The sequence below is a fragment of the Nelumbo lutea genome, chromosome 5 (assembly GCF_056320005.1).
Source record: "Nelumbo lutea isolate HS-2025 chromosome 5, American lotus-T2T, whole genome shotgun sequence".
NCBI lineage: Eukaryota > Viridiplantae > Streptophyta > Magnoliopsida > Proteales > Nelumbonaceae > Nelumbo > Nelumbo lutea.
The window spans coordinates 52,344,038-52,488,216 of record NC_142688.1 but is presented as its reverse complement, the minus strand read 5'-3'; the positions used below and the strand labels follow the sequence as shown (position 1 = coordinate 52,488,216).

Below are 144,179 nucleotides of genomic sequence, written 5' to 3'. Positions count from 1 at the left end.
ATATATATATATATATATATATATATATATATATATATATATATATATATATATATATATATATAATGAATGTACACTATAATTGTAAATTTATTACTAATAAATATTTTTTTTTGAAAGTTATTTTCTATAATTATTAATTGATATAAGTGAAGTTAATTATTTACAATTAATATTATTTAGTTATTTAAATAATATTGTTATTTAAATTTTATAATATTAATTATTTATTTAATTTAATATTCCATAAAATTATAATTAGTACTATTATTACATATATTGTCATTAATTTTTTAAAATAATTAATTATTATTAATATGAACATTATGAAATATATTATAATTATTTTTCTACTTAGACTTTTTAAAATTTATTAAGTAATTTCGTTATTTTAACTATTTAAAATTTAGACATATTATATTTCGTAATTTAAATATTTAAATAGTGTTTTATTTTAATGTTAAATTTTTATTATTTGAATAAACATTTAAATTGAATAATCTGTAAACTTATAATTTATATTGTTACTACATAATTTGCTGATGAATTTTGTATAAATATAGAACTATTAATAATGTGAGTATTATTAAATCTATTATAATTAATTTTTATGTTTTGAATAAATATTTTAAAGTTAATATATAATTTCATCATAATAATTAAATAATTCTGAAAATTTTTATTTAGATATAGTTTAGGAGGGAATCTCTCAAATAAATTAGAGATGATTTAGAGATAATTTAGGAGGTAAATAGGAATTAGGAGAAAGTGGAGGAAAAGTGTTGTCACTTGGCTAAACATTAGAAAACCAAATCCCTCTTTCTTTATTGTTGTTAGAAATAGTTAAACATTATGTTATTTCTTTGTTGGTTTAATGGATAATTATGTGGAATTTAAAAAATAACAATTCAAAAAAAAGGAAATTATGAAGGAGGGTTTGGAGCAAGGAGAGGCATGGTGATGTGGACTGCTTTGCTCTCTCTCTCTCTCTCTCTCTTTATCTATGTATCTATCTATATTGTTTATTATTTATTTGATATTTATTTCTGTATTTATTTGATAGATTGTTAACAGTTTTTATTTATTTATATATTATTTATTAAATATAATATATTTTTAGGTCTGTTTTGTTTTAAAGATATATTTCTAGGTATGCTAGTTTATGATATTGTACCCTTGCTAGATATATTTAAGATTCCTTTTAATGGGCTTGTTAAATTAAAGATAAACAATAGAAACATGTAAGAGTACACAATTGTTTTATATAATAATTAATAATCATTTATATTTTATATACTAATTTTAATAATTTTTTACAATACAAAAATAACAATAATTAATTTTAGATAGGGTTGTTTATCAAACTTAGGGATGACAATTTTCCCCATTTCCCCAATCCCCATGGGAATTTGCCCCGAATGGGGTAAGGATGGGTATGATTTTCACCCGCAGGGATGGATATGGGGAAATTTTCATCCCTATTAGTGGGGGATGGGGAGAGCACTCCTTGCCTCGTGGGGACCCAAATCCCTGATAATATATATGTATATATACATATACATTTATATATGTATATATATGTACACAGACGTCTATATGTTAATATTTTTAAAAATATGATTGAATATGCTTGAATCTGTTTTAATAGGATTGTAAATTTTAATTATTTTATTTTTATTTTTAAATACAATAAAAAATAAAAATATAATGGTTGACATTATAAAGAATCATGGGGAGTGGATATCCTCATAGTAATGGGGATCCCCGTTGAAATGGGGATGGGGATAACTTTGTCTCCACTCCGTTGCCATTCCTAATCAAACTAATGAAATTGAGCAACCCGATTTCTAGTATTTCTATTCGGCTTTGGTTCAACAATTTCCTAATCAAACTAATTTTGTTATCTAGGATATTTAGTTATTGAAATATTTAAATAATATTTCATTTTTAATGTTAGATTTTATTATTTGAATGACATTTAGATTTTTATTAATATTATGAATACTATTAATTATATTATAATTATTTTTTCTTTTTAATAAATATTTTAAAGTTACTATATAATTTTGTTAGAATATTTAAATAATTCTTAAACTTTTTAATTCAAGCTTTCTTTAGATAGATGTAGATAAAAGTTGGGGGAGTAGATAAATAAGAATTAGAGATAATTTAAGAGAGAAACTCTCTACTAAATTAGAGATAAGTTTGGAAAAAGTTTTGGAGATAGTGGGGGAGGTTTTTTAGGAGAAATTTTAGGTAGATTATTTTAGGGAAAGTAAAACTTATAATTGGTAGTTTCAAAAATGGCATGGAATAAAAAATATTCAAAATTTTCAAAAATGGTAAGGGAGGGGATTTGCGTTGTAGGGGCTCGCTCATAAACTATTAGGTTCGAGCTCGATTCAAATTAGAGAATTGAGCTCGAGCTCGAACTCGACTCGAGTTAAAAGCTCGAAAGTTCAAGCTCAGCTACCTTTGATTACATGTCTCTTAAGTAGCCAAGGTGCTAAGCTGAGGTTCCAAGCCGATGTCTCCCTCAATTGTCGAGATGCCAAATCGAGGTCTCTCTTTGTTGCTGAAGTGTCGAGCTGGGGTTTCCCTAGCATGCGAGGTGTCGAGCTAAAGTCTCCCTTAGTTGACAAGGTGTTGAGCTGAGGTCTCCCTCAATTAGAGAGAGAGTGGCATTCTTGTAATTTCTATGAAAAAAAGGCAAAAAAATACTATTAGATTCCATTTTCCTCATCCTCAGGCCTTCTTACGTATACATTTCAGCTTATATATATATATATATATGAAAAAAAGGCAGAAAAATACTATTAGATTCCATTTCCCTCATCCCTAAGCCTTCTTACGCACACATTTCAGCTCCATATATATATATAAGAGAAGATGTGATTCGAATTAACGAATCAAATTCAAATCTAGGTGTATCTAATCTTATCTGTTTTGAAGTCATATCCAATGGAGCTTAGCAAAATCATAGGCTGGAGCGTAAAGTACAACAGTTAAGCCACCTTCTAGGTTAGATGTCTAAGAGAAAACACATCATAGTCTATTCTTGGAAGCCCAAAATTGGGCTTGCAAAGTTCCCAATTAGGTTTAGGCATCACGGGCCTCCTAAAAAGGGCGCAAGTTGCATTTTGGTTAACCCGAAATAAGGAAATGATTGTTGAAGTAGTTTGATTTTAGGGCATCACCTCAATAAGTAAATTAGGTTACAGTTAATGTAATCGAGTAAATTAATGTAACTAAGCAAATTGAGTTACTAATTTAGCTAAGTTAATTAAGTAAATTGAGTGATTGTTAGTTTGCTATTAGTTAATTTAATTAAGTTAATGTTTATTGTTAATTATTTACTCTTAAATTAATTATTGTTAATTTAATGACTACTTTGATAATATCCTTGAAGTAATTTACTTCAAGATTAATAATTTTTTTTTTCAACTGATAGATTTTTAACATCTAAAGTGACACTTCTAAACTTTAGGGTCTAAAGTGGCCCTTTAAAACTTGAGCAATGCCATGTAAGTATGCTTTTATTATTTTATTCATTGCCTAACGGATTTGTCATTGATGTTTCGCATTGTTTGATTTTTCCTTAAAGTGGCTTTTCCGTCATAGTTTGATGGAGAAAGTGACCCTTTTAATTCTTTGAGGTTTAAAATGATTTTTATTTCTGGCAAAGTTTAAGGATTGTGAAAGTCAAAAATTCTAAATTGCAGATGTAAAGATTGTGATATTGGAGATGTCTTTACCAGATTGTAGACATTTCTTGATACCTAGAATGCCTTAAAATGTATATTTTTGTGACTTATCTTTTAGATTTTTCAAAATTTTGAGCAAGTAAAAGCTTCCAAAAGATTGAAAATATTTTTGGACCTATTTGATACTAAACCAACTTAATCTAAGGGTTATATGGGTAACTTGAACCCACCTAAGGTCTAAGTTCTTTAACAACCAAGTTCCAATTTTAGTGAGTTCATTACATGTTTTGTGTAGAAAGAACATTTTAATCTTAAAATAGACTTTATCTAGACATGAGTACTCATTCAACTATTTTTTTTTTCACATTGTTGACTTAAAGCAAGATTCCACTTCCATTTTCTTGTAGAAAAATCATGGTATTCAATGTATAGTACTACTATAGGACTTCAAACAAAAGATTAGATTCCACATAACATAATATGTTTCTTATCATCAAAACACATATAATATTGATCCAAGGTCTATGCAATATGGGGTCAAGTAAAAAGGGTTGGGTTAGGGTGGGACATGGATGTCATGCCCTAAACCTAAGTCAAGACATGACAATGCTATACAACTTAAAATCACAATTGAAGATTTGTATCAAAATCTTAATTACCTCAAAATAAAGTTATCCAAATCTATTGAATAGTTCTTACGACAAATATATCTAAAAAATCTGAAGTTAATAAGTGCCATCAAAATTCATATTCAAAACATAATTAACTTCAAAGAATGGTTCTTTTAAAACACAAAAGAAAGAAAGAAAAAATAAATAAATAAATAGCCAATGAGATTTTGATTTCAAGGCCAATGTGCTAGTAGTAAGGGTGAGCATGGGTCAGTTTGGTTCAGTTCCATGGCAAAACATGGAACCTACCCTATAGGGGTTGGTTCCAAGTTTTTGGAATCAAAACCTACCCTATAAAGATCAATTCCAGGTTTTTAGAACCAAAAGCTACCCTGTGAAAGTCGGTTCCAGGGTTGATTCAAGGATCAACCAATAGGACCTATTTCTTTCTTTATTGCCCTTTCAAAACTTGATTTTCAATTAAAATGATATGTAATTTAGATCTTATATTATCCTTATTATCTTTAAATTTTGTATATATTACCTTTTACATTACTTATTGTACACATTCAAATATTAAAATGAAAACAAATAATCAAATAACTTAAGTAAATGTTCAAGTGAGACCATGGCCTTTGTAACCATGAGTACTTGGGTTTAAATCTTCACATCCCTAAAAGTATTTTGGGGTTTATTTCAAGGCAAGTTTGGTTCCAAGGTATGTTCCACCAAGTCCAACCAAAGTTGGTCTGGATGAGGTAAACCCCTAGACCTTGGAATTAGCTTAGGGGGGGGGGGGTCCCGTTCCAAGAATTTGGAACCAAACCCTACTCTATAACAAATTGGGTATTCAAGCCCGGTTCGAGGTCGGTTCTATTCAATTCTAGGTAGAACCTACCCATTTGCTCATCCCTAGTTAGTTGGACAAGATCTCTATTTTTTTTCCACACCAAAGCATATTGCAAAAGTTACTCAGTGTTTGAAAATGTGGAAAGAAAATGGATGAATACACTTTTTAGTAATTAACAATCCATCCCACTAGTCAGATCAAATTGATGTTAAAATTTATTATTCAATAATTGATATCTAATAAAAAATTCTTTTATAAAAAAATGCATAAATCAATATACATTATATTAAAGGAAATGATAGTCAAATTGAGCTTACGAGAGAAAAAATGGTTAGAAACACATAATGTGGAATGTGTACCAGATATCACATAGAAGATTCAGAAAGTAGGCTATGGCCACTCTAACCATAGTGGCAATGTCTAGAACCACATATATGCCTTATGGCTAGGGCTCAGAAGATACTATCCTGTAATGCCATCGTATTCATCCCTAATAACAGGGTCTAGAGCATAGTCACTTAATTTCATAATGAAGACAGATACAAGAATCCACGCATGGGTCTCAATAGTACATTTAACAATAGTAGTCAAAACAAATTCAACTTGGATACCAAATATTCAAAAAATGCATTGAATATTTTAAGGATGGGGTACCCAATAAACCATTTTAAATTGTTAATGGTGTAATCAACATAACTCCAAACTACATATGTCTAAAAGTTTTTCTTATAATCTATCGTTTTCACATGATCAAATATTTTTTTCATGCTTGATCCTATTTTATATAAGAAAAAAATAACTAAGTGTTATATACTTTTGTTCAATTAACATTTTCATAACAAACTATAGGTCTCTTACCTTTACACTAAATCCCAGTTCCCAATATATATACCAAGTGAAGGTTTGTCCTAAAAGCCTATAAATAATAAATAGCTACATTAACAAAAATTATTACAACAAATCTAAAATTGTAGATGTTACATGTACAATGCATATGCTTCTAGCTTATTGCTTAAATCCCACTAAATTTGAAATGGTTTATCACTTGGATTTCTAAGTTTTTCTAACTTAAATCCAACATTTATAACTCATTTTATAAGTACAAAACTTGTGAATTTAACCTTCAAATATAGACTCCCCATGACCATTTATAAGATAGAATCAAATTTGACCAAAAAATATTACAAAATGGCTAATTATCATTCTTTCCGAATATTCTAGGTTCAATATGTTCGGAATGCCAACTTTATCATGCCCCGAACCATGGTTAGGCATGGGATAAAGCCACATGGTTACTAGCATGTAAGGTGTTAATTGTTTACCATCAAAATCTAAATTTATGGCAATAAACCTTTAAATAAAATAAATCATCATAAACTAAATGTAAAATCATATAATTTCTAATAAATTGAGTTCCATCAAAAGTCTATGGCCTTAGGCCTTAGTGATAATTCCTATCTCCAATAGCATAAGAAATCCAAAATCCAACTAATAAAGTCTAATACAAAGTTTTAATATAAAAGAATCTGTACTAGCACTCTCTCTTAAGCAATCTCATACAGTATCTATTCTTGTTTATCATTTGAAAAGTAAGAAAAATAAGAATAATGAGTACAACCCCCAATAAGTAATATTTTATCTCCCCAATTGGACTCAACATGCAGAAAAATAACAATAATAATTCATAAAATCCACATATTATTCACAAGATAAGTTTTAAAACAACTTATATACATTCTAGAGAAAGAATAATCACATACTTAAAAAAAAATCAAACTTTCCAATAATTTACAAAATCATAAGAACAAGCTAGATGAAACACATTTTGTGGATTGATGTTAATATATTCAAATTCAAATTTAAATTTGAATTTACATAACAATTTCATAAGGGTAGACTACAACCACATTTACCTCAGTAGTAAGGGATCACATATATGCCTTGTGGTGAGAGCCCAAATACAACATGGATTGGTCCAGATGCCATTGTATTCATACCCAATGGCAGGCTTCAGAATGTATTTATATATTATTAGAATATAACATATACATCATTCTACACATGATTCTCTACAAAATGAATTTAGCATAAGAATAAGAATATATCTAAACAAAAAACAATAAGTTCAAAAAGAATCATTGATTTAATCAAGGGATAACAAGGTGCCAATAAGTTTCGAATAGTTATCAATGTATCACAATAGTCAACAAAAAAGTATTTCATTTATATTTCAAACTTATAATAGTCATATTCTTGGATCCTAATTCAAATAAACATAGACGAATAGACATATATAATTAAGAATTATTTTGTTAACTTAATTGATAGTTGACAAAGGACAGAAAAAAATAATTAGAAAATGAAAAATCAATTACATAACACATGGAGTCCAAAGTACAAATATAAGCGAGTCACGATATGTCCAAAAGCCTATAAATCAATGAATAATTGTTACATTGAATTTAAAAATTAATATTGATAAATTCTTTATGTATGTTCTTGTAACTTATTGTATTGGTCTATCTAAACTTCAAGTAGTTTACTATCTTAGGTTTTGAGTCTCCTAAATTTCCAATTTTTGGCCATGCTTATAGTACCAAATTTTTGGCATTTGTTATATACACCGCAGCCACCTAAAACAAGAACTTATTCTTCTAACATAAAATTTTCACAACAAATTAAAATTTAGAATTGAGTCTCATTTAGAAATATCACAAAATGATTAATTTATGATAACTTAGTTTGTTGACCAACATTCTTGGAATTTTCAAATTTACTATGTCCATGGACCCAACTTCTAAGACTTATAACTTCTAGTTCAAATATCCATTTCATAAGTGTGACATATCATCATGAAGGCCTCATCCTACTATAATTAAACATCACTCCTAGCTAAAGAGGTCACTGGACAATCCCAATATGGTGGCCTAAAATCGGTTGGTCACTAAAATTTTCCCAGATTCCTAGATTTAACATATTTAAGTTACCAACTTAAAAAAAAATCACAACTTTTAATACAAAAGTCCAAATGAGGTGTTCTATTTACCATTTTGAAGATCTTGAGAAATACAATTTAGAACCAAAATCTAGCCAAAATGTCATCATAATGCCAGTTTCTCGTGGCCTAAAGTTGGTTGATGTCCATTGTGTTTCAATCTAAAATTTGACATAACCTTCCTTGTAGAAATCCAAAAGACACAAGATTGGATTTGTTGTAATACTAATGTCATTTGGTCTCTATTAGAACTATTTTCCTTGCTAGAGAGTGACTAGAAAATTATCATCCAGCAAAAAAATTATAATTTTAAGTTTAATACACAAGAAAACAAAAAAGGAAAACTAAAGGGAGAAAAAGACTTACCTAAAGAGTAATTTGATGCCAAAGAATCAATGAGATTAATCCCCACCTTGATTCTCCAATGATGGATTATCTTCACCTTGTCTTATGTCTAAAAAGAAAAAAGAGGAAAGAGTTCCTTGCATTGGTTAAAAAAATTAGATTTTTTATTCTTCTTAATGCATTTTTCCTTTTGCTAAGTGGTTCTCTCAATCAAAAAACAAAAAAAAAAAAAAAATGAAACAAACCCCTCAACTAAGTTAAGACCCACTCTCCCACTATTTTCATTAGTGGGCTTTTCCCTTTTTTTGGGCATTACATCCTAAAACCATAACTTTTAACTAAGAAGTCCAAATGAAGAGTTCTACCTACCATTTCGAAGATCTCACTAAGGACTATGATTTGGAATTAAAATATGGTGAAAAATGTTACCAGAGGGCTGGTTTCTAGTAGCCTAAAGTTTGATGATGTCTAGTTTGTTACACTTAAAATTTAACATAATTCATAATCTACAAAACCAAATGCTACAAGATTGGATTTTTTGGGATCCTAAAGGCATGGGGTTCTAATTAGAATCATTTTTCTTACCGAAAAGTGACTGAAATGGATATTTAACAAAAAAAAAAACCCTAATTCTTGATTTAAAACCAATCCTAAAATGCAAGAGAAAGCAAAACTCAATGATTTAAAGAAGAAAATAATTTACTTAGATTGATTACAACAGAGATCTCAATTTAAATTAGCCTCTTTGAGTCTCCAATACTTTTATTTCTCCTAATAGAAAATAGAAATGACTCTTAAACTTTGAAAGAATAAAGAAAAGAAAAAAGTTTGCATACGTTCAAGGCTAGACATTTAGGTTTAGTCTTTTTGTTTTGTTTTTTTCTTTTCTTTTTTTTTTTTTTTTTTTGCTATAAAAGGTCCCTCCAAGGGGAAGGTTATAGGGTAACCCCTAGACCTCAATTAATTAAATAATTCTTTTTTTGGTATTTTACAATGTGTACTCATTTGAATCAGCTTTATGAAATAAATTCTTTCTCATAAATGATATAAAGGAAAGAAAAGTCACAAAACCAAGTGGAGAGAGAATAATATAAAGGAAGAGGTCAGAATCTAAAGGAGAGAGAGTAGAGGGGCAGAAGAAATACAAAAAATAAACTTCATAGGGAAAATTGTAGAACAAATAAAAGACATAAAGAGAAAGAAGTGACAACCAAGCGGTAATAGAGTAGAAAGTGTAGAGATAAACAATACAAGAAAATAATATAAAAACTAGACTTTCATTAGAACAAAGTTAGAGAGAGATAATTAATAAAAGGAGAGATAAGCCATATAACTAAAAGGAGAGAGAATCTAAAGGATAAAGAGTATGGAATGGAGAAAGAAACATAAAAATTGAACTTTATTATGAAAAGATTTAGAGAGAAAGAACACAGGAGAGGAGGCACATAATAAAGTTTAATTTTTATGTTTCTCTCTCTACTCTTTACTCTCTTTCTCCTTTAGATCCTCTCACCTTTTGGATATTTGGCTTATTTCTCTTCTAGGTTATTTCTCTCTTTAACTTTTTCTAATGAAGTCCAATTATCTCTTAGTTATGTGACTTCTTTCTCTCTCTAGTTTTTCCTAATGAAGTTTAATTTTGGGCCTCATTTTTTCGATAAACATGAGTAGGTAAGTTGGTGGATCCCATGATAAAAAGAAACTCATGTTTACCTATTACTATAATGGGCCCATATAAAATAAAATTTCCAGAGAGTATTGGTTACCCAGGTAATTGATACTATCTAGGAGAGTGGGTAACTTACCCACCCACTGAAAACTCAATAACACTCCCACCTTAAGCATTAGCTGGGTAAGTTATCACCCAAATGAGCATTGTCTTTTAAAGCAATTGGGCAATGTTTTCCTATGAATCACTTGCTTGGGGAAATGTGTCACCCAAGTACCGAAAAACAAATGAGGCTATTATGTTTCACCCTATACACCATCCTTTTCTTTATCTTCCTAGTTATGTAGTCTCTCTCTCTCTCTCTCTTATTTTCTTCTTCTCTTTAAAATTTTTAAATGAAATCTAATTTCTATGTCTCTTTCCTCTCTTATTTTATTTCTCTCTGCTCTCCTTACTTAAGTTGTAAAAAATATAGAAAGTTTGTAGAGAAAATATTGGTACATCATTAATATTATATGTTCATCATATTAAATAGTAAGCATGATAAAAATTGTTTTTATTAATGGTAAAAATAAAATACAAAAGTTAAGAAAAAAGAAAATTACCATCTAACCTATGACCCTAACTGGTTTAGGCAATTTAATAGTTCAATTAGTTAAGTCATCATGTTGTTGATTAATAGTGTTTATGTACAGGCAAACAACTTGGTGGTAGATGTAACCAAAATACTAGTTGAATGATAGATCAACGAAACCAACCAGTTGATTTGGCCACAAGATAAAAAGAAAACATTGATAAAAAATCAATGTTATAAAAATTGTTTGGAATCACATTTCCCCCTTAATCAATTAAGCAAGTCAACTTGTGATAATATAAATTAAACACTAAAAATAAAAAATGTAGAAAACATTATAAAATTTATGTGTTTAATATTATATATTTTTCATATTAAAAAAGATACGTGTTAAAAATGAGAATTATTGTTATTAATGATAGAAATGGTTAAATTGCAACAAAAAAAAATGAAACTAATGTCTTATCTATAGCTCGATTACCAAATCAAGTAGATTAGTGAAATATATTCCGATATTTGTTTAGATGGCATGCATGTTAATCAATTCAACTATCAAATTCAATTGCAAGTTGAAAACATTAATATAAACTACAAATAAAAAGATTTAAAGTTGGGTCTTTCACGAATGGCAATAAACAAACTAGTATGTACATTGAGCTTCAATTACTAATCTTTGTTATATAGGTTTTAATAAGAACAATATCATTAATAATAATAATAATAATAATAATAATAATAATAATAATAATAATAATAATAATAATAATAATAATAATAGTGATGATGATGATATTGTTGTTGTCATCAATTGAAATTGCCATGTGCAATATACGTGCACATTTACTAGTATGTTGAATTTGCAATTGAATAAAATAAGATCATGCATATTTGGCAACACAACACAAATAAATTGCAAATCAGATATGCCTAGAAGCTAGAAGGTGGGAAATTAAATGGAAATCTGAGAGAGATCTAAGAAAAATTTTGAAAAAAGAAAAAATAAATAGTATAAAACCTGCAATAAAATAAATACATAAGTCCTACTTCTCTCCTAATTTTGTTTCTTCATTTATTCGTCCTATTGTAAGATATTCAGATTTGTGCAATAAAACAATAAAGCTAAATCCATATCTAGTCTACCCTCCCAAGACCCCAACACCACCAGGTAATGGCCTTATCTTTATTTTACTCATCAAAAGAATCTTATATGAAACCTTCACCAAGCCATCAAGGCACAACTTATACAGATTTCAATTAGTTGCTTGGATGCATTCTTCTCTTTCCCATAAGTTGAGGAGCCACAGAACAAGGGTATCCCTCCCCTAACGCCCAAAACCCTCCTACTTTGGTGAAAATGGGGTTCAATCTTGGGTCCCCACTTAGGCCATGTTTGGGCATTTGGTAGTCTTCTTCTCCGATAAACATTTAAAAAAAGCATTTATGACTATTTTGGCATTTGTTCTTTTTTTCAAATTTTACGAAGGAACTTTTATAAAAGTACTTTACGAAAGTACTTTTATGAAAGCACTTTAATAAAAACTTTTACGAAAGCACTTCAATAAAAGAACTTTTCTGAAAGTACTTTTATAAAATTCAACTAGGGATAGTTTTATAAGTGGTATTTTAAAATTCAAGGGAAAATTCCCGATAGGTATTCTGTACTTTAGACCGAGTGCCAATTTAGTATCCGAACTTTTCGAAATGCGACAATCTAGTACTTACTGTTAACCAGCCATTAAGTGTCATGGGAAAAGACACAAATGCCCTTTAAGTGTCATAATTTTCTTTATCAACCATCTCTTAATAGGTGATCCCGGGTGTTCCATTACTGGTTGATAAAACAACAACTGTGTAACAAATGCCCTTCAAGTTAAACGCATCTCAGGACTCGTCAGTCTTCGAAACCAGGGCTCCTCCGTTAATAGACAAAGTGGTGTCAGTCATTGGCTCGGAGGCTGGAGGCCGTCCAAGCTGGTTCAACTGAACGTGTATTTTTTGTAGAATCAACGCTGATATTTGACAGTGGATTTGCCCAACGATCACTGGCTTTGTTGTTTGCCCTTCTGCCTTCCTCTCCCCTTTCGATACTCTAGGTTTGAGCTGCTTGCACCTGAGTGTCCAGATCCGACAGAAGACTCGACAGCGAACCCCTCAGATTCTCTTCTGAATAGCAATTTCTATTTCTTGTACTGAAGGAAAAAAAAAACAAAATTTTGAAATGATTTCCATTCCTTTTCTCTCAATACCCCTAATAATAAAAAATGCTTCCATCTTTGGTAAATCCTTAATTTCATACATACATGAAATTTACATCAGGTTGGATTCATCGATGCTCCTGCTTCCTTTCTCTCTCTCTAATAATTCTAACCATGGCTCTGTAATGCTTTTGGGATTGCAAAGGAATGAGGAGATTTCAGTTTTTGGAGTTCAAACTTCTAAATTCTACCACCCAAATTCTCAGTTCCTGGAGACCTGAACAGGTGCTGCAATCTGCAAATCTGCAAGTCTGCAACAACTATAGAGAGGGAGGCCAAGCACTTACAGATAGCATCAAGCCCTCCCGTATACACACCACGGAGTCCTAATCAACACATATGATCATCGAGAACAGACCCAGAACCCCAACCTCCATGAATGTGCTGCACAAGCTTGGACCTAGAAACCAGACACCCCACTCTTTCACTGGAATAGTTTAAATCATCAGCTGATCCCAAATTGAAAGATGTTCAATTAAAAATTTCCATCATCACTTAAACAATTACATACATATACAAACAAAAATTAGAAAAAAAGTTTATATTAGGCCAAGATTAGTTGCCAAGCACTTACAGATAGCATCAAGCCCTCCCGTATACACACCACGGAGTCCTAATCAACACATATGATCATCGAGAACAGACCCAGAACCCCAACCTCCATGAATGTGCTGCACAAGCTTGGACCTAGAAACCAGACACCCCACTCTTTCACTGGAATAGTTTAAATCATCAGCTGATCCCAAATTGAAAGATGTTCAATTAAAAACTTCCATCATCACTTAAACAATTACATACATATACAAACAAAAATTAGAAAAAAAGTTTATATTAGGCCAAGATTAGTTAACTATGAAAGTGTCTTCTTGCAAGCTCTGTTGTTGCTTGGTTGCTTGGTTATTAACAAAATCTCTCCAAAAGGAAGAAATAACAAAATGGCATATATTCCCATAGAATGCCACACAATGTTCTGTATTTTCGCCACAAAACAAACAAGAGGAACCTAGAAAACCATGTCGGGTCCCCACAACCTGAGCACTGAGCTCACCTTTTTCCCTCTACGCTCCAAATTCCAAATCAGAGTCCCTCTATACCATCTTCACGTGTGGACCTAGATTCTGTTTCATTTTCTTGAGAAAGAAGATGATGAACGGTGTGTTTTATTTTCAAGGGTAATTTTGATATTTTCAAAAGTCTTAAATCGCACATGAGGTCACGTGATATACATAACTGACGGTCTATTAATAGTAGGTACTAGATTGTCACATTTCAAAAGTTCGGATACTAAATTGGCACTAAAGTTCGAGTATTAAATTGACACTCGACCTAAGTATAGGGTACCTATGGGGAATTTCCCAAAATTCAACCAGGGATAATTTTGGAAGAAAAAGATTGAATAAGTGTTTATTGTATAAGCACTTAAAAAACTAAAAATTTGGACCTAAAAAATAAACACTTATTTCGAACTTATTTCCATTTTGCGAATTTTTTCTTCATTGTACAAATGTTCGCTTGCTAGAGGGGGAATGACAATCATGTGGACGATAACCAGTTTCTTATTCATATTTACCTTTACAAATGTAAGTACCAACTTCTTTGAAGCCTCTTTGGTTTAGAGTGTCTCTCTAAAGAGGTTAAAGGTTCAAAACTTTAAGTTGGTGGGAAAGGAGAGAGGAAAGAGAGAAAGAGGTATTCTAAAATACCTCACTTTTTACTTTTGGTTCTTGTGATCTTGTCTTTTTGCTACATGTTTTTTTTTTTTTTTCTTTTTCTTCGCTGCAAGTAGTTTTCTTCTTTTCTTTTCCTTTTTTTTTTTCTTTTCTCGCAAAGCAAATAAAGGTGAGGGGAAAAACAATCATTTGTTCAATAGCTCCATCTATGTATTGGGCCTAGGCCTGATGCAATCTTGGGCTAGATCTAAGCACAAAACTTAGGCCCAAGTCCAAAAATTTGCAGGTCATGCTGATCAGCTGAGTTGAAAATGATCACCTCTACCTAACACCAGGCTGTAGTCTCAAATAAATCCTATGACAATATCAGCAAAAGTAATTTAGGCACATGGTTAAGGAATTATAAAATTCAGAGAACTTCCACTTAACTCTCTGTTTCTCTCTTATTTTCTACCAACCCAAACCCACCCCGAATGCTTAATACATTAGACTTCCTAAAGCTTATCCAAGGAAAGTGTTCTCATAGAAGCACCACTCCATAAATTATTAGTTGGGTATGTCATTCTCTAGACACCTATTCAATGGTATTACAGCCACATGAAGAGATCGTGAGGAGTCCAGAATGGGCCATGGGGGCTTGTTGCCCAATCCATATATAACTCCGTAGCCCCACCAAAGTGATAAAGAGGCCATGGCCCATTGGGGCTTGGTTGCAACGTAACTCAAGAGACTGCCCCTCATTTTTTTTTTCTTTCACAGGCCCACAACTGGTTGGTAGTTTATGATTTCTTTTGATATGTACGTCTTTACCTGTCTGTGATCTATTACAAGTGAAGGGGCTTGAAGAGTTAGGGGCCGATCGAAAAAGACTTGAATACAAGTAATAAGAAATGATTCAAGTGCCCATAATTTAATAATGGATATTGGCACTGAACAGAACGAAATGAGGAAACAGTATTCAATCAATCCCATATATTTGGGATAAGGCTTATATGATGATGATGTATACCTGCAATGAATGATAAAAAATAGATTAAGGGCCCTCATGGTTACATGATGTCTGTTGAGAGCTAATAATCACTCACGTTTTATTAGCATTTCATTATGCTCCAGAGATGTCTGGCTTTTAGAGTTTGATTGGGTCTTCTCTGCCCAACCTGGTTAACCCTAATTTTCCTTGCTGTTAGAAGTTTTGCTAACAGTGGGCCTTCTCTTGTTTCATGGCCCAATTTAAGTAAGGGGTGCCAGGGCATTAGCCCAATTAGTTTGTTTCCTGCAGGCTGCGTCAGCCCTTTATCTTCCTCTCACCTTTCAAAGATTCATTACAGTGGCATCAGCAATCTAAAGTAACAACATTTTGAGTTTAAAAAGCGCCCCATGTAAGGGTTATTCAGTAGTTGTGGCTAGGGTTTTGGGCTGCAATTTATCCGATCAATTGAAAAAGTGAGGAGTTAATATGCGGGGATCGTTTGGGCCGGAATAAATTTGGTCTGTTGAGAGAGGTTTTGGGCTGGGTATGTTCACGGCGGTTCACCTATTCATGCCCATGTATTTGTTTTTGGTCAAAAATAAATTAGGGGGTAATTACTAATTTACTCACTCTCATATTAAACGTGGCATTCCCAAAAACTCTCTCAACAGTATAGGCTGTTGGCCCCCAACAGCCAAAGTTTTTCCATATGGGCCTAACGACAGGTGGCTTTTTGAAAGATTCAAGTGTCATTGAGGATTTACCAGATTGGTAGATCTATTCCTTACCTTTCACCTTTAATGAAATTCTTTACTGTTTTATTACACTGCTAGGGGTTCAAAAACAAGCCCTTAGTGGGCATCTTTTTAAATTAAAATTTTGAAAATCTACATCGGAGATAATGGAGGTAGGCAGACATGCAATATGGGAAAGAGACATAAGGGTCCCCCATCTTAAATGAACTGGATCCCTCCACTTGCTGACAAATTGTGAGGTCTCTTGTGGAGTTTGGAGCTTTTCTATGGTGATGTTTGTTTTGAAAGAAAATAGGAAGAAATAGAGAGTTGAGGGAAAGTTCTCCTCTTTTTTTATCAAACTTCATAGCCCAATTGGTCCAATTGAGAAATACTTTTCTACATATCTATTTGTGAAATTCCTTAGACCCAGTTTGGGGAGAGCACAAATATGAACATGTACAATGCAAAACCTTACATACTGTATTTCTAAACCTTATACTCTTCCCAAACTAAGCCTTGATAATTTTCCCTCAACTCTTTTTATTTCCCCCTTATTTTCAATCAAATCAAACATAGTCTAATTAATTGAATGAATTCAGAAATCCTGTTATGTATCTGTGGATCCATGTAAGGGGATGTTTGCTACTTGGGGTAATTTAGGGGGTGTTCCACCATGGTTTTTGAACCCGTTGTTGATTTGGACGGTCGGACCGTTTCACCCAAGAACTGTTTAGACAATCGGTTTCGTTTTACCCCAAACCCGGTCTCTGGCCAAAAACCGTTGAATTAGTCAATAATCCATTGACCTGGTGGTCGAACCGTTGACCCATCGACCCGCTCAATGGTTTTGGATATTTTTTTTATTTTTTTATTTTATTTTTGTCAGAATGGGTCATCCATTCGAACCGGATGGTCGAATTGTTGACCCATAAACCAGTGGCTAGAACAGTTCAATTTCTGGGTCATTTTTTAAAACCATGTATTCTACTTTTTGATGATGTGACTGTTATTTTTATTTTCAAAAACAAAATCAATCATGTTGTCCAACATCCCCTAGTATAAGGATTAAATGCCATGTGGCTCAACTGATTGATCTATCATTTTGTGTTTCCGGCTCAATTTGGAAAGAGTACAAATGCAAATACGTATAGTGCATAACCTTGTATTTTGTATTATTTTGCATGTATTTGTATTCTTTCCAAACTGACCCTTAGTGAATAAAATGACTAATTAATAAAATTCTCCTGGGCATGATGATCAATCCAATTTCAGTTTCATCTATTGAATAACACATGATCTCCTTAATAATTTATTCACTAAAAGCAAAAGAATAAGTCATTAAGTTCAGCCCTTTCGACTGTTATCAAACAGCCCTTTGGCTGAATTTGGAAGGAGTAGAAATGCAAATATATAGAGTGCAAAATCTTATATTTTGTATATATTTACCATGTACACATTTGCATTTGTACTCTTTCCGAACTGAGCCTCTGCGGAAAACTTCAGCTTAACCCTTTAAAACAAACCTAAAAAAAAATCCCTTGAAGCATTTTTAAAATTAAAGTAAACATTGAAAGTTTGAACAGCTAATACAATTCCAACAGAACTTCATTATTAAGGTGGGGTATATGGCTGGTTTCAATAATAAGAACAAACTTATGGCTGACCAAAAGATAAACTCACCAGACTACTCAGACATGTTTCTGCCACAAAGTGGAATCCTAGGCTAATATATTGCAATTCAAATTATCCTATACCCTATTGAATTGAAGATTTGAAATTTGTCTTCTCACCGAATAGAAGGAGATTTTATTTTATTTTTTATGTAGTTAGGAGGGGTAAAGGCTTCGAAAAAGGAGGATCCAGATCATAGAGATCATCTCACTTGCTTAATGAAATCAAATTACTTTTGACTTCGTATTCTACTACTTTTGAAATGGATTCCAAGAAAGCTAAATCATGTGGCAGACAACTTAGCAAAATTGAGGGCGAATCCTCAGGCTACTATATTTGGAAAACCCCCATTGCTATAGAAAGATTGTACAGCTTTTCAATGAACTCATTAATTGTCCTTTTTCTTGGTCTGATGTGTTTTTTGTACATCTCTGCTTTATGGCTGATCATAGTTCTTCTATGAAATTCTCTTAGTTTATCCAAAACTGTTTGATCAATTGATTGTCTAAATTCTGAACATGGCAAACGCTTTCAATACATGCAGATTTGGTCTTCATAGAACTCTTAAATCACAAATAAACAAAATAACAATAATAAAAGATGCAAGATTTGATGACACCCCATAACCCCATTAATTGTCTAAATCCTGAACATGATAAATGCTTACAATACAGGCTTGGCCTGTATAGAACCCTTAAATCACAAATAAACAAAAATAAAATAAAATAAAAAACACAAGATTTGATGACACCCATAACCTCATTTTATTTGTGCAAATCCCCACTTTACGTTTTGTCTTCATGATTTAATAAGGAATACAGTTTGACATGGCCTGAAATTTCAGAGAAGCAAAGTAAACAAGTGTCATATGAAGAATCCTAGGTTGTTCAGAGAAGCTAAGTAAACAATAATTCAAAGTAGTAGACATGAAGTTGAAATAGATTTAACTTTTAGAAAAAAAAAAAAGAGGAAATTCTAACTGATTAAATGCCAGCAATTCAATATATTCAACTAATTATTTTTATTTTCTTTAATAGAGAGACAAAGGATCCCTTTTTATTTTTTTTGTGATAGAATGAAGAAATATAAGAAAAGCTAAACTTGATAGCTCCAATTCTCAATTTATTAGTTAATCCAGATTGTCCTTTTTCATTTTTTTATCCTTTATTGAAACAATTTAGCATTCAGAAAATCATGCCCAGCTTAAAAACCAGCTCTTACCTTAGGGGTCCATGGAATTTTTACTATAAAACATGAAACACATCTAACATAGCAATGGCATGGGTCACTTCCTTACCTCTCTTATCTAAATGACTGAACTTGTCTCTTTTTAGGAAGGCAATTGAATATTTCTGAAGATGGAATATCAAGCAGATAACTCCATTAATGTCAGGTTTTCTTTTACCATTCAAAATAGGGTTCACATCTCCGCCCCACAATGCCTCATAGCAAATCGCGGCCATGTATTGGAAACATCTTCTAATGATAATATCAATTCCGATGATGTCATCATCAGGAGATGTTTTCAATACACAGCAGGAATGTGCTGTGGGGTGGCTCCTTGTGGGGTGGAGATGTGATCTCTCAAAATAAAGGTGTATGAGGCTATTTGATAAATTGGTTATCTATTTTTTCCTTTAATGAATATATAGGGTTGGGGTTTGATTATGATTGAAATGGCTGAACTGAATGACTTATTACATGTCATATATGAAAAATAAATGGGGATTAATAATTAAGGGGATGTTTGGAACCGTGGCCGTTTTTCAAAAAAGCGGTGCAATGTCGGATCCACATAGGAGTTTCTACAAACACTCATGTATCTCATTGTTTGGTTGAGCCGATTATTAAAAAATCAGGCATGCCTAAAAAATTGAGACTCCACCGATGCATGAAATGCTAGATAACTGTTTCCCCCAACGATTGACTGATGTGTATCCTATGTGGTGCTTACATGTTAGCACATACATAAAAAACGATGATGAAAATTACCTTACCAAATAGCATAATATTGCTCACTGCCTACATGGCATAAGTATTTTTTTGTAAAAAACAGGTCATAAAAACATTAGCATTTTTTTCTTAAAAATCGGTCCCAAAAAGCACTCATGCTTCCAAACACGATGTCAGATATGACCCCAAAAAGAAACAATCAAACAAGGAATTGGGTAGGTCACCATCCGGCCTTTGGATCTTAGAACGATATCTTGTAGGTCGTATAGAACAGATGGGCTAATTTTGGCACTCCCTCCCTTAGGTGGGGTCCAATTCTTCCTTTCTTTCTTCAAGGTTAAGTGGGACCCAATAATTCAATGTTGGGAGTTAGGACCCAAAGCCTCCTATAATAACACTTGTAAAATTTTTTGTGACTCTCTAGCTCCACTAGCATTTTCCGAGAAGGTTCAACCATCTACATCATAACTCTTGTCATCTTATCACAGTCTCCAACCCTCAAATTAGAACATAGGACAAAATGATCCCTAGATCCAACGGCTCACATTGAACTTCTTTTGATCCCAACCACAATACACGACGAATTTGTCCCTTCAAACTGCAATAACACATTTTGGACTCACTCACTCGCGTTAGATTCTCTTGCATTCGCATAACACCATAACCCACCAAAGCAGCAGCTTAGCGAGTATTGACAAACTCGGATCCAGGGTTCGTCACTTTCGCCGTCACTTGCGCCACTAACCTACACCACCCACCCTCCCTCGCGTAAGTTAGAGACCTACCCTTTCTCTCTCTAATTCATGATTTTTTAATTAGATTTAGATGTGAGTTGGTCAGACAGTTTGGATGGTCTACATATGGACTGATTGCTGAGTGAGTTGTTCGCATCTAATCAATGGATGTGGGTGCCAGTTGCAAGTTGCAATTTGGGTATCAACCCGAATTTAACCCGATCCAACCCACAAAGATTCTCATGATTTGGATTAAAAAATTGGGTGGAATTACAAATTTAAGGGGTCGTTGGATAACAAATTTAGGGGCCGAAGTGAAAATTTTACTATTTTGTCTTTTAGTGAATAAGTTTTTAAGAAAGTTGTGGACTCTTGATGGCAGATACCTGTCCCGGCAAGCTAAGTTGGATCCGATAATTTACGCACACAGAAGATTAGAAGCTGTGAGGTGGGTGGTCGACTAGATCGAACTGGTTGAGAAGAGTTGGTAGTTGAGATATAGAGTTCTGAAAGCTAGAGAGCGAGTTTCTCTAGAGAGTGAGAGTTAAGAGTGAGAGAATGTGAAAGAAGAAGAATACCTTGAGTGGCATGCCCTTAAACATTTGGTGGGAAGTCTCGTTGTCCTCTTTGCTTGAGGAACACGTATCATGTTCCAAGTTTATCTTCAACTGAGGTTCTATGGGTGTGTTCCACATCCTCTGCAGGAAAGATGCGACAAAGGGTGCGAGTTGTTGGGCTCCCCCTGGCATTCACCATATCTCACTAGTCGTTTAAGGTTTATGGCATGCACTAGCGCGAGTTCACATCTACGCCCTACAATGCCCCCATAGAACATCCCAACTTTGTATTGGAAACACCTCCCAAAGATGTTTTATCATCTCCTATACTTATCATCAGGAGATGTTCCCAATACAAGGTCGGGATGTGCTATGGGGCATCGTGGGGTGCCCCTTGTATTGTGCTCGTGGAGGCTCACAACTCGGCTAACTACCCTTCAATGTTATCAATCCACGTGATGATTCAACTGGCATGAGCACCCGTCTTTGCTCTGATTTAGACTATGTCCTCAGAAAGAATGATATTAAGAACCTTGCCAAGAAGTACTTTCTTCTTGGGGACTATAGAGTTAGAGTCTCTCATGTTGGCGACAAGTCGTGGTTCTACTGGGAAGGCGAGATGTGTGTTCACGAACACAACTTGTAGTTTGGGTTGTGTGTTCTATTACATCCCTTGATCCATGAGCTGTTGATTGAACCACTATAAGCTTACCCTTAGTCAGCTTGCCCCCAATGTCATTAGGACTATTGTGGATGTTTTACTAGTTTCCCACACCTAAGGGGTTCTGATGATGGTGAATCTATTCTAGAACTTGTTTGCTCTGAGAAAGCACCCCGAGTGTGAGGGGTTGTGGTACTTTTAGGCCTGACAAGGTAAGGTAGTTGACAACCCATCGTTCATCCACAACTGGAAAAAGAATCTTTTCTTAATGAGATGCCCTGAGGGCTGGTCCTTCGGGTTTAATTGGGGGAACCTAGACGTAGTGGCCAAGAGGATCGTTCCACGTTGCAATGATGATGTGAAGGGCATGTTGATCAACTTTGGTATGGTGGGATGATTCATGTTGGACCCTTGGTGAAGGCTGGCCTTAGTCCTACCACCTTGGTAGGGACACTCATTGATGGACATGAGGGAGATGGTAATCTTTTGGCACCGTTAGTTGCTCACAAAGTGGGACAAGAAGATATTTGCAGATTGGTCCCAAGAGTTGATGAACCAAGGAGGGAGAGTAGAAAACCATCTGTAGATGGCTTCCTTAAATGTGACTTGAAATGCTCTGCACATTAGGGTGCCGGAGTATCTGTGGAGGAGCATTACAACTCGAAAACTCTCTACGTGGTCCTCTGAGTTAGTACTTCTATCGTATGTCTCGAGAGTTGGTGCTTTGTTCACAAGGAGCGACTCTAAGGTGATGAAGTCAATGAAAGCCTCCATTCGACTAGACAAGGCGGGATGATTGGTGGAGGCATCACCTTTGCCCTCCTTAACTTGCATGATTTCAGCTTGGATGGCACCAATTTGTTCTTGTAGGTCTCAAAGACATTGGTTAGTCTTAAGTATTGGGATCTCGGCTTATTTACATGCCTCCCTCACTTGAGAGAGATCTTGGTGGTTTCTGGAGTATTTTGAGTTGGTCGAGTCATGGGCCCTATGAGCATGGCGATCGTTTAAGTGACCATGAAGGTTTGGCACTTGCGGGGGAGAGGCACGATGTTGGCCAACCCCTAATTGGCCAACCCCTAACTGATGAGGGGGGCTGTTGTGTTCCGTACGCCCACTATTGTCCCTATTGCAATTGGAGGCGGTACGTTCAGCATGGTGCTCTTGGTGGTCGTTCGGGACTCCATGGGTGTTGGAGGCTGGATGGTTGGCACCTCGACTTTAAAGAAGCCTGGAGGTGTTGGAGCAGTGTTTGCTTGCTCGCAGGCTGCTACCACTCGACTTCGAGGGATATCCTCTGACCTGCCTTCCCAATTGTTGGCTTACTGAGGCATGGACAAATATTTTGTCTTGTTGTTCTTGCAGGGTGGCCATTTTGCGGAAGGCCTCTTGTTGGGCACATGTAAATATCCAACTACTAGGCCAAATAGTCTAGTCCTTGGAGTAAAACATTGAATTGTTCATGTGTGACCAAGTTTTGAGCAGCTTGGACGTTGTCTTGATTGTTAGCCATTGTTGGAAGTGTGAAAGCGAAGTTAATATTTTTTAAAGGGAAGATATCACCAAATCTAGAGTTGAGGGTAGCTTGGTAACTTTCGAGATCTGATGGCAAAGTGTCCCACCTGCTAAGAGTGTAAAGATGCCAAGGCCCTAGGAGTGCTCCCAGGGATAAGGACTTCAACGGTCAAGTTAGTTGAGCGCTTGAAGGAAAGCCGAGGTCCAATAAGAGAGTAATGATTAGCTTAAGTGTGCGTAAGCCTACCTTTAGGTTGTGGTGCCTCTTTTATGGTCGGAGTCGCCTAGGAAAGGAGTGATGAGTAGTAAGTAACTGTCCTGTCAATTGCAGTCACGAAAAGGGCAGCTAGAGAGATGTTGGCTGATCCTTATCCTTTCATAAGTGTGTCGGGAGTAAATGTGCCGAGAACATGGTGCCTGCATTAAATGCTCTTGCAACAATGATTCGTGGGAGTTACCTTGTTGCCCTTGGACGAATACAAAATGACAGGGATACCCTTAGGTAGCACCACATGTCAGCATCTGGTGTATTAACTGAATATGCCTACATCACTAACTTAACTTGATGATTTTGGATTGGGTTAGGTTCTAGTTAACCCAATTTCTTCATTTCTTATTTGTTTTTTATACAAAATGTCCTCATTAAAATTTAGAATTGATCAATTAAGTTTAACTATATTTTGACAAGGTTATGGCACTTTAGGTCCCATTCACTTTTTGGTAAGTTACTTACCCGGGTAAATGCAATTACCTGGCTAAGTTTTTCTGGTAAACACTTACTCGGGTAAGTGCATTTACCCATGTTCTTTTATTTTGCAGGTAAATAAGGTAATGACCACTTTAGTCATAAAAATTCATTCTTAAAATGGGCATTTTTATCCCATTCAAGTGTTAGCAACTTTCCCTCAGGTGGGAAAGTTATTTACCCAAATAAGTGATACCAAGGAAAATAAGCTTTCATTAGCCTCCACAAAAATCTGAAAAATAAACATGGGATTCTCGGTCAATGGAAACCAAAATCCCATTGATCAACTTCCCCCCTCTCAAAATCCAGAAAAAAATACCCCCCTTAGGAGTATCATTCTTCTCTTATACAAAATTTTGCATTCAAAATTAAAATTGTTGATACACATTATACACATACATGTATGGATCCATGAAAATATGATGACATGTGATGTAAAGCTAGTCCACATGCTTGTTTCGGCTGGCATAGACTAGGCCCATGCATATATTATTTGGTTTGGGATGCAGGCCAGGTTGGGCCTATGCATTTCAAAATTCACTTATTTTTGTTGTGAAAACCCAATACGACCTGGTCCATGAATATCCCTAGCTATCGTTTTTTTTTTCTTTCATTTTTAATATTATATATTTCATATATACCATATATATAAATATATTTTATAAAATGTTATATCATATATGTAAGATACCATTAGAGGTGTAATGTGGGCCGTGCCAGGCTGACACGACCCAGTTTTGCGGGCTGCTTGCACTGTAGTGGGCCATGTTGAGCCTGTTCATCATGAACCCCCGAGGAAAGCTCGACAGAGCCTGGGCTTGAGCCCTAGTGGGCCTATACTGAGCCCAATCAGGATTTTTTAAGAAAAATGAAAATATTAAAATTAAAAAAATTATATATATATATATATATTATGTGCTGGCTTGATGGAGGCGCTGGGCTGGGCCAGAGTGAAATATGTTTTCCGGGCCCGAATCATAAATGATCATCCTAACTTTGAGAGTTATGTTTAGAAGGTCCGGTTGGGGCGGTGGAATTAGGGTTGACATCGACCCGATCCGATCCAGCCCGTACCGTACTCCAAGCCTCCTAGGCTCCTAGCATCAGAGCGAATTTGGATCTCCTACCCATATGCACATCTTAGCGTGCATTGAGAACATCTCTCGTACTTGAAACGTGAGATGCTCTCAATATACGATTGGAATGTTCTGTAGGGCGCTGCGGGGCGTAGCTTGTGGGGCGCTAATGTAAACTCCCTATCCACAACTACCAAAGGACACTAAAACCAAGCAAGCAGCCAAACTGGCGCATGTTAGCAGGAATAGCTAGAGACAGTTAGAGTGCACATGATAACGATTTTCGGACAGTATACTTTTTTATTATTGTTTAAATAAATAAATATTTAATGCTGCAACGAAGTTGCCTTCTTGTGTAGACTGGCAGGTGAGAAACTCTGTTATTGTTTAACCGACTGCTTTGCGGGAGAGAGACTGTGAGACCTTTCAATTGCTCTTCTTTTGCAGTCAAAATCAGATTTTCAGGGTCTCCAATTCCGAGTCCGCCGATCTGTGATGAGTTCTATCTACTTTAAACCACTCAGAACCTTTGGGTTTTAGATGAAAAATAGATCATTCGATGACCAATGGCACCATCTTTGTCAGCGAACGGAGAAACAGCCGTTTCGCTCTCGTATACAGATAATTTTATAGGATTTCTTCTTGCTGTAGCCTCTAGTGCCTTCATTGGATCCAGCTTCATTATAAAGAAAAAGGGTCTGAAGCGGGCGGGGGCGTCGGGTCCTCGTGCTAGTAAGTCAATTGGACGGTAACCTTAACCCTAATTTTTCTATCTGGGTTTTGTTTTTCTGAGGTTATAGTGATTGTAGATTGGTTGACTCGTTGATTTAAGGTGTTGGAGGGTACGGGTATCTGTTAGAGCCGCTTTGGTGGGTTGGCATGCTTACTAGTAAGTTGTGTTTTGCTGCATTAGAACTTTTGACATTTTTGAAGGAAATGTTAGATTTGTTTGTGAGGTTTGTGAAAACGTGACAGTGATTGTTGGGGAGATCGCGAATTTTGTTGCTTACATTTTTGCTCCTGCTGTTCTTGTTACACCACTGGGGGCATTGAGTATAATTGTTAGGTAAGATCGATTTTTTTATTCGATTTAGGTTAGTTGAAGTATGGAATGTAGTGACTGGTTCTGATTTTGATTGATGTTGGTGGTCTTTGGTGTGTTTTCTTCAAATGGACAGTGCGGTTCTAGCACATTTTCTGTTGGATGAGAAATTACAGAAAATGGGAGTACTGGGGTGTATTCTATGCATGGTGGGGTCTACAGTAATCGTACTTCATGCTCCTGAAGAAAGTACTCCAAATTCGGTATTAGAAATTTGGAGTTTAGCAACCCAACCAGGTATCGATACCAATTTCGTTATCATTACTTTAGTTTATTTGTTACGTAGTTTCTCTTGTTTCTAGTTCTATGATCTGATTTGATGTGTCTGCTCCAGCATTTCTTTTGTATACAGCATCGGCTATAGCTGTGGTTCTGGTACTGATGTTGCATTTTGTGCCGCGATATGGGCAAACAAACATTCTAGTGTACATAGGCATATGTTCTATAATAGGATCTTTGACGGTATGTAGTTCTTCCTTTTATAAAAACCCTTGTTTTAAACACAAAAGTTAGTTTTATATGTACCACAGTTATATTATGCATTAGATTCACTAGCTGATGTCTTTTACAAATCCATCTGGTTTAGTATTAGATAATATAAAACAATTACATGTTTTTGGTCAAAGCTTTGTGTTTTGTCTTGTATCACTTTCTATCACATGTCCCATCCAGTATTCTTGTTAATGACTGTGGTATTGGCAATGCATTTTGATTTTGCCTTTCTGGTTTCTGGTTTCCTTTGTGCAAATTTTCTTCTGTCTATGATATGCCTATGATGTTTTGCAGGTTATGAGTATAAAAGCGATAGGTATTGCAATAAAACTCACAATTGAGGGTACAAACCAGGCAGGGTATTTCCAGACATGGGTATTCGCAATGGTTGCAGTGACATGCATCATCACTCAGTTAAATTACCTGAACATGGTTGGTATTTCTTAAACTTATTCCGGATTTGATGTCATTAGTGTTTGTGGGACAACTGCATGATTTACTTTTAAAGATCTTCGATTGTTCTGCATTATTGGTTAAATTTTGTTTTCATAAGTATATAAAATATAAAATATTTATTTCAGTTTTTAATATCTTGCTTTTTGATTTTGCATTAATCAACAAGCCTCGTCCCAACTATATGGGGTTGGCTAGCATCTGAGGGAGAGAAATACAACTGATATAAAAACAAACTTTAGCCAATTACACCAAACAATTATTTTTTGATAAACCCAATTACACCAAACAATTACTAACCTTCTAATCACTATCAATTGATTTTGTTACCATTTGACGACTGACTGATCATTAGAGTGTGGTTACAGTGATTACATCCTATCTGACTAAGAGGAGGTGGTTCTGGTCTCAATCCTTTTTTTCTGGGAGAATGTCATCAAGTTAAGATAGTGGTTCCAAGGGAATCCTGACAGTCTGGGCTCTTATGCATCTCAGATATATCCATGGATTGATCATCCTCTCAAATTCCTTTCTATCTGTGAGGTGACTATGTGTTTATCATTGAGATATTGGAGGATTTTGGAATGACGTCCAACTGGTAATCAGAGTGTGGCACAGTGATTACATCCTTCTTCGTCAAGAGCAGGCAATTGCACTGTTAGTCCTTCTGGAGGATATCAAGTTAAGATGATGACCCCAAGCATATCTCACCAATTTGGGCTTTTATGCATTTCAGATACATTCGTGGATCATCACCTTCACATATTTCAGCAAAGTGACTCGGCTTATGTTGAGATTTTGTCATTGATCTAGAGTTTGAGGCTTTTAGCATCTATGAGTTATGAGCATGCCATTATAAGGGGGGATACATATATATGTATATTTTTTTTGATAGGTACATTATGATGGAGAATCACAAGTTATAATATGGTTCATGTAAGGGAAAAGGGAGATGCTCTTTTTTTCTCTTTTCTTTTTTGTATTTTTTTTTTGGGCAGGGGGAAGGGGGTAACATTTAGAAAAGAAAAAGTTGAGCACTTAATTCCTGTTGGCTCCACCCATGTGTTTGTGACAGGTTGATATTCTAATTCAGATCCATGGAGGCTATCCAATCACCTTGGAGAAGTGTGATAAGTTGAACTCCTTGTTCCATTTGGTTCCTAGGTTAGCTACTCTATAATAGACATCTAGGAGGCAAGGGTAATGAGCTTTACCTTATCATTTCTTTACCAAATTGAGATTGCTTTATTTTTGTAGCTTTTTCACATTTTCTAAAGGAGAGGCTGTTTGGCTGCTTAATCTCTATCTATCTATCACTATTCATTAACACCTTGACTTCATTATCATTGATCGATAGAGAAAGAAAATGGAAATTTGTCTTGGAAGTATTCCCTAAGGCTGGATAGTTTGGGGCAACCCGATTCGCTCAAGGGTGAAAAGTGGAAACCATTTTATGGTTACTGGCTATTGACAGCATCTTTATGATTGATCACTTGAAGAAGGGAGGCTTTGAGATGCCAAGTATTTGCTTTACATGTAGCGATTGCAAAGAAAACATAAGACATTTATTCATTTCTTGCAAGGTGACAACCTTTTTGAGGAGAGTCTTTTCTTCCTTATTTAGACTACACATTTAGCAGCCTAACAACCAAGAAGAAATTTTCTTTATGGCCAAATATTCAAGGGAGTAAGAAGGCAAAAGTTCTCTGGAGCTGTATCCTATTTTAACCAATTGGGGTATTTGGAGACACAGGAATAGAAGCTTGTTCAACAATAAAAAAGGAATGTTGAGGGATTATATGCTGATACTGGAAATACATTTTTCAAATGGATTTTGGTTCCATAATTTTCTGAGACAGATACCTTTTTGGCTCAAAATTTTGTGTTACCATTGAATTGTCTCATGATGTTGTTTGAATTTGTAGTATGTTAAAGCTAGATTCAGATGGACACATCTAATATGTAATTGGGTTGATAGCTCATCAACCCAATAAGATATTATACTTCTTTTATTTTTTATAAAATTTCTTTTAATTTGTACTTCTGGAGGGATGCTTGGTGTGATGATGGAGTCCTGATGAAATGTTTCCATTCTTCCTAGCTGTTAACAGGGATACTCGGGTGTCAAACTCGTATAAGACACAAGATGGGGCAGTGACTTGGTGCTTGTCCTTTAGAAGACACATAAATGACTGGGATTTAGAAGATGGCCTGTTTGTTTCCTCATAACTCTTATCTCTTAAGAGGAATCTTTTAACTTTAAGAGAAAAATGGTTGTTTGTTTCCTCTTATCTCTCATCTCTTAAAGTGTAACTATACAACTTTTTGTTTTCCGATGATACCCCAAAAAGACAAACAAAAGTCTCATATATGGGGTCAAAATGGATATTTAATAATTTTCAGAATTCAGAAATCAGAACATTTTCTGCATTCAGAGTTCAGAGGAAAGAAAAGTTCACCAAAACCAATATGCCTCTTAATGTAATTACTGCACTTTCAGATGTCAGAATTCAGAGCAAACGAATTGGCCCTTAGCCTCCCTGATCAGGAAGCTTAATAGTACAACTCCATGGCAGAGTCAAGGGGATGAAAGGACTTGGTGATTGAAAAGACTGGGGAACTTCTCTGTCAGGTCTTTTTTGAAGAAGCTAAATAACCATTCAGAGGCAGACTTATTTTTCTTGCCCTGGACTACAGCGGAAGGTAAATGTCTCACTAGAAATAGCCTGCAAAGGAGGGGGTTGGACCCAGACACAATGAGCTCTGCTTTCTGTAGGATGGAGAGGGAAGCTGTAGATCACTTATTTCTCAATTGTTCAACTGCTTCCGAGGTGTACTATTGTTTCTGCAGACTCCAACGCTTCAGTTGGTGTCAATAAACACTTTGGGACCATTTAAAGGGCTGGAAATTGGGGGTCTCATTAGAAGAGGTTGGAAACTATGGAGCATTATTCTGGCAGCTGTAACTTGGTGGTGCATTGGGAAGGGGAGAAACCTCATCATTTTTGAAAACAAGAGTTGCTCAATAGAAGAGCTGATCAGAAACGTAATAGGGACAATTTTGTCCCCGATGCTTCTTCTTTCCATAACCGGGATAACAGCACATAAAAATTAAGGTAAGAGTTATGCAATTTCAGGCTTAGGAAGGTTCATAATACTGCAACTCCTCAGGGAGATTCTGCTACACCATTCTACTATGTGTTGGAGTTTATGATTATATGCTTTGTTAAATAGTATTTGCCACCCACTCTCTCACCACCATATGAGAAAATTAGGAAGATCATACTAAAAACAGTACCCTTCACCATATTTATCACTATAACAGTAATCTTCCAACCAATCTCTGATAGACACCTTTATTTGGAAGTAGATCACCTTCTTCAACTCCTATCTATGATTGAGATCGATTAGAGTCTTGGTTAGGTTTACTCCAAGTTTTTCTTGTTTTTTGTACAAGGTCTAGTACATACTTCCTCTGGGAGATAAAGATACCCTTCTTAGACCTAGCCACTTCAATTTCAAGGAAGCATCTATGTGGCCCAAGGTCCTTAGTCTCAAACTGAGACGCTAGGGAAGCCTTTAACGTGGTCACTTCTGAAGGATCACTACCCATGATGACAATGTTATCAACATACACAATCAAAATGGTTACTGAGCCCTCTACTCTTTTAACAAAGAGTGTATGATCAGTTTGAGTTTGAATAGACGTAATCCACTGAGTAGCTCCTACTCCGCTAGACCTATCAAACCAAGCATCGGGAGAGAGCTTGAGCCATAGATAGATTTCTTTAAAATGCAAATATTTCCTTTGCTATTAGGAAGATCAACTCCAGGAGGCACTTCCATGTAAACTTCTTGTAGACCATCATTCAAGAAGTCCTAGTAAAGGGATCTTATATACACAACATGATTATTTAAAAGTGGATGCTGATAGGACCTGGAGGTTTATATTAATGTTGATAGGACCAGATTCCTTGATGATAAGAGGTCTACCTCATGGTATTATGCCTTTATTGGAGGGAATATGGTGTGATGGAAAAGTTTGGAAGCAGAATGTGGTTGTTAGGTCCAATGCTAAAGCAGAGTGTCGTGCCATAGCTCATGGTTTGTTTGATGCATTGTTGTTAAGATCTCTAGATGAGTACAGATGTCCAGATGTCATTATTGCTATAATGTGACAATAAGTCAGTTACTAATATTACACACAATTCTGTACAGCATGATAGCACCAAATATATAGAGGTTGATCGTCACTTTAAAGGGTAAAAGGTGGTTCTTGGTGATGTTTGCCTTCCCTTTGATAAGACAGATCAGTAGAGGAATTTGTAAAGCTACTACAGTTCACTCTTAGCAAGCTGGGCATGATTGACATATACACTCATCTTGAAGGGGAATGTAGAAATCAGTGAATTGTTTCACCTATTTTATTTTGAGCATGTGTTATATCTTATAAAGATAGCACTTTAGCATAAGGTTGCAGTGGAATGCTGCTCTGCTATTGCTGCCAACCCAAATAAGGCAGTTGTGCATATGATCATTTTGAAGTTTCCATATGTATGACACTGTTTGGTAGGGTTTCTGACATAGAAATATTGTCATTGAGTTCTTTGAGATTTGTTAAAGTGGTATAGCCATGATTGGCACTAACTTGTTCATAGGAAGCCAAAACATAAACTATAAGATACTATGGGGGCATCAGCTTGACTTCTCAAAGGCTCATTATTATCATGCCGTGGGTAATGTCTGAATGAGGACAAATTAGAACAAATTTTGATGGAAGCTCTCTTGGGAATCCAGGCCATTCAGGTATAGGAGTTTTCAGAGAACATGTTGACTATATTGTAAGCTATTCAAGTCCAGCTGGGCCAGAAAACTCTTTTAAGGGCAGAATGGTTAGCACTTCAAGGCCTGAGAATTTGCATGGGGTAGAGGCTAGTGTTATGCAGGAGAGAAGAATGAAAGAAGAGAGAAAAGAGAGAGAAGAAGAGATAAAAGAGAGAAGAAGAGAGAAGAGAGAGAAGAGAGAACTGAGAGCTCAAAGATGCTGCTGGCGGCACAACTTTTTAATATATATACTAGGGCGACAACAACTAAAATAAAAAAGGAGCAAAAGTACAATAGTACCCCTGCGGTACTATACATAGGAAAAAATAACAGCTGTTAACACTCCTCCTCAAGTTGGGACATAGATGTCAATCATGCCCAACTTGTCACATAAATCATGATGTCTTGAGTGGTGTAGTCCTTTTGTAAAGATGCCTGCAAGTTGATCATCAGAGCTGACATAGGGAGTACACACTTCCCCTGTGATAACTCTCTCTGATAAAATGCTTGTCGACTTCGATGTGTTTAGTTCTATCATGTAGCACAGGGTTAGCAGCAATGTTTATGGCTGCTTTGTTATTATAGAATAGGGTCATAGGTCTGTCCACTGGAAAGCCCAACTCACTCAACAAATTCTTTATCCACATAATTTCAGCCACTCCATGAGCCATTGCTCGACATTTAGCTTCAGCACTGGATCTAGCCACCACATTTGCTTTTTGCTTCTCCAGTTAACTAGATTTTCTCCTATGAAGGTGTAGTAGCCACTAGTTGACTTTCTGTCATTTAGGGATCCTGCCAAATCTGCACCAGTATACACTTCAACTTTCAAATGTCCATGCCTTTGAAACAACAAGCCAGCACCTGGAAACCTTTTAAGGTATCGGAGGATTCTTTCTACTACTTCAAGATGAGTGGTCATAAGGGCATGCATGAACTGGCTAAGGACACCAACTATATAAGCAATGTCTGGGCAGGTCATAGAAAGATATAACAATCTCCCTATAAGTCTCTGAAACTGTTTCACATCCTTGATAGGTTCGGCTGTCACCTAATTTATGGTTAGGATCAATGGGGGAATCAACTGGCTTCACTCCCATTTTTCCTGTATCCTGGAGTAAATCTAGGACATACTTCCTTTGGGAAATGAAGATACCCCTTTTTGAGTGGGCAACTTTAATTCCTAGGAAGTATCTTATAGGACCTAGATCCTTTACTTCAAACTGTGTGGCAAGAAAACTCTTCAACTTTTGGATTTCATTCTTCCAGTCGCTAGTGATAATAATATCATCAACATATACTATCAAAGCAACAATTTTACCTTCTCCTCTTTTCACAAACAATGTGTGATCAGATTGACATTGCTTGTATCCTTTCTACTGAACTATTGCATGGAATCTGTTGAACCAGGCTCTCGGTGATTGTTTCAGCCCGTATAAAGACTTCTTTAACTTGCACACCTTTTGTTCATTGCCTTGAGCCTGAAAATCAGGGGGTTGTATCATGTAAACTTTCCTCTTCAAGGTCACCATTCAAGAATGCATTCTTGATATCAAGCTGATGTAGATTCCAGTCAAGATTAGCAGCAAGAGAGAATAGAACTCTAATGGAGTTCATCTTGGCAACGGGTGCAAAAGTCTCTGCATAATCAACTCCGTACACTTGTGTAAACCCCTTTGCCACTAAACGAGATTTATACCTCTCCACCGTGCCATTAGCCCTATATTTGACTGTGAACACCCATTTACATCCAACTGGATCCTTTCCCTTAGGAAGATCTACAAGTTCCCATGTGCCATTTTTATGAAGGGCATTAATTTCTTCGTTTATAGCATCTGTCCATTCAAGTACTGAAAGAGCTTCTGCCACATTCGTAGGGATAGGGACACTGTCAATTGATATGAGAAAGGCTCGAAAAGAAGGTGAAATGTTTTCATAGGAAACAGAGTGGGAAATGGGGTGTTTAGTGGTGCACGATCTAACACCTTTCCTGTGAGCAGTAGGAAGGTCAAGGTCGCTAGCAACAGAGGTATCAACTACAATGGGGTCAAGAGCATCAATGGGAACCAAGATACCTGAGTGGGTATGATTCGTCCCCGAAGAGTTTAATGGCACTGGAGGTACAACTTCTAGATTCTCCACAGCTCTTGAATATGGTTGGTCTTTATGACGACGGAAGAAGACACGAAAAGGAGGAGGATCAGGAAGAGGAGGGAGCTGAACTAGTTTCTCCTCATTCCTACTCTCCCCCTGAGGAGAAATAGGGAAAAAAGGCTCACTCTCAAAGAAAGAGACATCCATGGAAACATAGAATTTCTGAGAAACAGGATCAAAACAACGGTATCTCTTCTGAGTGAAGGAGTACCCCACGAATATGCAAGGAATAGCACAAGGATCCAATTTCCCACGAGTAGGGGACACATATTGGACAAAGCAACGACAACCAAACACACGAGGAGGAATGAGAAGAAGGGGAGCCTTAGGAAAGAGAAACTGATGTGGGGCTTTGCACTCCAACCAACGAGAGGGCATACAGTTGATGAGGTAGGTAGCACAAAGGACAGCCTCAAGCCAAAAACGTTTTGGGACATTCATATGGAGTAGTAAACCCTAAGCCACTTCAAGGAGGTGTCGGTTCTTTCTTTTAGCAACACCATTTTGTTGTGGTGTTCGGGCACAAGAGTTACGGTGAAGTGAACCACATGACGCAAAAAATTCCGTGATATCACTATGAAAATACTCTTTGGCATTATCTGACTAAAAAATTTGGATTTCATTTTGAAATTGGGTGAAGACCATCTGCTGAAAATCTTGGATAGTTTTGGGTACTTCGTCCCTTGTCCGCATGGTATATACCCATGGTAATAAAATACTTGTAGCCACTCTCAGATGGTAAAGTAACAGGGCCTCACACATCAGAATGAACAATGTGAAAAGGAAATTCAGATTTATTTTTTTTTGAAAGAAAATGAGTTCTACACTGCTTACTCAATTGACAAGTTTGACGAGAGAAATCTGAAACGGACATTGACTTAAACAATTATGGAAATACCACTTTCAAAGACTCAAAAGATAAATGACCAAGATGACAATGCCATAAATAAACTTAACTCTTACAGGACTAACTGTTAGACTCTGTGACTTGAAGACCAACCTTATTCTCCAGCATGTAAAGTCCATCAACCATACATCCTCTACCAATCGCCCTCCCTGAGGCCAGATCCTGTATCACACGGTACGAAGGGAAAAATGTCACTGAGCAGTTTAAGGAATTAGTAATACTATTAACAGAGAATAAATTAATGGGAAATTTCGGAACATGTAAAACATCAGAGAGGTTAAGGCCGAGAGGGAGAGAAATGGTTCCTTGACCAGCTATGGTAGTATATGATCCATCAGCTAGTCTCAACTTGTCTCTTCCAGAAAGAAGGTGATAGGTTTGAAAGTAAGAGGACGTACCAGTCATGTGTTTTGATGCTCCATAATCAATGATCCAGGGAGTGTCAGGGTTATGAGAACCAACATGGAATGCTGTGGCAGAGTTACCTGATGTAGACGCAAATGAAGTTGAGGGAGGAGCATCCATCTGACGAATTGCTCAACCATAGAGCTCTAAATGGTCACAGAAGGAATTTATAATATCCTCCCTTGGGTCAGATCTAGATGAATGTGTCTGAGTCACAATATGAATGGGGGGCTGATTCTCCTGAGTAGCCATGTTTTCCATAGTGTGTTTTCTTGTACCTTGCTGTCCTGACTTTTTATTCATATCTAAACCTTGCTTCTTATTCAGATCTTGAGCCCATTTCGGCTTCCCATGAAGATCCCAGCATGTGTCTCGGGTGTGTCGGGGTTTCTGGCAATGAGTACACCACAATTTGTCCTTGTCATCCATCTTTTTCTGAAGACCTTCCTTCCTAGAAGTATTTCCCCCACCAGTAGTAACACTCCCTTTCGCTGCCAACACAACTGCATCTCCTCCAGAACTGTTCATCAAATTCCTTCTGCTTTCTTTTGATTGTACAAGAGCATAAACTTCCTGAACTGATGGAAGATCCTTGCTACCGAGGATTTGAACTCTCATAGATTCATATGTAGGGTTCAAACCATGTAAGAAAGCAAACACTCTCTGCTGGGAGACGAGTTTTTTGTACAATTTTGCATCTTCATCACACTTCCAGTCCACACTCTGATAATGATCTAATTCCTTCCAGACAGAGGTCAAGTCTGAGTAGTACACAGATAGACACCTCTCCCCCTATTTACAAGTAGACGATTCTGCTTGTAGTTGGTAGGTTTTTGCATAGTGTCACAGTTCTGAATATGTTGATTTTGCTTGTTCTCAGATCTCATTTGCCGTTTTAGCCCACATGAAATTCCTTCTTATTTGAGGTTGCATAGAAACTAAAAGCCAGGACATGACCATGCTGTTTTCCTGGTTCCATTTGTCATATTTAGCACTCCCAGAATGTGGTTCTTTGATTCTCTCATTAATATAACCTATCTTTCCCCTTGCAATTATGTACAGCTTGATCCCTCTTGACCATTCTAAATAATTTAAACCATCAAGAGGGATAACAGCCATGGGAAAGGATAGATCCACACCCCCACTCATTCCATTCAGCATTGAGGAAACACTGGATGTAGCAGAATCTTCACCACTCATGATTTCAGATTCAAAAACAACTCTTAAATGGGGTACACAGCCTTAAAGTGTTGTTACAGGTGCTGTTACAGCACTAACAGGTCATCCCTTGACTTACAAGTTCAACACAAGTGTTGCCACAGTACATACAGGTCATCTCTTGACATACGCATCAACAGGACTACTGTTGCATCAAGTACTGGTCACTTTCTGACCTTCAGTTCACCATAAACGCTGCTGTTGCAGCACACAAAAAAGGTCCTCACGACCTACAGTTTCTCAGGGATCAGTCAACCCTACAAAAAAGGAAAGAAAGAGAGGTGCTGATCACCTCACATCCAATTGGCAGACCTAGTACAGGTTCTGCCCTGGCACACGACCAGAAAAAAAAGGCAAGAGAGAGAGAAAAAGGTTACTTCAATGTGTGAGATCTTCAATCAGCCGAACAGCAGATGAGGGCGGCAGATCTGGGAATCTGGTGCGAAGAAGAAAAAGGACTATTCGCTCGACTTCTCCTTTCAGATCTGGTAGTCCTGCTCTGATACCATGTTATGCAGGAGAGAAAAATGAAAGAAGAGAGAAAAGAGAGAGAAGAAGAGAGAAGAGAACTGAGAGCTCAAAGATACTGCTAGCGGCACAGCTTTTTAATATATATACTAGGGCGACAACAACTAAAATAAAAAAGGAGAAAAAATACAATAGTACCCCTGCGGTACTATACATAGGAAAAAATAACAGCTGTTAACAGCTAGAAAGGAGATTTCCAACTTGTGGTTGGTTCCTCTCTAAGGCTGAAGGTCCTTCGTGTTTTAGATTCCAAATTAGAGAAGCAACATGTTTATCTTCCAATTTGAACTGTTCATTCAGTTGGATCCCCATGATGGGAGTCAACAAGAGAGAGCTAGAATAGGAAATACTGGAGCTAGGGGAAAATCTATAATTGCATATGATTCTGTCAGCAAAAGGCTGTTAAGTTGTTTTTGTCTCAAGTTACTTGGAGGTAGTGTTATCTCATGCATATTTTCTTTCAATATAGTTTTAATGATCAGAAGAAAACGTTGATATCATGGGGTCATTACTCATTTTTATGCTTGGCTCATTTTGGATTTCTTGATTGATTTCTGAGTTATATATTATTCAGGTCATTTCTTGTTTTATCTATTGACTTTATGCACATATAACTTATTGTTTTGAATTGGATACAAAATAATAATGTTATTTCCATAATATATTATTCTTTTCCCATTTCAAAATTTTTATTGAATCATAGCCCAATGTCAAAATAGAACATTGTATGTGCAACATTGATCATCCTTGGTATGTTTCAGGCATTGGATACTTTCAACACAGCTGTTGTTTCCCCTATCTATTATGCCATGTTCACATCTCTCACAATGCTTGCAAGTGCCATAATGTTCAAGGTACTTAGTGGATTTATATGCTGCAGTAATACAAAATTTGTATGGTTCAAATTCAGATTTGAAGTTCTTGTATTTCAGGATTGGTCTGGTCAGAGTGCAAGTAATATAGTATCAGTGCTCTGTGGATTCATTACTGTGCTTTCAGGGACTGCAGTATTACATAGCACCAGAGAACCAGATGCACCCCCTGTTACAGGTATTTGTGGTCATGACTCATGGACATAAAGACAGACCTTGCTTTGCTTAATGCATATCTAAAAGTTTGTAAATGTAGACACATAAATATCTGCTGAATGTTTTCCATCTTTACACAAAGATGTCTACTGAGGTTGGCAGATGTTTGCCATCTGTTATTCCTTGTGTATCTTCCTTTTTCTTTTTTTTTTTTTCAATAATTTTTTCCTTGTTATATTGATCAGAAGAACGTGAACTGAAACTAATCCATACTCTTTACAGTAATTGACAGGAGATCAATGGGGAAGGGAGGGAGAAAGGAGGGATACACTGGCGGGGGGGGGGGCAGAAACTTGGTACAATAGGCATAGGAAGAATTTAGTGGTGAAGGAAAACTTCACTTTTAGCAATGCAGCAGAAGCCGGAGCTTGGCTGAGTTTTGGAGAGGCAAGAGGCTGGAAAGAAGGAGAAAAGTGGATCGTTGAAACAAAAGAGTGAGGGGTAGAGGCGAGGAAGGATTTTCTTAGAAGATGTCTGGTGCGGAGATTCGGGGACTTGGTGGGTCTAGATGAAATCCAAAACTGGGCGTTGCAGGCTTGGGCTTTGATGGGTGGAGTTCGAACTAAGAAACTAATTTAAGTTCTTTCTTTCCTGTGTTTGAAGGTGAAGAAGACTGTCCAAAAAAAACTTGGATTGGGACGTTTGGGCTGTCATTGCTGCGATGGTGTCCAAGCATGATGAAAGCCTTAGGGGACCATTGTGGAGGCTTTCTCGGAACTGACGACAAGCCGGAGGAACTTTGAACATGGAACTAGGTAGGAATTAGAGTGAAGGAGGGGGGTACTATTCCGGAGTAGGTGGAGATAACGGTAAGTGAAATTATGTTTTCAGTATGGCTCTGGAAGGAAAACCGACCTAGTGCCAACTTGAGAAGGAGACCAGAAGAGGAGAAATTCGGAAGCCAAGAATTAAAGGAGTTTGGTGGTCCGGAAACGTCAAAATTGAATATTATCAATTTTGATGAAAAGAAATTGGTGACAGGAGAGTCGCCAGAAGGAAGAAAGAGATGAGGGAAATCGTGCTAGATAGGGGGTGCATGGAAGACCAATTGATTGTAAAAAGGGATCACAAGGGCCAAGATAGGCCTTAGATACAAAGTCAGATTGGCCAATCCAACGGTGGGATTGATTCAAGAAAGAGTCCTCTAATTCAAGGCTCACACTCGAGAAATGAAGAGGGAAAAGCTTTAATTGCTTTGAAAAGCTTGATTAAAGACTGCCTATATGAGTTGGGTGTCAGGCCTGAACCAAAGCTAGATGACTTAAACATGCCAATCTCAAGGAAAACTACAGGGGAAAATAGCTTAAAGACGATGTCTGGGCAAGATTCCTTTGACACATAGTCAAGGCCCTTCAGACTAAACAATGGTGGGTGGGGACCCACGATCCAAACCCAGATGAACAAAATGGGTGTCCATCAGTTGAAAGGGATATGCATGGGTTGGATAATATTTTGGTCAGGACTAGGCCTTCAGTGTGGAAGAGACCCAATAGGATATCAGATCCAATAGGACCTAGTCACAAAACAATTAAAAGCTGGGAAACAAAAGCCCAGTCCTCAATGAATTAGAAACATATTCATCGAAGGGTTATGAAAAAGGTGGTGAACCAAGAGGGTGAAGATTCAGTCCAGGGAGCAAGCGAAGAAAGGAGAATGGAGGAAGAGACTACGAAGAAAGGAAAGAAGAGCGAAATGGGGAAAAATCTTCATGAGGTGAGTGGGGGAAACTTTGTCTAGCGGATACTCACAGAGAAGGATGTTAGCCGAACCTCTTTCTATCAACATGGAAGTGGCTCATGCTCACAGTCTCTGGGAGTGAATAAAGAGCAGAGCAGGGTGGAATGTTATCTTCAGGAGTGTAAAGAGACTGGGTCGAATGGGCCCTAACAGCTGCTTGTGTGATATCCTTTTTTATCTTTTATTTTATGTTGATGGGCCTCACTTAATGGGCCTGTTATTTGTTCTTGTTTTATTTTCTTTATGTAATTGCCAAGCTGGCCGCCCAGTTAAGGGCATACTTGTCATCAGTAATTATTAAAGATTAATAAAATAGGGTTAGAGGAGAAGCGTGTATTATTCGACTTCTTCTTCTCTTACCTCTTCTCTTCGACATACACAGCTCTTGAACTATTTATTCAGATCTGATTTGCACTGTTAATTACTGTTTTAAATCTGATATTAGAAGACTGATTCACATCTTGGTATCAGAGTGGGTACAGTTCTTCTTTCTTTCTTTTATTCGTTCCTGTACACTCTAAAATTAAGAGAGTGTATGGAGAGATAGGTTCTCTATAGTATAGAGAATCACTTGCCTAGTTGGTAGAAGGGTTTGGAGATTTAAGTTCTGGCCGAATTTTTCCAAGAAGTGATGCTGTTTTGCTGCTGCCCGAAACCCTAGCCAATTGTAGATTTTCGAGGTTACTAGGAAAGGTGAAGCTCGGGTTTGGCGCTCTGTGCTTGGAAGGTGTCTTGTGACTGCTAAAGGAGGGCGGTTCAGGTTAGGAAGAGTTTGGGTCAGTCTGGTTGGTGCGGCACCATCTTCTCTCTTCCTCCCATCTGCTGGACGGAGCAAAACCCTAGTTTTTCAAGCACCCTTTTTCTGGTTTGACTTCAAGTAAGTTTGCATAGTTAAAATTTCAGTTCTTTGATTTTCGTTTGATTAATGGAGACATACAGAAGTGAGTTCAAGCAGGTGCCGGTTTCTAGACCTGCTCTAGTAGATTCCGTTTTGACTAGTGTTATCACGATTAAGCTAGATGGGACGAACTATCTTGCCTGGGCACAGTATATAAAAAATTATGTTTGTAGTAGAGGTAAACTCGGGCATCTCACAGGCAGTAAGGTGAAACCCGAAGAGACAGATCCTGAATTTGAGAGATGGATGCAAGAGAACTATACCGTTATAGAATGGTTAGTTAACTCTATGCAGCCTCATATAAGCCAGCACTATCTCTGGATGTCTTCTGCTAAGGAGATATGGGACAGTGTAACTGAAACTTATTCACAGAAACTGAATGTAGCCCGAGTGTACAAATTGAAAAGTGATGTGAAGAACCTGAGACAGGGGGAGAAGAGTGTAGCAATCTACTACTCCATCCTAAAATCCCTATGGCAGGAAATTGATGTTATGGAAACTGTGGTATGGGAGAGTAAAAAGGATGCTGAAATGTACAGAAAGCTGGTGGAGAGAAATAGGGTATTCGAGTTTCTCACTGGATTCAACCCGGAGTTTGATATTATCAGACAGAATATTTTGGCCAGAGATGAGGTTACTCTATCATAGACATATGCCATGATAAGTAGTGAGGAAAGTAGACGACAAGTTCAGTTGAAAAATCCACCTACAGAACACTTTGCACATGCAGGAATGAAATCTAAGGGGCCTACTGAAAAGGGGGAGCAGGGGTGTGAATATTGCAAGAAACCACGGTATACCAAGGACACCTGTTGGAAACTTCACCCTGGACTACTCCCTGAGAGGTTTAAGAACAATCCTAAGAAGGGCAGTCAAGCGGGAAAACTCAAGACTGCTAATGTTGCTACAATACCTGAAGGGGGAAGGAGAGTGAGAAAACATCAACCATTGAGCAGTTGGTTGCAATGAAGTTAGACTTTGAGAAGTATGGGAGGCTCCTAAATCATCTGGAAGCTACAGTTTCTTCGGCCCACCTTTCTAACAGTACATCCTCTTCATCGGCTTTTGCTCACTCAGGTACATATGCCTCAGCAAATCATGCTTCAGTTTCAGGTAATCATAAACTCCCTTGGATTATAGATTCCAGTGCATCAGACCATATGACCAGCCTATCTAACCTTTTTTGTTCATATAATCTCCTCTCTGGGAAAGAGAAAATATCCCTTGCCAATGGGTCACTTGCCCCCATCTCTGGTAAAGGAGATATAAAGACCTCTGACACCCTGTTGTTATCTTTTGTTCTCCATGTTCCTAAGCTTAACACAAACCTTTTATCTGTTAGTAGCTTAACAAAGTCCATGAACTATAGCATAACCTTTTTTCCCACTCATTGTGTTTTTCAGGACCTGCAGTCTCAGAGGACGATTGGGAGTGGCCATGAGGCGAACGGAATATACCTGCTGGACACACCAGATCATGCCTTGGGACCACCTCATGGAGTTGCTTTAGAGCCAGTTGTGTCAGAGTCTGTTAACAAGATTTTGTTATGTCATTTTTGGTTTGGTCATTTGTCTTTTTCTGCTTTGAGTCATCTGTTCCCAGATATGTTTAAAGGAGTGTCTTTATCTAGTCTTCATTGTGAGTAATGTGAGCTAGCAAAGCATTGTAGACATTCCTATTCAATCAGTAATAAAAGATCTATTTCTCCTTTCCATATTGTTCACTCTGATGTGTGGGGGCCATATCACATGCCAACCATGGGGGGCTACAGGTATTTTATCCTTTTTATTGATGACTATTCCCGTTATACTTGGATTTATCTCATGAAATCCCGGGATGAAGTACCCATTATTGTGAAAAATTTTCATGAACTCATCCTCACCTAATTTAATACCCGTATCAAAATATTCCGTTCTGGCAATGCTAAGGAGTATTTTGAGAAAACCCTCTCCACCTATCTTGAAACTTTTGGGGTTATTCATCAAAGTTCTTGTTCCTACACTCCACAACAAAACGGGGTGGGGGAAAGAAAGAACAAACATGTGGTTGAGGTTGCCAGATCCCTTTTATTTGCATCCCATGTTCCTGTAAGGTTTTGGGGAGATGCTGTTCATACTGCTACCTACCTAATCAACCGTATGCCCTCCAGGGTTCTTGGCTTTAAAACCCCCTTTAGTCTTCTCTTCTCGGATGAGGATCACTTTTCTCTCCCTCTCCGTGTCTTTGGGAGTACTTGTTATGTGCATATTCATAGTCACCAAAGGCATGAATTTGAACCTAAGGCTCATAAGTGTGTGTTTCTGGGATATGCCTCTACACAAAAGGGTTATTGTTATTTTGATCCAGTTCGTGGCACCTGCTTTGTATCTCAGGATGTCACCTTTGCAGAGTTGACTCCTTTCTTTAGTATTCCTCCTGAGGGGGAGACATCTGATGAACCCTTTGCTATGTCTCCAACTGTTCCTCTTCCCATCCCTTGTGAGTCTGATCATGGGGTGTCCACCTTTTTCATTGGACCCACTCCTGATCCTCCTCTTGCTTCTACTCCTACTCTCCAAAGGTGTTACCAAAGGCGGAGATTCAAACATATGCAGGTTGTTTCCACTCCTTCAGAAGAGCATCTTGCCACTCCCATAGTTCCTAAGGAAACAGGTTGGCCCTCTACCAACCCAACTTCGACTGTCCCTGACCTTGACCTTCCTATTGCTCTTCGCAAGGGCAAGCGGAAGTGTACAACCCATTGCATTTCCAAACATTTATCTTACATCCTTCTCTCTCTTTCCTACTACTTTCTTGCTTCTGTTTCTTCACATGTGATACCCAGGTCTGTACCAGAAGCATTATCTCAACCTAAATGGAGGGATGCTATGATGGCTGAACTTGAAGCATTATATAAGAACCATACCTGGGATATTGTGGACTTGCCGGAAGGGAAGGAACCAGTGGGGTGTAAATGGGTGTTTACCATTAATATTCACTCTGATGGCTCGATTGAGAGGTATAAGGCTAGGTTGGTTGCCAAGGGCTACACTCAAATGTATGGCATTGACTATCTTGAGACATTTGCTCCTATAGCTAAGATGACTTCAGTTCGGGTCTTGCTTTCTCTAGCAGCTACCTTTGACTGGCCCCTACACCAGTTTGATGTTAAAAATGCCTTCTTGAATGGAGATCTACATGAAGAAGTCTATATGTCTCTACCTCCAGGGGTGTATGGGAAAGAAATGAAAGGCAAGGTGTGTAAACTACATAAATCCATTTATGGTCTCAAACAATCTCCTCGGGCTTGGTTTGAGAGATTTTGGGCTGCTCTTGTCTCCTTTGGCTACATTCAAACACAATCTGATCATACATTGTTCTTGAAGAGAAATAACACTCTGGTGACCTTCTTGATTGTTTATGTTGATGATATTATGGTCACGGGTAATGACATTGAAGAGGCCATTAAACTAAAAGGATTTCTCAACTCTGAATTTGAAATCAAAGACTTGGGAGATCTTTGGTATTTCTTGGGTATTGAAGTTGGTCGGTCTAAGGAAGGTATCTTCATATCTCAGTGCAAATATGTCCTTGATCTTCTTGCTGAAACGGGTAAACTTGGAGCTAAACCTATCTCCACTCCAATTGATCCTAATCATAAGCTTTCTGCCATAGATGGTGAGCCATTGTTTGATAAGGGAGTGTTTCAGAGACTGCTTGGGAGGTTGTTATACCTTTGCATGACTCGGTTAGATATTTCCTGTGCAGTAAGTGTTATTAGTCAGTTTATGCACTCTCCCAGAGACACTCATCTAGCTGTTGCAGAAAGGGTTCTGTGCTACTTGAAAGGTACTCCAAGGAAAGGTATTCTGTTTGCTAAGCATGGTCACATGAAGCTGGAAGCCTTTACTGATGCAGATTAGGCAGGATGTATTGATGACAGGAGGTCCACCTCTGGTTGCTGGGAATATTGTGTCTTGGAGAAGTAAGAAACAGTCAGTAGTTGTTAGATCCTCAGTTGAAGAAGAATACAGGGCAATGGCCCATGGTGTGTCAGAAATACTATGGCTACGATCCCTTCTAGAGGAATTGGGGGTGGACTACGAGAAACCAATGATGCTCTATTGTGACAACCAAGCTGCTATTAACATTGCACATAATCCTGTTCAACATGACAGAACTAAGCACATTAAGGTTGATAGGCATTTCATAAGGGAAAGAGTCTCTTCAGGAGAAGTGTGTTTGCCATTTATCACATCAGAAGAGCAACTTGCTGATATCTTGACCAAGGGAGTTCCCAAAGGGAAATTGACACACTATATAAGCAAGTTGGGCATGATTGACATTTATGCTCAGCTTGAGGGGGAGTGTCAAGAGACTGGGCCAAATGGGCCCTAACAGCTGCTTGTGTGATATCATTTTTTATCTTTTATTTTATGTTGATGGGCCTCACTTATTTGTTCTTGTTTTGTTTTCTTTATGTAATTGCCAAGCTGGCCGCCCACTTAAGGGCATACTTTTCATCAGTAATTATTAGAGATTAATAAAATAGGGTTAGAGGAGAAGGGTGTATTATTCGACTTCTTCTTCTCTTACCTCTTCTCTTCAACATACACAGCTCTTGCACTATTATTCAGATCTGATTTGCAATGTTAATTACTGTTTTAAATCTGATATTAGAAGACTGATTCACATCTAGGAGGAAACTAGTTCCTCAACGAAAAAAAAGAATAAACAGTTGGAAGAATCCTCGATTTGGGTAATGTCGAAATTACTTTGTTTGGGTGTTTCGTTAGAAGGTCTGGAGGTGGAAACAATAGAGTACTTGGAAGGAGTTGAGAGGAGGATTTTGGAGGAGAAGGGGAAAGAAAATATGAAGAAAGGAGGAGGGAAAGGAAAAAATGCCAAAGAATCCATGCGTCTTTCATGGGGCTTAGTGGAGACGGGTGAAAGAGAGGGAAGGAGTGAAAAAAGTGGAAGAATTAAGAGAGAGTTTTCTTTAAAATATTGATGGATCTGAAATTCCTTTCTTGGAATATGAGTTGATTGGGGTCAGGGAGAAGAAGAATGGTGGTGAGTGATGTTTTAAAAAGGGAGAGGGCAGGGGTGGTTCTTATTCAAGAATCAAAACTAGAGAGGGTTGATGCAGGTATAATTCGAAGTGTTTGGGGGGAAGGGGAGGTGAAGTGGGTGGGGAAGCCAGCAGTGGGGTGTGCAGGGGGTATCTTGACAACGTGGAATCCCTTAAAATTTAAGATCTATCACATTATGAGGGATTTCTCTATAACTGTAACGTTCGAGGTACAAGAGGGTCAATGTTGTCAAGTTATGGACTGAATACAGATAGGGAGAGACAAAGTTTCTGGGAACGGCTGGCAGAAATGAGAAATAACATCACAGTCCCTTGGGTGATTGGCGGTGACTTCAATGTCACTAGATTTCTTGAAGAAAAGAAAGGAAACACTCGAAGAACTAGAGCCACGAGGGATTTCTCTGATTTTGTGAACAACTTTGAACTGGTGGATCTGCATCTTTCATAACCAGGAAGATCCTACTTTGGTTAAGTTAGATTTTTAATCTCATCCACATGGGAGGATTCTTTCTTGGGAGCTAAACAAGAGGCTCTTCCACGACCTCTATCTGATCACTGTCCGATTAAACTGGTTTTTAGCAGACAGGTAAACAAACATGCACCATTCAGGCTTGATAACAGTTGGCTTGGAGAAGAGGATCTGCTAAACTTAATTGAAGCAAGCTGGAAGGAAACTCAGGTGGAGGGTACAATCTCCTCCGTACTTGCTAAGAAACTGGGGAAACTGAAATCTGTCATAAAGAGTTGGAAGGTAGGAAAAGCTCAATCTGTGGAGCTCGAAAAGAAGAAATGCTTGAATGTGATTAAGGAAATGGATAATCTTGAAGAACAGAGGTGTCTTTCGGAAGAGGAGAGGAGAAAGAGAGAGGATGCCAAGATTATCTTTGATAGACTTGCCTACAAAGATGAAATACGTTGGCATAAAAAATCAAAGATACAATGGCTGAAGGTGGGAGACAAAAACTCCAAGTTCTTTCACAGAATGGCAAATGCCAAACAGAGAGTTAACGACATAAGTAGGTTGGAACATGAAGGGCGGATAGGGGATCACATGATTAATATTCAATCAATCGTCACTAATTTCTACAAAACTCTCTTCAGGAATCCTTGGCTGCACCGACCTCTGCCGGATGGGGTTCAGTTCAAGACCCTAAGCGATAGTCAAAAAAGGGAGTTGGAGAAGCCTTTCTCTGAGGAGGAGTTATTGGAAGCTGTCAAGAGGATGGATGCAGATAAATCCATGGGGCCAGACAGGCTAACAAATTTGTTCTATAAGAAATGCTGGAATGTCATTTGGGATGATATCTTAAAGGCTTTCCAAGATTTTCATGATTCTGCATCTCTGGTAAGGAGTCTGAATACTATGTTCATTACTTTGATCCCTAAAGTAGAAGGAGCAACCAACCTCAAAGACTTCAGACCGATAAGCGTGCTTCATAGTTTTCATAAACTTCTTGCAAAGGTGCTTGTAGAGAGACTTAAAAAGGTGTTGGGAAATGTAATTTCAGAAAACCAATATGTGTTTGTTAGCGGAAGACAAATTCTGGGCAGTGTTTTAGTGGCTAATGAAGTAATAGACTCTAAGAGGGAAGGAGAACCAGGTCTGTTGTGTAGAATTGACCATGTGAACTGGTGGTGTTTCAACTTTGTTGAAATAATGTTAAAATAATTTAGTTGCTGATGTTAGGGCCTGTTTGGCTAATTAAAGTGTTTTTTATTTCGTTTTTTCTTTCTGTTATGTCTGTTATTGTACACAGGGGCACAAGGGTCTTTTCCCTTGTTATTTCTGCCACCCTATATATATTAAAATAAAGGCTGGCGCCGCCAGTACTATTACATTGCAAAACCCTTCTTTCTTCCCTCCTCTCTTCTCTTCTCTTCTTCTCCTATTCTCTTCTCTTTCTTCCTCTTAATTCTGGCCGGCCATACTGTCAAGATGGTATCAGAGCGGGAATACTGATTAAAAGAGAGCAGATCAAACAACCTTACTGAGAGAACAGATCGAACAGACCAGCAGAACCTGGGCAGAACAGAAATCTAATTCGGGACTGAAAAAACAGCTACAACTGGTACAATTCTCCCTGTTATTTCCTCTTCTTTACCCTCCTTGGTCGTGTGCTGATTGAAAACCCTATGAGTTTGGGCGGTTGAATGCTGTCGAGTTTGTGTACCCCCTGTTTTTTGGATCGTGTGATCCTGTTCATGTGTTAAGACAACTGTAGGCCGAAGATGACCTGTCTTCTCAATGGTTTGATTTGACTATAAGTAAGAAGGATCTCTCCTGCTGATTAGTGGCTGTTAGACATTCTGGAATTCTGGTAGATTAGGACTGTTAAAACTATACAGGTCTAAAATCTGCCTAATACTACATCTGTTTTGTCCGGAATTTGGTACTGTTTGTGCTCAACCTGGTTGTTAAACCCAAGTGTGTGGGTGTAAACTGAGTGGAGCATTGTTTTGTGGAGTAAGGAGGGGTCCTAAGTCGGGTGTTTGGGTCTGATTTACTATTTGACCATGTCGACTGAGAATTCTGTTACTTCAGAGATTACAGGGAGCCACAATGGAGTGAGTGGGGGAATGGATATGAGCTTTCCCATGGCTGTTATTCCCTTTGATGGTCTGAATTACCTTGAGTGGTCTAGGGGAATAAAACTCTACAGCACTGCTAGGGAGAAAATAGGATACATCAATGGGAGAGTGAAGGACCGAAGTAGTGCTGAGCATGATAGGTGGAACCAAGAGAACAGTATGGTGATGTCTTGGCTCTTGGTTTCAATGCTGCCACAAGTAAGGAAGACTTTTATGTGGGCTGGAACTACTTGTGAGATATGGGAACAAACGAAGTCGACCTATTCAGAGCAGAGACACTATGCCAAGATATATCAACTACAAGCTGAATCCTCTACTTGCAAGCAGGGGGAGAGGAGTCTCTCGATGTACTAATCTGATTTGACATCAATATGGAAAGAACTTGATCACTATGAGAATGTGAATTGGAAGTGTGATGAAGATGCAAAGGCCTATAAGTCACTTGTATCTCAACAATGGGTGTTTGCCTTCTTCCTAGGGTTGAATCCATCATATGAGTCCATCAAGGTGCAGATCTTGGGTAGTAAAGACTTGCCATCAGTTCAGGAGGTGTATGCCTTGGTACAGTTAGAAGAAAGCAGAAGAAGTGTGATGAATGGTGTAGGAAGGGGAGTCAGTTGCCCTAGCTGTCCGGGGAAACTCAGATACAAATGTCGGAGGTGGTTTTAAAAAGGGTGGCACTTAGAAAAAATCAGATGATAAGAGCAAGCTTTGGTGCACTCATTTCCAGAAGACACGACACACGAAAGATACATGTTGGGATCTCCATGGAAAACCTAAATGGGCATAGGATTTGGGTAAGAAGTTAGCACCTGATTAGGGCAAGAAACCAGACCAATAGAATAAAAAAAGGTATAACTCAACTAATATGGTATCAGCAGAGACTAGCCCTTCGGTAACTCAGGAGAGACATCCCAGTTTTGACCCTAAGGAAGATATTATCAACTCCTTTCGTGAACATTTGGAATCGTATGGTAGGACTCTCCGCCAAATGGATTCTGGGCCTACTCCTTCTACCTCGTTTGCGTCTACATCAGGTAATGCCACAGCCTTCCATGTGTCATCTCATACTACTGATTCTTCTTGCATTATTAACTCCGGAGCCTCAAATCACATGACCGGTAAGTCTAATTTGTTTCAGACCTATAACCTTCTCTTTGGGAGAGATAAGGTAAGACTAGCTGATGGTTCTTTTTCTACCATAGCTGGCCGAGGCACCATACCTCTCCCACTTGGCCTTACTCTTCCTAATGTACTGCACGTTCCGAAGTTACCTATTAATTTGCTGTCTATTAGTAGTTTGACTCACTCCTTGAACTGCTCAGTCACTTTTTTTCGTCTTCATGTGTGTTTCAGGATTTGACATCAGGGAAGACGATTGGTAGAGGAAGCATGGTGGATGGTCTCTACGTGTTGGAGAATAATGCTGGTCTAGTGGCGACAGAGTCCACGAGTTCGTCAAGTGAGAGTCAAGCCTATTTATAGCATAGTCGTTTAGGTCATCTTTCTTTTGAGTCGTTAATAGTTATGTTTCTAAAGTTATTTGAGTCCTTGTCAGTGACTCAGTTATAGTGTCAAATTTGTCAGTTGAGTAAGCATTGTAGAAGTTCTTTACCTTTACGAAATAAAAGATCTGAATTTCCATTTCATATTGTTTATTTTGATGTTTGGGGCCCTGTAACTCTACCTACTGCGGCTGGCTATAAGTACCTAGTTACCTTGATTGATGATTATTCTAGATACACTTGGGTTTACCCTATGCGATCTCGAGATGAAGTGCCACAAATTGTGAAAGATTTTCAACGCATGCTTATTCGCTCAGTTCCAAACGGAAATCCATATCTTCTAGTCGGACAATGTGAAGGAATATTTCCAGTGATCTCACAAAGTTTTTTTCTTTGAGTGGGTCACTTCAGCGAAGCTCTTGTGCCAGGACACCCCAACAAAATGGTGTGGCTGAACGGAAGAACTGTCACCTTCTTGAAGTCACTCGTGGCTTGTTGATTCATATGAATGTACCAAAACAGTTCTGGATGGATGCAGTCTTGTGTGCGACATATATCATCAATCGCATGCCCTCTCGGCTACTAGAGTATAAGGCCCCACATCAACTCTTGTTCCCTATAGCCCCGCTGTCCACTATTCCATTGCTCACAAGTACTATGCTTCCATTGATGTCTCATTCTTTGAGAATCAACCTTTTTTCTCGGTTTCTCCTCAGGGGGAGAGTAGGGTTGAGGAGAAACAGGCGACGACTAAAATTCAACTACATCCTTTACCTGATCCTCCTCCATTCCGAGTTTTTCATCGTCGCCATAAGGGCCAATAGAGTTCAAGAGCCGTGGAGCCTGACACTATGCAACCAACATCATCGGATTCACCCAAGGCAGATCCGTCTCATTAGCCAGGTACACTTGCTCCCATTGATATATCTGTTCCTTTAAATGTTGATTCACCTATCACCAATGATCTTAATATTCCTATTGCTAAGAGAAAGGGTGTTAGGTCTTGTACCACTAATCATCCTATCTCTAATTTTGTGTCCTATGAGCATGTTTCGCCGTCGTACCGTGCCTTTCTCTCTTTTGTGGATAGTGTCCCCGTTCCTAAGACTGTGGCAGAAGCTTTGTCAAAACCTGAATGGACAGATGCAATGCAGGAAGAAGTTGATGCTTTACACAAAAATGGCACTTGGGAGTTGGTAGACCTTCCTGAAGGGAAGGAACCAGTGGGGTGCAAGTGGGCGTTCACAGTGAAATACAAGGCTGATGGAACTATTGAAAGGTACAAGGCTAGACTGGTAGCAAGAGGCTTTACACAGGTATATGGAGTGGACTACACAGAGACTTTTGCTCCAGTAGCCAAGATGAACTCTATTAGGATTCTTCTTTCCTTCACAGCAAATCTTGACTGGGATCTTCATCAATTGGACATCAAAAATGCTCTCTTGAATGGTGACTTGGAAGAGGAAGTTTTCATGACCCAACCCCCAGGGTTCTGTGCCAAAGGCAGTGAACAAAAGGTGTGTAGGTTAAAAAAATCTCTATATGGGTTGAAGCAATCACCTCGGGCTTGGTTCAATAAGTTTCATTTAGCAGTTCAATAGATGGGGTTCAAACAATGCCAGTCAGATCATACTCTATTTGTGAAAAGAGGTGAAGGTAAAATTGCAACCCTTATTTGAGGTGAAGGATCTAGGCCCCTTATGATACTTTCTTGGAATTGAAGTTGCCTGCTCTCACAAGGGCGTCTTTATTTCCCAACGGAAGTATGTACTAGATCTACTAGAAGATACAGGCAAGTTGGGGGTAAAACCATTTGATTCACCTATTGAACCTAATCACCATCTGGGAGACAGTCAGGGAGAGTTTTTGAAAGATGTAAAGATGTTCCAGAGACTCGTGGGGAGACTTTTGTATTTGTCTATGACTAGGCCTGATATTGCCTATGCAATGGGTGTCCTTAGTCAATTCATGCACAGCCCTAGGACAACTCACTTTGAGGCTGTAGAGAGGATCTTGAGATATCTCAAGAAGTTTCCTGGAGCTGGTTTGTTGTTCCAGAAACACAGTCACTTAAAAGTGGAAGTATATACTGATGCAGATGGGGCAGGAGCAGTCAATGACCGAAAGTCTACCAGTGGGTATTGTGCCTTTGTAGGAGGAAACCTTGTCACATGGAGAAACAAAAAACAAAGTGTGGTGGCTAGATCTAGTGCTGAAGCAGAGTATAGAGCGATGGCTCATGGGGTTGCGGAAATCATGTGGATAAGAAATCTGTTAGGTGAACTGGGTTTCGCAGTAAGCAATCCTATGTCACTCTACCGTGACAATAAAGCTGCTATCAATATTGCTGCTAATCCAGTTCTGCATGATAGGACGAAGCACATTGAAGTGGACAAGCATTTTATTAGAGAGAAACTTTCAAGTGGAGAAGTGTGTACACCATATGTTAGCTCAGAAGAACAACTTGCAGATATCTTCACCAAAGGGCTCCATCATGTGCGGCACAAAGATTTGTGTGACAAGTTGGGCATGATTGACATCTATGCTCCAACTTGAGGGGGAGTGTTGAAGTAATGTTAAAATAATTTAGTTGCTGATGTTAGGGCCTGTTTGGCTAATTAAAGTGTTTTTTATTTCGTTTTTTCTTTTTATTATGTTTGTTATTGTACTCAGGGGCACAAGGGTCTTTTCCCTTGTTATTTCTGCCACCCTATATATATTAAAATAAAGGCTGGTGCCGCCAGTACTGTTACATTGCAAAATCCTTCTTTCTTCCCTCCTCTCATCTCTTCTCTTCTTCTCCTCTTCTCTTCTCTTTTCTTCCTCTTATTCTGGCCGGCCATACTGTCAAGAAACTTCATTCTGGAAAAAAATGAATTTTGGTCAGAAGTGGAGAAATTGGATGAAGGTATGTCATATGTGTATCTTCCCCCAAATTTTCTGTTCTAATTAATGGAAAGTCCTCTGGTTTCTTCAAAAATTCAAGGGGCATCCTCCAAGGTGACCCCCTATCACCTCTGCTTTTTCTATGTATTATTGGAGGTGCTGACCCAATTCATCAACCATGCGGGTCAGGCAGGTCTATGGGAGGGTTTTGAGATAATTCCGGGTGGTGAGAGGGTAAATGTTCTTCACTTTGCGGATGATACTTTATGCTTCATTGGTGCTTCCTTCTCTCAGCTGGAAACTTTAACTGGGATTTTCAGTTGGTTCGAGGTGGTAACTGGTCTGAAGATGAACTTAAGAAAATCTTCTATCATTCCGGTGGGCAGAATTGAGGGGCTGTAAGAATGGGCAGAAGTACTAGGATGTAAAATATATAATCTCCTGACTGGCTATCTTGGTCTTCCTCTGGGTGCAAAAAGCTCATCCTCAGCAATTTGGGAACCTGTTGTAGAAAGAATGGAAAGAAAATTGACGATTTGGAAGACAAAATACCTTTCGAAAGGGGGAAGAGTGACTTTGATTATAAGTACACTTGCAAACCTTCCTACTTATTACCTTTCCTCTTTACTATACCGAGTAAAGTGGCCAAGAGAATTGAAAAATTGTAAAGAGTTTTTTTATGGAAAGACTGGGAAGATGAGAAGAAAATTCACTTGGTGGCTTGGGATCAGATCTGTATTCCATGTAGTTCAGGTGGTTTGGGTATAAGAAAACTGAAAACTTTTAACACTGCTCTAATGGGGAAGTGGTTATGGAGATTTGGCACAGAAGAAAATTGTTGGTGGAGAAAGCTCATTGCTGCAAAGTATGGCCTTCAGCCCGGGAGTTGGACAACTGGAATTTACTTTCCTTCCTATGGATACTCTTTGTGGAAGGCCATAATGAAAGTGCTCCTGAGTTTTCCGAAGGGTGTGGGCTTTCAGGTGGGAACGGGGGACAGAATTCGATTCTGGAAGGATAAGTGGCTTGATGAAACAACTTTAGAGGAAAAATTCCTTCTTATTTTTTCAGTGGCTGAGAACAGAGAGGCTACAGTGGCTGAACCTTTTGAGCTAGTGAGAGAGGAAGTGGTCTGGAAGCCTAGTTTCCACAGAGCTTTTCAGGACTGGGAGGTGGAGGAAGTAATGAACCTCCTTAGCTGCCTAAATAACTTCATCTTCAATCCCCAAGTAAGTGATATTTGGACCTGGAAATGGAAGGCTGATGGGAAGTTCTCAGTTAAATCCTTTTCGGTGGGTGTAGCTGCTACAGGAGACTCTGTTTTCCCATCTAAACAAATCTGGATTCCTTATACCCCTTCCAAAGTCAATTTCCTAGTTTGGGCTGCAACTCTAAAGAAATGTCTAACAAGAAGCAGTCTGATGAGAAGAGGATCAACTTGGATGACCTAAATTGTGGAATCTGTGGTCAAATGGAAGAGTCCATGGATCACTTATGTATTCATTGCTCTTTTGCTTGGAGGATTTGGTCTCACTTCTTGCATGTGGTGGGCATTAACTGGGTGATGTCAGGATCGATTCAGGAACTTCTTCACAGCTGTTATATTCTGGGTCTATCAAAAAGAGGAAAAATCATTTGGAGGACCATTCCAGCGGCAGTGATCAGCACTATTTGGTCTAAGAGGAACAATAGAATTTTTAATGATCTTTGTAAAAGTACTGATGAGTTGATCAATTGTATTGTGGCTAAACTTGCTTCTTGGTTATCAGTTGTTCCTCAGTTTAGCAATCAGAACATGTTTCTGATTCTAAATTCAGTTAGTTTGTGGGACATCTGATTCTGTGTATGCAGGGGAGTCAATCTTGTTTGCTCCTCCATTTGTATGTGTTTCTTCTGAAATAATATTACCTTACTTTTTTTCAAAAAAAAAAAAAAAAACAATTAAAGCCTTTTCATTAGTAGAGGCTAGAGATTGTGTCAGGATGATGGAAATAATTTTCTAAATATGTTTGGATCTTGATAGTTTTCTTATTGTAGAAATTCATTTTACAAAATAATAGCTCAATGACGTAAGAAACCATATAAATTCTTGCCTATTAGCTGTTAAAGTTTCAAAGTTGTTTAAGAGTCTGGTTCAAGATCTGATTTATTAAAAATGCAGATTTGTATTCACCACTTTCACCTAAACTATCGTGGCGTATCCAAGGAAATGGGGAATTGTGGAAGCAGAAAGATGAAGATGGGCTATCTCCTGATTTTGTTACAATTTTCAAGCAAGATTACTTCTCTTAGATGAAATATTTTTTGGTAGTTCCATGTTTAACAAATGACAATCCACTGAAGGCTCCTGAGCAGGAGTTGTTGCCAAAAATACGCAGTTTTACTGTAAATACCAGGGAGGAAGGGGGCTACTCCATTTCTAATTTCTGGAACTGATTAGGCAATTCAGTCCACAGCTCGAGGATGCTTGTTTACTTGTGCAGGCCAAGTTTTCATGGTCAATTTTGTTTCTTCTTCCTTGAATTGGAGTGTTAGAATGTTCTTTTCCCTCTTTATGCTAGTATCAGATGCATTGTATCTGGTCTGCAGCAAATGCCATAGTCCTGGTAGTCTCCTTTTCCTATTTCCCATTTCATGTTTTTCCTTGTCTGTAGATCCATTTGTTCCTTCTGATTTCGGATGTACAAGTTCAGTTACTGATAGGGCATCTGCATTAATTAAAGTTCTAGCTGTTCTGGTGAAAAATGTATTAATTTATTTAAATATGAAAAGGTAATTGATTTGTGGGTTTTCCATGAGAATGGCCTAGCATGGAATGGTGTTGATTTAAGTTGCAGATAAAATTGAACATTCAATCATTTAATTAACTGAGAAAATTAGTATTAATTTATTTAAATATGAAAAGTTATTTTACTCTTTTTTAACCTCAAACTTTACTCCCGGTGAAGATAAAGGTGGCTGCCATTAAATTTTACTAATTAAATAAAAGGCTTAGGAGGGGGGATATAAATACCTTACCCCTCTAAAGAAGCTATACAAAAGGAGTTTTGGCTCATAATTCACAACAAAGGTCCGGAACTGCCTAAAAAAACACCAAACTACATCCATCTAATAAAAGGAATTCTAGCTCCATCATCACAAATTGCAGCTTCAATAATCCTTGGACAGTCTCAAAGAAGTAGCCATTTGATTAATGGGATTGCACACTGATTTAGCAAGAATGTCTGGGAGCATGGGCATGCATGAGGCTATAGACCCGGTTTGACATATCTCGAGCCAAAGTTGAGCCAGCCTGGTCCAATTTGGGTCAAGAAATAGCAATTTAGGAAGTGGTGGGCAGCAGGTGTAATCTCATGATCAGTTAGACAGGTCCTATTTGATTGAAGTCGTGAGGACCTTAGAGTTTTTGGATGATTGGTATAATTTCATCACTGAGTGTATTTCAACAATCTAATTTTCTGTTCTCCTCCTCAAGGACACTTTATTCCCTCTTGTGGTCAAGGAGGTCCTTCATCTTTTCCTTTGTCTTTTTATCCCATCTATGTAAGGGCTTTTTAGACTTCAAGCTAAAGACAACCATTTAATCCAGGGAGTTTGAATCAGTGTTTTCAAACTGTCGTTTACCTGGAAGGTTGGACTGTTTGGCCTGGGAACTGTCCAGGCAACCAGTTCTATTTCACTCTTAACCAATTCTTTGGCCAAAACTGATGACTTGGTTAATGACCCGCTGACTTGGGTGGTTGAACCATTGACCTGTTCGATCAGGACAATGGTTTTTGACCATTTTTTATTTTTAATTATTTTATATATTTTTTTCTAATTTGGAATGGCCGTTTGTTCGAACTTGACGGTCGAACTGCTGAACTGGAAACCAGAGGCCAAAGCGATTCCAGTTCTAGGTTGGTTTTTAAACATTGGATCAAATTAATGCTGAAGGACCTGTTGTTTCTCATATTTTCTTTGTAGATGATGTTATGTTTTTCTTAAGAGCGTATAGAGATGAAGTGAACAACCTTTAAGATAGTTCTAACTTAGTTTCAAGATTTGTCTGGGCAACTTATCAACTATGATTAGTCTGGCATTTTTTAGTAAAAAAACTCACTCTAGGTGTCCAAGAATTTTAAAGCGCTAGTTGCATATTGGGAATATCGATTCTAAGACTTAATACCTAGGTATCATCCTTCTTTGTTGGAATTGTGCTAAACATTCCTCCCTCCCCTTTGTTTTGGATAATCTGAAAATAAACTGAATAAATGGAGAAGGCTTCAGTCTTTTCTTTATCTGGCAAGACAGACCTTGATTCAATCAGTGCTTCAAGCTACCCTTTTCCATTGCATGAGTGTATATCAAATTTCTTCAAAAAACTCTTAATGAGATGGAGAAGATTGAACGGAATTTCTGGTGGTACATTTCAGATCAACAGTCCAAATTCCATTGGTGCTCTTGGAAGTTTATGTGCCAACCTAAAATTAATGATGGCTTAGGTTTTAGGCACAGTGGTACCATGAAGTTAGCTTTACTGAAGAAATTTACATGGCGTTTCCTAGTTGAAGATAATAAGCTTTGGGTTCATATCTGGTAAATATCTACAGAATAATTATCTTTTTCCATTCCGTATCAAAAGTACTAACTCCCAATTCTGGAAATCTGTTGTCCCAACTCTAAATTCCCTTCATCAAGAAATAGGTTACTTGATTCATCCCCAATCTGAACTGATCATCACCATCCAATTAGATTAGTAATTTTCTCCAACATTCCAAGTCATGAAATATTTATACTGCCTTGTCACAGCATTTTACTGCTCTTGTGGTTGATCCTATTTCCAATACTGCGATTTATCCCATTCAAATTCTCCACTAAAAAGCCTACTTTGATATGAAGAAACATGTTTTTCCTGATTTAATTGCTGTAAGCTCTTGTGGAGACTTGTCAACAATTTTATACCCGTGAAGTCCAATTTTAGGACTCTGGACAGTTCATGTGACTTTTCTTTGTCCTCTTTGTCTTCAAGTTAAAGAAACTATTAACAATCTCTTTGGACCATGCCCATTGATATTCAATGGCTTCTTCGAACCTCTTGGATTTAGTGTATACATCTTTTAATTCATCAATTACAGTCCAAAGAAACTCATTTTGAAAGTTCTTAGCTGGATTGTTGTTGCCTCTTACTATAATTGGTTTGCAGGAAATGAAAAACTTTTTTAACAAAAAAGATGTTTCTGTTCATTGGGTTCTTAACCAAGTGAGTTCTATCACTTCTTCCTTCATGCATGCTACTACACCAGTCAGTACTAGTCTTGGAACCTTTTAGTCCATATACTAAATCACCTGTCATGAAATTTCTTATGTGCTATTTACCGATGGTGGTATTGTTTCCTTTAGATCAACTACTTCTGGCTATCTTTTTCTCACACCCCAAGCTTCCTTTGTAGTGCTTATAATATAGATCCTTTACTCAAAAAAAAAAAAGAAAAAAGAGAAGAAAAAAAAACTCTCATTGTAAAAATTCTTCTGAAAAATGACCTCTCTGATGTGCATAAAGTTGCAACTCATATTTCTTGTATTGGAGAGATCTTTATCAATCTACTACCATAATCTCCGAGAATAAGATGCGCCTTACCCTTTCCATCAGAATTTGTGAATCAGAGCAAATAAGTAAATTATTCCACACTTTTTGGTAAGCAATTTTAAGCCATCCGACATTGACCTGATTTCCACAATCATATTATCTTTAACCCCTTAGTATATGTTTGGCATCGATGCTGCATATACAGCGCCGTTTCCTGTATATGTGTGGGTTGGAAGCATCATTTTCTGAAAAAATGGTGTCTTTTATTTTTTGTTTGGAAACATTGCTGTCAGGTTGGATGTTTCCTAGGGCAACAACGACACCTTCTATTTGGTACCAGTGCTCCATATCTATTTTCAGTACTGGTACTCATTATAGAAAGTCTACGTCACTGCCACATCATATCCTCGTTGTCAGCAATGAGCTCCAAATTGAGAAAATGTCGAATTCGGCGTTTCTCCAGATCATGTCTTCTCTATTTCTAAGGCGTGGTTTAGAGTACCGTTTTTTATGAAAAAATGGTCCCAAATAGGTTACCATTTTCTGGAGCACCAATTTTTTCAATGTATTGCTGATGTGACTGTTTTCTAAAGCAAGGGCATCAATACCAAACACTGCGTTAATGGTTGGCAGAAATAAGGTATTCAGGTATAATTTGATTAGATGGCAGACAATCTAAGGTATTTAGGTAATCCTTTTACTGGACTATTGCAATATTGACATCAAGAAAAGACAGGATTCATCTCCACATTTGTAATGACCATCCTCCATTTATTCGTTGCTTCAATACCAAGGAACTTCAAGTTAATGAGAGACATTCTTTGAGATGAGTTATAAGAATTATCCATGGGTCTTCTGCATCAAGAAAAGACAGTGATTCATATCCACATTAGTAATGTCCATGCTCTATTTATTCATTCCTTCAATATCAAGGAACTTCAAGTTAATGAGAGACATTCTTTGAGATGATTTATAGGAATTTTCCATGGGTCTTCTCCATCTATCTTTTCATAATTCCTAAACAATAAAAACAGGCAAAACAGTAAAAACAAGTCCCTATAAATCCTTTCAGGCAAAATAGTAAACAAAAAAAAAAAAAAATCCCCATAAATTCTTTCTCCCTCCAACAAGCATATGGGGTGCAACTTAGGCGGGTTAGGGTTGGGATTAGGTAAAAAATTCACTGGACCAGATCCAAAGCTCGAGCCCAAAATAATGTGAAATGTCCAACTCTGGCCAACTCGAACTGCATCCCTTGCATAACCCAACTATATACCAATACATTGTGTGAATGATACGCCAATCTGGGAATGAAGCCTGAGAGTATTATCCATAAAGAGGTGATTTCTTATTTCAATTGAACTATCCTTGAAACAATTACACTTCGAGCATAAAGGGAGACTAATACTGCTTGGTTGCAGTGCAAACTTATTTGCACTAGTACAAATATAAAAAAATGCAAATTCTTGTTTAATTTTGTTTTAGATTTTACTTTATTCTGTTTCATGTCTTAATTTACTTCATTTGTACTACAATCAAGCAAAATAAACTAAAATTTGAAACAAAAATAACTCAGAATTTACATTCAAATCATTTGCACTGCTATAATTTTGCATCAGTGCAAATTTATTTGCATTGCAACCAAACACAACCTTAGCATTCCATTAGAATTTAATTAAAAGGATCTTTCCACATAAAAAGGATAACTTAGAGGAAATAACAGTATTCCAAACCTCAGGAAATAATAGTTTCCTTCTATCCTCGCAAACACCAACATTGATAAAAAACTTACTACTCTTAGTGTCTTCGTATCACTCTATCTTCTATATTAGAAATGAAGAAACCCAAGCTTATAATATCTTCAAAACAATCCTGCTTCAGCTGATCTTGCAATATAAATTCCAATCATTGTTACAGTTAAAAGAATATCTTTGATTAGGATAGAGGTATCCACATTTAGGGTTCTAACGAGATTGGGTTAGCTGAGAAATGAGAATGCAATAACTGTGTAGTGGGCTATTGAACACACGATAACGCCCCACACTAGTCATTAAATGCATTTGGTCCACAATCACTCACTTTCTCTCTTAGAATAATTTGGTGGTTTTTGTTGTTCATTCCACCAAAAAAGTTTAGTATAATTGGAACAGTAACAGTGGGGGATGAATCAAAGTTCAAGGGGGATAGTGAATCATAGGTGGAGGTATTGGTAAATAAAAACCCAGAAACCTAATAAAATCTCTGAGGTGGATTGAACTCTAAATTTCCCTAGAATTTATGGCTGGCCTGGGGCATTTTCATTGGCTCAACAACTGGCTACACAGCCATTGCATTAAATTAATCTGAATTTGTTTGTAACGAGGTCATCCATCAAAGGTAAAATTTTCTCTAGAAAATAAGACCCATATTAACTTCAATAATCAAGTTATTATAATGGCTACTAGCGGGGAAGCCACTGCGAAATGCCATTTGGAGATATAATTTTTTTAATGCCTATTTGGAGGTACAATAATAAATTAGGTTATATTTTTTAAAATAAAATAACTATAACTATATTATTATGAATAATAAATAACCAGTAGAACCAGTCTTGAACTTACTATTTAATTGGGATCAAATCATAAACCTCATTATATCGAAAACAATAGTCAAAATAATACTAATTTATTTTTACGTTAATAAGTAAAACATTTTTAACTAATATTATCTTATTTATTATTTATCAAATTTACTATTTCAAACATGAAACATGATAAAAAATACAAGAAAGATAAAAATTATACATTTTATAAAATGTTTGGTTCCAGACTTTAATCATTTCTAGACAATAAGTAAGAATGAGAATCAATCCAATAATTAATTAAGACAAAATCGTGGAACCAAAACTGTTATAATTATGTTCAATCAATTTAGCTCCATTAGGATTGATCAAATAACCCATTGGTTCAGCCTTAGTTTTTCTTAAATAAATTAAATAAATAAATAAATAAGTCTATTGGGATGGGACTAGTATAGGCTATCTCGAACTAGACTTGGCCCATTGACAACACTAAATATTGGGCTTAAAGGGACTGAATAATTTGTTAGTAAATTATTTCTAAATAAATAAATAATTTAGTACAATAAACAAATACATGTTTATTGAAATCTATCTCTTAATGTCACATCTCTTTTATTCTATCGATTTATTTTAAAAACAAATAAATAAATGCTTATTGAAATCTATCTCTTAATGCCACATCTCTTTTATTCTACCAATTTATTTCATTAAAATAAATAATTTATTTAATTTTATTAAATAAATAAATGTTTAGATAATAAAAATAAAATAAATAAATGAATAAATATAAGTTGAGATAGAGAATACTTCTAAATAAATAAATAATTTAGTAAAATAAATAAATAAATGTTTATTGAAATCTATCTCTCAATGTCACATCTCTTTTCTTCTACTAATTTATTTTATTAAAATAAATAATTTATTTAATTTTATTAAATAAATAAATGGTTAGATAATAATAATAATAAAATAAATAAATGAATAAATAAAAGTTGAGATGGAGAATAGGAGAGAGAGAGAGAGAGTTAAGAAAGAAGAGGAATGACATTTTATTTATAGGATGTCATAATTGTATGTGGCACTACTGTAATTTTTGAATGCCATTGAATCAATTATATAAGGAGATTTGTCTTACATGTGTGACACTGCTGTAAATTTTTGAATATTATAGAGGCCATTATATAGAGAGGTTTGTCTTATATGTGGCATTCTTATAATTTTCCAAACAAAGAGGGTGGGAGAAAAGAGAGAATGAAGAAGAGAAGGGAGAAAGATACAAATGTCAATAATTTAGAGAACAAAAAAATATAAGTATCAACCTCATAATGCTCTCCCAATGCTTTAAGTATATAGATAGATTAAAAAGAAAACAAGCCTTGAAGTATTGTGAATTGTGACCAAATAGAAACACCAAAGATTGAGTCTGGATCAGGTAGATATGTCATTGTAAGCACACTAAATGAGCACTTTCAAATTTTTTTGACACCTATCCCTTGAAATACCCCCAACATACCCTTGAAAAATATTAAAGATGATAGTTGTTAGAATATTTACAAAGTGCTCACTGAATGTGCTTCTTATGTTGTGCTTACTAGACCCGTTCCCCTAAAGATTGCATTCTAAAGTGCTTTCAACCTGAAATATTTATCCACATTCACATGGCTACAGCTATTAATTTGGAACACTTTTATGTAGGGATAATAGATATTCTACCATGAACCCAACTTCTCCTTTTTTCACCAATAGAGGAGTTCTATAAAAAAATTGCAATTTTTTTTCCATCCAATTTACAACTTTTTAGGCTATGTTTGGTTTGAAGGTAGGGAAAAGAAGTGAAAGATAGGGAAACCTATACAAGGTTTATAAAGGCTTCCCTAATTTTCTCTTCCTTTCCCTACTTTTTCCTTCAAATCAAACACAGCCTTAGGGTTAGCAATAGCGGATAGCAAGTGAATCGAGATACTTGCAAACACATTATGAATGAGAGCTCTCTTATTACCTTGAGATAGGGCTGTCCACGGGTCGGGTTGGATCGGTTTACTAGGGTTTTCCCAACCGACCCGACCTGGTCAGGTTACCTGAGATGGAAACCGAAACCAATCTGTGTTAAGCAAAACCGACCTGGTCGGTTTGAGTCGGGTTGGATCGGTTTCGGTTTTGCTCTTGTACAAAAAGGAAATAGAAGCCTAGAAGGAAATATCTATTCTAAAAACTAAAAACTAAAGTTTTTAAGATATTTTCTGGAAATATATTTAAAAAGTTAGAATTAGAATAGAAGACAAAAGTTATCAAGAAAATAGAAAGTCAAACTATTTTATAGAAAGAAGGCTGAAATTTGTATATTTCAAGAAACTTTCTAAGTTCTAGTCTAAGTAAAAAATGACACATAATTATAATTGTAATTGCCTAATTGGTTGCCTATTTGGTGTAAAAGACTATAGAAATTAGGATAGAGACAACTTAGTTAAGTAGGAACTAAGTTGGTTCGGTTCGGGTCGGTTTCGATTTTCACACAAGAAAACCAAAACCAATCCGAACCATCGGTTTATGAATTTGTACAACCCGAAACCGACCGATGCTTATAAAAACCCAGGCAACTCGGATTGGGTCGGTCCGGGTTGGTTGGTTTGATCGGGTTGGGCCTTCTTATGAACAGCCCTACCTTGAGATAAAATCTTCCGCTTTCACCTCACTACCTTTATCGCAATCTTGTCAATTGTATTCTCAATATACAAGCTTCTATTACCTTTAATTCTTTTTTCAAAATCCATTCAACAAAGCTGAGTTGCAATCCCTATACATGATATGATCAATAAAAATATAAAATGATGGGCAGAGGACCAAGTGACAGTCAAGAGAGTGCAAAACGAACAACAATATTCACTCGTCTAGGATAATGGGTATCTGAGCAAACTTCTATTTCTGCCTTTGGTTATAGGTAAATCAAGTATTGTAAAAGAAAGTTTTGTCCTCAAAGCCAATACATTTCTCAATCATTTAAATTTTGCTAGGGTTGTGTTTGGAAATGATACAAATAAGTGTGAATACAAATATATGTAGAGTGTAAAATGGTTCATATAAATTATAAGTAAAATTGAGTTAGTTTTGCATTGACAAATTTATCTTCTTACTAAACAGACTTTTAGTTGTAATGGATACAAACATGAATTCCAATAAAGTATATGCTTTTTTTTATCAAACGTCCACTTGAATGCAAATTTGCTTCTTTTTTATTAATGTACTTTTACATCTTATTATCAATGTAAATATGCATTGGCCTGTCATTTGTCAATGCATAAATGTAATGTTGCCAAACACAGGCAAAACTGAATCAGTGTAAATTTACCCTGAACCAGGATTTACACTCCATTTTCATTGTTTCCAAACGCAGCCTAGGTGGCAATTTCTTTGTAACAAAGATGGTACAGTCACTTTTATTAACCATCTGACTTGATGCTTGTTCATAAATCTGAAAGAAAGACATAAAATTCTGTAGATATTCCAAAGTTGTAAAAAATAAGAAAGTGTTGAAGGATTTACACGTTGAATGTGAAAGTGAAATTGAAGCAAGTAAAACAGTTTTAATTCACATTACCCACATGAAACCAGGGTGCATTTGACTATTTTTTTTTTAATTTTTTATTTATTTTATACCTATAAATTGCATAAAAATTTGCTCCCCACATCTGAAATCTTTTGATGAAAAATTTCTACTGGTGAAGCCAATCCAACTAGTCAAAATGATTCCCCCAATGGAAGTCACACTGCTCCATTTCTTGAGACTACTTAGTTCTAGATCAGTTGCACCAAATTAGGATAGCTTGAGGGCGCGCACTAACTCAGTTCTAGATCAGTGGGTGGTGACTCCTTTTCTTGAGACTACCAGGAGCTTTCTAGAGCTCACTAGTTGTATGTTTCTGTTGGATTTTGGTGGTTTTACTATTTTTGTCATATATAATAAAATCTCTTTGGTGATATTACTGGTTAATGAAGTGGTATGGAACATCTCTATACAAGTCATATATTCTTCTTTGGTTTATTGGAGGTTGTAATCCCTATTGTTCCAACCATTCTTCTGCTTGTAACTTTTACAAGTTTTGAATCGCTGCACGATGGAGGAATTTCTATCTCTCTCTAGCCTAGCACACTTCCTAGGATGCCAAATCTAAGGAATGAGGGATTCACATTGTAGAATATTAATAAATAAATCTCAACAAGTTACGTTGTTTCACCTCTTAGAATTCTTCTCAAGAGGAAAAGATGAAGTGTATTTTAATGAAGACAAAATCGATCTGTTTTTGTTCTCATCTTGAAGGGTGCTGAAAGGGAAAGCGTTTGGGTGTTTACAATTGGGTAGGAACAATTTTTGCTTATTCCCACTTTTGTATGTGATGTCATGTGAAATCGGAGCAACAGAAAACAGAATCTCCTTGCCCGTTATTTGCTTTTATTTCAATTATTGGTAAAACTAATTGATGTAGATATACTTGGTAGGCCTCGGATTGTGTCACATGGCATCGATCAGATTAAATCCTGACCGTACATCACCAACTGCCTCCAACCACTCAAAGGCAAGGTCACTTATAAAAGGGAGTGTTCATCTCAAGGTAAAGACACTTATCTACACACTTATTCATACATACTCTTTTGCATTCTGAATCCTAAGAAAATTCTTCATAGCTATTAAGGACTAAGCTCTGAATCCGTGTCAAGTCTGATCCGACCTCTCTTTGGCACTTAATTAATTTGATCATCAAAGCCTCCGCCTCTGATGTGTATTCTTTTCCTACATACAGGTCGAACCTGTCAGCCTTGGACACCAGCAGAATTTCTTTGTTGCCCTGGGTCCTATGTTTGGTAGCAATACTAATTTATGTATCTATGTTGACGATTGTCTATTTTAAATTTAGTGTTTGGGTTCTTTTGTGCTCTAACTCATTTAATTTTAACCCGACCCTCAACAAAGATTTGACTTAGAGTCATTAATTGGTAGTACGAGCATATCAATAGCTTTTAAGAGAAATTACAAATTAATATGTGAAGTGCAATTTCACTGGAAAGGAAAGTGGGAAGAACCATGACAGGTACCCTCCATGGTGCAGTGAGTATTAACTTTGTAAACATTCAAAGTAAAATCAATTATGCAAAGTAACATTTAGACAATTAATATGGACAGTCTGACCTTTCATAAGGGGGTGTTTGATAACAGCTGAAGTAGCTGCTCAAACTTATTATTGTATTGATTTTTAGTGAATAATTTTTTAAGGATGTGTATTGGTCATTGGACTCCTTGATGGTTAAAACTGAAGTCGGTTTGATCATTATACCGTTGATTATTTTATAATTCAATTATTTTCTTTACTAAAAGACAAAGCAATAGCTCACATCAGCTATTAATTATTATCAAACAACGTAGGTAAGAATTCCTGATGACCTAATCATGAGGCAGCTTAGCTTATGTCATTGGTTGTGCTTTGTAGAATCAATTAACTGACACTGAGTCAGAGTGGGAGGAATATTAATTAAAGCAATACTTGAATCAACATGAAAATTTAAAGGAAATTAAAAGAAAGTGAAACATGCAGTCCGATGGTTCCTGTGTTTGATTAACTGTTTCGGTTGGCCATTGGTTTTCCATGTGTGTACCCTTTGTCATTCGTAAATCTTTGCGTGTTCCACCAGTAAAAAAAAAAAAGGAGCCAAATTTGTTGATAAATACAAAGGGTTCAAATATGATATTAAAAAGCATGGTTTTTAAAATCGGATTGGGTCGGATTGTTGGATTTAAAAAAATCAGGAATTGATTAGGTGATCGGTTTCATTTGATAAAAAATCGTTGATTTGATTAATAAATTATTGATTCGGGCAATTGAATCGTTTTACAATTTGGTGGTTTCTTTTTTTTGTCAAAATGGGTTATCTGTTCGGTTTAAATGGTTGGATTATTTGACCAGACAACAAAATCCATTTGATTTTTATAACCAATCAACATGTATCATAAAAATGGAACAGATCAAGTGGTTTTTGATGGGTATTCAATGATGAAAGCCTTTTGAACAAACTAGTATTCAATCAATTGATACGGACGTTCAAGCTTTCTTTGGTTTCCAAAACAAACATGAAGCATATACAATTAAAATTTTCCTGATGAGCTAATCGATGATCCATAAGAATGAAATGTTTAGGCAAGTCTAAAAGAGGAAAAGAAAAGGAAAGATCTTCCATTTGACAATTAACATTGGGACCGAAGATTCAATGTTAATGTGGACCTAATGTTATAAAGGTTTTTCCACCTTTCTCTTTCTCTTCCAACCTTTTCCTTCAAACGAAACACAACCTGTGACACCATATATTATATGCACTCAGTCAAGAAGCACCATTGAAAACATTTCTCATGCCCCGTTCTCAGTAAGTCACTTACTGGGTAAATGTATTTGGCTGGGTAAGTATTTTTCAGGAATGTTTTAGCTGGGTAACTGCATTTATTCATGTTTTTGCATTTTTCATGTAAATAAGGCAATGATAATCTTAATCATAAAAATTCTATTATTAAAAATGGTGTTTTTGTTCCATTCAAGTATTGACAATTTTCCGTAGATGGGAAAATTAATTTATCCACCTACGAGATGAATATCACTTATGTGGATAAGTAATACCTAAGAAAGTAAACATTCACTAGTTCTCATATAAATCTGAAAAATAAATATAGGTTTCTTACTCAATGGGAATCAAAATCCCATTGACCAAATTTCCCCCCTCTCAAAATCCAAAAAACAAACACCCCCTTATAGACATAAACTTCCTTCTCTCTGTCTCAGCCTCTTCTGCAACTACACACCCTATGGATTCCTTATCTGAGGGGAAGCTGTCACCAAAGTTCGTATTTGTGTGGGACAATTCCCCTGAAATCCCAAAGCTGCCAAATTCAATTGCAGACGTTAAACTAACAATCAATGGACATGAACAAGTAAAAAGATGAGGGCATGAAGCACAATTCTGGTTCAACAAAGTTTGATTCAAGTACGTAGGCAGGCGACCCACGCCAGCCCCCATCGAGCCTTGATGCTACAAAGGTGTTCTCTCTTGGAGATGCACAAGAATTGTCTCTCTGTTGGATCCTACAAAAAGAAGAAACATTTAGAACTTCTTGTCTCCTAAATTCCACCCCCAAAGCTCCCAAGTCCAAGACTTCGAAAACCCATTAAAAAGAGAAAAAATGTAAAAGAAAGAAAATTCAAATTAGTGTTCGAAGAATTCAATTATGAACTATTAATCATGGTTTTCAAAACCGGATCGGATTGGATGGTTGGACCGGAAAAATCAGGAACCGGTTAGGTGACCGATTTCATTTTTCTTTCAAACCAAATTTTTACAAAAACCATTGATTTGGCCAGTAAATCACTGACCCGGGCAGTTGAACTGTTCAACAGTTTTGATTGTTATTATTTTTTTAATTTTTTGTTAGAGCAGGCCAATCATTTGGTTCAAACGGTCAGACCGTTTGACCCAATAACTAGACCCCTGATCGGTTCGGTCTCCCAATCGATTTTAAAAACCTTGCTACCAAGTGGATGATCGAAGGCTGGTTGTTGATGTGATACAATACAGCCTATGAGATCGCCACCGGGACTTTGCAACATTAAACAATAATCCGTAGACCACAATCAGACTTTCCGATCAAGGGATGAGTTGCTTCTTCTGTTAGTCATGTTGTCTCGGTATCGATTTCATATCTGAAGCTAATGGGCGGCTTCCAGCAAGTCAGACTTTTCCACTGGGGGATGAGTTGCAGAAGTTGAGGAGGATTAAAACGGGGCAATCAATAAGCCAGATGTAAAGACAATTCAAGTATTTCTATGATAATAATTTCTTTCACTTTCTTTTTTTCCCTTTAGGCTGTATTTGGTAGAGGTGTAAAATCGAATAGAGGTAAATTTTATACATCGCAGTTCGATTTTGCAGTTATTTGATACGAAAATTAGTGGGTAAACTTTTACCTTCCTCTGTCCAACGGTTACCCGCGTCTCTGACTGCATGTCTTTGTCCAATAGTTTCCTTTGTCCAACGGTTACATCGATAAGACCTGTTCTCTCCCTTGTTCGCTTCATCTCCCCTCCTCTTCTTAGACTAGCCGAAGTCTGCGACCAGAGTCACAGGTAGCAGAGGATCCACTTTTCCTCTTGGTCAATGAAGAAGCGGAGAAGGGTTGGTCACCGTCCCTACCGGGGTTGGTCCTCTGAAATGGGTGGATTGGCGCACGGCCTCTGATGGCACGCTCTGTGGCCCTTGAAAGAAACCACTAGCTGTTGAATGAGTTAGTCACCGTCCCTACCAACCTCCGGGTTTGCCTCCCGTGTTTAAATATAAATTCAGGGTCTGATATGCTGGGTGGATAACCGTCTGATTGGTATGGATCATACTGGTCGTCCTTTGCAAACTTGATGGTAAGGCCGAGTTGTACTCGATGCTTCAGGCGTAGGGTATCTATGGCCGTTGCTCGCTCATGCCTATCAGCGTAAGCATTGCATGCTCACCTTTTTCCATCGAAACCCAATTTCCGTCGACGCCAGTTTGAAAATTTACACCATATAAAACCAAACATGATGCGTGTAAATTTTTAAAATCAACCGTCCTAATTTCCATCAATCATTAAATCGATTCACATTTTTCATAGTGTAAAATTTGAATTTATACATCAAACAAATGCAGCTTTATAGGATTTTCTTTCCTTGTTTCCATTTTAGAAATTTTAATAGATTCGATATATTTTAAGTCAAGATTATATATTTTTATAAAATATTAATTGATATTTTAATTTATATTTGATTCTAACATATTTATTATTACAAAAATAAAAATATTGTTTACCAAACATTTGAAAATTTAATATGTAGTTGACTTTTTTTAATGTTAAAATTTGAAAAGTAAAACTAGTAAAATAGAACATGCTTGATAGAGTAATTAAAATATAATAATTACATATGTTTTGTGCTTTGGATTTAAATAGAATATAAGATAATAATGGCTTTGTCCATGTACTAATTTGTAAAAATTTATATGATGTGTTTTGGAGTCTTGAATTATGAATTCTCAACAAAATTGTATTATATCCATACTTCCTTATATATTAGTTGTGATATTATTTCTTTATATCCCTCATTAAAGTATATATTTATTATGTATTTATACCTTAATTAATTCGTAACAATTTTGACCTTAAATTTAGTATTATTATGTATTTACAGAATTTGTAAGTATTTTTCTAGCATATCTAAGTATTTTTGTATATTTCATTCATAGCCATACATTTCCAAAGTGTATCCATATCTGTATCCAAGTTGTACTTGATATCAATATTAATCCTTAAATGTGGCGGAGACTATATATGTTAACCCTACCTTTACCCGGGTTGAGGGGATTGATCAAATCAGATGTTAGATCAAATGCCAAACTTATGAAATATGTTAACCCTACCTTCCACACAAAAAATCAAAATGACAGGATCATGGCGACAAGTGGATTGGTTTAGCACCCTTAAAAATTTAAATTGGCTGTATTAAAACAACTAAACTTTAGCCTAGGGGTGTCAAGGAAACAGGTTGGCTACAGGTTTGCCTCTACACTAATTCGGAAAAACTTTAGCTATTGGGGGCCTTTCGTTCCACTTCCAGTTCCTATGTTAATAGGAGTGGGACTTCTCTTTGTTCCGATGGCAACAAAAAAGCTTCATCGTATGTCGGCTTTTCCCAATGTTTTATTGTTAAGTATAGTTATGATTTTTTTTCAGCCAATCTGACTATTCAGCAAATAAATGGCAGTTCTATCTCTCAATATGTATGGTCATGGACTGTCAATAATGAATTTTCTTTAGAAATTGGCTACTTGATCAATCCACTTACTTCTATTATATTATATTAATCACTACTGTTGGAGTCATGGTTCTTGTTTATAGTGACAATTATATGTCTCATCAGGGGTGGAATTAGGATTTTCTTTTAAGGGGGTCAAAAAGTAATAAACATGGATAAGGGGGCCAAAAGTTAGTAAATATAGGTAGGGAGACCAAAATATATGTAAAGTTAAAATGGGTATTGTAGGGATTTTCAATGCATAGGGGGGCCCTGTGTCTCATGATCAAGGATATTTAAAATTTTGTGTTTATATGAGTTTTTCCAATACTTCCATGTTGGGATCAGTTACTATTGAGAGAATTTCTGAAAATGCCACGTTATCATGAGAATGGGTAAATTAGTAATTACATCTTAAATTATTTTGACTAAAAACAAAAGCATGACCATGAATAGGTGAATTACCCAGAGCATGCCCAGCCCAGAAACTGTTTCAACAACCAATGCTGTTGGACCCCAACAGCCAAAGTTAACCCACCCTAATCCAACCCTCCAGTGCTTTCATCAGAACCTAATCAAACCCAATTTACTAACTTCTGAACTTGCTCTGTCAATATACTGTATAAGGTTCGGTCGGATAGTCACCCACATGCAGTTTTTTCAATTGTATTTTTTATAATACATTTTAAAGTTTCAAAAACCGTTAATTTAAGTTTGAATTTGATCTATAGGTTCTAAGGTGTGGCTTCCTCAACAGGGAAAGATGAAAACCAAAACAAACATGGAAATAAATCTTAAACTTTAAGGATATACTGTTGAAAATAATATCAAATTACAAGAATACACTATGACATAGGGTATCATGATTGGTAGGCCAAGATAGTGAAACCCAAACCCAACTCATTTTGAAGCATAAAAACCCCAACCCAACCTTATTCTTGAATAAACTTGACCCTAAACAGCATTACATGGTTGGGTCATCCCAGTTTTACAATTTGACCCAACCTATTGATATCCATAGCATGGCCTACAATAATAGGGGGGGAATATTTGGCTTCTACCATGTTGAAGGACACGTGTCTTACCATAGCCCTTTTACATACTAATTTTAGGATTTAGGCTTTAGGACATAGGTCCCATCTATTTTTTTTGGATTCTAAAGGGGAAGTCGGTGAATGGGATTGTTGTTTGCATTGACTGCTTTCCCCATGTTTTTTTGTCATATTCATGTAAGATCCACGAAAAATTACGTTTCTTGGCTCTTAAGTAGGAAAGTAACTTTTTCACTTGAGGGAAAAGTTGATAAAACATGTTGTGACAATTTTACTTATTCTAATAATGACTTTTTATAGATAAAAGAATCATTGTATAATTTACCTAGAAATCAAAAGAACACAGATAAGTTCACTTGGGCTATATTTAGTAAATAAGTGGAGATGACAATTATAACCCTAACAATAATGGATGTATAAATGGCAAGAAAAACAATAATAGGAACCTTACTGTTACAAAGGAAACCGCCAGTTACTAGGTGCTGGGTTTGAAACCCGTTGCAAATTAGGGCATTATGATCCAAAAAATACATGGGAGAAGGAAAATGGGTTGGAAAAATGAAGAAAATGAAGCAAATAACATAAAGAAGATGGGGCTAAACAATGGGGTTTCACGCATGCACTTGAAGTTGTGAGTCTTGGGAAATTTCTGGTCGCTGCTCTTGGACATTTGAGTGGAGAAGACAATAGGTTCTATTGTCATTTGAAGAAGGGGTAATGCCTAGAAAATACATAAATATTTGGAGACAGTTTTGCCCCCCAAAAAAGAAATAAGTGCTTATTGAATAATCACTTAAAAAACCATCCATTCCTTGTTTACTTTTTTTAAGTATTTATTTTGAAGATGAGCACTTATTCTCTCCCCTTTTATCAAATGTTAATAATTGCTTATTTGACACTTATTGTATGGTACCGCTACTTATTTTAAGTACTTATTGAAATAAATTCATAGAATAAATGATACTAAACAAGAAATTAATTAGGCAAGTAAACTCACCAAAGTAAATAACTTTTTAAAAAACACATGAGGCTCTAAGGAATATAATTAGAGTTTAGATTTTAGGGTTAGGGTTTAGCGTTTAAAGGTTTAGAATTTAGAATTTAGATTTTAAAGTTTAGGGTTTAAGATTTAAGGTTAGTGTATAGGGACTTATGGTTTTGAGTTTAAAGGTTTAGAGTTTATATTTTAGTGTTTAGGCTTTAGATATAAAAATCAGGAGGTGGTAGGTCGCATGTCCTCCAACTTGGTAGGAGCAAAGCATTGCCCTTGTCCATAATAGGGATTATGTTGGATATATAAAATCCTTTATAAAGAACCACTATTTAAAGAATATATTTTGCACATAATTCTAACCGATATTTTTTAAGTTAAATTATGCACCTAAGGCTCAGTTTGAAAGGAGTATAAATACATATAAAATAATACAAAATACAAGATTTTACACTATAAATATACATTTGTACTTCCAAACTGAGTCTAAATGAATTCTATAAATTAAATTTTCAGTTTTAAAAATTCAATTCTTGGAATGACTTTTGAGTCTTCAAATGTGAATTTCAATAATTTTCAAAAGACCTGTTCTTATTATTCGGAAAATATATAACTCATTATATGTTATCCCTAAATAAATAAATAATATATCTGTGACGAGCAAGGATTTGCCCCTGGTTTAATTACCGAACAAACATTAGGCCCAAATTAGCTGACGTCCAGAAATATATAATAAAAACTAAGGCCTACAATTGTACTTGTAAGCTAATCTAATAGGTTGATGTTGTAAATTGTAATGGATGTTCAGGTCATTTATGTTGTAAACTCCGTTATGAACTGGTCCGCCCTCTGTTTCCAAACAAACAATTGGTTGGCAATTGTAGCCACCGTTTTTTTTTTTTTTTTTTATGATGATGCGAGAATGGCTTACGTGCTCAGACGGACGCAAGCACAAGATTCCCTTCTGAATAGTGTAAGTATAAAAGTGAAGACAGACTGGGTTTTGGAACAAGAATTTGAAGAGCCAAAGCTAGCTCTTGTTGCATTTCTTGTAAATAGCAGTAAAAGCAATGAGTTCAGTTCGTAGCATCAGCATGGCCATAGTCGGTCTTTCCTTTGTTGTACAAAAGCTTGGTAACCTTCTCACTGAAGAAGCAAACCTGTTGTCTGAAGTGAAAGACCAGGTTGAGCAGATGCAAATCATGCTGAAGGGGATAAACAGCTTCTTAGAAACATTGCATATGATGCTGAAGATGTGATCGACTCTTTCATCCTGAAAGTTGCCTCCATTCGTTGGAGGGGTGTTCAATCAGTAATCAAGGGGTACGCCTGCTACTTCAACGAATGGATGCTTCTGTGTGAGGTTGGGCTGGAGATAGAAGCGATCAAGAGAAGGATCATTTGCATCTGGCGAACTTATGGCATCAGGCCTCCTTTAGAAGGAGAAATGTCAACTCAACCGCCTTTAAGACTACCTGAGTCGAGACGACGGTCCGATCCTGATCCCAACGAGGAAGACGATATTATCGGCATGGAGGAAGAAGTAGAGACCTTGGTGGAACAACTGATGAAGCCGGAGGAACGATGCTGCGTGATTGCTATAGTTGGTATGGGGGGTTTGGGTATGACAACTCTTGCTAAGAGAGTCTATAGCCATAATACCATCAAGCCTCGTTTTGAATGTAGTGCATGGGTTTATGTATCTGAGCAGCACAGAACTAGGGATATTTTGAAGGAAATCTTAGAAAGAATTGACACTTCAACCAAAGAAGAGATGGAGAGTTATGATGATGATGATGATAATGAAAACATGGGAGACGAGAGTTTGGGGCTCAAGATTTACCAACAACTGAACGATAAGCGATATTTAATAGTTCTTGATGATATATGGACCAAAGAAATGTGGGATGATCTTGAATCTGCCTTTCCAGATGGAAAGAATGGAAGTAAGATCCTGGTTACAACACGCTCAATAAACGTTGCTTGGCATGTGGATCCACAGGGTCGTCACCATACGCCTCGATTTTTGACATCAGAAGAAAGTTGGGAGCTTATTCGTAGAAAAGCTTTCCCTGAAAATGGTGATGCTGACAGAAGCTACTCAACTGTGAAAGAGAATTTGGGAAGACAAATGGTTCAGTACTGCAGTAGCCTGCCCTTAGCGATTATTGTAATTGGAGGCCTACTAGCAACAAAAGAGGAGGAATATGGCGGGCAGGTAGTGTCCAACAACATTGTCAATGCCCAAGTTGGAGTAGAAAAGATACTTGCTTTAAGTTACTGTGATTTTCCGTACCACATGAAACCATGCTTTCTGTACATGGGCATTTTTCCTGCAAACTTTGATATCTCTACAAGCAAATTGTATCGACTGTGGATCGCTGAAGGTCTTATACCACTTGAAACCCTGGGAGATGATGTTACAGTGGAAGACATTGCCGAGATATACTTACAAGAGCTGGTCCAGAGGTGTATGGCTCAGATTTGCAGAAGCCACTTTGATGGCAGAATGAAAACATGCCGCCTACATGATTCCATCCGAGAGCCATGCCTACAGAAGGCTTCTGAGGAAAACTTCCTGAAGATTTTCGATTCAAGAAATGGCAGAGATGTTAATCCTTCCACATCCTCTTCTTCTCCTCCATTCCGTAGGCATGCTGTTCACTTTGTTCATGACTGGTATGTATCCAACAAACACCATCACTCATCAAATAGACACCTTCGCTCTCTTTTATTCTTCAATCCACTATCCAAGTGGAGACCTGGAATGGAGAATAGAAGAGTGAAACCCATTTATAGGGACTTCAAGTTACTTAGGGTCTTAGATCTTGAGGATGTGCACATAGGTTGCTTACCTGAGGAAATAGGGAAATTAATTCACTTGAGGTACCTGGGGTTGAGGAGGTCTTTTGTAAAGTATATTCCAGCGTCTGTAGGGAATTTGAAATGCTTACAAACCCTAGATTTGAAGAATTCTCCCGGTATCATTGGTCCACACAACCCTGTTGTAATAATTTCCAACGTGATATGGAAGATGGAGCAGCTCAGACATTTGTTTCTCCCTTCCTATGGACATTGTTTCCACCTCCGGCTGCAGACTTTGAGAAAGCTACAGACGCTTTGGGGTATAGAGGCAGGTCGCTGGATGGAAGAAGGTGGTGGGTTGGATAACTTCACCAGCCTTCGGAAATTAGGGCTACGTTCCATTACAACCTCGTCACAACAAATGAACCAGATACTAGAGAAAAGCTCCTCCATGACCAGTCTTAAATCCCTGTCACTGTCTATATGCAATCCTTCTGATCCTACCCAAAAGTTTCCAGATTTGGAACGTCTCTCTAACTTTTCTTCTCTTCGCACATTGCAATTACACGGTATGTTACAGTCGCTACCATGTAAATTTCCACCATACATCACCAAGTTAACCCTAGTATTCTCTAGACTCAGTTCAGATCCGATGCTAACATTGGAAGGATTGCCAAATTTAAGCTCCCTGGTGTTAGGCATGTTGACATATATGGGAGACAAAATGGTTTGTTTTTCAGAAGGGTTTCCTCAGCTCAGATTTATGAGACTGGAGGGATTGCACCAACTGCAAGACTGGGAAGTGAAGGAAGCAGCCATGCCCAAACTTAAACGCTTGGAGGTTGAAAATTGTTACAGGTTGAAGATGGTTCCAGACGGATTGGTGTCTGTTGGTACCCTCAAGGAACTTGAGATCAGAAGGATGCCAAGAGAATTCGAAAACAGGGTTGGACTTAAAGGAGAGGACCATTACAAAGTCAGTCACATGCCCTCCATTACGGTTCTGTTTACTCTCGATCAGAATTAAACCTAACATGGCTAAGACCAAACGCCACTTCTACTGGGTCATCACTGGTGAGTTTTGAAAGTATTTTTCATTAATTATAAACTTATAATCCTAGCTACAATTAGAAAATATTTACTTTCATATTAAAGAACCACAAAATATTAATCTAACTACAAATTAATTAGTACACATATAAAAGAATATCTAAACCAAAACTTTTACTTTCATATTGGAACCACTATTTGAAGAATTTATTCTATTTATCTCCACAGATGATTTTTAATTTAAGTTCAAATTTTTAGTTTCATTCATATAGTCACTTCCTAGAATGAGTTTTGATTTCCCCAAAAATGAAAGGAAATGATAGGACAGATCAGAAGTATATGCCTTCTCAAGATCATTCCTAAACTGTATAAAGGCCCGGTTTGACCTATATATATATGATCATCCCTATCAAGCTTGATTGAGGTATTATGACTGGCTTGGATGACTTTACAAATCTTGTATATAAGCAACCCTTTTATAGTTGTATACTAGTTAGCTCTTTTTATTTTATCAGTATCAAATCAAGTATTTACTTTGGCTATTTGCTTTAAAATCGTGTGGGTCCGTTTGGTTAACAGCGGGAATCCGAATGGGAATTGGAATCAAAATCCTTGGATCAAATTGGAATTGTCTTTTCCCATCACCTGTTTCGTGCAGACTGGAATTAGAATTAGCTGGAATGAAAGGGAGGGGCAAGTAATGACCATTCCCTCAAATGAGGGAATATCATTCCGGCAATAATAGGAATCAGATTCCAATTCGATCCAACCAAACAATTTGAATCAGAATAGACCATTACGATTCTAATTCCAAATCCACTAAGTCATGTTATGATTAATTATATACTTGGCATCTCCTTGCAGTTCAGTTTATGATTTCTCATTAATGTAATTAAGAATCTCTAAAGTAAAGAATTGAAGATTGCATTGAGCGTTAGACCCACTAAACCATGTTGGTCTTTCACAGGGATTGAGGAGATTTTGAAGTTAGAAAGTTTTAAAGGATTTGCAAATTGAGTGTTGTAAATTCGAGTGGCTTAATAGTTGGGAAATATGTGAGCAATAAATAAACTGTATACATGGAAATGTGTAATGTGTGGCCATGGGTTATCAAGTTTATCAGATGATTCAGATCAGCGAGACTCTGTGGACTATGGCTCCCAGCTGACTGATCAATATGATCCAAAGTCCAAACTTCTATGCCGATAACACCAGCCTGCCGCACTGTTGCTTCTATGCTTATGACACTGTTTTTTCTTGATCCTTGCAAAGGTTGAGAATGTAAAGAAATGTATGTGTTGAACCAGCAAGCTAATCACTTGTAGAATGATATCAATTGAGTGCATTCTATATTGAAGAAACCACCGTTCAGACAGCAAAAATGTAGTCGTCAATATATTTTATTAACTGGGACCCATGCGATGCATGGGATTTGTTATGCGAAAACTAAATAATAGAAACACATAAGAGTATATAATTGTTTTATGTTTTTAAAATTTTAAATAATTAATAATAATTTATATTTTATATATTATTTTTAATATTTTTTTATAATACAAAAATAACAATAATTAATTTCAGCTAGGGTTGTTTATCAAATTGATGAAACTGATGGACCCGATTTTTAGTATTTCCAGTTGGCTTGGTTCAACAATTTCCCAACTCGATCATGTTGGGTTAGTTTCGCTTTGGCCATTTGTAAACGGCCAAAATCGAATGCCCCGGTTTATATTTTAAATATAATTTTTAATACGGAAAAGTAGCAAAATTATAATATTTGTTAATCTAAAATATTTTATATCATAAATTTAATTTTTAAATATATATTTTAATAATGCCACTATATTTTTTTAATTTAATTTTTTAAGTTTAAATCTTTTGAAATGACTATCCAAACAAAAAATTGACCCAAACCTCATTAAGGTCTGGGAATTAAATTGACCTATCTAATTTAATGGGGGCCCTATAAGGAATAACAAAGGGGTTTGGGTGGGGATCATACTTCTTGTCCCCATTGGGGACTTGAATCCCTAAAAATCTTAAAATTTAAATTATTTTTAGAAAATAGATTTTCTTAAAATAAGGGATTCTTTTAAATATATAAATATTTTAAATATAATAAATAATATCATAAACAATATTTCTTAATCTAAAATATTTTATAGCATAAATTTAATTTTTAAATATATTTTTTAATAATGCCACTATATTTTTTTTAATTTAATATTTTAAGTTTAAATCTTTTGAACTGACTATCCAAACAAAAAATTGACCCAAACCTCATGAAGGTCTGAGAAATAAATTGACATATCTAATTTAATGGGGGCCCCGTAAGGAATAACAATGGGGTTTGGGTGGGGATCATACTTCTTGTCCCCAATGGGGACTTGAATCCCTGAAAATCTTAAAGTTTAAATTATTTAAAAAAAATAGATTTTCTTAAAATAAGGGATTCTTTTAAATATAAAAATATTTTAACTATAATAAATAATATTATATATTTAATATATATAATTGGGGTCAGGGAAGGGCAAGAAATTCATTCTCCATCCTCATCTCATCCCTGGTCAGGTATCCCTATCAATCCCTATCCTTGCCCCTGTCCTTGCCAAGGCAATCTCCATCCTCGACCCCATCGGGTCAAGGAAGCCAAGTACCCAATGGTGATAGGGAAAATTACCATCCCTAGGCTCTGCGTGATGCATGGGCTTTGTTAAACAAAATCCAAGTTGAAGGATCCTTGTTTAAAATTAAATATAAAAATATTATAATTATATTATTTAATGATTATATTAATAATAGCATTTCTTAATTATGTAACAAGTAATTAGAAATATTTACTAAATTATTTAATAATTATTATTTTCTAATAAATTTTAGAAATCGTTGACTTTAATAACAATTTGTTAAAAATGATAATTTGTTAACAATAATTACTATTTATTAATAATAATATTTTAATTAATGATTGTTACAATAATTATTATTAATTATGATTATTATAATTATTAATAATGATAATTAATTAATTTATTATAATTATTATAACTATTAATAGCATTTATTAATTTATTATAATTATTAAGAAATTAATAATCATTAGTTATTTCCAAAATTAACAATTTATTAATAATCATTAATTATTTATAAGTAATCCGGCTGGACTAAACCAGTTCCTGTAACATGTGCGATAGGTAAGGCCAAACACGAACCAACATCAAAACTCGGTCTTGATCAGGGTCGGAACCGCATTGGACTATGGACTATCCATAATAACTTCCTTCTTAACCCAAGACTCACTACAGTGTCATTCGACGGAGTGAGTAAAGTAGCGAGTCTGGCGTGAGGAACTCACCCATATTCCGAATCAAACCTTCAACTTTGCCGTCCGTCTCCTCTCTGCAATCCGATCCCCGGAGCTTCAAGGTAAAATGGGTGGACCTTTCCAAGGTTTCCTTTGATTGGGCATTGTCTAATGCCACCCATTCAAATTCCTACACTCGTTATTTGCTTAAAACCATTATGGATTCGGTGGCAAGGGAGTGGTTCAACTTGTGTTAATAATTGAGTTGAAGCAAAAACACTTGGACTGCGTTTGGAATCAGTGTAAAACGTTTTACACTGAATCAGAAAATTACTGTTGCTTTTTTGAAAATAGTGATGGGTGGAAGAGTGTAAAGTTTTACATTGAGAAAATGGATGTAATTTTTACATTGATTATCAATGTAAAACTTTAGAGGTGATGAGGTTTTACATATATTATTGACGTAAAACTACACTCCATCCAAATACATGCAAAATTGAACCGGAGTATACTTCTACATTGATAATAATTACACCCTTTTTCCAAATGCATACAAGACCAAACTGATGTAAAATTTACATCAGTTCTTGATTTACATTGCCTCCAAATGCAGTCTTGAGGATTGAAATTGGCATTGAAGAGTGTTGCTACTTGGAATGGCCAAGGACAACAAGGTAATTTCATCCTTGAACTCTGAAGGCTGGTCAAAGGCTTTGAGGGCTCAGAGAGGATGCTGCCAAGGCCGAGGTGTGTAAGCCGAGGTGGGGTGGTCTCCGAGTACGGTAGAAGCTAGAGGTAGATATCCAATCGCTGTTGGAAGACAGGAGCTCGTTAGAGGACCCCGGGTGAGAATCCAAGGTGGAATCTCTAACGGTCTACTTAGTACAGGGCAAGAAGAGAGAGAGAGAGAGCCCAGGAGAGGATCCTGGTGGGTAGCTCTAGGCTAGGGCAATTAAGGCAAGAGTTATATGATTCAGATCGTAACCCCCTTACCTAGAGGGGGGCACCCCTAATTATACTTGAGCTGCCTGGAGGTAGGTGGAGATGAATGCCTAAGATGGGAGAGGGCGGTCAACGGTTTTGGCAGGACCATGTGATAGCGTTGTGGTAGGTTCCGTACAAAGGGTGTAGGGTAACCCCTGTTGTAGCAGATCCCGTTCCCTACTCTAGCGCTCGCGGATTGGGCCTCCTAGCCTCGAATGGGCTGGGTTGGGTCACCCCACATCATTTGCCCCCCACTCCCGAGACCGAGGATAAGAATTTGTTTTCGATCGAAGGGAGCAGTAATGGTGAGTGCCACTGGGGCTAGTAGCCAAGGTGTTCCTTGCAGTGGTGTCCTTTCCTACGTCTCTACTTGGTTCATCTTCACGAGTCAGACCGAGGACCAGAGGGAGCCGAAGGCTGTTTATGAAAGAATGGTAGGATCCATCTAATGGACGCCATGAAGGGTGCGGAATGGAGGGCGAATTTCAAAAAAATTTCCTACGTTCTTCCAACTGGGAATCATATTCCCTAAATTTAGAATACATTATTCAAGGATCCTACTTGAACCATAAAAAAACCAGATCTGAACCAAAAGGAAACATGAATGATTATACCTGATCCAGAGAAATAATATCTCCCAAAGTTGGTGTTCACGCCCAAAGAAGAAACCAAGATCCGCTCCTACTGAAAAAGACACAGCTGTGGATGGAAAGACCAGCATGGTGCGTCCTACACACTGGATTCTTCACAAGAACCCTCTGTAAACTTTGAACACCGAATCTTTTTATCTTTCTTGCAAGACTGTTGTCAAGAACTGATTTCTTGACTTCCTGTTGCTGCAAAGATCCAATCTTCCAACAGGGAGTGGCGGCGGCTGAAGGAGGAGAAGTCTAGCGATGAAGAGGGCAGAACTGTCTCTTCTCTTTGGAGTCTGTGAGAGATCTGATCTCAATAATGCAGGATGTGTTTCTTGCTTACTCAAACGCCCTAGTTCGAAATCTGATATTTTTGCTAGGGTTTTCTCCTCTTTCTTCTTGATTAAGAAACCTCCCAATATTTTTGGGAGTTATCCCAATCAAAATCAGTATTTGGACAGGGGTTAATCTTAATCCTATCTGCAGATTAAGTTAGTTAACTCCTGATCTTATCAGGAGGTTACCAGATTCAAATCTAATTTGAATTTGGTCTCTTAGAGTGGATAAGGTTAAAGACCCAATCCTTTTACTAACATTAATCTCAGATTCGCCCCATGAACTGGTGATCATATCAGTCTAGTTCGAAATGGGCTTTTGGCCCATTAAGTGTTCAGTGTTTAACCAATTTCCAATCTGCTGCCCAGTTGGGCTTCTTTGTATGACGTGGGACCCAAGCATTGATCTACACACCAGCCACATGGGTTCGGCCCAGCCTTTATTACAAGGCCTAGCCGAATTCACTGAAAGGCTCAGTGACCCCCTTGAGCATCACATGGACCCTATGGGCCCAACACTTACATTAAGTGGTCCCTGGGCCAAGCCATCTTATAAAAACCTAGGGACTGTGGGCAGGTGCAAGATTATCCCATCAGGCATTATCCTAAACGGTCTTACACTTAACCTGTTAGCCCTTAATGATCAAGCACAGCCCGACAAGAGAAGACCTCTCTCTCGGCTGCAAGGAACAGTGCCACACTCTATACTCACATGGATCCCGGGAATTAAAACCTTTTGCAAATCTTTTTTTTTTGAAACCGTACATATACATGTATATATATATTAATTCTGCAATACAAAATTCCAACTATTGAAATCAACTTCCGGTAGTTTAGTTTCCATCAGAGAGAGTGCATTCCGGATCATTACTATTGTCCGACAAAAGGGCTGATCCTATCACTATGACCACTCACACAGATGAATTCTCAGACTACCCCAACATGTCCAGGTTTTGACCTCTACTAAGGATCTCACTGATTGACACATCAAAGACAGCCCGATCTGACACCTAGTGATGTGTCATAATCAAGTCTAGGGGTCAGGTGTAACTTTTAAGTTTTGCCCATCTGTCTCCAAGGTCTAGGGCAATACTGGAAATCAGGTCCGGTTCAAGGGTTCAAGCAATACCATACTGCATGTGCCTTGGGTCTTGCCCTGATGGCCAAAACAAGCCATCCCAACACTTGGTGGCACATTAGTATCAGCCTTGGCAGGATAAATCTCCATAGACTTATCCAATGGCTGTGAACATTTAAAACTAACACAAGTTTCTATAAGTGTCCAATTTTAGGGTCTTATATTGAATTACACCAAACAACATGAATCAAACATGCACTTTAATTTATTTCCACTAAATAATAAAAGTACATCAATTCCAATTAAAGCTAAGGGCATACAAGACTGTCTAACAGCTCCCATTTGCACTTAGGTCCAATTTGGTACAAGCCGGAGTCCCATACTTTCCATGTGTTTCTAAAACACCTTCTGTGTTAGTGGCTTAGTCAATGGGTCTGCCACATTATCCGCTGATACTACCTTCTGAATTAGGACGTCCCCTCTACTAACGATCTCCCGTAGTACATGGTACTTCCTCTCGATGTGCTTTGACTTCGAGTGGGCCCGAGGCTCTTTAGCTTGGGCGATCGCTCCATTGTTGTCACACAACAACGGGATGGGTGATGTGCCGGACGGAATCACTCCCAATTCGTGTATGAATTTATTCATCCACACAGCTTCCTTGGCAGTTTCACTTGCGACAATGTACTCGGCCTTGGTTGTGGAGTTTGCAGTGGACCCCTGTTTGCTGCTTTTCTAGCAAACAGCACACGATCCTATCGTGAAAACATACCCAGATGTAGACTTTCTATCATCTGGATCCGATTGGAAATCAGCATCGGTATACCCCAGAACTTGTAGTGAACTACCATCGAATACCAAACAAAACTCTTTTGTCCTTCGAAGGTATTTAAGTATGTTCTTCACAACAGTCCAATGCTCCTGCCCTGGGTTAGCCTGGAATCTGCTTACTACACTCACCGCCTGAGCTATGTCTGGGCGAGTGCACAGCATGGCATACATGATTCTCCCTACGGCTGAGGCATAGGGAACATCTCTCATGCCCTCAATCTCCTCAGAAATCTTGGGAGACATCTTCTTGGAGAGAGTTACTCCATGTCTGAAAGGAACATTTCCTTTCTTAGAGTTTTTCATGTTGTACCTTTTGACAATTTTGTCAATGTAAACAGCCTGGGATAATCCAATTATCTGCTTCGATCTATCTCTATAGAGTCGAAGACCTAGTATATATGAAGCTTTTCCAAGATCTTTCATGGAGAACTGCTGTGACAGCCATACCTTGACCGAAGTCAACATTCCTACATCATTCCCAATGAGTAGGATATCGTCCACGTACAATACCAAAAGGGTAATCTTATCTCCACTGGACTTCTTGTAAACACAGGGCTCATCCGGATTCTGCTCAAAGTCAAACGTTTTGACGGCAGAATCAAAATGGATGTTCCAACTCCTACAAGCCTCCTTGAGTCCACATATGGATCTATTTAGTTTACATACCATGTGTTCCTGACCAGCAGCAATGAAGCCTTGCGGCTGCTACATGTAGATATCTTCACTAAGATCTCCATTCAGGAACGCGGTTTTGACATCCATTTGCCAAATCGCGTAGTTATGGTATGCTGCTACAGCTAGCAGGATCCTAATGGATTTAAGCATGGCCACAGGCGAAAAAGTTTCCTCATAATTGATGCCTTCTTTCTGAGTATACCCTTTCGCCACCAAGCAAGCTTTGTAGGTCTCAATCCTGCCATCGGGGCCCTTCTTCCTCTTGTAGATCCATTTGCAACCAATTGCTTTTACCCCGGAGGGCGGATCTACTAGAGTCCAGACTTCATTGGTCTCCATCGAGTCCATCTCAGCTCTCATGGCCTCCACCCACTTCTGGGAATCTATGTCTAACACAGCTTCCGCATAAGTCACAGGATCCTCTTCACTAGTCAAGGCTTCCACCAGGAAGGTATCCTGGTCATAACCATATCGGACAGGTGGTCTGGATACCCGGGTGGACCTTCTAGGTTGGTCACCACCTGGAACTTGTGGGACATCTCCCACTGCTCCTGAGCTCTCCTCATCAAGAACTATTTCCTGACGGTGAGTGTCCATGATGTATTCGGATTCTAAGAATTGGGCGTTTCGACTGCAAAACACTTTCTGCTCACTTGGGTCATAGAATAGATAACCGACTGAATCCTTTGGGTAGCCTATAAATAGGCAACGACTGATTTTGGATTCCAACTTGTCCGCACTTGTTCTTTTAACGTGTGCAGGACAACCCCAAATCTTCAAATGTCTTACACTTAGTTTCCTTTCGGTCCATAGTTCATATGGAGTTTTCAGAACTGATTTGGCTGGAACCCGATTCAGTACATAGATAGCAGTCTCTAATGCATATCCCCAAAAGAATGTGGGTAATTCTGAGCGTACGAGAAGTGATCGGACCATGTCCAACAAGGTCCTATTCCTCCTCTCTGAAACACCGTTGAGTTGAGGTGTAGCAGGAGGAGCTAGTTGTGACACTATCCCATTGTCCTTTAACTAGTCCCTGAATTCGTCAGAGAGATACTCGCCACATCGATCCAATCGAAGGGCCTTAACTTCTCTCCCTAACTGTTTCTCGACTCCCTATCTGAACTCTTTGAACTTTTCAAAGGATTTAGACTTGTGTCTCATTAGGTACACGTAACCATATCGTGAAAAATCATCAGTAAAGGTGATGAAGTACACGTGCTGATTCCGTGTCCTAACACTCAGGGGACCACATACATCAGTATGTATTAGGTCAAGTGTGCCTACAGATCTTTCAGGCTTACCGTCAAATGGTAGCTTAGTCATCTTACCTTGAAGGCAAGGCTCACAAGTGGGAAGACTTTCTACGGTTAGAAAACCCAAAGGACCATCCTTTACCAGTCTTGTGATTCGGTCAATACCGATATGGCCAAATCGGTAATGCCATAGGCACATGGGATTAACTGTATCACGATTCCTTTTCTTGGGATTTTCGACCGACGTAGTTTTGGTTAGGTTAGTTTCTAGAAAAGGATGTAGAACATAGAGACCATTCTCCAGTTCCCCGCATGTGATGAATTTGTTATTCCGTTTAATAATAATTGTATTACTAAAATAAACAGTATATCCATCAGCACACAGTTTAGAAACAGAAATTAAATTTCTTCTCAAGTTCTGTACATAAAGACAATCTTTAAGTACAAGGACTCCTCTAAAAACTAATTCTACGGTTCCTATCGCAGTAGCTGCAACACTTGCAGTCATTCCCAAGAATAGTGTCACTTCACCATCACTCAATCTTCTGCTAACTTTGAGCCCCTGTAGTGAGTTACACGCATAAGTTGAAGCCCCGGAGCAAACACACCAAGACATAGAAGTAACTAACATATTAGTTTCTATGACACAAGTTTCGATGTTACCTTTCTTAGATTCCAGGTAGGCAGGATAGTTCCTCTTCCAGTGGCCGGTTTGTTTGCAGAAGTGACAGACATCAGATGCCTTGTTCTTCTTTTGCTTCTTGGGTTTGGCAGTTTTCTTCTGGGTCTTCTTTGCCTTTTTCTTTTTCTTTCCCGATTTGTTAGCTTCAGCAAGCATAACCACATGCTCATCATTCTTTAAAAGACCCTCGGCCCTCTACAACATATTGCTGAGTTCCTGGACGCTGACATTCAGCTTATTCATATTGTAGTTCATAGTGAACGCATTGAAGGAAGAGGGCAAAGAATTCAGGATGGCATCCACTTGTGTGCCAAGATCTAGCCCGGATCCAAGAGCTTCAAGTTCGTTAATGTATCCCATCATCCGAAGACAATGGTCATGAACTTTCTGCCCCTTGGACATCTGCGCGGTCATGAACAATTTCAGGACCTTCTGTCGAGTAGAACAGTTCTGCTCTTCATACATTCTTCTTAGACTGTCTAATATGTCCTTGGCAAGTTCGATCTGATCGAACTGCCTCTGTATTGAGTTGTCTAATGAGGCAATGACAAAGCAGCGTGTTAGGGAGTTCTTATCCTCCCAATCTTGGTAGTCCCTCCTACGGGCCTCAGAAGCCCTATCACCCGGACGTTCCGGGGTAGGATTTTTCACCACATTATCTAACTTTTTAGAAGTTATGACCAGCATAAGATTTATGTACCAGTCGGCATAGTTTAGGCCCTTAAGCTTGTTATCGTATAGAAGCTTTGCAATTTGACTATTTGCCATTTTCTGATAAAACAACAAACACGTTAGTCCACAACCTTAGTTTGATTCATGTTACCTACATAGATATGGCTTTTAATCTATGTTCCATTCCCATTTATTCATCTCTGAGATTTTCCCTCCTTTCTCAGTGACAGAGACGACGGAATGTCTCTGGAAATGTGGGAAATCACATAGGGTGCCTGAAACCAACTGTTTCAGCTGCATAACCCCACCACCTTTCTGTGACGGATCATATCCACTCATCAAATGAGTTTCCCTTTGGCCTCTGTCAGACAAGGTTCAGAGCCATTTTCAAGTAAACCTTTCTGTCCAGTGAATGCACACCCATCATGTTCAGGTGAAGCCCCTCCTACATCGGTCTATGATGCCCCTATCATCTAATGAAACACTCTAACAGATCTAACAGCAAATGGATAGCCCAATTTTATGGTGTGTTTCCTCATTACTGATGGACCCATCATTGTGCTAATGACGGAAGGCCTTTAAAGAGTCCATCAAATGGATCTCCCTATCACACGCACTCATATTTGCTTGGAGGGAACAAAATTACGCCATAGTTCTAATTTAGGTCAAACCAAAGTGGCTCTCACTGACTTTCATAAAGCCAGATTTCTGGTGGGCCTCAATCGGATAGGGGTTCCGTACTTATCCCTTTTCAGGGTTGTGGGGCCCACCAAGTAGAGAGGGGTCATCCAATGACCTTAAGGGACACCATGGCAATGATGTGCATTCAGCCATGGTGTGTGCAAGAGCCACTAACGAGTCAACATGGGCCAAGTGCTTATGGCTCATGGTCGTAGCACATCAAGCATCCAAACATCACATGTAAAGGAAGAATTGATCCAATCAATTAACTGTTGTAAAGCCCATCGAATAGTCCATTTAAAAAACTAAAGCATTAACAATTAATGTTTACTAGGTGTATGGGCAGAATTGTAGTTAGCAGTTCGGCCCATACAACTTTTCTCACAATAATGGGCTTTTGCAGTTTTAACCCTTTAAAATTGGGCTTTATAGGTGGGCCGAATTAGTTCTTGTAATTGAACATCAAATTTGGAATAACTAGTGTGAGAAATATGGATTGAAAAATAGCCCCCTTCGAATATCAGATTCGGTCCAAACAGTTTTGGTCCAATCTAGTCCGAAATGGTCCAAAACTGATTTTCAATTCAAGAATTAATTCAAGAGAGATATGAAATTAATAATTTTGATTTTAGACAATCACAAATCAAATATGGATCATTCGTACCACCTGCAAAATAGAGGTTAATCATAAAAGTTACAGTTTCATAAACTGTAAATCACAGTATGCAATTTCTCCATCTGCAAATCTCCAGCGCCGCCATCTTCTTCCTTCTTCTTTAATCAAGAAAATAAATAAAAAACAGAAATCCTATTTCTATTAATTAATTACATTCTTGATCAAATCCTATACATTCAGTCTAGAAAAAAAATTATTTACAGACCGAATAATAATAAAAGAGAAAAAAAAGGGTGCGCAGACTATCTGTGCCAAATCTGCACTGCGATCTCCAGGTTCAAACAATCCATTAAATTAAAAATAAATAAAGAACAATTCAAAATAAAATTTTGAATTTAACAAAATTAATTTCAGATCAAACACCCTTAATAAAAAACCATTTCTTGAAAAAAAAGAAAGAAAGCAATCTGCGTAGATCTTGACAGAACATCTTCTCTCCATCTGCGCAGGGTCAGATCTGATTTTCTTTTGGTTCAAGATTCGAACCTATGGCTCTGATACCACTGAAAGAATGGTAGGATCCATCTAATGGATGCCATGAAGGGTGCAGAATGGGGGGCGAATTTCAAAAAAATTTCCTACATTCTTCTAACTGGGGATCATATTTTCTAAATTTATAATACATTATTCAATGATCCTACTTGAACCATAAACAAACCAGATCTAAACCAAAAGAAAACAGGAAGGATTATACCTGATCCGAAGAAATAATATCTCCCAAAGTTGGTGTTCACGCCCAAAGAAGAAACCAAGATCCGCTCCTGCGGAAGATGACACAGCTATGGATGGAACGGAACCAGCAAGGTGCGTCCTACACAATGGATTCTTCACAAGAACCCTTTGGAAACTTTGAACACTGAATCCTTTTGTCTTTCTTGCAAGACTGTTATCAAGAACTGATTTCTTGACTTCCTATTGCTGCAAAGATCCAATCTTCCAACAGGGAGTGGCGGCGGCTGAAGGAGGAGAAGTCCAGGGACAAAGAGGGCAGAACTGTCTCTTCTCTCTGGAGTCTGTGAGAGATCTGATCTCAATAATGCAGGATGTGTTTCTTGCTTACTCAAACCCCCTAGTTCGAAATCTGATATTTTTGCTAGGGTTTTCTCCTCTTTCTTCTTGATCAAGAAACCTCCCAATATTTTTGGGAGTTACCCCAATCCAAATCAGTATTTGGATAGGGGTTAATCTTAATCCTATCTACATATTAAGTTAGTTAACTCCTGATCTTATCAGGAGGTTACTATATTCAAATCTAATTTGAATTTGGTCTCTTAGAGTGGATAAGGTTAAAGACCCAATCCTTTTACTAACATTAATCTCAGATTTGCCCCATGAATTGGTGATCATATCAGCCTAGTTTGAAATGGGCTTTTGGCCCATTAAGTGTTCAGTGTTTAACCAATTTCCAATCTGCTGCCCAGTTGGGCTTCTTTGTATGGCATGGGACCCAAGCATTGATTTACACACCAACCACATGGGTTCAGCCCAGCCTTTATTACAATGCCCAACCGAATTCACTAAAAGGCTCAGTGACCCCCTTGAGCCCATCACATGGACCATATGGGCCCAACACTTACATTAAGTGGTCCCTGGGCCAAGCCATCTTATAAAAACCCAGGGACTATGGGCAGGTGCAAGATTAGCCCATTAGGCATTATCCTAAATGGTCTTACACTTAACCTCTCAGCCCTTAATGATCAAGCACTACCCGACAAGAGACGACCTCTCTCTCGACTACAAGGAACAGTGCCACACTCTCTAGTCACATGGATCCCGGGAATTAAAACCTTTTGCAAACCTTTTTTTTTAAACCGTACATATACATGTATATATATATTAATTTTGCAAAACAAAATTCCAACGATTGAAATCAACTGCCGGTAGTTTGGTTTCCATCAGAGAGAATGCATTCCGGATCATTACTATTGTCCGACAAAGGGGCTGATCCTGTCACTATGACCACTCACTTAGATGAATTCTCATACTGCCCCAACATGTCCAAGTTTTTACCCCCACTAAGGATCTCACTGATTGACATATCAAAGATAGCCCGATCCAACACCTAGTGATGTGTAATAATCAAGTCTAGGGGTCAGGTGTAACTTTTAAGTTTTGCCCATCTGTTTCCAAGGTCTAGGGCAATACTGGAAATCTGGTCTGGTTCAAGGGTTCAAGCAATCCCATACTGCATGTGCCCTGGGTCTTATCCTGATGGCCGAAACAAGCCATCCCAACACTTGGTGGCACATCAGTATCAGCCTTGGCAGGATAAATCTCCCTAGACTTATCCAATGGCTGTGAACATTTAAAGTAACACAAGTTTCTATAAGTGTCCAGTTTTAGGGTTTTACATAGAATTACACCAAACAACATGAATCAAACATGCACTTTAATTTATTTCCACTAAATAATAAAAGTACATCAATTCCAATTGAAGCTAAGGGCATACAAGACTGTCTAATAGTTTAGGCCGAGGACCCATGAAGCCGGGGGGCCCGAAGGAGCCCCAGGATCCGTGCACGAGACCGCTCTCCAGTCGATCGATACGCTCATTCGTGACCAGTGGGTTGCTTTGCATGGACTTCGCTAGTCTGTCTTAAGTGTTGTTCCGTCTTCTGAGGGTGAGCGCTTGTGGTGCGGCGCGGTTGGATCGTAGGTGCAAAGGTGCTCCCTGTCCGTTGGATCTGCGATAATCCGAGCAGTTGCTATCGTGCCGTTTCGTCTTCTGAGGGGGACCATCATGCGGTGCACTATTATTGGACCGTGGAGGTAGTGGCTTATTAGCCGTTGGATCTCGAGAGATCTAGGCCGTTCACTCTTCTTTAAATAGCGGCTTCGATCATGGAATTCTTGTCATTTTGCCTCCAAGCGTTTTCGTTCTTTGAGTGAACTCAGCTCCCAGATCTTCTAGTTTTTGACACTTCATCTTTGCTCCTTTTTCCTTCCACCTCCTTTCTAGGTAATCAACAATGTCTTTCTCAGATTCCAGACCTGAGTGCTATGAACTTCCGAACATATCGGAAGGGAGCTTTACTTGAACCCCTTCTCCCCTTCCCCCCCGAGTCCCTCCGTCTTCGTGCTCTCTCGGCGCGAGGTGGATGTGCTCCGATCTAGGGTAGCCTATGGGGGAGCTGAACACATCTTCCAAGGCCATGACCCTTCCTGTGAGAGCGCGACATTCGTGACGCTAAGGGAGGATGAGGAGGATCAAGATCCAGACCTCGTGCCCAGGAAGAGGGTTGAGAGTGCTACCAGGGCGATGACCGAGATGGACCCTTCTTGTCCAAAGTTCAATGGTTCTCTGGACTAGGATCAGGTCAAGGCCCTGACCGTGCATTATTTCATTCCCTCATCTTACGGGGTGAGGGTGCTTGAGTCAGACAATTGGACGTGGACTCCCAAGGAGGGGGAGATCTGCGTTTGTTAGCATTTCCTCCAATTTAGTCTTCGGTTTCCCTTACATCCATTGATCTTCGATTTGCTAAGGATGTATGGGATTACCCTTAGTAGCTTATGCCCAATGCAGTTGGGACCATTGTGGCGATGTTAGTGGCGGCTCCACTCTAGGGCGTGGAGCTGACGCCGAAGCTCTTTCAAACAAATTTTGCATTGAGGAAGCATTCTTCCTAGGCGGGTATTTTCTATTTCCAACCCCGTAAGTCCAAGCCTGTAGATAACCTCTCTTTCGTACATAACTGGAAGAATAAGTATTTTTTCCTATCTTGTCGCGAGGGTTGGTCCTTCATATCAGGGTGGGGAGAACCCCATTTGTTTGCGGAGAAGTGTGTCCCCTTACCAGTTCAAAGAGTGACGATCTCGCATGGCTACTCAACTTGGGGAGAGTCCAAGCCTAGCCCTTGGTGGAGGAGGAGATGCCATTAGTTTTTGCGGGGCTCAGCCCTGCTCCCCTCGGTAGGACAGGCTACGCCATCTTTTTCCATGTCTTCCTCATCGTTTGCTCTTATATAGTGGTACTAACCATTGCCTTGCTTGCAGATCTACCAATGGATGCCCAGAAGAGCATAGTGGAGCGTGCCCGTGCTATGTAGAAGGTAAGGGCGAAGACCGATGGTTAGACCCCTTTGAGGGCCATCGTGGATGCTCCCGCCTTGAGGGAGAAGGTGCTGCCCCGATGAAGGGGGTACAGCTCAATAGGTCCCATCCAAAGGGACGAAGACATAGGCCCTCACCAAGGGAGCTTCTTCTTTGGCTCCCACTAAGGGAGCCACCTCCCAAAACATCGTGAAGGGGAAGGGGCCTGCCGAGGAGGCCCAACTGGGGCGCGTGGAGCAGGCGTCGCAACAGCCGGTCGAAGGGTCAGGAAGGCCTGTTGAGGAGGCTAAGAAGACCAACTGGGGTAGGAAGAGAACGGTTGAGGGGCCTGTAAAGGGCCAACCACAGAAGAAGACTGCCCACGGTGCAAGTTTTGTGGATGACGTCTCCGGTAGGCCGTATAACAAGCAAATGGGGGTTGGCTCGGCCTTGGTGAGTGGGGCCTTGTTATCTTGGGACCACTTCTGGATGTTGGGGATGGTCCCTGAGAAGCTGTATAACCAGGGATTGTAGAGCCTGGCTGAGGTGACAATTTATTCCTTCTTCTTTTGTCTCCCTTTCTCTCTCTCCCTTTTTTTTTGTGTTGACAACTTTCTTCCGTTGCAGGTCTGCCTTCACTACGTTGGACTAGGGGACCAGTTGAAGTTGACCCTGACCAACATGGACAAGCTGGAGGCAGAGAAGGAGAAGCTTCAGCAGACGACCACCCATGCTATGGAGAAGCAGAGGGAGATGTAGCGGGTCACCGTGGACGAGTAGAAGTTTTGCAAGGAGGCCGAGGAGAGGCTGAAGAAGACATTGGACCTCCTCGCCAAGGAAGAGATGAAGAGGGCTCGGGTTGAGAGCTTTATGTCTGAGGCCAAGTGGCGTCTTCATCAGGCCGAGGTGGCCACCTCCGAGGCGAACAAGCGAGTAGCCGAAGCAGAGAAGAGGGCCAAGGAGGCAGCGAAGAGGGCTGCCGAGGCCGAGGAGAAGGCAACGGGTGCTGAGAAGAGGGTCCAAGAAGCAAAGAAGTGGGCCAACAAGCTGGCTGGGGCTGCTTACGGGGCTTACTTGGATGGCATCGAGGACACCAAAAAGGCACTCCTAGTGGTGCTTCTGGATTTCAACATTGAGTCTCCGAAGGTGATCCTCAATACTCCTAAAGAGGCTACTGACTCTACGCTCCCTCCAGCTAGCGGCAAAGCTTAAGTTGGGCTTCCTCCCTTTTTCTTTTTCTCTCCTTTTTTTTTGTACATGCACATGTATTCGGCCTAAGGAGCTATGAGACTTTTTGTAAAGCCAAAGGAATACTTAAAATGAATGAAGCTCAGTGAGCACTTTTTGACGTCTTGTGTGCTTGTGTTCTCACTACGTTGCTATTTTTTGCATTGCTATTCTTTGTATTGTTTTTTCTTTTTTGTTTTTCTTACACTTGTGCTTTTGCTTCATTGTCGAAGGGTCCTTGCCCCTCCAAAGGGTAACTGTAGAGTAGGACCAGTGTAGTTCCCTTCAGTTTGTTCTACTTTGAGCGTCAGGAGCATGGCAAAGGAGTGGCCGAGGCTCCGAGGCAGAGTCGGGGCTTATTTGGCCTAACACCTTTTAGGCATTCACTTAGGCAAGGCTGAAGAGGCCTGTGATAGGGAGAGGCCAAAGCAGAGCATGGGCCTTGCTTGGCTCTCTTCCCTATACTTGTACTTAAGTAGATAGCCAAGTGACTTGTCAATGTAGAGTGGGTTATAGGGTGAATTTGGGCTCGCCTAGCTCTTGCACCACCACACACTTGTCTCGATGAGGTTGAGCGCAGTGCTCCGAGGTGGCCGACTTCTTTTGCTGGTAGCATCGAGTGTGAAGGTTCAAGAGGTTAGTTGCCGCCGAGACAGGGCGTTGAGGAACGTAGGGCCTTAACCATCCTGGTCTGTTCTGATGCGTTAGGCTTTTAGCTAGGGTGTTCGCTACTTATTCCTTAAGTCTTGGCACCGGTCTAGCAGAGGATACGGTCCTCAGTGGAAGATATGCACCCGTGCCAGTCGCAAGGCCGAAGAGTTATTAGAACTTAGTAGGTACATGCACTGAACACTGAGGCGAAGAGGAATTTTGCTTCATTTACCCATTGATTACAAAAGATATTACAATCATTGGTAGTACATTCGGAGGTTTTCCGAGTTTTGTGTCCTAGGTACAGGTCTTCCATCTAGGTGCTCCAAGTGAAAAGTGTCGGGGCCAAGGACTCGCTTGATTCTGTAGGGGCTTTCCCAGTTGGGGCCCAGCTTCCCTACTCCTGGTTCGGGTACCATGACCTTTCTAAGGACTAGGTCTCCTTGATAATGCCTTTCTTTTACCCTGGAATTGTAGTAGCGGGCCACGCGTTGCTAGTAGGCGGCTACCCTTATGTGCGCTTGTTCTCGGGCTTCTTCTAATAGTTCTAGATTTTTCCTGAGGGCTTCATCATTTGTGGCTTCATTGTATGCTTCGACTCAGAGTGTTGGTTGGCCGATTTCTGCTGGGATTACTGCTTCTGTGTCATAGGTCAAGCCAAAGGGAATTTCTCCCATGGCTATTCGGGGTGTAGTTCGGTAAGCCCACAGTATGCTACTCAGTTCTTCAGCCTATAGGCCTTTCACCCGGTCCAACCTAGTCTTCAGTCCCTCTAGTATCATTCTGTTGGTGACTTTGGCTAGGCCATTAGTTTGAGGGTAGACTACTGAGGTGTACTGTTGTCTGATACCAAGGGAGGTGCACCGCTCCCTAAAACCTAGCGTTGTTGAATTGCTTCCCGTTGTTAGTTACCAACATATTGGGTAGGATGAAGCAGAAGATGATGTTCTTCCAAAAGAAGTTTTGGATGGATCACTTCGTGATGATGGCTAAGGGCTCGGCTTCGACCCACTTGGTGAAGTAGTCAACTGTTACAATGAGGTACTTCCCCCCCTGTGGTTTGAGGAAAGGGGCCAAAGAAGTCCATGCCCCTCTTGGCAAAGGGAAACGGGCTACTGAGGGCCAAGAGAGTGGTGACCAGTTGGTGGCAAGATTGGCATGCCTTTGGCAAGAATCACACTTTTGCACCAATTTTGCTGCGTCATTGTGGAGGGTAGGCTAGAAGTAGCCCTATCTCAGAGCTTTTTGAGCTAGGACTCTTCCGCCGAGGTGATTACCGTAGATGCCTTCATGAATTTCCTGTATCACAGTTGCCCTCCTCCAGACGAAGGCATCAGAGGTAAGGCAAGGTGAAAGATCTTCGGTATAGCTTCCCATCCAACAAGGTGTAGTGGGCTGCCTATCGCTTAAGTCGCTTTGCCTCATTTCTGCCTTTAGGCAAATGCCCAGTCGATAGGAAGTTGATGATAAGGTCCACCCATGAGGCTTGGCTTCTACGGAGAATACTTGAACTTCTTCTATGGAGGGCCGAAGTAGCTTCTCTACGTGCATGGCCTGGATAGGAGTTTCGCTTGAGGTACTTGCCAATTTGGAGAGGGCATTGGCTCGTGCGTTTTCAGCTCGCGGGACTCGTTGCAGGGAGAAGCGTTGGAAGTGGCGGGCTACGTCTTCGACTTTGGCAAGGTACTTGGACATGCTTTGTTCCTTAGCCTCATACTTGCCATTCACTTGATTCACCACTAGCTAGGAGTCGCTGAAGGCTTCGAGGTAAGACGAGCCGAGGTCCCTGGCCAACTATAAACTGGTGAAGAGGGCTTCGTACTTAGCTTCATTGTTTGATGCTGGAAAGTCAAATCTTAGCGCATACTACAAGGCGATATCATCTAGGTGAGGAGGATGAGGCCCACTCCACTTCCTTTAGCGTTGGAGGAACCATCAACAAAGAGCTTCCATCGGGGCCAAGTCTCGTCCTCCCCCTGGTCCCCTTTGGCCTCTCCCAGGGGCCAATGAAAGGCTCAGTTAAAGGTGCATTCCACTATAAATTCTGTCAGGGCTTGTGCCTTGATCGTGGGCATCGGTTGGTACTGAATGTCAAACTTTGATAGCTCGATGGACCATTTCGTTAGGCATCCCAAGGTTTTGAGTTTCGCGAGGACAACTTTGAGGGTCTGGTTCATCAGGACCACTATGGTATGGGCCTGGAAGTATGGCCGAAACTTCCTATCTGAAACCACGAGGGCAAAGGCCAACTTTTCCACTTCGGGGTACCTAGTTTCGGCATCGCAGAGGACCTTGTTAGCATAGTAAACTGGCTTTTGCACACTGCCATCCCCGATAAGAACTGAACTGATTGCTTCATCCCTGGTCGAAAGGTACAGATATAGGGTTTTCCCTTCGGCTAGCTAGGCAAGGAGGGGAGGCGAGGCGAGGTAGGCCTTGAGCTCGTTAAAGGCATGCAGGCATTCTTCTATCCACTAGAACTCTTTCAGCTTCTTGATTGCACGGAAGAAGGGCAGACAACGGTCTACTGATTTTCACATGAAGCGATTGAGGGTAGCTATCCGACCGATGAGTTTTTGGTTCTCCTTCACCTTCTGCGGGGGAGCCATGTTTAGGATGGCTTGTATCTTTTCTAGATTAGCTTCAATGCCTCTTTGAGTGACGACGCAACCTAGGAACTTGCCCGTGGTAACGACAAAGGCACACTTGCTGGGGTTGAGATTCATATTATACCTCTGCAAGGTGTTGAAGGTCTCGGCTAGGTCTGAGACGTGGGCCTCAGCCTTTAGGCTCTTTACTACCATATCGTCCACGTAGGCTTTGACATTCTTCCCCATCTGGTTTTTGAACACTTTGTTGACAAGGCACTGATAAGTGGGTCCAACATTCTTGAGGCCAAAAAGCATCACATGGTAACAGTATGTACCATTCTCTATGATGAACGTGGTCTTCTTTTCATCATCTGGATGCATCTTTATTTGATTGTATCTGAAGAAGGCATCCATGAATCTTAGTAGCTCGTACCTTATAGTGGTGTCGACGAGGCGGTTTATCTTTGGGAAAGGAAAATTTTCCTTGGGGCAGGCTCGGTTAAGGACTATGAAATCAATATTGACCTCCAATTCTTCTTCCTTGAAGCGATCGATGTATGACCGCAGGCTTTCTCCTCGCTTCTGCTTGGCAGTCATCAGCGAGACAATGCTCTTCTAAGGACATTGGCTGCTGATAAAGCGTGCGAGGAACATGCTGGAAAATTGTTCCCACAAATTGATGGATTGAGGTGAGAGGCTTGAAAACCATCGTCAGGCAGCTCCCTTGAAGGTTGCATGGAAAGTTTGGCATGTCAAGGTGTCAGAGTACCCATATAGGATCATGAGTGACTTGAAGCTCTCCAGATGGTCATCCGAGTCAGAGTTCCCATTGTACATCTCTAAGGCGGGGGCCTTAAATTTTGGGGGTAGAGGCTCGACGATGATATCTAGGGAGAAGGCATCCATTCTACCTTGGAAAGAGGTTTGTCTGGTCAAGGTGTCAGTTTGGCCCTCCTTGACCTACTTGAGTTCGGCCTTGGCTGCACTGAGCACGGCTCGAAGCTCAACTTACATGACCTGGGCACCGTCCCAACCTTCGCAGGCGCAATGGTGTTCAGCGTGAATGCTAGAGTGCTCAGAGTCGAGGTCGTGCACCTCATGCCTAGTGCGACAGTCGTTCAGGATGTTTCAGAGGTCCATAACGTGAGGGGAAAAGGCTCGACACCAGCCCTTGGCTCTGGAGTGAGCACTGGGGCAGTCTCAACGCCTGTCTTCATCCCTTGGGTTGGCCCTCCGGCATTGGTGATGTTGTTCTAAGGGTTGGTGGATGTCCTCCGACTGTCCTGGTTCTTTCTCTCTTATGCTGGGAGGTCTAGAGTTCCCCCCCTCTCTGTTTAAGGGGTCTAGAATTATCCTCCCTTCGACTGGGAGGCATGAAAGTGTTGGAGCGTGGGTCAGCCAAGCAACTGCTGCCAGATTCTGAGGGCTCGACTCATTGTGCATGGCTGACGTAGGGAGCTAACTGGGTGATGGGCATGTCTTGGCCTGGCTGCATTGACTCCTCGGCGGGGCGGTCACCTTGGGGGTAACCTCTTGCCTGTGGAAGGTTCTGCTCAACTCGATATGTCAAATATTCCAGGTGATCAAGTATGGCCTAGAACTATTCATTGGTTACGAGGTTTTGCGTATTTCTCGTTCTTCGTATCGTATTGAATTGTTTGTGCTCGGTGACTAGTTAATTTGCATTCGGTTCCCACAGATGGCGCCAATTGTTACTTCTTGGAATGGCCAAGGACAACAAGGTAATTTCGTCCCTGAACTCTGAAGGCTGGTCGAAGGCTTTGAGGGCTTGGAGAGGATGTTGCTGAGGCCGAGGTGTGTAAGTTGAGGTGGGGCGGTCTCCGAGTATGGTAGAAGCCGGAGGTAGATATCCAATCTCTATTAGAAGACAAGAGCTCGTCAGAGGACCTCGGGTGAGAACCCAAGGCGGAGTCTCCGACGATCAAGTTAGTACAAGGCACGAAGAGAGAGAGAGAGAGCCCTAGGAGAGGATCCAGGTGCTTAGCTCTAGGCTAGAGCAATTAAGGCAATAGTTATATGATTTAGATCATAACCCCATTACCTAGAGGGGGGCACCCTATTTATACTTGAACTGCGTGGAGGTAAGTGGAGATGAATGCATGAGAAGAAAGCCATACGGGGGTTGTCAGCAGTTCTAACAGCCATGTGATAGTGTTGTGGTTGGTTCTATATGAAAGGGGGCAAAGTAACTCCTACTGTAGCGGATCCCATTCCCTACTTTGGCGCTCATGGGTTGGACCTCTCAGCATCGAATGGGTTGGGTTGGGTCCCCCACATCAAAGAGCAAGTCCAAAATATCAATTGGTAAGTAATACTACCAATATCTACAACAACGCCCCACCAACTGATTATTGCTATACTCTTCTAATTTTCTTATTATTTTTCCTCCCTTTTTTGTATGCATTTAAACACTTGTTATTATTCTCTAGTTGGTTTACCAACTAATTCTATAGTTTGACAAATAAATGCATCTAATCTGAGAATCTAACAGAGAGACAAGGGTAGAGTCCCTGTTTTGACATTAAAAGAAGGAAAAGGTTAAGTTATTAACATACCTGCTGAATTGACTTTAGATGACGTTAGCAGGAAGTTGATAATGGTTGTTGTACCCCTGCTTGAAATTTAAAACTTTAACTTATATTGAGAAAGATAATGGGGTGGAGTCCCTGTTCTTGTCCCAAAAAGAGAGGGGCGATGGAAAACGATGAACTACCCTGCAATGTGATTCATAGAGATGAGCTGTTTCATAAAGGCGAGAAAAAGTGGAGGAACAGACTACAAACTGAGACAAAACTAAGAAGGTAATGAACTAACTTCAATTAGGAAAGGATGAACTGTTGGAAGGAGATTCAAATTTACAAGAATCTCTCTCCTCTCTCTTGTTTTTTGTTCTTTTCTCTTTCCACCCTTGAATTACTACTTGTTCCATATTGCTTGGGAAATGAGTGGAAGTGAGTATATTTGTAGTTTTGCTCCCTTTATGGGTAGGGACCCATAGGAGGAGAGGACCAAAGATATTCCATGCATGTGACGGGTTTGAGGTGCTTTTCACACGTGTGAGCCGAGTCGGGCTGGCTCAGGGTGTGGGCATAGGTGTGCGTGCACGTGCGTGTTTGCGTATGCACGATGCACCAAATCTTTTTGATCTAACGGAATTACACCTTTTCTTTTCTTAAATTGAGTCTTTTCAATTTTGAATTTAATTTCAAATTAAAATGTTTTATTTTTTGTGTCTCTTCTTCCTCCTTATGTCTCTTCGAACAAGTGCACTATTTTGAAGTCTCCTATCTAAAGGGACACATTAGTGTCCATTCGGGTCTGAGAGCATTCTATAAAAAAAGTGTTGGCCGACACATCAGCATCAATCTTTTGTGGTTTGCGGAGGTTTGGTAAGTGACTACACGCCTACCAGTGGCCTGTGGACTGTTTTATCTTGGCGATCACTTTACGATCACCTGGCTACACCATAGGGAAAAATACAGTTTTAAGGAGAGTGACCAAGTGGCACGACTCAGCCCTCCATCTTCTTGCAATTCCCAGTTTTGAATTCCTGCAACAACTTCACACCACTTCAACTTCGGTTTAGAAAGCGATTACCGATAAGTTCCATTCTGCCTCTTTATTATTTTTACAACATGAACTATCCCTGTTCTACCAATTGGATAGTGTAAAAAATGGCATTTTGGAGAGAGAGAGAGAAAGAGAGAGAGAGAGAGAGAGAGAGTGAATGGAGAATGCAGGGTTGAGGTAACCAAGCAAGGAGAGACATGGTGACGTGGACCGTTTTTCTATATATATCCAGCATCTTATGATTCCACTATTTTACACATGCTATGTTTTAGCTCCAAAGTAGAGCTACACAAAAGCCAACACGTTAAAGATTTTTGGAGAAGTACAGACAGGCCCAATGCAGAAATCTGAATTCCATTGCAGATCTATAAACATTCAAAATGTCAAATTCCCCTACTCTATACACCAATGCCCTACTGTATATTGGCATCAATTCCAAGCTGGCATCCACCTCAACTGTACTTTGGGCCTAAAAATTCTGACCTGGGCTGAACCGTCATTCTCCCAAAGATTTTTTGCCATTTTGTCAATCCATTTGTGGATTTGGAATCTTCACCCAACCAAAGATCAAAGATGAGCTGAAGCTAGGTGAAATTGATATCCGTCGGAACAGATTGGACTATTTCTAACCTTGTTTAACCAAACTCAAAAAGTTGGTTCAAATCTATTAAACCTGAGAAGCCCCGTTGGTTGGTGGGGTTGAGTCAAGAATTTTCATCATCGGCGATAGTTGTTCCAGCAGGGCTGGATCAGCACGGACTTGGCAATTTATGTCATTGGATAAGACCTAAGATAGTAAGATTGTGCTTTTGGGCTTTGGATCGAAAGTTTCGGATTTATATGCATATAAAATATCTAGAGTAGCCCAAAATCCTAAGCCTATTCGAGAGCCCAACTTGATCTTCTACATATTTTGAGCCCGTTTGGGAGGGCTTCTGCGTTGGAGGTGAGTTACATTGATTGAGCTGTGGTCGTTGAGCACCTATGTTTCAGACAAGTTACCGAAAGTAGCTTCAATTTATAGTCGAGTATTTTATGTTCTTATATGTATTCCACGTGAGGCCCCTCTCAAACAATTATTTTATATGCATGTAAACAGGATTTTGGGCTCTAGGATGGGCTTAGGATTGAAAGTTTGGATTTTGATGTTGCTTAGGTTGCGCTTGATACCAGATATCTGGTATCTCAAGCCCAAACCAATCACCTGAGCTAAATTTTACACTACTTCGGGCTTGATACCAGTTTTAAAAATACTTGGCCTCCGATTTTCCTTGTTTTTTTTTTTTCCAATTTGATAAATATACAGGTTAGGTTATTACTTGATTGTTGTGCTACTCTTTTATAAAGACCTTGAAACATGCTGAACCTAAACCTAAGCCCTACTACAGTTCTGTTGGGTTTAGCTCAAATTAGGCTCGGGCCCAGAAAACCTGAATACAAGCCCAGCAGGCTGCCAGAGGTGCACCCCTAAAAGATTTATACTTTTGTGCTACCTAAAAATCAAGAAAAGAAACTTATTGTTTCTAAAGAGGGCTAAGAAGCCAACGCGAAAAATTGGTTTGGGGCTCAAAAAGACCCTAGGTTTCTCTAGGCTTTGTTAGTGAAGCAAAATTGAGCCCCATAACCCTTATGACTTGGCCAAAATAAATGCTCCTTAACCCTATCAAAAAAGATAAAACAAAAGAAAAAAAAAAAAAAAGAAAAACCAATTTAAAATAAAATTGGTTCACTTTAAAAGAGTAATTATCCTCAACATTCTTTTGACCAAAAAGACAAAATTGATTGAATTAACGTGTCATGCCGGAGAACATTGTTCGCATGTAAAAAAAAAAAAAAAAAAAAAAGCCTGGTCAGGGCATCTCTCCCTCTCTTCCTCTTCCTTTTTGAGGGGAGAGGGACGAGTTATCTCTTTCGTATCTTCATATGCGAGTGCTACCACCGGTCCTTTTATTGGTGTTTATGTTAATGTTTTAAAAGCGTTCTTAGTTCCTTCCTTTGATCGTGATGATTTAGACACACTAAACGTAAACGTAAGTAAGAAGGTTCTTGGACTGCCGATCTACAAGATGGAATTAACAAGTCAGTTGGTGCAGTTTTCGATAATCTTGTGTCTATACCAATCCCACTTCCAATGGTTCACGAGAAGTTGTACTGTTTTGGGGATAATATTGATGATACATCCTCCATTAAGACACTGGTCCATTATCTCTTGACGAAGGGAGATGCAGTGATTTTCTTGCCAGTGGAGACCTGCCGGAATCACTTGCCGACAACTCTCAGAACGGTTAATGTTTTCCCATGGATAGTGGTGGTCTTTGGTGGGTGAGGTAGTTTCTCACGGATCAACATTCATGAAATCTGGCTTGTCTAGGGCCCACCTTGGCATTTCAAGACTACTTCGTGGCCGCAATAATTAATCTTTGAATCCTTCTGTTTTAAAGGCTGATTTTCTCTTATGTTCAATTTGCGGGAGATTCACTTCTTTAAGATTCAATCTCTTGAGGAATCTAAAGCTCAAGTTGGCCATGTAGCTTGGCCTCCGAAAAATCATTGAGTTCCTGTTGGAGAAATCTTCCCTCTCACCGTGGTCCATACACACATATTATGGACTACGGGCAGCTTCTCCTCTGCTTTGATTTAGTCTTGGTTTATCATGTCAAGAGGAATTTCAACCATGTTGCTCATAAACTTGCTAAGATTGGTGTCAATGATCATTCCTTTGGGGTGGGTGACACTCCTCTCTTTTGCTTAATTCTGATTTGTCTCCCGGTGAGACTACTGTAAACCAAGATTTTATAGGTGAATGAAAGTTGGCTTCAGGCTTTTCCAACTCAAAAAAATTAATATTGTTGGCATGGAGCTGCAAGCTCTCTATCCTTGGGAATTATGTGCACTCTACACAATGATTATTACATGATTAGGGGAGCTAGTGTACATAGGTTGGGTCAATTTAGTTGCAAGCTGTTTGACCAATCAAACCAATCTGGATGGTTTAAAAGTTTGGCCAGCTGAAATCGATCAACCATTGGTAAAAACCATAGTTTTCAAAATCGGATCGGACCGATGGTCAGACCGAAAAAACTGAGACCATTTCTGTTTTTTGTCAAAACCGAATTTTAGCCAAAAAATGTTGATTTGGTCAGCAAACTGCTGACCCGGTAGACCTGTTCATGGGCCGGGCTGGGCTTTTACTCTTCATTAACAGAAATATGTTAGGCCCGAGCCCGAGCCCGGCCCGACCAATAGGCCTACAACTTGGGCCCAAGCCTGGCCCTAATAAAAAGCCCAAAGCTCGAAGTCCAATCTAATAAAAAAAATTAGAAAATTTCCCTATTCAATAATCAATATAAATCAGAATTTATTTACATTAAAAATATATAAATTCAAAATTTACTTATATTAAAAATATATATAAAGAACGGAAAGAGGATGTGGAGAAGAAGAATTTGGTAGGAAAAAGTAGGGAAAGAGGTGAAAAAAAGAGGGGTATTCAACTAGGGTTTTTCGGTTTATTTATAGGTCGGGTCGGGCCGGGCTGTTTTGGCAAATTCCGAGCCTGGCTTGAATTTATTGCAGGCCGGGCCTTTTGCCCCAAGGTTAAGCCTGCAGGCCTATATACTTGTTCAAGCCCGTCCAAGGACCGGGCCGGCCCGTCGGGCCACCCGATCCATGAACTAATTGCCAGCATAAGGTACCAAGTATTTGACATTGAAAACATCATGGGTACGTATATGGCTGAGTAGCTTTAGTCTATAAGCATTTTTATTGATGACTTCGACTATCTCATATGGTCCAACCTTCCTCGATATCAACTTTCCACATTGCCCAACCGGTAGACGTTGCTTTGTTAAAATGACCCAAACATAGTCTCCCACATCAAATACTTTTTCCTCCTATATGTACTAAGATGGGACTTCGAAAACTAATTTTGTAAATATTTACTCAATTAGTCCAAATCATGTACTACATCATTCTTCTTGGGTTGGAGAGAGTCCGACCTCGGATTCATGTTACCATTTAAGAGGTTGTTAACATATGTTGTTGCACTTCCACTGTGCTTCTTTGTTTCTAACCCTTTGATGGATAATTGGTGATGTAAGCTTCCAATATGAATTGAGAATTCTTCATTGCATATCTTAAATTTTGAAGTATATTTCTTGCACTTCACAGAACCTGAATCTTCTTTTATTGACCCTTTTGAACATTGCAAGAGTGCTTGCTAATAAGGATTTTCATAGACATGCATGTAGATAATGTGATCATAATCCCTAAGATGATAAGTATTATATTCATCATATTGAAATTCATAATGAATGATGGCATGTTTCTCCTTAGCAATTGGTTCTTCATCATATATTTGAGGTTTATTCCAATCAACAAGTTTCTTTTCGAGAGATATTGTTGAGGAGAATGGCCACATAAGATTTTTGTTACAATCCCCAACAAAATTAAAACAATAAACAAGGTCATATGATTTGATTTTACCTTTAGACTCTAAAATTGCTAACTCCTCCATGGAATTCTAGTCCATGAATTCATTTGAAGCTATACCTTCATTAAACTCTAGGAACTCAACCTTGAGATATGTTTCCAATCGCTTTTGTTCACCACTTGCAACTATAATCGATTTGGTTGCTTGTCAAGTAGAAAAACTTGCATGAAACTTTGGGATCTCAATATTGAAATCCGTTTCCCAGTGTTTCTGATCACCACTCGCAACTATAAACGACTTTGTTGCTTGCCTTGATGATAAAAAAGAACCAGAGGAAACACTTGCATTGGAGTCATTGTCCCATCACAACGATTTCAACTCCTAAGCAAATGCCTCGACTTCTCTTCTCAGCTCTGCTATCTCTCCTTGCATTTTGTTGTTGGGTTTCTATTTCATGATGTGAGCTACTTGTTTCTTCTTAGGAGCCATAATCCATGGAAGGATCAAACATGAGCTCTGATACCAGCTGGCGCAGAACGGAAATAAAACATGTGAAAATAACTTCAAAGAAAAGAGTAGAAGTCAAATTTTATGAAGAAGAATTTTTCACTAAACAATTAAGAGAAGATTGATAACAAGAGAACTGCCTTAGCCTTCCCCTAGCTATTCTTTATATAGGCATACCCCCTTATGACTCCTGCTCCTAATTTGAAAGCACTCCATAATAGAATCCTATTTAAAACTCTTTGAAAAGAAAATCCTGATCTAATAAAACACTCCAAAATAGAATCCTACTAAAATCCTTCAAAATGAAAGTCCTAATTGAATATAAATTCGAAATAATGATATCTTGGTAAAAATGAACTAAGATGGAAACTCTGAAATGGCGCCAACTTGGTAAAAAACGTACTAAGATGGAATTCCTGTGGTGATGCTAAATCGATAAATATTTACTAAGATGGGCTAGTGGCATCATTTCTGCTTCTTATGTGTCTTAAAATGGTCCCAACTTGCATAGAACTTATCGGCCTTCTCCTATACTGCATCAATTGTGCAATGAAAAATGTGTTTTCTATCATTTGTCAATGCATAAATGTAATATTGCCTAACATAGGCAAAAGTGAACTAGAATGCAAATTTACCCTGAATCGGGATTTACACTCCATTTGCGTCATTGCCAAATGCAGCCTTAGTAATGGAGCTTCAAATTTTGAGATTAATGACTTTGGGCATTTTCACCCTTTCTTCTCTACAAGATTCAAATTGAAATTTGTAGGTAGCAAGTTATGTTTTGTGTGGAATATCTAATGGACAAAGTTCTGAGTCTCCATCAGGTGGGTAGAATGGGGATTAAGCCAGAGTATTGCCACCTTCTAATGGGTCATCTTTTGCCCCTCTAAATAGAGAGGCAATATAAACTAGAGTTGTACAAGACAACAAAGATCCTCTCTCACTACTATTGACGGTTTTCTAGGAATTTGTCAATAGAGAAAAAGCAATTTGTCAAAAACCGATATGTTGCTTTCGTCAATCTTTGATTCTTATGGAAGAAGATGAACAATGTCAAAGGGTAATTTTGATATTTTTAAAAGTTTTAAGTCACACATGTCATCATATGATAGAGATAACTGACGGACTGCTAATGACTGGAACTAAACAAATACATTTTGAAAGTTTAGGTACTGGGGCACATTTTGAAGTTCGGGAACCAAAGAGAAACTAGGCCCAAAGTACAGGTACTCTTCTAAATTTTCCAATTTTTATTTAAAATTATTTTTTGAAAGTTAGATTTACATAAAAATAAAACAAAATTTTATACATACATTTTGATATATATATATATATATATATATATATATATATATATATATATAATATTTAATAGACTTCACTCTCCATCCCTACCCCCACCCCTACCAAGGTAATCTCCATCCCTGAACTGATGAGGTCAGCGGGGTAGATAAAATTGTCATCCCTATACAGAAGTCAGATATGACTGTTCCAAATGCAATATAATGTTTTATTTGATATTTTCAAAGTGTTGATAGGTCATATTTCTCTTATTATTTACGATGGTGATGGACTTGAAAGGCATCAATAGAAAACGTTTGGGCTTCTATAACCATGCATGAATGAATGCTTTCTAAAACGAGTCTAAGGCTCAGTTTGCTAGTGTAAATTTCATTTTGTGTTAGTATAAATGTATGAGAATGCAAATAGGTTGTGTAAATTAGGGGTGATCACGGCTCAATTAACTGAATTATGGGCCTATATATTTTGCAAATCGAATTAGTAGTACTGGATTTTAGAAAATTGGTAACCGAAATCAAAACAAAGCCGACCGGGTAACCGATTGTTTGGTTGATTTAATTGTTGGTTTTTTATTTTTTTATATATTATAAATAAATATATAATATATATAATAAAAACTATAAATATATAAAATATTATATTATAAATAAAAATAAATATATATATATATATATATATATATATATATATATATATATATATATATATATATGTGTGTGTGTATACCGATCCACTCAGTTAATTGGAATTTTTTATTCGATCTCATCGGTTCAGTTCAGTTTTTTGGTTTTTCATGATAACCTCTAGTGTAAATTATGGTTTACTTGTGCTTCATATTTGACTTTCTTTAATTTATTTGTGAGAAATAAAATAGGAACTAAAATGATGTTGTCACTGCTTTATGTGCAAGAGAATGGAGGTAGGCGTAAGCCTCTCAATGAAACGAAACTTGACAGCCCAATCTGACATCCGATTCAATTATCTCGGATTTAGATGAACCATGTACAATTTCAGATCAGATTCGGATAATACCCACATCCGATCCAATAATGTCTAACTCCAATATGCATTAATATATTATATATAATTTATCATACTTATATAATCTATTAAAGTCTTCGGTGTATTTTATATATAATTGCGTTTCATGATAAGACAACTTATATTGGGCCTAAAATAAGTCCATCGGAGTTGGATGTCTGAAATCAAAAAAATCCAATTGGAGTCGAAACTTGGATGAATTGTTCATACATCCCATTGGGTTTCAAATCAGATTTGGATGTGGTATGGGATCGATCTCAGATTTAGGTGAATCCAATCGGATTACAGGTCTAGATAGGGGAGGGTTATTTGTTTAAAGGGTGAAGTATTTAGTTAGATGATGTGGCCCTCATTTTATATGAGAGAAATCTGAGTTAGGTGGAAGGCAGTGCAAATTTTCTATCAATTTAATTGAGATAAAAAGTAGGAATTGGTTTCAAGTAAGAGTGCAAATCGGAACCATAAACAAAATGGATGAAAAACTGAATGACATCTCCCCATGAACGAAAAGCTGAGATGATCTTGATGTATGGTTAATAGTGTCTTGTGGGAATCTGAACTTGTCCACAGTGTGAAACCAGAGGGGAGGGGACCAGGTGAGCCATGGTCCCTCCACTCTTCACCTCAATGGTTTTTCCCTTATGGATTCATCCATACTTCATTTAGGTTTTGGCCCCTCTTATAAAAATTTACTGACTCGACTCCGCTGTGGGCATCCTCTTGTGGATAATAGATCCAAACTCTACTTACTGCTATGCCTTCTGCTATTGAAGATTTATGATGGGTGGATTCAATTCAATGGTAATCCCATCCTCCCTCGTGAAATACATGGCAAAACCGCTAGTAGGTATAACGTCACATCCTAAGAAACTAATGTGTCAGGTGGCCGGTGGTGGTCTGGAGGGAGACTTATGTAATAAAAAATTGCACCGATTTGGTTTATTGAGATGTAGTACAAGGAATGTAAATAAAAATCAATATAAAACTCTACTCTAATTTAAATTTGTTGATATTTGGATGGATTAGAGTTTAGATTATCGATATAAATATTATATTTATTTTATTAATATAAATTTTTACACTTATTTATCATAATTTTCAAAAAGTAAATATCACTTATTATACGATTCAGTGAAACATCACAATTAATTGATGGGGACATATTGCGGATTTGCATTAAGCAGATCGTAATTCTATATAAATGTAGGGTCCATCCTCGTTAAAAGCATGGCAAATCGTCTGACAGGTTTAATTTGGCCGGTGCCCTCCTCCTATCATATACCATCATACGTCTATTCCTTTCTATTGCATTGCATTTATGAAGACAAAGTAATCGACCAAAGGCAAAGGCCAAAGGGTCGAGTGTCCAGGGTATTAATTGGAGTGGAGTAAAATCTTACTACATATAGATCTAACCTTTGCCATTTTCTGGTTTTCAAAGGTGTTCTTGTATTTTTCATATTTGTCGCCTAGAGATCTTCCCATTGCAACAAGTAATATATACTGACATGTCTTTTTTATTACAAGGATTTATTCAATAGAGAAAACACTAATATTAAGGTTTGATTATCAAAAAAATTGTAAATTATTGAAATTAGTGAAAATTAAATATAATTTTCACTATTTAATAAAACATAAATTATTTAATGGTAATTTAAAAATAAATTTTCTAAATTACACTAATGTAATAGATTTTGTAAATAAACTATTAAATAAAAATAAATTATTTAATAACAATTTAGCAATAATTTTCAGTAATTTTCAATTGTTATTCTTAACAACAGATGTGGAATTTTAAAAATATCAATAATTATTCAAAATTCTTAATAATACATGTGGGACTTTGAGAATATCAATAAATATTCAAAATGTCCAAAAATAGTAAAATTTTAATAATTATTGTAGATTAAACCATTGCTATTTAACTTTATGAAGTTTCATTTATTGTACTTATTGGATTTATTGCATTGTTGTTATAAATTTATTTTCAGCAATTATGTATTTTCTTTAGAAATTTATTGATAATCTAATATATTTTAGTATTTATTGTTTATTTATCTATTATTTATTGTATTTTTGCTATAATTTTTCACTAATTATTGGAGATTAAACTATTATTATTTATTAAATATTAGACTATTAATTTATCTAAAATTAATTATCGTTATTTTTGTATTAAAATTTTATTAAAAATAATATATAAATACATATAATATTAATTATTTAAAATTTAAAATATAAAACAATATTCTACTCCTATGTATTTTTATTGTTTAACAAAGCTAGTGCATTGCATGGGGCCCCACTACAAAACTAGTGCCCTTTGTTTTTTAAGGGCCTGTAATTTTGACCCCAACCAAACATGACCCACCCACTTAAAATCCCATCCATATCCACCCATTTAAGAACTTAGGGGATGAAGACCAAGAAATTGTTCTAGAGACATTACAAGCATATTTGGCTGAAAAATGGACTGCCATATTATCAAATTTCCATATTCATCATTAGTGATTATTAACATAAATTATTCACATAAACATTTGACTATTTTACATAATCAAACTACCCTTGAATGATCAGTCAACCCTATTAAACATTTTTCATGACAAATTACCCCTAACTGCTATAGGCCTAATGTGGGTTAGAACTTGGATCAGGGATAATTTTATTATAAAAAATATTTAATAAACTTGACTGGCCATTCAGATCTAATGATCATGTAAAATATTCAAATGATTATATAGATAATTTTTATTAATAATCATTAGCAAAAAACTAACTGTAATTTAATGCAAGATGAGATTTAGTTAATACGGCCCCGTCTGTTTTTCGGTAAGTTATTTACTCGGGTAAATACACTTACCTAGGTAAGTGTTTCCCAGAAAAGACTTATCCGAGTAAATGCATCTACCCATGTTCTTTTATTTTCCATGTAAATAAGGCAATAACCATTTTAGGCATAAAATTCGATAATTAAAAGGGGCATTTTTGTTCCATTCAATTATTGGCAACTTTCTCCCAAGTGGGAAAGTTATTTATCCATCTAAGAGATGGGTATCAAAAATAAAATTTTCTTGATCCCCACATAAATCTGAAAAAAGAACGTGAGTTTCTTGGTCAATAAAAACTAAAATCCCAATAACCAACTTCCCCCTCTCAAAATCTAAAAAATAAAAATAAAAAAAAATAAAAAACCCGCCTACTAAGACTATATTTGATTTGAAGGAAAAAGTAGGGAAAGGAAAAAAAAATAAAAAAAGAAGAAATTTTAGTTAATGCAACGTTGTCGCCCACACGACGCTCTCAGCCTCTCACAAAATAACAAAACGTTGAAGAAAAATGAAGTCAATAGTATACGGAGTCCTACGTAGATATTTATCTCCACACCTTCGTATCATATCAGTGCAAGTTATAAGTCCTGGGAAGTCAGTTTAATAACTTATCAAACATCATGTGAACCCCACCCACGTGGTAGATAGACAATTGACAGTTCATTTGATGTTGGCATTGTTCTTATCTGATCAGGAGTGAGAATCCGGTAACAACACAAATAACTTTTGAGTTGTGAATATACAAGACAAGTATAACTTTGAAATAGCCAAAATAGTTATGTTTTAATCCTTTTTACTGCGATTGGGCACCACTGTTCATTTTATATCCTAACCTTTCTCTTGAAGAACCACTGCTTCCCATTGGAAAAGCATTGGCGGAGAAGAGGTGTTTGGACTGATGTTGTACCTTTTTTTTCAGTTATTCAATCCATAACGAGGGAGATTAATACCGAGTTCAGATCTGCGCCTCAGAACGTACCACAGCTCATTCCTGTCTTGTATTGGAAACATCTCTGGATAATAACATCTCGGGTCTGATATTATCATCGGGGAGATGCTTTCAATACATGACAGGAATGTGCAGTGAAAAGTTGTGGGGTGCAGATGTAAATTCATTAATACCACCTTTTTTGTCTGAAAAGATGGATAATTCTTGGGAAGACAATCAAAATAAAATGGTCGTAAAAATATTAAAAAGGATAATTTTGATATTTTAAAAAAAATAAATCACATATATTGTTATGCGATAAAGATAACTGACAGGCTACTGATGGTGCATGGATATTAAATTGGCATTTTTTGGGGGGAATTCAGGTATTATAGTGGTACATTTTGATGTCCAGGTACCAAGAGAGACTAGCCCTTAAGTACAAAGTATTAATATACAATTTATCAAAAAAATTACATTTAATTTCTATTAATGAATTTTGTTAGAATACTAATGCATAACTTTAATATATTATGTTATGTATTAAAATGTAAAATATGCTAAGTTTTTATTCTATGTTTTTCAAAATTCATGTATTATACACATTCTTTTTTATCAGATCCTTTTACTCTAATGATTATATTTCACCAATTTTCTGTTTTTGTATCTTTCCTTAATGAAATCATACCATACATAGGGGTGTTCATTGTACGGTTCAAATTGTAAAACTGAATTTGGGGTTTGGTTCGGATTCAATGTTTCGAAAAAATATGATTTACGGTTTTGATTTGGTTTACTGTTTTTGTATCTTTCCTTAATGATTTACGGTTTTGATTTATGGTTCAAATTGACTGAAGTGATTGAACCATCAAACCATCGACCCAGATAATGAGTTTTGACCATTTTTTATTTTTTATTTTTTGTTAGAACGAGCCTTTCATTCAGACCAAACAGTCAGATTGTTTGACTCGAAAACTAGATCAGAACAATTCCTTGTCAGGTCCAATTTTAGAAACCTTGGTATGAATGCATACGCATGATGCTCTCTATTTCTTCCACCATTCCACGTATATAAGAATTAGGAGCTGCGCACGCTAAACCGGTGCTAGTAGTTTTTTTCTTTTCTGTTAGATAAAAAGTGAGATGAATGGGCCTCACATCTATGATCTACCAATGCTCTTCTAGATAGGGGTGTCAATTGGGTTGGGTTTGGTCCAATCCAGTCCAGTCCAGTGTAAGTCCCTTACAAATGGACCTAGTCCAATCCAATCCAATAAATATTTTGGATCATTTTGGACCGGTCCAGAGACCGTCTTGTTTTCAACTCAAACTTGGTCCATTGACACCTATGTTTTTATTTTCTATCAATGGATTAAATGTTGACTCAATCCAATATAAATTCATTATGGACAGATCAGATCCAATCCAATATGTCATATTGATTCATTCAGTCCATCCAAATTCAATATATCTTATTGATCTGTTCAATCCAACCAAATAAATTTTGATTTGGATGGAATCCAACCCAAAACCTGTCCATTAACACCCCTACTTGTAGATAAGATTAATGGGCGTCACATCTGCTTCTCCACTAACTAATACAAATTAAGAGAGAGGGAGAAAGAGAACAGAGCATGTGGCTAGCAAATGGTGGCACGTGCTTTGAACACACATTAAACATCTAGAACCATAGGCTTTCCATGACAAGACCAATGGGTCTCGTGTGCATCCCACTTTGCACACGTACCAAACTTGTGGAACCATAGGCTCTAGCAAATGGTGGCATGTGCTTTGCAGATGTATCATGCGATATGGGTCCCACATACTTCCAACATGCAGCTGAATTCTTTAAGATGAGACAAATTGACCTTCTATGTATAAAATATAAATGCCCATGCCCATTTGTCAATAGTTTGAATTCAATTCCGTCTGCGTTGTAGGACAGAAATAATAAAATGTAATACGTAAAGAAAAAAAAAGGTCTGGATTTCTTTTTAAATTCTTGTTGACCAAAAGCTTTTGCAATTTTTCTTTAATAAGACAAATACTTTTGTAGTTGAAGATCAAACGGCTTGCATTTTTTTTCTTTGAGAAGGATCGGATATTTTTCTCTTAAAGGAGGATCAAGTTTATTGACGATTGTCAGATATTCTCTTAAGAAATTTTGTGAGATCCTAGCAAAAGCTACATTCAATTGCTACCTAAAACCTCCACTCAGTTTTGTCTCAATCCTTAAGCATTCCTTCTTGAATGATTCGCTATCAATTTTGGCAGAATGAAGATAATATATAGCAAGAATGACCTCATGGGGTTTTAGATGTTTGAATTATTGTCAGAAGTGGGTAAGTTATCTTGTGTTGTCAATTAGTGTAAACAAATCGGCGGCTTCATAGCAGATGAAAAAATTCATACCGAAGGTCATCTACTTGTAAAATTTGGATTCATTCACATGTTGGCATGTGATCCTAAGTTTGATGTCTACGTTTACAAAATCTGAATGCGTGGGAAGAGTTATTGGATTAGTATTTGGATGGTGTGAGCATCAAAAACGGTTCACTTAAGTCAGATTTGGAGTCACCATCCATCAGTTATGGAAATGGAGGTGATGAAACCTCCGAGAGTTATTTTTAAAATCAATTTTTTCAATAGTAACTCCAAAACACGAGGCACCGACTAACCGGTCTGGGAAAGACTCAGATGGGAGAGAAAAGGAGTTAATCACCCCTCTCCCATGCCAAATAGGTGGGGCCCACATGGAAATCCCAAACAAGCATAAAGACAAATAATAATAATTAGAAGAACAAGAAGAATAGAAAGAAAAAGTGCAAAAGAGAGTGGGAGATTGGAAGTGGGGGGCTTTTTTGTCGCTGCATGGTTTCGGTTAGAGTGAAGAGGAGGATGAACAATGCCCTTAGTGATACCGGTCGATTCGGGTTTGAGAGAGTGGGAGAGGGAGATCAGAAGTGGGAACCACCGTAGCCTCCTCTATTTGAACAGGGAAGGCAATGAACCGTGTATCCCCGTAAATTGAAAACTTTAGGTTCATTTATAGGTAGGTTTAGGGGCATTTTGGTAAATTTAGGGAAATCTAGGGGTATTTTGGTAATTTTCAAAAATTGGGTCTAAAGGGGTAATATTGGTTTTTGGTTTAATGGTGGGGATTTTTGGGTTAAATATCAAAACGTTAAGGTGGCCCTAATCGTAGAGAGTGGTTTTGTATATATGGGTTAGCAAGATTGGTCATAATGGAATCTTTTTAGATGGATAGGTGAATGGGGATATATTTGGTGGGGTCAGATTGGGCCAAATATCCCAGATTGGGCAGGTTTGGAAAGGGCTTGATTCGACCAATCTAGAGCCTCGGAACGAAATCTTGGTGTAATGAAGGGGCAAATAAAGGAAGTTTTGGGTAAAATTTCATAGGGTAAGGTTTTTTGATAGTCTGAGGTGATTGGTATGGTCAGATTGGGCCAGCTAGACTCGAATTGAAAGGATTTTGAATCCGATCAATCTGTAGTCTCAAAACAAAATCTAGGTGCAATGGAGGGATAAACAAAGGTGTTTTGGGCTGAAATTATTCAGATGGGTATTTGGAGATGTCTTAGATCTAATGATGATGTCTGATTAGCCTTGGAGGGTCACGATCGGAGGAATTTGGGTCAATAGTATGTTTCGAAACGTAATCATGGTTTGGTGGAAGGGCTAATGGGGGAATCTAGGGTTGAAACTTTATGGGTAGGTGTTTTGACATACGTAGAGTTTAATGGTGTGGTTTGATCAGTTCGGATGTGTTTGAATCAAGGGGATCAGAGTTGTGGGTGTTTAGGCTAACAAGAGGGGTTGAAATGGAATCTTCACTTGATGAAAGGGTAAACAGAGGAATTTTGAGTTCAAATTCATTGGTTAGGTATTTTACGAGATCTTGAATTTGATGGTTGTGTCTGATATAATGGTTGAGGTGTAAATGAGGGTTGATCGGGGCCATCAGATCGACAACAGATAGTTTTAACGATGGATTTGAGGGCTTTTGGGTTGAAAGTTGGGTTTTTTTGGGTATTTGGATGTTTTGAAGAGATCAAAATGGTTTGATCAGGTGTTCAATGTGAATTGGGGTTTAGGTGGCGGGCCGAGCATAAGTCGGTTGCTGATAGAGGGACATTTGATGACTAAAGATATTTTCATTTCCTTTTGCAGTAACAAAAGTAAGACAAAATTAGTGTTTTGGTATAAATTGGATTAACAGTGAGAATTTATTTACTTTCCCATTTTCTTTTATTGGTAAATGTGTGGTCTAGGTAAAACAATTTCTTCATACAAGGTTTTTTGGCAACTTATCTAGGAAAATCTTGACCTTGCCTTTCTCCCAGGTGGATAAATTAATTTTCTATGGGGAAGGAAAGTTACTAAAATTCAATGAGACAAAAATGCCCATGTAAGAGGTGCTAAAAATAGAAAAAAAATATAAGGATAAAAAACAAAATAGAAAAAACTGACCTGAGCACAATAGAATATAGATAAATGCACATGGATAAATACACCTACCGGATAAGTGATTTACTTGAAAATGAACAAAGGCCATGTCATGTCTAATTAGGACTGTAAATGGAGTCAATTCAAATAGAATCATGCCATATCTGAATTTGAATTCAAATATTCGAATTCAATTCAATATTCGATGGATATTCAAAATTAAAAACTGAATTTGAATTCGACTAGATAATCAAATATTCAATTAATTCAAATTCAACTGATTTTTATCAATTATACCCTAACTCTTGAAATTAAACAATGACTCCTCTTCTTCCCCTTGAACTACGGAGACAATCCTGTTTTTGTAAACAACAAAGATAGAGGAGGATATGGGGAAAAGTAAAAAACAAAGGACCTAATAAAATCTAGGGAAAAAAATTATGTTTTTTATCACTAGCCACTAGAATGTAGAGAGAAGAGAGAGAAAGAATTTGTTACATTTTTTTTCGATTATTGTGAAATTGATAGATGATGGTTCCAACCATTACAAATCGAACTATGAAGCTCTTTTGTTTTGTCAACACCTAATCTTCTTTTCTTTCTCTCTATGTTATTCATTTTGTTGGAAATCTTTTACAAAAACAACTAATTATAGATGATACAAGAGAGGATATCAATATCGAGGAAGAGAGAATGAGAGATAGAGAGGGAGGGAAATGGGGGAGTGTAGACATGTGAATTTCTAAGCTAAATATATGGGCTTAATAAACATCATAGCCCTCCCAAGTTAATACGAGCCTCCATGGGCATAGAGCCTAAGCCCACATGAACATAGCCATGGCCCAAGGATCCAAGTGTGCCAAGTCAATTTGGCCCATGTCCTATTGTAATCAGATAGACCCTTTGGCAAAATTGCAAATTCCTACATAATGGGGGCATGTTTAAGAGTTAACCCTAACCTACTACCCCACTTACATGGCATTGGTTAGCAAAGTGGTTTGAGGTGACAATCCTAATCCTAGGCTATAAATAGCCCTACCTAGGAAGAAAATGCTTTCTCTTTTTCACAATCACACTTGCACATTGGATAGACTCTTATTCACTCACACCAACACTTGAGAACCACAAACATTCATAGGCTTTGCAATCTTCAATTCTACATCAACACCAAGAGAAAATAAAGAAGAAAATAAGCTTCTTAGTTCTCTACTTCACACTTGGATTCAAGCTCTCCCAAGAAGATCAAGCCATTGCAAAAAACCCTTTCTTTGAGAAGCATTCTTCACAAATGATCAATCATGAAGCCAGAGTGAAGAAATCTACATCAACTTTTCAAAAGCACTAAAATCAAAGAAATTTAAATTAACTTTTCAAAAGCATTAAAATTAAAGAAATCTACATCAACAGTTTCAGAAGCATGAGAAACATGCTAATAACCCTCATCTTCACTAAATTTAACCGTTAATCAGAGGTTGCTCATATTATCGAGCAGAACCAAAAGAGAGTTAATTTCCTTGTATTTTTCTTTATTACAAATTTATTTTATAATTTGTCTCTATATTTTGTGTTAATCAAATACATAAAATTTGTGTTGACAAATTTCTAGCATGCCTAGTGGGACATTTTTTTCCACTTATCTTTTGAGTCAACAACTACAACAATCATCCAATGGCTACCAAGAGGACTACATCCTTCAACAAGTCCTCTAGCAGTTTCAATTGTTCCTATTATTGACCTATCTCGTGTGCTATGGCAAATTCCAACAAGGTTCAACTATCGTCTCCAATTAGACCCAGCAATTGGGTTGGGTGGGTTGGGTGGGTTGGGTTCGGGTTGGGTCAAGGTACTTCGGGTTGAATTTCAGGTTCAATTATCAAATGATAGACCCTAATCCTAAATGTTCGGGTGAGGGTTGACCCATGGGTCAATTCGGGTCATTCCAAAAAATAATTGAAATTGAAAAAAAATAAAGAAAAATTAGATGAAAATTGTCAAAATTAAAATAATCAACCTTAATATTCCAAATATAAAATAAAAAACTTGAACATTTAACAATTTTAAAGTACACAATAAAAAGTAAAAACTAAATAGAAGAAATTAAAGAGTGGAAACTTCTAACAATGCATAAATAATCCCAATTAGACTTGACAATCGGCTCAACTGATTAACCCATAACCCAATCCAACCCAGTTTTTTGGGTCGGATCAGGTCGGACCATTTTCACATTCGAGTAACTAAATATGAGACCCTAACCCTGTTTGTTTGGGTTGGATTGAGTTGGATTCACGGATTGAGTCAACTTTTTGTCACTCCCATAGAATTTTCAACTAGTAAAATCACTAAAGAGACAACCACTCCTACTCAACCTTTACTGGAGTTGTACGAGTGATTAGAAGATGGCTAAAGCCATTAAATTGAAGGCATATGGGATTAAATTGAACAATAGTTTAATGCTCTTTATTTAAAAAAAAAAAAAAAGAGTTTGACGTGATTTGAAGACATGCTACCTCACTTAGTCTTAAACATGCCTTTATCCACGAAGTCACCATTTGCCAAATGCTAATAATTGAAGTAAAGTAACTCTTATTGACTTCGAAGTCGACATTTTAGATAGAATTTAAACAAATAACGTATATCTATATCCAATAATTCCAATTATAAATTAAAAAGAATAATATTCAAAATTAGTATTTTATTAATGAATGGAATAAATAATTAATAAAATTTTAGTACTTAAAATTTAGAAATTTTCTTATGATATGTATCTTAAAATTTATATATTTATAAACATAAAAATATTATTTATAAAATATGAAATAATATAATACAAATTGAATCTATCATATCCACAAATCTACATTTATATCTCAAAAATTGTTTTTGTATTTTAGAAAATTTATAAGAATAAAAATATTAACTATGAAATGATTATTTTAATAATCAAAAATTATGAATTTGCATAAGGTATGTATCTTCTAAAGTTTAATATATTTGATATATTTTAAGTTAATATTATATATGTTTGTAAATTATTAATTGATATTTTAATTTATAATTTATAATAACATATTTAATTTTTACCAAACATTTAAGAATTAATTTTTTTAGTTGAATTTTTGTTAATGTTAAAAATTAAAAATAGTAAAATAGAAAATAATTTATATAATAATTCAAATATAATAGTTGCATGTGTCTTGTGCCTTGGATATTAATAGAAAATAAAATAATAATAGCTTGTGCATGTTTTAATTTGTAAAAGTCTATATAATGTGCGTCTTGGATTCTTGGTTGATGCATTATCAAATAAAATTGTAAGATATCTATGCATCATGTTATATTAATTGTATTGTATTTCTTCATATATATTTATAAAAATAAACATTTTATTTGTATCTATATATTATTTGTGGCTATTTTGACATTAAACTTAGTATTATTAATATATTTATGGAATTTGTATACATTTCCCTAGTGCATCAATGCATATTCGTATTTGTATTTGTATTTGACTGTTCGATACAATACCCGATACTAATACTTTAATCCTTGACTTCTAGAACTCTCTAGAACAAGGAAAAGGAATGATGAACCCATCATCGACTACATCAAGTGGTGGAGAAACCTCGCCCTTCAATTTAAAGAATAAAGCAACCAGTCCTCTACTATAGACATATTTGTTTAAGGGATGCATTGAGGGCTACTCTACAACCTCAAAGGAAAAATGCCAACCACCTTCAAAGAACTCGGTACTTAAGATCGTGACATGGAGATCTAAATAGCCAAGCATGGAAAACCTCAACTAAGTGTTTCTCATGATACGAAAGAAAGTAAGAAGGAACTCAAGAAGGATTTTAACACCTCCCTCCTGCTCCAAGGGAGAGGAAGTCATCACTATTACCATTGCACCAATTAAGATCTTTGGCAATAAGAAGGAAAAGATGAAAGTGAAACCTTTTGCATACTAGAGCCAATGAAAAGTCTAGGCCAATCCTAAAAGAACTAGAAGAGTACCCATACCTTGACTCCAATGTTCTTAAAATGCTCAACCAACTAATCTAGACAAAGTTGATTGAACTTCCACAGTCTAAGAAGCCCAAAGATCAAAGACATGTGACTGACCTCACATATTGTCAATACAATTGGATGATAATTTGTCAATTGAAAAGTGTTTTGTCATGAAGGACAAAATAATTCATCTTGTAGAACAAGGTAAGATTGAGTTAGACCATGGTGACAATCTTGTTGCTACTAATGTCATCATGGTCACTTTTAGGTCTCTTCGCCATATGCCATTGCAACACTTCACAAGTTCCTCCTCTTCTACTTGAGTTACAATGAGCGTCCGAACCTCAAGGAACTCTACACCCATAAAAGGTAAATCAACACCTCAATACAACCTATAAGTTTCTTGTCAAGGTAAGAAGATTGGGAGCAAGACAACTTGATCCCCAACAACATCTTCTCTAATAGTGTCCCTCTGAGAGAAGGTAATTCCTGTCCAATTTCAAGTTACCTAGGAGGTGGCAACAATCTATGACTATCTAAACATGCTGAGCTTTGGGAATCCTGGCATCCCAACCCTATAAGTTAATGGTTGATAATTTAGACTACTGGGAAGAGTTTTCCATCTCAAAAGATGAGATAGAAGGTGGGTGGTCCCCCTTCACCCGCAAGAAACTAAGGGAGAAGGTACAACTCCAACATGAAGGGACCATTTCGAATGAGCGAAAGACTATCTCCATGTATTCTAATTACTCTAAAACTTCTCTTCAAGACAAGGTCGAATGGATTGTTGTTGCACATTGTAAGCATAAGCTCCTTATCCCATTGTCCCTACATCAAGGAGATCAAGTTTGTTATCCCATTGTAAGCATAAACTTCTCTTCACTAGGAGATGGGTACATAATGTTTCCAAGAAGAAGAAAGTGGAAAAGAAGAAAGCACCTCGAATATTAATAGTTAACAAAGAGGAAGTTCATCAATAGTCTTGTCCAACTCCAATAGCACTCAAGGAATTCATACCCAAAGAACTCTTTTTAAAGGAAACATCACCACTAATAGAAGAAAATTGATCCGATGAGGACGAGGACATGAAAATGCTTCTTCAAGAGCACCCTATGAGGGATGAAGAAGTAATAAAGCAGTTAAAGGAACTGCTGTTCCACTTAAGCCTCACTTAAGCACTTTGACTACCAGAGAAATTTTGTCTTGCAATGGCAAGAACCCTAATTCTCCCTAATAGATACCAGAGGGAGGTATCAGAAAGGGACATCTGCACGGAAAGCATGGAAACAATTACCATTATATATGGGTATCTACAACTTGGGTCTCATCCAATTATAGACCCTTGTATGCTACTAAATATGTTCATGAATAGAAGATATCACACATCTTCATTGATTGTGGATCTGCCATCAATATCATGCTAGTTTTTACGATGAAAAAACTTTGGATTTATAAGAATGAGTTTTTAAAGAACAATTTGACAATCCAAGGCTTCAATCAAAAGGGACAACATGCTAATGGGCATGGATTCTATGACAGGTGTTTGAACAAATATCAAATTAATATTTCTTGTTCTCGGGAGCAAAGTCTTACACCCTAACTGATGTAGTATTGACAATATGAAAAACATACATTTTCTTACAGGTGTAAATCGAATCTTGCTGGGCCAACATATTATGGCCCGCATGCGGCCTGTGCAAAGAGTGGGTTGTGCCGTGTTGGCCCATGGGTCATGTTGGGCCATGCTTCCCTCCCTTAAGATAATTTGAGGGGTCGATTCGGCATGGCCCATGGCTCGAGCCTACACGGGCCCATGTTGTGCCACAGGTCTAGGCCAGGTGGGGCTATGGGTCGGAACTTGGTCCTAGGCTGAACTGGAACAGAAAGGCCTAGTTGTTTTTTTTTTGGCGTTTTGATTTTTTTTAATTGTTTTGCTAAGTAAAACTAAAATATTTAACTTTCCTTTAGAAACAAATTGAAAAAAAATAGGAATTTTATTTCATTTAAAATATAAAAAATACAAATTGAAATTAAAAAAATTACATTGTTGAAGAAATAACAAATAATTTAAATAAAATTGAAAAATTACTCCATCTCCTTATCTTTAATCATCTACTTCATCAAGTGTAGTAGTGTCATGCCCTCCTTTGTCTCGTAATTTATCCTCGGCATCTAGGAAATCTTTAAAGTAGATGTCTTTTTCTTGTTTCTCATTGAAGAGCAAATGCCTGCCCAAGTGGCCAGTACCGCCATTGCTATTGAACCTAAAGTCAATCCTACATTTCTGGCAAACAACACTTTTTCCCTTCCCCTCAACCTCATCTATTTTAAATATTTTCCAAATTGGGCTAATGAAGTTACTATTGGGGATCCATAATTGGTTGGGAGGAAGAGTTGGCTATTTTTTTTTAATTCTAAAAAAGATAAAAATTGATTTAATTGTACTTACCCAGATGATCAGATTACCGGTTTAGAATTTCAACTTGATTTTTAACCTTTGATGCTTCAAAGCCTCCTAAATTGCTAAGTGTATGGTAGTATAAGACTCTATTAGATAAGAGATTGAGAGAGTACAAGAGTTGAGAAGAGAATTGCAGAATTGGTGTGATGAGAATGGTAGTATAAGTCACCAATAAGTACTTTTTTTAAAAAGGCATTTATAGAAGTCACCGATAGGTACTTTTTTTTTTTTAAAGTCACCAATAATAAAAAGACATTTATTGGAGAAGTGCTTATTCGAATAACATGAGACGATACAATCCCTAATATTTTTTTAATCCCCAAACTACCCCCACACAAGGGTTTTCTTCTCTCTTCTTCTATTCAAACTCTAAACAAATAGGGGGCTGCGCATAATACCTGGTTTATGACTGGCAACGATCAATAGTGAGAAAAATTGACCAGCAAGCCATTCGTTTTGCTTATGACTACTGATTTATGCATTCATTGGTCGACTTGAACTATTTTTTGTGTTTTCTTAACACTCGAAATTCCCCTCTTTGGTGTGTTATCATATTTGTCTTAGGTGAGTTTAATGGTGACAACCCATCATTTAGACACCATCGAACAAAGGTTAGTTTGCCCAAATGAACCCCCTCCATGTTATTATTATTATTATTATTATTATTATTATTATTATTATTATTATTATTAATTGGGTTCACATGGCACTCCACGTCTGGGTCCATGTGGGTTCTCATGTGTCATGATGTGGTGATGTGCCGATTTTTCATTGAAATATATAGTATAATATGTGAAAATCATTGTTTATATGTATGAATGAAGTGAAACTAAAATTGTTATCTATGCCAATATACACACTTGAGGAGAAAGTAGCTCACCAAACATCCCCACCCCAATAAGTACTTAAAAAACACTAAGTGATTTGAGAAGTGGGTCACCAAACAAGCTTAAGTGGTTATTAAAATAAGCACTTATAATAACAAGTACTTATTTTAACAACCACTTGAACACCAAACATAGCCTAAGTAATCAAGACATGATGTGTTTGTGGATTTAAATTTTGTATTTCATTTTTATTGTTAATATAAATACTTCTTATTTGTTATATTTATTTTTGTTTAATGATGTATACATATTTTTTTATCTATAATTTTTAGTTCTATCTTTTTTTTTTGAGTGTTGTTATATAATTATGATATCATATGTTGACCATTTGAATGAAAATAAAAAAAGATCTCAACAATAGCTTACCTACCATTGAGAAGAAAATTCTCTTTTTTTTCTTTTGAGCTTTTATCTCATACGTTGACCATTATTCATATTTTTTATTAACTTAACTTTGTTTAATATGATAAATTTATCATACTTGACATATGTCAAATCTTCTATAAATTTTATGCATTTTTTGTAAATTTTTGTATTTTTACCTATTTTTAATTGTTATGATTTAATTATGACAGTTGATTAATCCATTTTTCCTAAACAATTGGACGATTGACATCAGATGGAAAAATAGTTTTGTTCTTGAGTCAATTTAATTTTTTATTTTATTTCCATCATATTAATAACAGTAATTCTTATTTATCACACTTATTGTTTGTTTTTGTACCCAAATGTTTTCTCCAAATTTTCTGTATTTTTAACAATTTCTGTCTCTATTTTCTTATTAAACTTTTATTATTTAATTATGATATCATAAGTGATAGATAACCACCACCCAAATGGAAGAACAGTTTTGTTTTCATGTTGGTTTTCAGTACACACGTTTCATATTGTTAATATTATTATAAATTTAATTTGTACAATTCATTGGTTCATTGGTGAGAAACAAGTATAAGAGATAACACCTTAAGGTTGTCTTTGGCTTGAAAGAAGAGGTAGGGAAAGGAAGGGCAAGGTAGGAAACCCATACAAACCTTGTACAGGTTCCCCATCTTTTGTTTCAAGCCAAGCACAGCCTTAATATAAGACTTAATGAGAGAATTTTGAATGAAGTAAAAATGTAGTAGTCGTTCTAATTATGTTTTTTTTCCTCAAAATTAGAGAGGGATGAAATTCAACAATTTTTATTCAGTTTTGGTTTTTACGATTCAGATAATTCAGTTTTATAGAAGTTAATTTTTGGTTTAGGTTTTTAGGTTTGGAAATTCAGTTAAAGGAAAACAACTGAATAAAACAAACTTTATTATTTGTACAAAATGTATATGTAATAATACATAACCAATCTCTATAATATATTATATTATATTATATATTAAAATATATATGTATTATACATACATATATGCATACATACATACGTACATACGTACATACAAATATGTGTGTGTGTGTGAAATAGTCAAAATTTTCAATCAGTTAGTTTGGTTTTTCATTATTACAATTTTGGTTTCAAATTTCATTAAAATTTCCATTTTAAAAATTCATTGTCATACTTAGTAAGGCTGCAACTTGGGCCAGGTTGGCCGGAACCCAACTTGAAAAAGTTGGGTGGGTTGGGTCGGGTTGATGCTCGAGTTAGGGTTAGGGTTGAAATCCATGAATCCGACTATACTTCTGGTTGGGTTAGGGCTGACCCCTTAGTACCCGACCCAACCTGAACCCGACTCTATAATACATGCCATATATAAATATATGTTATATGTAATATATAGCATACATTGATTTGTTTAGATGCATGATATTTGTATAACCTCCATGACATAGTATCATGTATTTCTTTTAAGATAATCACTTCACTTAATCCTAATCGAAAAGACTAAAACATGAATAACATTATTGTATGTTTTTTGAAAATTTTATTCATAACTCATAATAAACTATAGTCATTTCTAACACTTGTTTTTTTGAATTTTGTACCAAAAAAAAATCAACAAACAAATACTAATTTAGCAGAGGATTAATATATGTAGTGAAAGTTGAGTTAAGTTCTAAAATCGATGAATTCTATGAGGTTTTAAGGGATGGGAAGAAGATTGAGTTGGGCCAAACCCGAGCCCAGTCCAACCCAAAGTTGACTTTGGATTGGGTTAGGGTTGATGGAATTTAGTCAGGGTTAGGATTTGAGTTGGGTAGGTTGAGTTGAAGGTCGGGTTGGGCTAGGATTAAGGTACGTTGGGAGTTTAGAACTTAAGATTGGGATAGGATTGACCTCAATCCGACTTAACCTGACTCGACTTGCAATTGCAGCCCTAATACTCAGACAGGAATCGGATAAAACAAATCAGTTTCCACTTACATTGTCTTTAAAATTTAAAAGAATTTTAAAAGTTAAAAAATAATATATAATCTGAAGGGAAGAGGTAAAATCCACATGTGATCTCCACTTGTTAAACAAATGGTTTAAAGATCTAATTCCAAAATAATTGGATGGGATGTTGGATTGGGTCCAGGACTTTGAAAATCCATTTGCATCCTTAGTTGTCAAGTATCATTCTGCCAAAGTATGAAAAACTTGTTAAGAGTGCATGCCTTGCACATGCAAGTAAAAATAAAAAATGAGCAGAACAGGTTTATAAAACATTTTTCTTTTACTTTGTACATTCATTAATTATTGATATGATTTTAAGATTAAATGTATAAACTGCCTTTGACCTTTTATTATATGATCTTATTATTATGCCCTGATTTATCTTTTTATCGCCGGAAACCAAGGCAAGCATCAGCATTTTTATAGAGTAAGTTGGAGATGAGGTATCTTACTATCATGTGTATTTGGTCTTATTGGTTCTCAAGATTTTTCTTTTACTTTTTCTAACATACCAACTGAGTCGGTGTAAACTATCTCCTGCATATGCTCCCTTTTATCAAAACTAAATTGTTAAAATAACCTAGGTGAAAAAAAATCACTCATGCCTCGTATTTTTCATAAAAAATTTATATGGGTAAGTGTATCTATCCATGCTCTTTTATTTTCCATATAAATAAGGCAATGACCATTTTAACCATAAAAAATTTATTATTAAAAGGGGTATTTTTATCCCATCCAAATATTAGCAACTTTCCCTAGATGAGAATATAAATTTACCCACCTAGGAAATGGGTATCACCTACCCGGGTAAGTGATACCTAGGAAAAACATTGGTCCCCACATAAATCTAAAAAATAAACATGAGTTTCTTAGTCAATGAGAATCAAAATAGACCAACTTTTCTCCCTCTCAAAGTCCAAAAATAGAACTCCCCCTCAATGTTTCCTCTAAATTGAGATTTTTGGGTGTTACATATTAAGGAATTAAGGAGTCATGGGGGACAGAGCAAGGTGTACATAAGGTCCACTGACCTTACCATGAAAAGCCTGTAGTTATGTATGTTTGATCCTATCGTTCCCTAGGCCTCGTCTTTGGAGGGGATATCAAGTGACCATACCAAAATTGTGTCCTATGTCATAATAGTATAGAAACCATAAATCATCTATTTATGGAATGTAGTCCGTTTTATTTGCATCTCCTTAAAATATTAATGTAAACAATATTTTTCAATCTTCATGGGTAAATTATATCAATGAATTAACAAAACTATTTCCTGAAAAAGCTATGCTAAATCAAGTGCTTAATTGGTATGCTATAGCTCTGTATTATATGTAGTTTGCCCGTAATGAGAAATGTTTTAAAGAAAAAGTAGTATCCAATCTTTGCGTCATAGGAAAAGTCAATAGTATCTTTAATAGCCTTCATGTTCCACAGCTTCAGTCAAATATAGTCCGGAGAGTTCCTCCAAAACTTTGCACCAATATAAAATCAAACACTGATTGCATTATATTTACATATGCTGGCAAAATTAATCATTCTGCATGTGGATTGCCTTTGTGTCGCAGGAGGAAGGAAGCAACTAAAATCAGTGGAGGCAGCTGAACTTTTGGCTATAGAGCAGGGAATTCATCAAGCACTTCAAATGGCCAAATCTAATCTAATGATATATTTAGATTCCCAATCAAACACCGATTGCATTATATTTAGATTCCTACACATGAGATTGCACGATTGAGCAAAAATAATATTATGCAGTATCACTTCTTGTTGAATCATTATCCTCCAGATACAACAAATGTAAAGGACTATGTAATTCATATTTAATATAATGTTTTTATCTTTCAGGTCATCACTTATCAATACTCCTAGATAAAAATACAAAAAAAAAAAAAAAAAAAATCTTCACATAATAAATTAGTTAGACATGATATTTTGTGTACTTAAGGTTGCTAAAAGGTGATCTTCATAATTAATAGAAATTTGAGGTGTAACTTAGGTGGTATTAGCTTAGGAAAGGAAACAAGGTGGATTCAGAGTGGGGGCCATATTCCTCATTCCCAAGCCTATCTTTTAAGTAAGTACCTGTTATGGACCCCAATCCCTGTCAGGGGATAGAAGTTAATCTCTATCTCCGATTCCCAATGGAGAAAGGCTCTTCATTAGAGATCTGAATTCCAATTTTTTTTTTTAATTAAAAGCATTTTAGGAAAAAAGATTTACTTAAAAGAAAATAATTTTAAATATAAATAATATTTTAAATATATTTTGATATATAATATAAATATAAATATAAATTTAATATTTCAAATATATATAATATATATAATTGAGGTGAAGGTGGGGCGAGGACTTCCCACACTCCATCCCCGTCCCCCATCCTGATCCCCACCCCCACCAAAGCAGTCTCTATCCCTGACTTAATTGTGCTGGGGAGGTCAGGTACCCAATGAAAGACTGAGAAAATTGCTACCCCTAGTATTCAAAGGATTTAATTTTTTAAAACAAAACTACTCTTACAGCATCTAAAGCTTAACCTTTTGATGATACAGTAGTAAATACTAAATAGTAAATATGTATTATTATGCCTTACCAACAAATTCAACCTCTGCATCAGCAAAACAATATGATTTAATTTGTTATCTGATAGTTGCTTTTGTTTTGAAGAGCAATGCATTTATCGGCGAATAATCATCTATTTATTTGAAAAGAAAGTTTATTGAAAAATATGAGTAATTTAACAATTTTCAATAACTATTGGAAATTAAACTACTATTATTTATCCTTTTAAATTAAATTTATTGTACTTATTGTATTTATTATTTACAGATTTATTTTTAATAAATGTGTATTTTCACTATAATTTTTCAATAATTATTAGATATTAAACTATTGTTATTTATTAGAGATTAAACTATTAATTTAACTGAAATTAGGAGTGTTCACAAGCCAATTCGTTTCAGTAGCAAGCTAGTTGGCTAAATAAATCGACTAGTCAGGTTGGGGAGTTGGTCACCCGAAACCGATTGACCATTAGTGAAAACCACCCAACTTGGGTTGTATCGTTTTGGGTTGATTTTCAGTTTGATTGGTTGGTTCAAAAGATCTAAACATAAAAAATTAAATGAAAATTTCCCAATTAGTACCATGTACTTTGGGCCTAGTGCCACTTTGGTCCCTAAACTTTAAAAATGCAACAATTGAATACCCCAACTTTCAAATCGTGCCAATCTAGTACCTAAGTGGCATTTGAAAAGACAAAATTGCCCTTCAAGTGTCATCTAATTCTTTTTATCAACCATCCAAACATTGACAAAAATTAATAATCCAAAGTTGATAAATAAAATTAGATGACACTCGATGGGCATTTGTGTCATTTAAAATTCCACCTAACGCCTAGTTAACGGATTGGTTAATGACATGTACTAGATTGAAACGCTTTGAAAGTTTGGGTATTGAGTTGTCACATTGTAAAGTTTGGGGACTAAAGTGGCACTAGGCCCAAAGTACAAGGTACTAATCGAGAATCTTCCCAAAATTAAATTTAGATTTTAAAAAAAGGTGATATTATTAAAAAAATTAAACTTATGATTATAAAATATTTTAGACTAAGAAATATGGGAATTTCCCACTTTCTTGTATTAAAATTTTATATTTAAAATATAAAGTATTAATATGTATTTATGGTTGGGTTAGTTCAGTTTTGGTCGATTTACAAATGGTCAAATCAAAACTAATTCAACTTGGTCGGGCTGAAAATTTGTTGAATTGGATCAGGTTGGTTGGTTTCATCGATTCGATGAACAACCCTAACTGAAAATAATTATTGCTATTTTTTATTGTTAAACAATTATTAAAAATAGTACATAAAATATAAATAATAATTATTAAAATATAAAATAAGGTAAATTACAAAGACCCCCCTGGTCCTATGACCATGAGACAAAAACCCCCTTAACCGTTAATTCAGATAACGAAAGGCATTAAATTACCAAAATACATTACTAAACTTTTTCTATTTTTTTTCTTGCCCTTTTTCCCTTAAAACCTATTTAACCTAGAAAATTGATATCCGATACTACCGATCTTCAAACGTTGTCCAAACTCAACCTTGGTTCATACTTGACTGACAGCGCAACTCTCTCGGACCAAACGACTTGCATGGATTGATTTATCCACCCTATACTGTTCCCTTATTTCCCTCCATTTCCTCGGTTCCGCTGAGACTGAACTGATCCCTTAATTCCTTCCCATAAACAGAATTTATCCATTATCTGCAACCCATTCCTAGTACTGTTCCCTTATTTCCTTCCCATATCGAAAAAAAAAAAAAAAAACAAAAACAAAACAAAGAAGCTCCTATATTGCTCAGGCACACCCACTAGGACTCATCATTCGGCATCTGCCGTAGCTCCAACCAGTCGCGACGAAGAGTCAGCTACATTGTCGGCGGCTGCATTGCCATCCAAAATACCCTAGAAACGACCTTGATTCATTTCTACATGGACAACAACGTCCCTTCATTTCTCCACCCCGACCAGTTCCGCTGAGACTGCTTGGACAAGATATGAAGTCCACAGACCCATTTGAGGAGTCTCTGTTCGAGCCGGCTCCATGCCATTTTCAGGCAATCAGAGGAGCTGAATTTCATCCTCTGTACATAGAGAGTGTCATCGAGTTTTCCGGCCAGCAGGAAATTGAGTCATTTAGGGATTCCATTCAAGAGTCTCAGGATAGCAGTTCCTGCAGAGCTATGATATTTTGACGTCTGTTGGGACTACAAATGAAGAAGGGAACCATAGTAGTTCAGAAGAGGCATCCTCGCCGCCTTCACCAAGCTGGCCGATTCCGATGTCGGAGTTGCAAAATTATTCGATTCGTGATGCTGACAAAATGCCCCATTTGGATAATAAGAAATTAGACAAACAAGGATCAAATATTTCGGGTATGTTTTGTTCTCTATTTTTTTTTTTTTCCTTTTTCTTTCATTTTGTTGATTTATTCTGATTTTGGGATTTCCGGTAATTCCTGGGTTCAAGGTTGGAGACGGTTCGATCATAAAGGCTGAGGTGCATTCAAAGCCCAAAAGCACAAACAAGTTTTGTTTTGGACGAAAGATTAACTGAAGGGAATCTTTGTCTCACGGTTATAAAATAATTATATAATTTTATGTATTTTTATAACCAAGTTCATACATCCATGAATCTCGCTAGTTTGAGAATAATTTGAGGGAGTATGAGATGGAATGCATGCTTTTGTTTTTCAAAACATAAACAGCTCCTACATTACCAAAATCATAATGCTTTTGTTGATGTCACGTACCAATTTTTTGGTGATGTATCAATTTTTTTTTGCTAAGTACCTCATCATTTGATCGGGTGGTGAAGTGCCTTGGTGATGAGCTACTTGGTGGCAAATTCCCTCGTGGAGAACTACTTGGTGGCGAGCTCCCTAGTGGAGAGCTGCTTGGTGGTGAACTCCCTGGTGGAGAACTGCCTGGTGGCGAACTCCCTGGTGGAGAACTGCCTGGTGGCGAACTGCCTGATGGCGAACTCCCTGGTGGAGAACTGCCTAGGGGCGAACTCTCTGGTGGAGAGCTGCTTGGTGGCGAACTCCCTGGTGGAGAGCAGCCTGGTGGTGAGCTCCCTGGTGGAGAGCTACTTGGTGGCGAACTCCCTAGTGGAAAACTGCCTTGGTGGACTCATCATTTGACATGCTCCTAGGCGGCTTGCAACTCAAAGGATGGTGGAGTTCCCTGCTGTAGCGCAACCCGATTGCCCTCTACATGAGGTGATCTCCTCTCCTTTGTAGGCGGCGGGAGCTGAGGGGACTTGCGATAACTGAATCAGAGGACCTAGGGGTGTTTATCCGATGGGGAATCTCTGATGCCTAAGTTAGCATTCTGATTACAGAGAACTTGGAGAGAAATGAGAGAGCTAGAGAGTAGGGGTTACCATCCTTTTTTCATCCTTTCTCCCCTTTGGGGGTGAGGTCTTTATATATTGGAGTCCTCGCGGGTTAGGTGGGTGAAAACCCTTCAAACGGTAAGACTCGTCACATCTCGTCAGAACCGGGGCACGGTGGTGAACTCCTCGAGGTTGTCAGGCTGGCGCTTGTGTCAGGCGGCCAGGTCGGCGCCTGGGCCAGGTTGTCAGGTCGGCGCCTGTGTCAATTGATGGGTCGGTGTTTAGGCCAAGTCGTCAGGCATGAGATCTTCCTGCGATATGCCAAACTACTCTTCTGTATCGAGCTACCCTACAAGTGGCGAGCTGCCCGGGGGAGCTATGCCGAGCTCCTTGGGCTATGTCGAGCTCTTTGGTGAGCTCTTTGGCGAGCTCCTTGGCGAGCTACTGAGCTCGTCGGGTATGCATGCCAAGTTTATCGGTGGGCGTCCTATGGGCGGCTAGGTTGGCCAGGTCGGATCATGTGCCAAGTTGGTCCAGGTTGCGTAGGCCGCGCAGACAGCGCCAGGCCGCATGCAGGCCGCGTGCAGGCTGCCCGTAGGCTACATGCAGGTCGTGCCAGGCCGTGCCAGGCCGGTGCTCGGGCGGGACACCAACTTGGTAAGTTGTTGCCTGGGTGTTGCCTAGTTGTCACGAGGTGCCACACGTCACAATTTCACTTGAGGGCCAAATCTGCCCTCATCATTTGCCCCTCACTCCCAAGTTGAGAGTAACTCAGCGAAGGGAGTAGATTTCTTTTGGCCCGTAAGTCGACTAGCTAGTAAGTGCTGATCCAATTCCTTAGGCTTTGGGAGCTGCCTGTATGTGGCGAGCTGCCAGTAAGGCGAGGGGGTCTCCACCAGTTCAGTAGTGTAGCCCTTAGGCTCTAGGGGCAACTTATAGTTCACTTTTGCTGATTTTGCTCATGCTGAGGAAGCGACTGGGTATTTAGCAATAGTGTGGCCCATAGGCTTTGGGAGTGACTCGTAGTCTACTCTTTTTTTACTTTGCCTGTGCCGGAGAGGCGACCATGTCTTAAGTAGTAATGTGGCCCGTAGGCTCTTGGGAGTGACTCGTAGTCTACTCTTTTTTGACTTTGTCCGTGCCGGAGAGGTGACCGGGTCTTAAGCAGTAATGTGGCCCGTAGGCTTTGCTTGTGAGGTGCCGAGCTGACCAGGTGCTAAGCTACCTGTGAGGTGTTGGGCTGACCAGGTGTCAAGCTACCTGTGAGGTGCCAAACTGACCAAGTGTCGAGCTGACTAGGTCCCGAGCTACCAATGAGGTGCCGAACTGACCAGGTGTCGAGCTACCTGTAAGGTGCCGAGCCGACCAGGTGGGTGCCTTAGAGCTATGATTGCACTGCATCAGCTTCGTAATGCCGGTCACCCACTCCTACAAGAAGTTACAAGGAGATCGACCTTCGGAGGCAGCACTACTAACTTTAGTTCGCCAGCTCATACGAGAGCCTTGGAAGGCTCGACCAGTAAGGGCGCCTATGTAGTTTGTTGGCCGCCAATTCTCGTAGAAGCCACGAAGAGCTCATCTTTGTAGGGGGGACCTTGCGAAGAGGACTGATGAGGTTTTATCTGAATTGAAAGTAAACTTACTTGGTCTGTTAGCTCTCTACAAAGTTTTTGAATTCATAAAAAATGTAAACTATAAAGCGATAGCTTCAATTTCTAGAAAGTGATGACTTAGTTTTGGTAAGATGAGAACTTAGCTTTTGTAGGATGAGAACTTAGCTTTTTGAAGCCGTTTGATGTAACCGTTTTTGGTCACGTACCAATTTTTGTGATGTATCAATTTTTCTTGGCTAAGTACCTCGTCATTTGACCTGCTCCTAGGTGGCCTGTGACTCAGAAGATGATGGAGCTCCCTGGTGGCGAAGTGCCTGGGGGAGCTATGCCAAGCTCCTTGGGCTATGCCGAGCTGCTTGTGGCGAGCTCTGCCAAGCTGCTTGGTTCCTTGGTGAGCTACCGAGCTCCTTGGTGAGCTATCGAGCTCGTGGGGTTTGCATGCCGAGTTTATCAGTGGACGTCCTATGGGTGGCTAGGTCGGCCAGGTCGGATCATGTGCCAGGCTGATCCAGGTCACGCAGGCCACGCCAAGCCGTGTAGGTCGTGCGTAGGCCGTGCGCCAGGCAGCACGCAAGCCGTGCGCCAGGCAGCACGCAGGCCGCGTGCAGGTCACACCAAGCCCGCCAGACCGATGCCCGGGCAGGACACCAACTTGGTAAATTGTTGCTTGGGTGTTGCCTAGTTGTCACAAGGTGCCATGTGTTGCAATTTCACTGGAGGGTCAAATCTACCATCATTAGTTTATATTATAAATCTTCGTAATATTGTATTTTACTTTCTTTTTCTTATCACAAAAATTAAAAAAAAAATGGTTTCTTAGGCATCTTCATTTCAATTACCAAAACGCGTGACTTAAAACAAAATAAAACCCGTGCTGAAATTATCAACTACATGCTTGAAAAAGCATAACATGACAACGTAATCTTTTATTATTTTTTTTAATTTTCAAATTATCAATAAAACGTAATATATTTATTCATCAACTTAAAATAGCATTGTACTAATTGAATAATCTCCAACCTACCTTATTTTCTAATCGTTGGCTAATAAAATAGGAGTTTTTTAGAAGACAGCAAATAGACAAATTTCATTTTCATTGACCGGTGGAGAGTAGGAATTCATGGAGGATCTATTTGTCATTTTATTATAAACCATCTGATAATGGCTGTAATGTTGCAACGTTCTAAATATCGATACGCTCAATACATCAATAATGGCGTATAGGTACTTTCGTTTTTTTTTTATTTTTTTTAAACTAGTTCAGGGGGCAGTTTAAGGTTTCTCCACCCCCTGAACTAGTCAGAACCCTGATACATCCTCTGTAAGGGTGTATCGGAGTTTTTCCGATACAATATGTATTAACCAATACAAGCTGATATGTATCAATTTTTTGAACCTTGAATGACTGAGCTGAATATAAGTAAGCTCCTTATTCCTTAATGGCTGTCAGCTGAAGCTAAAGTTGGGTTAATTAATATACCCTGATAATCAAGGAAAGACAAAATGATTATTTCATAGATCACTGTTGGAAAAGATATATGCTCAGAGAATTTGGACCTAAGGCTGCATTTGGAAAAGATGTAAATGGAGTATAAATCCCGATTTAAGGTAAATTTGCACTTTGGTTCACTTTTGCCTGTGTTTGCTAACATTATATTTATGCATTGACAAATGACAGTAAACATATTTTCTAATACATATATTTTATTGAAATTCGTGTTTACATCCATTACAAGTAAAAATCTATTTAGTAAGAAGATAAATTTATCAATGCAAAACTGAACCAATTATACAATTTATATGAATCATTCTATACTTTATATATTTACATTCACACTTATTTGCATCATTTCCAAATGCAGCCTAATAAGATAATGGATGATGAATAAGGCCCATGGATAAAATTATTGAATGCATCCATCCATATCCATCTTCACACTAGAAAGTTGAAAGGGATGTCTGCGATGGGAGAGTTTTTTTTTTTTTCTTTTTTCTTTTTTCTAAGCAAACAAAACTAAAATTCATTAACCATTAAATCCTTCTTTTCCTGATTAGAATATTTGTAATTTGGTATTGTTGGATCTGCCCAATTTGCCTAACTTTTGTTTGATAATTTGTCATGATAGGGTTATGATTGGCACCTACTACCGAAAAACAAAAAAATAATAATTAATAATAACAATAATAATAATAGTCACAAACCTTCTTGGTTATTCATGAATTCATAAAGAAACCAAACCCATTAGGATGCTGAAAATATTTTAAGGACATTTGATATTACTGAAGTGGCTGAACTAAATGATTTATTTCCTTTTCTTTTAGTCTGGGTACTATTTTTATAATGGCTGAATATATAGCAAGTTGAGTTGGTTATTATTTCTTGAATATTTTTTTTTATATTTTTACCAAAAGTCATCTTCTAGCGTTTCCAATCTCATAAGGTATTATTTTTTTTAAATTATAAACATAAATTTATGTGAGGCATGGACGTAGAATGGATTTAATCTGATTATATTATAAGATTTATCACATGGTACTGTACGATATACAATTTTTTATTCAATAATTTAAAGAATTTTCATGAATAAATAAAAGTTGGTGTGAATCTTGAATCCCAGCCCACCACGACCCAATGGATTGGTCTGACCCGACCCGAACATTTGGTCAATGGCCAAATTCTGAAGAGTGTTCTCGAACCAGCTCCAGCTGCTGTATTTTTTTTTATTTGATAAATAGTTCCAGCTGTTATATACAAAGACAAATGTGATAAGTGCAACACATCACCAACAATGAGACGGAAAGATGGCAAATAAATGGGGAGAATTTTGTCTTTAGGAAAAAGAGAACGTGCCAGAATGGACAAATTACCACCACTAATTAAATGACATAAAATTTCAAGATTCTGGTTCATGTATTTGCTGGAATTTTGGGCTGAAACCAATCAAAACTGCCCAAAGACGGTTATGTACCGCGAAACAATCTCAGCCGTCCGATCGGTGGTTAAGGTTGGCACTTGGCTGGATCATGTTTCACCTAGTTCCAGGAATATAAGACAAACAGTGCATCAGACAGTCTGAAATGTGGGTCCATGGGGTATCAATATGACTGTGGATAAGACCGTCATGTCCCAGTTTAATGGGGTATCAATATGACTATGTGACGCGTAGGATTGATGTGGAACATGAGACCCACATTTTGCCAGCTTATTTCTTAGACTTTTAATTTTATTAATGGATTAATTTTGCTTTCTCTGCTTATATAAGCAGGTGATGCTATGACATTAAAAGCAAGCATCAAGGGAGAGGGAAAGCACAGCTGTTAGTAGTAGCTTTCTCTCACAAAAGCTCGTCCAGAGAGCTGTGCTTTCCTGCGTTTTTCAGCCAGCCAAGAACCGAGCTCAGGCTTAGAGAGAGGAGAGAGAGAGAGAGAGAGATGGGAAGAGAGATCAAGAGAACGGTGGTGGAAATAGAAGAAGAGAAGATGCTAAATGGGTACTCATCTGAAGCAACGATGCCGCTGATGTCGCTGAACCATGTTTCCTTCCTTTGTAAATCTGTCAAGGAGTCTGTGAAATTCTACGAGGAGGTGCTGGGCTTTGTGCTTATCAAGCGGCCTTCTTCCTTCAAGTTTGAAGGAGCTTGGTATGATTCTCTTCTTTCTTCTTCTTTTTCTTCATATTCATTTTCTTTGATTTGTCGATCTTTTCTCTACTGCTTGTTTTTTTGTCTCCATCTTGTTTTAGTTCAGATTTTGACAGATTCGTGCAAGAGAATGGAGATTTCTTTTGCAGATCCAGATGACGATTTGAATCTGGGTCCCGTTAGCTTGATCGGATGGTGGATGGTTAATTAGGAACTTGGGATCATCCTCATGGGTTTGGGCTGCAGTTGGGGCTGGGGGTTGGGGTGGGGGGGTTGCAGAGAGGGAATAATCTTTGGTCATCTGATTGGAATCTATACTTTAGATCATAATTACCAAGACATCAACAAAATGAACAAAACTGTCCCCTTCTTGATGAATGGGAAGTTGTGGATAATTTTGATAGAGGAAAAAGGGAAAGGGTTTCTGAGCTAGATTGCAAAATGCAAATCAAAGCAAAAGCGTTGAAGAGAAGAGAAATGAAAATACCCATACCCAGCAATGTATTATTTATTTCCAATTAATTAACACCAACTCATATCAGCAGTAGTTGAGGGCATTTCCACAGGTGATGACTTCCAACTCTTCAAGCAATGGGAGCTGCACAGACTGCTGCACGTGTAACATGCTGCAGACAACGCGGGGTTCAGGGTAAAATAGAAGAGAAGAGAAATAAAATATGTGTTGTCTTGGGACCTATTGTGTCTGTAGAGCGTTGGATGAGCAGTATTAAGCTTCTTAATTTCTAGCTTTCTAAGAACTCTGTAGAGACCCGATTAAAACGAAAGGAACAATCCTGTAGTGTCCTCATTTGATTTTTTCCCTTGATTTTTTGATTTTTTGAGTGACTGGAATTGATAAGTCATTTTCCAATTTAAACGCTTTGTCTTGTTTGTGTACGGGTTGGTTGGGGGGACATTAAAGCATCTTCGCGTGTCTTCATTTGTCATTTTTGTCATTATAAGCAGGGATTTCCTTGTATTTTAATTAGAGTTTAATTTACCATTTGTGAAAGAAACAAAGGAAGGAAAAAATCCCATATCGTACCAGGAGCTAGCCAGCTGCCTTCATGGAAACTTATTTTAAACAAAATAAAATAAAAGTGAAACTTTGTTTTCCAAATTGTTGGTTGGTCTACATCAATATTTTTCTTCCAAAATTTTTTTATTGTATTTGGTTTGATTAAAAGTAAGAGAGCCCTCTACTTTATTTTTCTCCCTTGGTTTGCTTAAACAGAACAAAGTACCAAATGCAGCATTAGGGTTCTATACTAGAGGTTGGCCATACATGTACATAAGTGTGTATAGGGAGAGAAAAAGGTATGAAATTCATTTAAAAAGAAATAACAATTAATGAAAAGGGAACATTTGATCCATGAAAGTCCAAAAAAAAAATGTTTATAATAAACTATTGATTCTATTGAAGCTGTAAAATGTTTTCACGGTAAAATAGTATAGGAAATGTTAGAAGAATCCAATACCAAGTAATGAATAGACATGTGATGTGGGCACCCATATTAGCTTTACCCGTACAATTAGGTTAGATGTCAGCTGATGTAGCTGTCTTATTCAGTTTACCCCAGAAATTTTAGTTTGATGCAACTGTCCTTTTAGAAGGATCTGTTTGGTCTTGTCTTTGATTAAGATTTTCAGCCCTTTAAGACCCCTGCGAGCTTTTGAGGGTGTAGGTCTTCGTGGATTTACGTCTTTGATTGAAAATCTTAGAAGATCTTCTTAAGACTTGCCAAACAGACCCTAAAATTGCACTTTATAGTCCCTTAACAGTGCTTCTACGTGCAATGGAAAGAGGGTAAGTTGCAACCTTGAATGGCTAGAGGTGCAACTTAATTGCAAAAGTTATCATATAATAATATATTCTCAGCACAAAATTGTTAATCAGTGAGTTGGGGACTAATATAACTATTGCTGTTCAGGTTGTTCAACTATGGAATTGGCATCCACTTGCTTGAGTGCAGCTCCCCAAATGATAAACGAGAGAAGAAAGCAGTAATCAATCCAAAGGACAACCACATTTCCTTCCAGTGTACAGACATGAAACTGGTAATGAGGAAATTGGAGGAGATGAACATCGACTATGTCACGGCAGTGGTGGAGGAAGGTGGGGTTAAGGTGGACCAGCTCTTCTTCCATGACCCAGATGGATATATGATTGAAATCTGCAACTGTGACAATCTCCCTGTTCTTCCACTTTCTTCATGCCCTCTCAAGCCCTCTTACCCAATCGAAAAGAACCACACGGCTCCTCTTCCTGGTGAGTCCTCAATTGCCTAATTCTTCTCTTCTCATCTGATATAAAGTTTAAACTCAAAGCCCCGTTTGATTTGGTTCGTGAGAATAGGGGTTTGGAATTGGAACCGGAATGGGCTATTCCTATTCCATTTCTGCTGATTCCCACTCTCATTTCCATTCCTGCATGAACTGGGAATAGACCATTTCAATTCATGTTTCAAAAAATTTTAATTCCAATTCCGACTGCGAATCAAACGGACCACCCTCAGTTCAATGTTCGAATCCTATAAAGAAATGTTTCAGCTCACTGTCAGCTAAAAACAGTACTGTATACAATGAATGTCTGCAGGGAAGGGAATGCAGAAGTTACGGTGCGCTGATGAATGTGCCTTGATGATGGACAAGTTTTTTGACCTCTCTTTCTGATAGATCTGTGAGAGAAACCTCTTCTCTGAGAAATGGTTCAACTTCAATGCGCATGAACACAGAGGTTGCAGAGAGAGCTGATGACAACAGTTGGGACATGTTCTAAATTTCAGAAAAGTCTATTAGGATAAATAGTTTCTATTTTGTATTTGTTTTTTTTCCTCAGGATTTTGTGTACAGTGTATCTAAATATAGGGAAGGGAGTTTGAGATTGATTTTGTTCGTCCGCTTAGCTTGCGCTGGTTTGAGAGCTTGTCTGTTGTATGTAATAGTAGTCTCCATTGTATAATCAAATATAATAAAGAGCCAGTTTCTGTCTCACTGTTGTCATCAAATATAATAAAGGACTCGTTTGTTTGCACCGAATGGACGTCTGAGCTCTGAGAGGATGATTTTTAGTTTACATGTCCAGATTGTTTGGCACAGCCTCTAAATAAGGACAGTTAATTTAAAACTTTTTCTTCCAAAAATGGCTTAATCTAATTTAGGGCCGTATATTGTTTGGGTCGGTTTAGTGACAAATCTATCCATTGGACCAAACTGAGCTGACATTTTTGTCAATCGAAACTGACGGAGTGGACATTAAATCTAACTCGTAATATGAGCATTTTTGTCAGTTTAAACTGTAAAAGAAAAATATTCAAAGGAATGCTACAAACGTTAAAATTAAAAATAAGATGACATTTGATAAATCTGAAGATGTCTAAAAATTCAAAAATGCTGTTATTCAGGTTTAAAATCTGAAAAGATGTAAAAATAATTTTTTTTATTTTTTAGAGGATGAAAAGATAAGATCGTTTGAGTTGGACCAATTCTCCAATTCTCCGATATATGAAACTGTGGAGTATATTATTTTCCCATAGAAATATACTGTTTGATAAAATTATAAAATATTAAATACAAATATTATAATACTAATATTTAAAAATGTTATTAAATATTATTATTGTTATTAAATAAATATTATAATTAAAATTCCATTATATATTTAAATAAATAATATTATTTATTAATCAATAATAATAAATATTTTTAGCAATACTGATTATTATTAATAAATAAATATTACTACTAGAAGTTATCATTTATTAAAATAAAAAATAACATTACTTATTACTTAATTAGTAATAAATATTCTATTATTATTAAAAAATAATATTATTTATTGTTGTTGTTATTACTTTATTATTATTATTACTACTTTTATCTACTAAATAGATTAAAGTAATGAGGACATTAACATTATTTCATCACGTCTAAAGTTCATCTAATTCTAGTATGACAAGACACTTGTTCTTACCATTTAAGACATCTTTTCTCTTACTAGATGTTACAAATATACATCTAAAAAGTATTATCAACCACCACCCAAGTTTTAATCATGCAATTTGGTACAATGTCTGCACTGGTTTCACTAATCCTGACAAAAACTCAAAATAGTTTGAATTCTGAATTTTTGTGAACCAAGAAAAAGAGGGAATTGGGAAACAGTCAAAACATGGGATGAGGAGAGAGAGATGATTCCGCTTCCTTTCAAATTAGAAACTTATTAAATTAGATATTTTAACATGATATAATCGGTTTGACTCAGGTTAACTTCGATTTACAAACTCATATCAGATCAAGTTGGGCATTATTTCTCTTTTTCTTCTTTTTATTTGGTGGAACTACTGCTCTTGGCTAGTAAACCATTTCATTCCCAGTTTTTCCTTTTTTTCTCTATTTATCAAAAAAAAAAATCATGAAATAAATATCTAAAATAATATCTTTTCAGATGTTCAAACAATTCAGCTGCATCTAGAGGACAGAAAAAACAAACAAACAAATTTTTATCTATTCAGAATCTAGAATCACAATTAGAATTGCTTTCTCAAATTTTAGAGTTCAGTTTTACCAAATGCTACCTAAGCCTTTTCCAACCATATGGAGTCGGGTCTACACGAGTCCTGTTTCACCAATCTGTCTTATTCAGTCTCAGTGGCATATCATCATTAAATTGTGGGTGTTTAAATCGTTTTGTATTACTTCCACTCTGAATCATACATTTATTACTGGTGGTAAATATTAAAAACTTCCTTGCAGGAATTTGATGATTCCAAAAGACTAAAAGTAAATATTGCTTCTATTCCTAGTTGGAGCTTTATCCCATTAAGCTCGTTAGAGTCTGCCGAGTTCCCGTATTTATTTGAAGGCGAGCTACAATATGAAAGTGTCCACATCATAATTGCAAAGGGGTCTCCTCGCTTAGCTTGTCATGTGTCGTATATATGTAAGATCAGACCGACCACAAAATGGAATCTCGCCTAAACTGAAAAGTTAAAAGAAAGCAGACAAATTTCTATCATCGGATTTGGATTTTTTTTTTTAATTTTAGAATTATGATAGTAGCTATCTACTATTCGCCAGCAGTCCCATCCCAGGTCATTAGGATTAGGAAGTGATCGGATCGCTGCCCACAGAGTGTGCCCCATTCCTACTGCCCATCCCCTCTGTGCACTGAGAACATGAGATCGGCTTCCATCAAGGCAACTCCCACACCATTCCAACCGTTTTTTAGTACCTTACATTGAGAATATTTCTGAAATAAAGTACATAATTATAGAGATGTTTTCAATGCACTGCTCAAACGGGGTTTGCCTTGATCGAAGACAAATTCTGAGAATATTTCCCATGCTTGTCTATTCTCAATACACGAGGGAATGGGTTGTGGGGCACATGCTATATAGGCAGATAGGAGGTTCAATCCGATTCAGTCTAATGTGACTCCATTATAAATGGACCTGGTTCAATCTCATCTAATGAATGTTTTGAATCAATTTGGACCGGTCCAATTCAATATCTAGACCATCTAATCTGTTCAAATTCATTTTGATTTAAATCGATTTCAATCCAAAACCGATCTATTGACACATATATTCTCATCTTATATCAATTGATTAAATATTGGCTTTATCCAATCCAATCCAATATAAATTTGTTATAGACGAACCAGGTCCAAATTGATTTTGGACTGGATGGGGTTCAATCCAAAACCGATCCATTGACACCCTTATGGGCAGGGCAGCTGATCCCACCTCCACTATGAACCACATCAGCGTACAGACAATTTCAGCTGAATCAGCTACCAACTTCTAAATATTTATTTTGGGAAACGAACACAAAAGAGTTGGGATCTCCTAACAATAACAATCACCTACCAACTCGATCTTACACCACACATCTAATTATAAAATTAAGGCCTATCATAAAAATAGGACCCACCATACATAAGATGTGCACCATTAGATGATGTTGATAGGTTGTTGGATTACATTTTATTGGCAGGTGATCTAGACCCAACACAAGGTGGGTATAGATAGGTTTGATATGGATTGATGGATTTGTCACACAATCTCCCCAAATTAATCATGTAGTTATTTGATCCCATTATGTAATCTATTTTTTTATTTATTTTTATTTTTGGTAGATTGAAGCATTCTATTTTCTGACTTAGAACCCGAAATTTTGGTGGACTGGAATTAAATTTGACAATGATACCGGGAAAATATCAATTCGGTTTAATTGTGACCAAAAAGTTAAATATCGAATATAATAGGATTTCCGGGAATGAAGATTATTCAAAGAATGAAACTATAGAGCATTTTAGTCAAACTGCATTATAATTAACGCCTACCTGCCCTTGGGAAGTTGGTTTGCCCAACACTCATTTAAGTTTGTCTTGGCTAGACTTGACTTTTGCTAATTTCTGAAACCTAAATTGGAGCAGACAGTTGGGTCATTTCCAATGTTCCGCGGTCACTAGGGGTGGTCCGGCTGGAAATTGTAAATCTAATCAAAGTTAGATTATATAATATAACCTTTTTGGTTTTTGTATTTTTGTATGGGCCAGTTGAAAACTTAATTTTGTATATGAAGCTCAGTTTAGCCGAGCTCAAATATTAAGATATTTGGATTGGCTCGGCTCATACCAACCCCTACCTGTCACCACCGTTTTGTGTTCACCCATCGTTTCAGACATAGCTTAAGGTATGGTAAGAAACTGAGAAATGATCTGACAAAGACGGTTTAACAATGGATAACTCCATTGATAGAGTAGATCAATGAAACATGGTTCACAGCTCTTCCCTATACGATTCCTTGTGTATATTTGCAATGTCCATAAACCAAATGTGGTGCCTGCTCTTCAAGCTTA

The 144,179-nt window shown here is 37.5% G+C and overlaps 3 protein-coding genes and 2 long non-coding RNA genes across 10 annotated transcripts; 3 read left to right on the top strand and 2 right to left on the bottom strand.

Annotated features, from left to right (window-relative positions):
* Nucleotides 1-12,409: 12,409 nt before the first annotated feature.
* On the bottom strand, nt 12,410-13,918 carry LOC148852404 (uncharacterized). 2 transcript variants are annotated; one of them, XR_016098775.1, is made up of 3 exons: nt 13,578-13,918; nt 13,049-13,430; nt 12,410-12,937 (listed from the first exon to the last, which is right to left on the bottom strand). It is a non-coding gene; the product is annotated as an uncharacterized LOC148852404 (long non-coding RNA). The 2 variants fall into 2 exon arrangements; XR_016098776.1 differs by lacking the exon at nt 12,410-12,937 and having other exon boundaries at nt 13,001-13,452; nt 13,578-13,908.
* Nucleotides 13,919-25,626: 11,708 nt separating this feature from the next.
* On the top strand, nt 25,627-66,599 carry LOC148852403 (putative magnesium transporter NIPA6). 5 transcript variants are annotated; one of them, XM_088945520.1, is made up of 10 exons: nt 25,632-26,024; nt 26,125-26,181; nt 26,268-26,358; nt 26,471-26,631; nt 26,729-26,856; nt 27,181-27,318; nt 38,137-38,229; nt 38,308-38,425; nt 65,773-65,885; nt 66,075-66,599. In XM_088945520.1, exons 1-10 carry the CDS (start codon nt 25,859-25,861, stop codon nt 66,180-66,182), a joined length of 1,173 nt encoding a protein of 390 aa, XP_088801646.1. In that variant the 5' UTR covers nt 25,632-25,858; the 3' UTR covers nt 66,183-66,599. The 5 variants fall into 5 exon arrangements, with proteins under 5 accessions (XP_088801650.1, XP_088801646.1, XP_088801647.1 ...); XM_088945523.1 differs by having other exon boundaries at nt 25,640-26,024; nt 26,102-26,181; nt 66,075-66,439; XM_088945524.1 differs by lacking the exons at nt 65,773-65,885; nt 66,075-66,599 and adding an exon at nt 55,311-55,944 and having other exon boundaries at nt 25,627-26,024; nt 26,102-26,181.
* Nucleotides 66,600-74,091: 7,492 nt separating this feature from the next.
* On the top strand, nt 74,092-93,624 carry LOC148852402 (putative disease resistance RPP8-like protein 2). The gene is made up of 3 exons (XM_088945793.1): nt 74,092-74,248; nt 74,363-76,950; nt 93,493-93,624. Exons 1-3 carry the CDS (start codon nt 74,092-74,094, stop codon nt 93,622-93,624), a joined length of 2,877 nt encoding a protein of 958 aa, XP_088801919.1.
* A 42,541-nt stretch (nt 93,625-136,165) lies between these two features.
* On the bottom strand, nt 136,166-136,737 carry LOC148852401 (uncharacterized). The gene is made up of 2 exons (XR_016099814.1): nt 136,542-136,737; nt 136,166-136,415 (listed from the first exon to the last, which is right to left on the bottom strand). It is a non-coding gene; the product is annotated as an uncharacterized LOC148852401 (long non-coding RNA).
* A 224-nt stretch (nt 136,738-136,961) lies between these two features.
* LOC148852400 (glyoxylase I 4-like) lies at nt 136,962-140,308 on the top strand. The gene is made up of 3 exons (XM_088947496.1): nt 136,962-137,314; nt 139,246-139,583; nt 139,911-140,308. Exons 1-3 carry the CDS (start codon nt 137,106-137,108, stop codon nt 139,985-139,987), a joined length of 624 nt encoding a protein of 207 aa, XP_088803622.1. The 5' UTR covers nt 136,962-137,105; the 3' UTR covers nt 139,988-140,308.
* Nucleotides 140,309-144,179: the final 3,871 nt, after the last annotated feature.

Coding starts and splice junctions, on each gene's coding strand:
- LOC148852400 (XM_088947496.1), top strand. CDS start 137,106: ATGGGAAGAGAGATCAAGAGAACGGTGGTGGAAATAGAAGAAGAGAAG. Junction 137,315..139,245: donor TTCAAGTTTGAAGGAGCTTG/GTATGATTCTCT, acceptor ATTGCTGTTCAG/GTTGTTCAACTATGGAATTG. Junction 139,584..139,910: donor CCACACGGCTCCTCTTCCTG/GTGAGTCCTCAA, acceptor GAATGTCTGCAG/GGAAGGGAATGCAGAAGTTA.
- LOC148852402 (XM_088945793.1), top strand. CDS start 74,092: ATGGCTTACGTGCTCAGACGGACGCAAGCACAAGATTCCCTTCTGAAT. Junction 74,249..74,362: donor CAGTAAAAGCAATGAGTTCA/GTTCGTAGCATC, acceptor CAGGTTGAGCAG/ATGCAAATCATGCTGAAGGG. Junction 76,951..93,492: donor AAGGAGAGGACCATTACAAA/GTCAGTCACATG, acceptor CTTCCGTTGCAG/GTCTGCCTTCACTACGTTGG.
- LOC148852403 (XM_088945520.1), top strand. CDS start 25,859: ATGGCACCATCTTTGTCAGCGAACGGAGAAACAGCCGTTTCGCTCTCG. Junction 26,632..26,728: donor GAGTTTAGCAACCCAACCAG/GTATCGATACCA, acceptor TGTCTGCTCCAG/CATTTCTTTTGTATACAGCA. Junction 38,230..38,307: donor CAAGTGCCATAATGTTCAAG/GTACTTAGTGGA, acceptor CTTGTATTTCAG/GATTGGTCTGGTCAGAGTGC.